Source organism: Plasmodium malariae, assembly GCF_900090045.1.
Source record: "Plasmodium malariae genome assembly, chromosome: 12".
Taxonomy (NCBI): Eukaryota; Apicomplexa; class Aconoidasida; order Haemosporida; family Plasmodiidae; genus Plasmodium; species Plasmodium malariae.
The window spans coordinates 469888-614066 of NC_041786.1; the positions used below are offsets into that span (position 1 = coordinate 469888).

A 144179-nucleotide genomic window follows, 5' to 3' on the forward strand; every position below is an offset into this window, starting at 1 on the left:
AAATATTATAAAATATAAATTCTACGTATGATTAATGTATGCATATGTATACCTTCACACGTATATATATATATATATAAGGTGAAAACTTAATATTTTCGTTCTTTTTTATTTTTTTTATAACAGTAATGTACGTTAAATGGGAAGACACTAATAACCACTTAACCTTATATTGTAATAAACATTTTACACAAATGGTGATACGAAAACTTCAGTAAGCAACATTGGTAATGCAGCTAAGTTAGAAATAAAAACTTATACAAAACGGATAAAATATGCTTATGTATATACTTTTATGGATATACGCATATATACATACATACATGCATATATACATACACACATACATACATGCATATATACATACACACATACATACATGCATACGTACAATTATAAATATAATCTTTTTAACGTATAAAAAAGTAGACTTAATATTTTAGTCAAATTTCTTTTTTCTTTATTTCTTTTTTTTTTAAATTCTTTTTTAAAGAGAAAAGGCTTTAAGAAAAATTACAAATGTGAGATTTTTAAGTGGGTAATACTTAAATTATTTTTAATACATACATGTATATATTTTCCTATACACACATATGATACAATATTAAAATGGAAAAGAAAGAAAAAACATTTAATATTTTGTCTTCATTAACCATACTATTAAATAATGAACAGGTCATAATAAATAACGCAACTACCTAATAAAACATGTGAGCAAAAAAAGCTATTTATTAAAAATTATATGAACTGTTCAGGTTACATATGTACATATATTGAAAAGAATTACACGTACAACCATAAAAATGGTAGGAAAAAAAAAAAAAAGAAAAGATAACAGTCTTAATATGCAATAATAACAAAAGAAAAAAAAAAAAAAATGTGGCTCTTGATCATGTAATTAAATTTAAAATTTGTAATTTTTTTTTTTCTTTTTTTTTTTAATAGTACATTAAATAAATCAGTTTATTCAAAATTTCAACTTTTAATCGGATCAAGTAAAAACGTAACAAATAATTATTCTATTCTACAAAAAAAAACAAATTAAAATAATTTCCATAAAAATTTATAGACTTCTAATTCAAAAATTACTTATTCAATGTTTTTTTTGTTTATGAAAAAAAGAAAAATATATAATTTCATTTTATTTGATAAATTATATAAGTGTGTTTCTTAATATTGGTATATTTTAAATTATACATTTTTTTTTTTTTACTGTAATTTCATTTGTACTTTTTATTTATTAATATACTTCCGGATGTTTTTTTGATGTGTGCGTATTTGTGTGCAGTGTATTTATATTACATTCGCAACAAGTAAAAAAAAAAAAAAAAATTTTTTACAAATGTGTTCTATATTTTTTTATTTTCACATTTATTTTTATTTTCCTTTCATTTTGCTCTTTTTGTTCAATTCGTTCAATTTTTCCAGTTCATTCAATTTGTTTAATTCGTTCAATTTGTTCAATTTGCTTAATTTTATCAATTTTCGATTTATATTCCATCGCTTTCCTCTTTAAAATGTTTCACGAATAAACATGAATCAGATTTGTTCTATAATATTTTTTTTTTTTGAAAAGAAACTAGGTAAATTCAGCAGAATAAAAATAAGTAAAAGGAAAAACTAATTCATTTAAAAAAACATAAATTTAAAATGGATTAACTAAAAAGGGTAATCTAAAACTCACAAGAAAAAAAAAAAGATATTTGCGTTTTTTATCATACTTTTATTTTTTTTGCATATAATTCCATTCCTTCAAGTGCCTAATAACATATATGAACATTGTAATTCACATATTTATTATGTTTTGTTTTATGTTTAAAGAAAAATTATTACGAAATTTCAAAAAGGACCACCAAAAATGTAAAAAAGTAAAAAAAAGTAAAATTTCCCATGTTTTATTTTTCTCTATGGAAAATAAGCAAAAAGATGGAAACATACATAATGAACATAAAGCAAAACAACTGAAATGCTTTAAATGCTAACTGTATATAAAAAATGAATTATAAAATAGCATTTTAACTAATAATAATACAAAAAAAAAGTTAAAATTAAAAATCAACAATTTAACCAATAATTAAGTAAAAAAAAAAAAAAAAAAAAATACGCAAAAAAAAAATATATATATTTACATATAAATTCTTGCATGTCATATAAAAATGGGGGTAAAATGCGAAAAAAGAAAAATTATAAAACATATTTATTTTAATTTTTACAATGGTACGTTACAAAATATTAATAAAAAGAGGGTAAAATTTAAATTATTCTTTTACTCATAAACAACACTTAAAAGAGAAAAAATATCACATATAAATGGCAAAGGGGGAAGAGGGAAAAAAATGTATGGGTGAAGGGTATAGATGGGTGAAGTATTTGGGCAAAAGTTTGTGCATGTTTAGGAAAATATATTAAAAGGAAAAAATTGTAATAAATTCATGCATTGTGCAGCAGCATTGGATATATACATGAGTGCATATACATATATGTGTTGTATGTGTACTTGTGTGTGTCTGTACGTGAATAACTACGTCAACATTTGTCGTCATGATAAAGAAAGTTATTCTGACTGCTTCCAGGTTTGGCATCTGCATGTGTGTAGTTATCAATTGGCAGCTTTTTTTCTTTTGCTGAAGAGAGCATGGATATAATAGATAATATTAGGCCGGAAATAGATAAACTAGGGTTGTAGTCATCACCTAATAAACTTAAACAAATGTCTCCATTTGAATACACATGTGTGTGCTTAGGTGGTTTTTGTAAAAAATAAACAGTTGGTGGTTTTAAGGGATAATCATCAGAAAAAATAATTTTTATTTTATAAATTTCATTAGCATATATAGTATTTTCTAATCCTGTATATGTTACAATCCAAATTCTAATATTATTTGGGTGTACATCTATTGTACAATTGATTGGAGGATTTTTTAAAAAATTATGCAATTCTTTTTGTATTCTGTAATTAGCATTTCCCAAATTGTACTTTGTTCGTATATGCTTTTGTACACATGTAGAAGGTTTCAGTGTGCTACAATTAACAGGTTTATTCGGTTGTATTGTAAATAACCGTTTTGTATTTTTCTTCACATTTTCATTTATTAGATATTTACTTTTACCTAAGTAATATACAGGGTTTTTATGTAATATCTTGTTCCATTCTTTTTTTGTGCCACATTTTGTCTTTATCATAAAATTAATATATTTATTCCTGTGATTTGTAAAGCTTCCATATTTTGGTATACATGAAAAAGATCTACATTTTACGCAATTCTTATTTCCAAACCTTGTTAATATGCTCATATAACATATTATTATTAAACTTTTTAGCACTTTTACCTTTTTCATTATTTAATCTCATCTTATTATACTGAACGAATTTTTTTTTATAAGATATGAATTAATCATTTTGTTAAGAAGGGTTCTTTATTCTTATTATACCATTGTTATGTATGTGTATGTGTGTGTTTGCGTATTTAAATAAATAAATATATATATATATATATGTGTTCGTGTATGTATACAAAAGTGTGTATATATATATAATGTAAGTGTAAATATGTTTGTTGGCATGCACATAAAACCCATTTAAATATTCCTACAATGAAATATTTTTATAATGTATCTCGCATTTGTTAACCATGTTATGTTAACTCTTAACCATACACTGTTATTACTTTTGACATTTTTTAAAAATGTGATTACTTCTTTTTATGTGTACAAAAAAAGTAAAATAAAATAATGCATTTGTTATGTCGTTATATAATATTCAAACTCGTAACATTACATTTTAGAATTTACAAAAGAAACAGGAAAGGGATCTCATCATGCCTTCCAATATAAATATAAATTTTTATTATATATTTATCTTAATATTTGTATTCTCCTATTTTGCTTTATCTTATTGTTATTTGGTATTTAATATTTTTGTAAAAAACATTTGTATTCCGCTTTAAAATTAACCTCCCATATTTTATATGAAATCTTAATAACATTTATCTATATAAAATGTACGAGGCAAAATATTATTTTTGTATCAACACAATAAATTTCATACCTATTGTTGAACGCCCTTCAGTCAAAAAGAAATTTAAGCATTTTTATATTTTTTCATTTATGCATTTAACGCTTACACATAACGCAAAAAAGCAGTAAAGCATAAAAAAAAAAAAAAAAAGTGAGAAAAAGAAATTGCTTTCATTCAATCACATTCGAATTATTAAGAATGTCCTTTGAATATTTTGTAAAACTTGTTATCAGGCTCTTTCCATATGTTTAGGTTAAACATCTTTTTAAAAACAGTGAAAAACATGGCAGATCTTTTTTTTTTTTTTTTTTTTTTTTTCTTTTTCTCTTAAATATAGGCTATGAGCCAAGAATAATACTGTTTTTGCTTAGCAATACAAGTGTAACAAAACCAAATTAACTGCTGTGTAATAATAGCATAAAATTTTGACGCCTTTTTCGTCTCGATATAATATACATATGTACATATATATTTGTGTTAATATATATAAGCTTAATTATAGTTTAGTATTATATGTATAATTATAACTTTGTATATATTCTTAATTACACTGCTTAAAAGTGTTTTACATCCAATTAGATGCCTGCTTATTAGCCAAAGAAAAGTTAAATGGAGAAAAAACCTATGTTATTTCAATAACTACTTAAAAGAATATGTAATAAAAGGTATATTATAATAACATATATAATGGGCTGTAAATAAATATTAAAAGAAAAAAAGTAAAGAAAAAATAATAAATCATAATTAATAGAAATGAACATTTTTATAACCTCACACCATACAACTTTCCTCGCGTAACAAATATTTTATCATTAACCATTTAAAAATTTGGTAAAAGGAATAAATTTTTAATTCACCTATTAATTCGCATGACAACAAAGAATCAAAAAAAAAAAAAAAAAAAAAAAATTGACCTTTTTTAATACATTATACATGTAAAATGTGCATATAACTTATATCTCTCCTTGATATATTTATATATGAACATTCCAAAAGTGATATCACAAAAATAAGTGTAAATATATACTTGAAAAATTTTCACTTATACTATAGTAGTATTTTCATTTCGTTTCCATTTAATTTTGATGCAATAAAATATAATGTAATGTGGCATAATATAAGGTAAAATAGTATACTGTAAAATAGTACATTATAATATTGCTCATTGTAATATAGTTTACTGTAAAATTGTTTATTGTAATACAATACAATTTAATGTGATATGATTTATTTCCTTTTTTTTTTTTTTTTTTTTTTTTGAGACAGCTATTTTATTTTATGACCATTTATAATATTAAAGAAAAAACGAAGGGAAAAAAAAAAAAAAAAAATAAAGCAAAAATATTAAGAGGAGCAGACACAATAACTATAAAAGAAATTTAGTGTGATATGCTTTTTTCTTTCTTTTTTAATGCAGGTTTATAGAACGAAACATATCTCTTCCTTCTAACAAAAGTGTAATTCGAGCTTTGGTTTTTTAAGGAAAACTTACGGCGCACATGCATACACATGTGTATGTGTGGATATATATATATATATTTGTATTTGTGTATATATTTTGCGTTCCTCCTCCCTACGTACTTTACCCTCATGCACACAAGTATATTTACCTTAAATGTTAAGCAGTTATATACAGAAAAATATATATTACATAAGATTCAACTGTAATAAAGAAAAATAAAGAGGCAAAATTCCTTTAACTATATTTGTATTCCTTTTTTTTTTTTTCTTTTGACCTCGTATATGTGGCGCATTCTTTGTGCAATGAGAGGATGATCTAAAAAACGTAATACGCTATTAAGGATACAGGGATAATTATGTTTTAGTATTCTGAAAAGTGAATTGTAAAATAAGAATGAGTACTATAAATAAGAAGAGAAAAAAGAAAAAAATATTTTCAGATGAAGAAGACAGTAAAAGTAATGAAATTGAACATACTTCTATTGAGGTGAGTAGTGAAAGGGCCACAAAAAATAAACCACTTCTATGTACAAACGGAATTGATGCATATGAACATGACCCTGTTGACAAATCCGAGGGTGAAGAATTAATAGAAGGAAATATTACCAAGAAAGTTGAAGATGTAGGAGAAGAAGGAGATGATAGAAATGGTGGAGATATAAATAATAATGACATAAATGGCTATATTAGGAGTGAAAGTGGAAATATTGAGCAAGGTAAAAATGGAGATGATAAATCTGAACATAGCCAAAATGACACACAACAAAGCAACAAATGTGAAGATATTTTGAAACAAAAAAAAAAAAAAAAAAAATTGAAAAAATGCACTATGCAAGAAGACGCCTCAGGAAACGATACTACAGATATGATAGAGAGTAGAAATATAGAATACACGCTTAACAGAAATGACAGTGGTGAGACCAATAATACAAACGAAGACGCATCTAGTGGAGAAAATTCACTCAAGGAGAATAATTCTAAAAAACTTGGAGAAGGGAAACATGAAGAAGAGACCACATTCCATAAAATGATTAATGAAAAAAAAAAAAAAAAAAAAAGGAAAGTGCACAAAATGGAAGAGGTACAGGAGATGAATGATCATGAAGGGAAACAATGGAAAAGTGAAGATGAAAACGACGGGAAGGAGCAGCAGCAAGAACAAGACCAGACACAGAAGCAGCGTGTAGTTAACCACTCTGAAGATAACGAGGAAGAAGATCTTTGGAGAGATCAGAAGAACGAATTAGAAATTTTCGAAAAGGCAGGGACGCACAAAAAAGGAGATAAACGAGCAAATCAAAGAAGAGACGATAATAATATAGATGAACAAGGCGAAGGAAGGGAGAGGGAAGGGGAGGAAATAAAGACCTCAGTAAAGGAAAAGCAAAAAAAAAAAAAAAATAAAAAACTCGAAGTTGATAGATAATATAAATCCTAATGAAGACAAGTTAAAATTGAAAGCAGTTCAAATAGCATTTATAAAAAAGGAATACAATGTTGAAGAATACATCTTCGAATGTTTAAAGATAATTATTCCCATAAACAAGAGTGAGCTGTTCTTAGGCAAAGAGAACATTATTCTTGACAATTCAAGTAAGGATGATATAAAAAATTTGGAAATATTTTGGTTTGACAGATTAACGAGAAATAGAAGGAGAAGCATCATTAATTGCTTTACCACGATGCGTAAGTTGGGTGTACTTAATAGCGGGGGTAATACTTTTAAAGATTCATACTCAGTTGCACCTCCAACTTCAATTGAAGCTGCTACGGGGGATAGGACTTCACTAGAGGACAAACCACATCCTATGGAGGATAAGGGAATCCCAACCATTGACCACATATTTAATAAGAGCAAGGAATATATCATAGTAGATAACTTAGTTTGCCTGTGCAACCAACAGATTAAACTGATAAAGGAATACATTTCGTACATAAAAAGAAACATCTACGATTTATCATCTATCACAGAAAATAATGAAAAAATAAAAGAAATGAAGATCTTAGAACCTATAAAAAGAAGAGAAATTTTTTTTTATTTAAATATATGTATAGCAATGAGTTATGCACAAGAATGTACTCCAAATGTATATGGTCTTCACACTTGTGCAACCCCGGATATCCGAGGGTTTAATTTACATCCTATGTTTTCTCATATTAATAAAAAAAAAAATGAACTACGAAATGACCACGTAACTGACCCTTGGGAGAAGCTAAGATTATTAAAAAAACATGGGAGGAAAATTGAAACATCCAGTAAATATGATATTACAAACAGAAATAAAAATAGTTATAATGAGAGTAGTAGCATGAATAAAAGTAATGCAGGTGAAAAGATAGCACAGAATAAGTTTTGTAGTGAAGGGAACAATAATGCAGATGATGCTGAGGAAAGAGAAAGAAAACATTATGAAGAAATGGAAAGAAAAAGAAAAGAATTAGAAGATTTGGAAAGAAAAAATAAAGCTATAGAAGAAATGAAAAAAAAGAAAAAAGAAAAAGATGATAAAAAAATTTATAATATATATTCCCTACTAGAATCAGCTGCTCAGTATTTTGGAGAAGGCCCGAAATATTCTAATCCTAATATTCATGAATTTTATAAATCAAACAGTAATCAGTTAGTATATGTAAAGCCACCAAATACTATAGAAGAAAAAAATTTATTAATAAATTACTTTTTACAATTTCCTAGCTTAAATAAGAAGTTGGAATATAATAAGAGAAGAATATATGCAGAAAATTATGGGCTAGTAAAAATTATCAAAAACAATGAAAATTTGCCTACGAATTTTGAGTTACATACTCAACCATGGTTGTTAGAATCATTTCAAAATATGTGGAATGAACAAAACAAACTTAATAATTTTCAAATATGGAATATGTCAAATTTGGTAAATGATGATGATCCGTTAGAAGATGTCCAATGCACGGATACGAAGGTGGCGGCACCCAACCAAACCCAGGACAGCAAAAATGTCTTCGTAAAAATAGAAGCAGCTGGAGGAGGTCAGGACGTGACTCTTAAGTGTGTACAGGTAAAGGGCGAGGAAGTAACTAGTCAGAGTTTACAGGTAAAGGGCGAGGAAGTAACTAGTCAGAGTTTACAGGTAAAGGGTAACTAGTCAGAGTTTACAGGTAAAGGGCGAGGAAGTAACTAGTCAGAGTTTACAGGTAAAGGGCGAGGAAGTAACTAGTCAGAGTGTACAGGTAAAGGGCGGGGAAGTAACTAGTCAGAGTGTACAGGTAAAGGGCGAGGAAGTAACTAGTCAGAGTGTACAGGTAAAGGGCGAGGAAGTAACTAGTCAGAGTGTACAGGTAAAGGGCGAGGAAGTAACTAGTCAGAGTGTACAGGTAAAGGGTGAAGAAGTAACTAGTCAATGTGCACATTTAAAGGAGGAATCGACTCGCCAAAAGGTGTGCAACGAGGAAGTTCCCTCATTTACGAATGACACGAATCAAGGAAAAACTTCGAAATGGGGAAGTGGCATAACCAATACTGAAATAAGCAAAAGTGAAAACAAAAGAAAGAGCGATTTTTTAACAAAAAAAATCAAAAAGTTCTGTTCGAACGATGACACAAAACAGTTGAAATTAACATCATTTTTAAGTAAAGATAAAGTAAATATAAATGTAGAGGGTGAAAGGATTGAAAGTAAGGAACATGACCCAATTGCTGAACATATGAAAGATGAGGTTACTAACCTGTCATATGTAGCAAGTGAAAGTGAAAAATTAGACTATGTAAAAATAAAAAAAAAGAAAAGAAGAATTTTAGATGATGATAAAATGAATGATATGTGTGAAAATTATCAACAGAAGAGTGAGATAGCTAACAAGTATGACAATACTAATGAGGAGAATCATGAAGAGGATTTTGCGGATGATGACAAAAATTATTGTAGTAGTCAAAAGAGCTATAACAGATTTGAGGGAAATTATAGCATAAGTAAAAGGAAGAATATTACTAGTCAAAAAGATAACAGTAAGCAGGAGGATTTAAGTGACTATAGTAGTGAACAAAAGGATGAAGAAAAAGTTAGAAACATAAGAAAAAGAAAAAAGAATGACGAAAATGAGCAGGATATTATTAATCCTGTGGATATTATTATGAAGCAAAAATATGCAGAAGAAAAAAAAAGGTATACAATAAATAATATAATTCCATTAATTTTCCACTTCGTAACCCAACTGTATCTAGCATATTTATTATATGCATAATAATGTATGTATTTTGATTATTCGTTTATATGGGTCAACATAAAATGCATAGTGTAAATAAATACATTGAATGTGTATGTTTTACGCATAATAGTAAATGCGTATATTCATTTCCAATGGAAACATATATTTTTTTCCTTTTTTTCCTTTTTTTTTTTTTTACAAGATTACGGGAAGACAAAATGAAGCACGTGTTTGAGTTGGAAGCAGAGGAAAGTGAGGATGAGAATATAGAAGATCCCGAAGAAAGAAAAAGAGCTCAACTTTTGAAAAATTCAAAATACCAACAGGATGATTCGGAAGACGATGATCAGTACAACAGTGAGGGGTAGGCCTTTTTATTCGCGATCGCAAGTTCATACATATACATATTTACCTACATATATGTGCTCTTTTAAAAAAAATCTGTGCAGTATTAGATCAAATGCCTTCCTTTCTTGTAAAACGTTTGCAACTTGCTCAAGTGAAGAAGAATACTCTATTTTAATATTTATTTTGTGAATCCCCTTTAATTATATATATTTGAATATTCTATACACGTTACTTTGTCATCAGGTTAAGCGAGTTCATAAATAATGAAGAATATAACAGCGATAATGATATTGTTAAACTGAAGCACAAGGAGGAAATGGAAAAGTTTGAAGAAAATATGTTTTTGAAAAAATTTACATATCAAGGAAAAGAATTTAATAAGGAATTAACGAATAAAGAAAAGCTCGAATTAGAAAGAGAAAAACAGCTATTAAGAAAAAAAAAACTTTTACTTAACTGCAGCTTAGGAAATGTCAAGCTGAGTGATTTTGAATCGGATAGTAGTACCAGCAGTGATGATGATACAAAAAAATATTTGAAAAATTCTTTATATGAACCTTTTACAGAACTTGAAAATGTAGATATGTTAAAAAAAAATAAGAATTTTATAGATAACTCTTTTAATGATAACGTTTTTAAGAGAGGAGAGTGCATTGGAAATATTGATGATGAAAAGAGGAAGAAGCAAAGTAATATTCCTTCCTGCGTGTTACACGCTCGTACATGCATATGTGTGCATATATACACAAATATATATATGTGCATACGTTATATTGTGTACGTAAATATGTATGTGCAAATATTTGTATACAAGTATATGTGCACATAAATATATGTACGTGTATATATTACAGCCAATTTTGCGTACATCATTTTATGTTCAAGCACTTATCTGACACACCTCCTTTACCATTTTACCGCTTCACATGCCTGTCTACGTTTTATTTTACACAGTACACATGGAAGTGATTTATTTATTTTCCTCTTTTCCCTTTTTTGCGCCTTTCAGTATTAGAAAAAATCGACAATGTGATATACAGAAAAGAAGTAAAAACAAATGAAGGAAAAAAAATAGTAATTAAAAAAAAAAGAAAGATACGTTTTCATCATGAACTGTCCGACCTAACTGTAACGGAAGAAGAACAAGTGGATGAATATGAAAAAACAAAGAAAAAACCCAAAAAAGTAAATTCAAATTTAGTTGAACAACCCAAACCTATCTTTATTCAAAATAAAACAATTAATCATAATAATAAAGCTTCAATCAAATGGAATAACAATATTAAATATATTAATGAACTGGATACACCAACAAATAGTGAGGTGTTTAAGGGATTTAGGAAGGTGGAAAATGCTCAGTAAAACGGATGTATATATGCATGTATGTATATATGCATGTATATATATATATAGTATAACATAAAATAATTCAGCTACACAGCGTTACAACTATATTTCAGACAAAACTGTTAATACGTAATACAAAAAAATAAAGTATGTGCGTACTATGTACTTGCAAGAAGTAAACACGAAATAATAATTGATATTCATCCAATTTCATTTATTTTGTTATGAATAGAAAAAAAAAAAGAAAGAGGAAATATATGCATATTATTAAGGGTAGCACTTGTTTTTACTTGTTTACGCGTGATGTTTTTCATTATATATGTATATACTTACATCTAAACACACATATGCCTATATATTCACATCAACAACTTGATTAATAAATACATATTCATATACATTAATACGCACATTCATATTTCCATAACTTCAAAATAATTCCAACATTCTTAATTTTTTTTTAATGATATATTTATCTTATCACCATTCAGGTAATAACGTATTTGTGCTCTTTATGTTCCTTTTTTATCTCATACCCCTCTTTCGTTATATATTACTTTTTAAAGTGTGCAAAATATTTTAAATACTTATGTTTGCAAATAAATCTATAAATGTGCTCACAAGCATTTTATTTCCCCCCCTTCTTTATATATAGCGTCACTGAGCTTCACTTTTAATTTTTTTTTTTTTTTTTGCGTTAAGTAAGCACATTTTGAAATTTAAATTATTCCTTTCATTTCATTATTATCTTTTTTACTCCTTTTACGCTTTTTACGCTTTTTACGCTTTTTACGCTTTTTACGCTTTTTACGCTTTTTACGCTTTTTATGCTTTTTATTCTTTTCAATATTTTTAAATTTTTAATTTATTTTTTTTTTCTAGCATGTACATATACGGAATAGCTGATACATCATATGCACACGTATATGTGTATATATATATATATATATATATATGTATATATATATATGTATATATTTATGTATATGTATGCATATTCCAGAATAAATATTTTTTTTCTTCCATATTTTAAGCAAATTATTAGCGACAAAAAAATATGTTTTTAACTTAAAAGGCTTATAAGTGCATGCATAGAAAATTGTGTATACATATATGTATATATATATATGTATATGTGTATTTATGTACATATATATTATGTGTATAATTGTATATATAAAAAAATAAAATACGTAATTTTTTTTTGTGAAAACTGGTACTTTTTTATTAAATGCAGATCAAATATTTTTCCTTGAGAAAAGCCATTTCCACTGATTTATTTTAAACATCTTTTAATACCCTTTATATTTTTATAAAACCCAATTACATAAACACCATGAATAAAAAAGTAAGTTTACCATATGAGGTGTGCGAAATAAAGAACGTTCGTTTTGAGTTACCAAAAGAATATCATCCAAATGTAAAATATGGATTTTTCAGAAATTTCCTGTTTGGAGTGCACACTTCCTACTACGTAATGATGAATATGTACTTACGAGCATAAATGAACACACATACATACATACATAGATATACATTTGTACAGTTCATCTGTGATGTATTTTGTTATTTTCCTTTTTTGTAACTTTTCATCAACGTTATAGTTATTTTTTCATTGCTCCACTCCTCTTTTTAATATAATTTACCTTTATAAATTATTTTTTAATTTTCTTTTTTCTTTTTTTGTCTAGCTAAAAAGTTTTTTGAAGGTATCATCAAAAGTCTTTGCAGGATTTTTGCTGTTTTACTACCCTCTCGATAAAACTCATTGCAACATACGTCGATTCGTAATACAATTTTATAAAAAAAGAAATTTATAGATAAACTGGAAATAAAATATTAGCATACACATTTATATGTTTGTACATACATAAGCACACTTACATATGCATACAGACGTATATGTGCACACGTATATACGTGCGTGTGTTTATATTTGTCTTTAATTTGGCATTACTCCATTAAGGAGTTTATTTAAAATTTTTCATGCAATATGTTTGCACGTTTCCCTGCTCAAAATACACGTAATAATCACTCACATGTATACATGTACTCAGTGCTATTTCATGTGTTTGCTCAATTATTCATTATTATTTTTTTTTTTTTTACAATTACAGAAAAGAAATTTGAAAAAGGGGAATTAAAATGGTTATCAGCTACTGAAGTAAAAATGCTGAGCAAGCTCAAATGAAATGGAAAAAAAGAAACCCTTAGTTTTTGAAAAGCCATTTTTTAAAATTCCTTTCACATAAAATATATGCACGTTCTATATATTATTCCCTTATTCCCCTTTACGTTGTTCATTTTTTGGTTTACTCCATTTCTCATTTTTTGTGTATTTTTATATAAAGAAGTATACATAAATGTACATGTATATATATATATATATATATATATGTGGATACATTATCTCGCACTAAATGAGAATGCAAGGGGCATATAAAAAGAGGACCATTTTTTGTAGTAAATAAAAACATTTAAAAGCAAATTAATAGCAAATACCATTTTATAGAAACAACTTTCCCCTATTTCAAGTTAGAACTGTAGCTAGTACAACACAGCAATGTCATATCGTTTCCTTTATTACTCTACAGTTTTTTTGTAACAGATAAAAAATACAACACTTCGAATATCAGTTCACTGAAATTTTAGTAACTCGAGGTATATTATTTTTTTTATTTAATACCATAAAAATTAAAAAAAAAAAAAAAAAAAAAACTATTATCTTTATTCATCCCTTTCATAGTATTTAAGTGAAATTATTCGACGACGCAAGGACGAAGTTTTCTCGTTGCTTCGCTTCAAAAATGAAATGTATATGGTATAAACGGAAGAAAACTAGCACAATTTGAGGCCTTATAAAAAAAAAAAAAAGGAAAAAATGGAAATAAAAAAAAAAGAAATAAAACAAAATGAAAGAAAAAAAACAAAAAAAAAAACGATAAATATATAAAAGACAAATGAATGTATAAATTAATAAAAAAAAATACGATAAAGTAGAAGAGGGCAAAAATAGCAGACTTTTTTTTTTTTTTTCCGCTCATATGATAATTTGTATGCACAAAAAGAGAAGCAACACTTTTAAATGGTGAATCATCTCAACGGTCTCACAAGTGAAAAGATAAAACATGATGTTTGAATAATTCCATTAAAAAAATTCAAATATGCTTACTTTGAATGTACCGAGTTATAAATCCGTTTGGATCATTTGACAGTATTCTATATAAATAAAAAAAAAAGGAGATTCTCCCTTTTGTTATGCCTATTCATGAGTGCATTTATTTTTTTTTGAATGTTTGTTATTCAAATTTATCAAATGTCTCCTTTTTTAAGCATATAAATTTTTGTAAAATTTGCTACATTTGAGTAGGTGTTATCTAAAAGTATGTTTTAATATACTTTTGTTTTTTACATTAAGCAATTCATTTTTTTTTTTTTTTTAAAACTTAAAGATAAGTTATACCATTTAATGATGCTACTAGTAGAAAATATTTCTATATTTTATTCTGTTTTATTTTATTATTTTATTTTATTATTATTTTTTTTTTTTTCTTTCTCACCATCCGTTTCCTTGTTAGCGGAAAAATGCACCTCCTTTCTTTGCTAATGTTGAGTGTAAATTCATTTTTGAGATGACATAGATAAAATGCTTAACTCGTATAGATACTTTAGAACGAGTTATTGTCATAAGAGAAATATATTATTATTCTTAAATAGAAAGAGAACTTTTCACGAATATACAAGAAGGCAAAGAATATATAAAAATAATGCTGCCATGCGAAAGGACAGAATAAATAAACAAACAAATATACAACTAAGAGAAAAATTAAAACTCATTATTTTTAGTTCTGTGTACTTTTTCACCTGTGACTATATTTATCATCTGTTTATATTAAATGATTCTAAAAAGGAAAAAGTAGAAAATAAGAAAAAATGCTCAAGTAATAATTTCATTGGGGGAGATGACAGTAGTACCTTTCTGCATTATGTGAAAAGACTAAATATATTTGCAAAGCCAGAAAAAGTGGAAAAAGAATATTTACAGGATGAAAAAGGAAAAGGAAAAATAAGCAGTGGTAATAAAAATGCTTTAAAATATGAGCATAAAAATGAACTATCTCCTGTCGAAAAAAATGAAATAAAAATGTGCAACATTTGCGAAGATAATTGTTCGTATGAAATAAAAATAAATCGTATAAATAGCTTAGATTATAAAAATCAAAAGGATGAAATGAAGGAAAGTAATTCAGGGAAAGAAACACTAACTAAAAAAAAGCAAACATTTGGATATGACTACAGCGGAGGGGGGAACAAAAACACCCTGACCGGACAGGAAAACAATATTAAAGACATAATTGCAAATAATTTTTATAGAAATGACATTTTCAATGGATGCAATTTGTTTTTATTTGTGAACGGAGTAGTATTTTTGAGTTGGAGGTTAAGTGAAATTGCTCGAAATAAGAAATTCTTTCATTTCATGTGCAGACATTTTATTTGCTCTTATGAAAATATCAAAAAAAAGTATTACCATACAATTTTTACAGCTAGTATCAGTCATATAACTGTTCCTCATTTTTTATTTAATATGTGGGCATTCCACACTATTACTAACACCTTATTATGTCCAGAAATTAAAGAAAATAAAAAAAATTATTATATATTCTTTAATTATAAATCAAATGTTTTAGAGAAAAAAATAAATGATAAAGATATAATTAATGTTTGTTTATTATCAGCAATAATTTCAACTATTCCTTATATTCTTCTTCATAAAAGGAATCAAATATTAGGTGCATCGGGATCTATCATGGGTCTTATATACCTTCTATCAACAGTTAAGCCAAATGAAATTTTTGTATCCATATTTCCACTTCCATATTTAAAGATGACAGCTTTGCAATTATGTCATATGTCAATTTTAACAAATTTCCTTTTTTTGTTTTTTAAAAGAAATAATTTTGGTATTGCTTGGTCAGCCCATTTATTTGGTATGTTAGGAGGAGTAATTTACAATTTATATCAAAGAAAAACAAAAAACAACTTCAATTATTACCCCTTCATACATTTGTCAATCAAAAATGGATATATAGATTACCTCAACTCGTACTTAGATTTAGTAGATATGTTAACATGTTTGCAACTACAAACGAAGTTATTCTTTTCCTTAGACCCTCGTGCTATGCAAAACATAAAGAAAAAAATGTACTCAATAAAAATGAAGCAATCTCAGAGAAGGTTAAAATTTCATATGTTGAAAGTAAAAAATTTGGAAGCCATGTCTAGGTAGAACCATACACAAAAAAAAAAAAAAAAAAAAATGATGGACGTGGATGTACAGGATTGTACGTGTCTTCTGTATGTACGTAAAATATGGTTAAACTATAAGAGCGAAATGTTCTCGTAGTAATACGTAAAATTTTTTTTTTCTTTTTGTTATTTAATCGTAAAGAAAGACATAAAAAAAGAAAAAAAAAAAAAGGCACTTTAAAAACTCATTAGGATAACGAGAAAATTTTCTTCCCTTAAGTGAGCAACTAGAGGGCAAAAAACAATACAAGTGTGCTGAGGCTTTATTTTGCTACACTGTACATTATATTACTTTGCAATACATCACATTTGTATGAGTAAATCTCTTTAGCTGTTTTCTAAACTTATGTTTTTTTTTTTTTTTTTTCTGCATATAAAAATATATTTGTTCTGAGGAAATGAAATTTATTCCAGAGTTTTCACATACCTATGGCATATGTCCATATAATACATATATATATAGTCATATGCACAGGTTTTTAATTTTTTTTTTTTTTTTCGTGCATGTTTTTACCCTACAAGTTTTTGATTATACTTAAACTTTTTTTTAAACAAAAAAAGAATAAATTAACTACTTCAATAAACAATTAAACAAATTTATACAATATTTTACGTTACAACATTTGGACACTTTTCCCTAATATAACCACTTCAACCTTTAAAAGTTTTTATAATAATTTTTTTTTATTTCTATGGTAATAAATATATGAACAAGGAAAAAAAATTACTGCCATAAGTGTTTTTTTCTCCTAAATATAATTTAACAGTTTTTGCATGAACAAAAGAACATGCATATGAAAAGTAATATGCTTTCATTCATATTGTTATAGATTTAAAAGAAATTACAGATGTTCCATATATTACTTTATTGATCTATTGCAGTGATTTTTAGTTTCTTATTTGTAACAAAACTTTGCTTTGTATTTAAATAAGAATATTGGTTAATAAAATTATAATTATTTTAAAATAAAATACAGCTGATGGTACCTTATTCCTATACGTGTTTTACATCTAATAAAACGCAGTAAACTATATGTATAATGTTACTTAATCTGATGTCAAGGGGGAAAAAATTAGGTTACCCCTTATTATACATACATTACGCAAATATATATGCAAATGCATATACTAATACATATATACAAATGCATATAATAAATATATATACAAATGTATATACAAATAATTATACAAATATATGTACATATATAAATGTATAACTACCTTTGCTAAACTCTTATGTAACATACAATGTTACTATACAACTTTAACTATGAGAAAGACACAGGGGAAGAATTTTTGTGAAAAAAATTTACTTTTATACTAAATAGAATTTCTTAGCACAATAAAATGTTCATTGTACGCGTATATACATATACGGATAATATTATATATACATATATATGACCAATTATTCTGAGAAAAGGCAATTGGCTATAATATAAACTAGTAATAACAGAAATGTTCGACCCGTCAAGTATATATAGTAATTTTTTTTTTTTTTTTTTTAGAACATTATTGAATTTATAATTGCTTGAAAAATTTTGACTAAGTACAACATAGTTTTTGTGTATGAATTTGTAGTAAAACTTTTTGTTTATAAAAAATGACTGCTACTTTTAAACTGATTCAAAAAAAAAATAATAATATAACATGTGTAAATTATATCATTTATATATATATTTACATATATATTTATATTTGGGAGAGGAAATTATATCATTGCTTAATGATTAACGATGCAACAGATTTTTTTTTTTTTTTTAAATTCCTTCTGCGCACGTACCATAATTACGACGGCGACTTCGCAAGCTTAAGCCCGTCAGGAAGGATTTCAAAACAATAAAAATGCTATATGTATATAATATATATATATACATATATACATTATACTTATATTACAATTTTATAAATATATATATATATTACTATAAATAATTAAACATTTTATATATTCAAGATGGTTATACCATTTATATTTTTTAAGCTCTTATTTTCAAATTTTTTTTTTTTTTTTGTTTTTCGTTTTGCTTGTAAAGCTTTTGCAAACTCTTGCGAAAAAACGCAAAACAGTGATTTTTTTTTTTTTTTTTTCGAATGAGATGAATTTTTTTTTTTTAAAACTGGCAATTATATATTTTAATTTATTTTGTTTTATTTTTTATTATTTTGCCATATTTTCTTTATTTGCTTTATCTTAGTTATAACTTTTTATTTCCCTTTTTCTTTGACCATTTCTCACATTGGTTAAATATTTATAATACCTTCCTTAATTCATCATGAAGCACATAGTACTGTTAAGTTTCTTTATTATAAGTTTTTTTTGTTTAAGCAATGTTAAATGTACGAAAGATCTACTAACGCCTCAGGGAGAAGCAGTTAGTCCTTTAACCCCTCTGAACAAGTTTGATAAGTACTTTTTACGCATGTATAATAAATCGAAAAGATTACAGCAAAATGAATCGACTTTTATAAATGTAAGCATAGAAAAACACACCTTATATTAATGTTTAAGTATTCTTAATATGTTACTTTGAACATTTCTACACAACTTATAAAATTTATTATTTATAACCATTTTTTATACCACCTTATTTTTTTAATGTTTTTTGCTTACACATAAACATTTATGAGTTTTCTCAGTTATTCTTTATAATTAAAAGACTGGTGTAGATATGTAGAATCGCTGTAACTAAAAATGTACTTATTTACATGTGTATATAAATAAATATATGTATATATATATATTTGCTTCTATTCAGGGTATTAACATGAAAAGTACAGTATTTGTTTTGTACTTCTTTGCAAAATGGTAATATAAAATAGTGTGTGTGTGTGTGTGTGTGTCTTACATTTTCTATGTTATTTTGTCATGTTACATTTTATACTGTTACACATTGCACGAGAGTGTATAGAAAATATAAGACATTTATTTCACCGTTGGCACTCTGCTCATTTTTGTGTAGTTAGCTACATATGTGACATATTTATTATTTCCTTTTTTATTTATTTTTTTTTTTTAACCCCGTAGGTGTCACGCTTGTAAAATGCAAGGAGGTGAAATGGTATTATTACAAAAAAGAAGAAAAGAAAAATTACAAAAAAGTCTATTCAGTTGATATAAAGAGAAGAAAATTACATACATACGTACATATATTTATATATATATGTGTGCTTGGGTAAAAGCCCATATCTGTGCAAACGTATATGCTTTCATATATATATAAGTGTACGCGTCAATATGTGTTTCCCTGTAAGCAAAAGTCGAAAACGAAACATGTACATATTTTTTTTTTTCGTAACAGGAAAAACTTGAAAAGTATTACGGTAAACGCATATATGTGGTGAAGATTGACATTGATCAGAATGATTCGATGGCAAGAAAATTTTCAATAAAATCCTTACCAACAATAGTTGTAATGAAAAATAAAAGTGTATTAGCAAGGAAAGAACATTACGTTACTAGTAATGACTTAATTACTTTAATTAGAAAGCATTTGTAAAGATCCTTCTTCTTCACTAAACTTTATTTTATTTTATTTATTTTTTTATCTCTTTTTTCTCATATTAATCATTGTTATCTGCCTGTAGCTTCATAACTTTAAACAGAATCTTGCTCTTTTTCTCATTTTCTTTTTTTTCGCGCTTTACTTTGCTGATTATGTTATTTCTATCTTCTTCGCTCAATTCGTTGTGACAAATGCAACAGGTCTATATAGTCAAAGAAAGGAATTAATTTATACACACTTACATTTATACATATATATATACACATGCACATTCTAATATTTGTGTATGTACTCTGTATATATATATTATTTGTGCCCATGCAGAATCATATGTATAGCTTTTTAAAAAATGTACACGTCGTGCCTTTTTTTTTTCTTTCACTAAAATTAATTACTATTTTTTTTTTTTTTTTTTTTTTAAATTATTTTTTAAATATATTCATTGATTTAAGCTTTTTTAAATGATTATATGAATTTATGTTTTCATTTTTCTTTTCATTCAACCCTTTTTAAAAATTATTAGTGCTAAACATAAAATTAAATATACATTAAAGTTGCACGCGAACATGAATATATATATATATATATATATACATATGTGGGGGTATAAACATATGTGCGCCCGGAAAAGACCCATATTTTTTGTTTTTCTGCTTTCAGTACCTTTCTACATTCCCTTCTTATTACAGTTTCGTATACACACATTAAGTGAAAAACATGATCTTAAAAAAAAAAAAAATAATAATAATAAAAATAAACGAAACAATCAAAACATGCAAAACAAGTAAAATCAAAATAATTATAACCAAGTGTTTAAGTCTAAGAATAAAATTAATTACCACAACTTAGCTTATAAAAGGTAGGTGGGAAATTTCCATGTAATGATTCTGTATTTGGCATTAAGCACTGGGGAAAGGATGTAAAATTGTTCATATGGTTATATATAAAAAGGGAACTTAAATATCTAGGTACAATCATCTTATACCCACTACAAGCAAACATATTTCAATGTACATATACGTTAATTACGGGTATGTGCATGTATGTACATGCATACGTGTACATTCCTATATATATATGTGCATCAATATATATTGCTGTTATAATAAACATTAGTAGGTGACTTACCAACTGACACTCTTCAGTACTTGACGCGCATATATTTGGTGATGTCTTTGAACTTTTATGTTCTTTTTGACTATTCGATTTATATGTACACTCAAAATTGGTTTCTCTGTTTCGAAAATTTTCTAACGCTTTTTTCCGCTTTGTGAATAAGCAGAAAAACGAAGATGTTTTCATACTCACAAATGCATTGCACTGATGAGGTATATACATGCCCACCCGCTTACACACACAGACACACATATATATATATATATATATGTGAACTCATAGATACATGCACAATATATACAAACATATTTACTCTCAGTTGTGCTCTTTTTTTTTCAATTTTACGCTTTCAACGAAATTTTTGTCAAATCCAGAATGATTTACTGGTACACTGTTTTTACTACTTGTGTCTTGTTCTACTTCGCTAGGGAGCATATCTTCTTCAATATCTACAAATATATACATAAAAAAGAAAAAAAAAAAAAAAATTAATGCAAGTTGAAAATGTAATATGCTTATCATTGCTCACAAATGATAAGAAACGTTTCAAAATAAACGAAAAATTGCTTAGTAAAAAGGAATGACAATTTACTTTTTTTCACTGAAATGTCTCTTGTTATTATCTTAACAGACAAGGGGAAAAAATAAGGAAAAATAAAATTAAAAAGGAAAATGTATTTAGGTGTGCAGAGGATATGTGAAATTTATGTTAAATGAACTTTTTTTTGTATTCTTTTTTTCTTTTTTTTTTTTTCGTACAAAAATACAATCCATATATGTATGTGTATACACTTCAAATAATGTAGCTTTTAAAAGTGATAAAAATATTTAAGGCATTGTTTATCACCTTATTTTCTGAATGTTTCTCGTTTAATGATAACTTATAGGAACTCAAGACAGAATCGGAAAAGTTCCTTTCTTTATTTAATTCCTCATCTATTTTATTCGGGGTTGAAAATAAATTTAGCTCTGAGTTTTTGTTTAACGCCTTAAAACCAGGTACATTAATTAACTTGAAGAAAAGAAAGGAGGGTTTCATTTTACAGAGGCACATTGACCATACACACAAGCACACACGTATATAAACCCAAAGAAATATGCATATATATATATGCCCACAGGCATACGCATAAACATGTACATCAATTTGTGTATGACTCTTTTTCTTACGGTTCTCTTCCTCGAAGACGTTTTCTTTTTATACGCTTTTACCCTATACGAATGTCAAAATTTTGGTGTCACTTTTTTCTGAGTTGTCCCTTAAAAATGGGGGGAGGTATAACTCCCTTTTGTGAAATTTCACTTGTCTTTTTTTTCTTTTTTTATTCCATCATTTTTTGTTACTCGTATTCACTGTTTTCGAATAAATGGCCTTTCGTTTGATCTGTTGTGCCTAGATTATTTATTTTATTTTGCAGTACATATATATATGTGGGTGTATATATATACACGTGTGACGGTATAGCAGGAAAAAGTAATACAACATGAATGCAGATAAATCAAAATATATCACGTTACACACAACTTTCTGTATTACTCGTAATGAACTCTTTAATATTTAGAGTTGTTGTCCCTTGTACTTCTAGAATAGCACATAACATCCTAATAATTTTGTCTTTATATTCAATAATTTCAAATGCTTCTCTTTTAAATTTTTCCAACTTTAGGTCCGAATAATTACTATTTTTCCTAGACATAAAAAAAAAAAAAAAAAAAAAAACAGAAAAGAAAAGATGAATAAAAATAAATGAAATTATAACACACACTGAACATATACTTTCTTAGAATTTAACAGGACACAAATAAACGTACTTCCGAAAATTTTCCCCCTGTTCCATCTTCCTTTACGTAAAAGAAAAAACCTACTATTCTGTTTTTTCTCTACTGCTCACTTTGATACTTCTTCGCGTCTCTACTGATTTACTTCTACGACTTTTTTGATTTATTTTGACCTTAAACACATTATAGGTTGTGTACTATGGTTGAACTTATGAAAGGTATTTTTCCTTATGGTAGAGAACAAAAAAAGATTTATGTTCTTGCATGTACACACATAAATATACGCACAAACGAGTCTACTTTTAACAAAAGTGTACCCATTTGAACGAATTAATACATGTCCTTGTAATTTGATATGAAGTATCAACAACAGCTTGTCTATTATTTTTGAATATTAACAAGGAAACAAAAGCAAGTAAAATAATTGAATTAACAAAAAGTGTAATTTCTTGCACACACTTAAAAGTTCATAACATGCAATACACATCACTCATGACATGGAATGTACAACTTGTCACATGCAACATACTTTTCATAAAACTTTGTACATAGAATGTTCCTGAGACTAACTAAAACGAAGCATTTTACTCTTGAGAAGTCCCATGTTATGTTACTTAAAAAAAAAAAAAAAAAAATATTCACAGTGGAATACCGCAACTGCTTCAGCCCATGTGCTAATAACGTGTTTATGCTTATGTATATATATATATATATATAAGAGTAACAACCTAATAAAATTTTACTCTTCATTTCACTTAAAAAAAGAAAAACATGTATAGGAATTGGTACAGGTGTATGTACAAGAGAAATAGTAACCACTGCCCATCCGTTAGTAACAACTATCTAATTATTGTTAATTAGTTAAAATTAATAAATACGTATTTTAAAATCCTACAAAAAAAAAATAAAAATACTCAAACAAATGCTACATAGATATAAGCACATAACTTATGCATGCGTATTCCTCATATTTTAATAAAAATTATAAAAAAAAAAAAATTCTTAATTTTTTTTTAAAATGCAAAGAGTTTTATACGTTTTTTCTTTAAAAGTTGTTCTCTTTTAAAATATGGCAAAAGCAAAACACAAAAAAAGAAAAATATAAAACTCAAATGGCAAAAAAAAAAAAAAAAAATTAAGGGAAAATAAGAAGTAAAAGGAGAATAAGATGTAAAAATACGAAGTATAAATGAAAAGTAAAAATGAAAAGCACAAATAAAAAGCAAAAATAAAAAGCAAAAGTACGAAGTAAAGGAAAAGAAAAATAAAAGGCAAAGGAAAGGTAAAATGAAAAGACTATATAGCAGGTCAATTAATTTTTAATTACAAATTCAAATGTATTAATTATTTTAAATAAACTAATTCATAAGCTTGTAACTTTTCAAATATAGAAAAAAAAAAAAAAAAGAGAAAAAATGATGTACATATTAAGAGGGTATACGAGTAAAAAGGAATATCCGTATAAAGTAAATAAGTACATATGCATATGTGATTGACTTAAAAAAAATAAAAAAAAAGGGAAGGAATAAAAAAAGGAAATGTACCTTAAAATAACATATACATTTATTATTATTACGCAATTATGATGTCGTAAAATTATGAAGTCATAAGGTATATAAAATTAATGAACTAAGAAAAAATGAGATAAAATTAATGCGATAACAGATAAATTAACACATAAAAATAAGGTGTCATATAATTTAACTAACACAAGATATAATGTGTTAAAAAAAAAAGAAAAAGAAAAGAAAGAAATTGTGCAAACATCATGAATAAAAAAAAAAAAAAAAAAAAGAACATTTCTAATGGAATTGTGTAAAAGGGCGAAATCTGCTCCTACGATTAACCCCATTCAATATGCGTCTATCCTACAAAATTTGACGAAATTATATTCTCGCTGGACGTGCTATTTTGCGTTTTTATACTTCCTTCTCCAACAACATTAATATCAAAATCGTTGTCTTTGCTGTTACTAACTGCAGATGTATTGTTGCTGCTATTGCTATTACTATTGTTATTATTAACATCCTCTTTTTCGCTTAAGTCATAATCCCAAACAAAGCAATTACTATCAATAGCGTTACCATTAGAACTACCACCGCCAATAACGCCACAAGAATTATTCCGAAGCTGTTCATTATTTAATAAATAACTGGAAAAGCAGTTATCATCATTTTGCTTAAAATCATCATTATACGTAATGTTATCTTCAGCACTGTTATACTGTGGCAATAAATTTTCCCTGCATCCATTGTTGTTAGAAAACGAATCATTATAGTGACTGTTGCTATTCATCGCATCTACAAACATTTGATTATTTTCATGAGAATGATCATCATGTCTATTCTCATAATTATCGTCACCATAAATGTTTATATTTTTTACGTTAAATGAGTTTACTCCAAAGTTATGTACATCGTTATCCTTATAATATTCATCATGGCTGTCCATATGTTCTATCGTATCTGCACCTGTATCATTTTCGTTATCATACTCACACATATTGTCACTAAAATTGGCACTGATATAGCTACTGATATAGCCGCTGATATTGCCACTAACGTTACCACTAACATTACCACTAATATTACCACTAACATTACCACTAATATTACCACTAACATTACCACTAATATTACCACTAACATTACCACTAATATTACCACTAATATTACCATTAATGTTGCTGTTAATATTATCGCTAACATGACCATCGTTTTCTTCATTAAAACAGCTAAGAGGTGTATCGGTTTTCATATCCTCCTCATCTTCTAGCCCTTTATTTTTCCCCTCTTCTTCATGAAACATTAACTCCTCCACATAATTGATCCATTCCATAACAGAGGTAAATTTTTTGTTATCATAATTTAATTCATGTTTTCCTTTATTACACCAAGCATGAAAAACCTTCTTATAATTGTCTTTTTTAAAATTATAAATAACTTCATCTTTTTGTATATTGGTCTTTTTCGTTCTTTGGGTATTCATATCTAAGGAAAAATCGTTACCATGCTTACCATTATCATTACTACTACTTTCTGTACAATCGCTTCTATTTTCTAACTCATCTAGTGATTCAAAAAAAGAACCTAACATATCAAACTCTGAAAATATATCATTTCTATATGGAGAGGAAACCAAATAATTCGAGTTCACTTTCTCAATATTTTCCGCATTATAATTTGATTCAAAAAGGGGGGATGTTGGTGTAAGAGGAGTATTAGGTGATTTTATGGGACTATTAGAATACATCTGTTGATTAGGAGATAATACCAACTCGTTCACATCTGTTAAATGTAAACATGATGCATGTAGTGAGCTCGTTGGAGGGGATTGAGAAAATTTCATATTTTCTGGTGTATTCATTAGTCTAATGTCGCATGCCTCCTCAAAATCGGGGTCATTCAACTGATTAGTATAATTCTTAGGCGTGCTACTTTTGTTACTGCTGCTACTACTACTGCCACTGCTACTGCTGCTACTTCCACTATTACTACCACCGCTGGCACTGCCACTACTGCACACATTAATAGAACGCGGCGAGTGAGAAGAAAACGAATTTGGGTGACTCATTTCTGGAAGCAATGGCAATTTTAACGGCTGATTAACACAATTTGACGATGTATGTATAATTATTTGATTTATGTCTAAAAAGGGAGTTTCCTTATTTAATAGTGTGTTTACTTCTACACTGGACTCTTCCTCTTCATTTTCCACATTGCCCTTCTCTTGTCTCACAATAAAATTTTCCGCATTCATTAACTTCCTTTCTTTTGTATCTCCATATAAAAAAGTATCTGTGCCTTCGTTTTTTTCTTTATTCAAACATTCCTTCATGTTCTCATTTTTTTCTAAAAATTCAATTTCCCTTATTAATTTGTAATAATTTTCGTGCTCGTTCTTCTGAATACTCATATTATTGTTCCCCTGTTTATTTTCCTTATCCACACAATTTTGACCCTCATTCGTAATGCCATTTTGACCCTCATGCGTACTGCCATTTTGTCTCTCATTCGTATTGCCATTTTGTCTCTCATTCGTATTGCCATTTTGGTCCCCATTCGTACTGCCATTTTGGTTTTCATTCTTACTATCATTTTGATCCCCATTCGTACTGCCATTTTGGCTCTCATTCTTACTACCATTTTGATCCCCATTCTTAGTATCATTTTCGTTTTCATTGTCATTACTATTGTTGCTACTGCTACTTTTATTCTCCTTATTGTTCTTATCTCCATCATTATTTTTGTCCCCATTTCCTCTCTCCCCATTACCTCTGTCTCCATTACCTCTATCCCCACTTCCTCTGCCTCCACTCCCCTGTCCTCCATTGTTTTCATCATTGTTATCGCCACTACTACTATTACTTCTGTTATTACAATTCCTACCACCGCTGCTACTATGCCTGTTACTATTTTCACTATTGTTATAACTTCCATTACCGTTATTCTCACATTCGCTACTTTCTCTTTGATTTCCGTTCTCATTGTTACAGTTACTATCATTATTTGTGTAGTTACTTCCACTGAAGTGTCTCCAATTATTTCCACTTAACCTACAAATACAATCCCTTGTAGTTATTTTCTTCCCATTACCATAATATGCATCATCAAAATTAATATGATCCTTAACATGTTCTAATATGTTGTCGCTTCTCTTGTTAATATATTTATTCCCACGCCTCCTTATTTCCTCTTTCTCACCATTTGTATAAAAAGGAGTGACTTTTCTTTTATTTGTAATACGGTCAGTGCATTCTCCCATTAAAATAAATCTTTTGTCTACAGTAATTCTGTTCATGCAACTCACGTCGTAATTATTGTATTCATTGTCGCCATGATCACTACCATCTTTCTGCTCACTAAGTTTAGAAAACCTTGAAGTACTAATACTAACAATATTACCCTTTGCATCGTCCTGGCCCCACTTTATACTACCTCTTCCGTTTCGAATTAGGCAAATATTTACATCTCGCTTCAAACACATGAGGTAATATATTCTAGCGTATTCATTATAGAATTTATTAATAGCAATAAAACCATATAACATAAAGAAATAACGCATATTGCTACTGTAAATAATTTTTTTTAAAAAATCTTTTTCTCCATAACCTTTTATGCATTTCCATTTGCATGCAAATAGATAATAATTTACAAATTTTTTAAATAAAATAGACAAGTAGGAGTAATAAATATTGCTCATATTTTCAAATTCATAACTATTAAAAAAAAGAACAGGGTTATGTTGAATGTAACCACCATTTATACGTCTCATAATAGTATGTAAACGTGCATTATTATTTTTTTTATCTTTATAGCTTGTAACGTTTTTTCCATTTAAAATTTTCTTATGTATATAAATTTTTATATGTCTTTTTAGTTCTTTTTTTAAATTATTAATAAAATCCTGTTTAAAAAAAGTAACTCCTCTATGTTTTGCAAATATGCTACTGTTATTTTCTCTTATTTTTTTGATATAGATAGGACAACATGTATCATCATTATTATTATACTTCTTTACATTGATATTATTCTCTACATTTTCTTCTTCTACTAACAGTTCGTTTAATTTTGCTATTTTCCTTTTTCTTTTGCACACTACATATTTTACGTTTACATCATGGGCGGAAATATTTTCCACATCCTTGTGATTCGAATGAGCCTCTATTTCGCTACTCTTACAATTACTCTTGCGGTTGTTGCTTATGTTGTTGGCATTATTGTTACTGTTACTATTGTGTCTATTACTTACATTAATGCTATCTGTTAGTTTAACTAACTTACGAACATCCTCATTTTTACCCCATTTATGATGTTGTAATGGCTTTATGATGTTATATATGCGAAAGTCCTTCACTTGCTTTTTACCTATTATAAGCGCATTTTTTTGGGGTTCATTTTTGTTTGGAAATTGTATCATTTCACTAATTGAAATACCGCTTATTTGCATTTGTTCTTGTCTTTGCTTTTGCACTTGCTTTTGCTCTAGCTTTTCCTTTTCTTTTTCTTTTCTTTTTTTTTTTTTTTTCTTTCTTCTCTTAAGCAGTTTAAGTATGTTACTTATATCCCTATTATCAGTGTTTCCATATTGCTTCCATAGCTTGCTCTTTTTTGAGGCGGTTATTCGTTGGTTCATTCTATGAATACGCAGGTGCGAGTACTTGTTATATTTATTATTATCACTGTGGAAAATTTTACAGGATTTCACTTTTTCTATATTCTTACTGAAGCTTGACAATTTTTTGCTAACACATTTAATATAACTATTTACTTTTTTACAGTTTTTATTATTTATTTTATGCAACTTTATTATTCCAAAATCATAATATTCATTTATATTAGAATTATTTTGCAAACATTTGGTACCCATTTTTAAGAGGGAAGAAACCTCCTCTCTATTACATACATCTTTTTCATTATTTATATACAAGCAAATATATTTATTACTCTGTGTATTTGAAACAACGGAATATTTCATTCCATTTTGTGTATAATCTCTAATTGTAGCTACATCCATAACTTTCACGTGGTGTAGTTTACCATAATATTCTATGTCCATTTGATCACTTCTATCTGTTATCATTTTAATTGTGTACAAATATTTATTTATTTACGTTTATATGCATATTCATTCGTATATAAATTTATATAACTTATATACATACACGGACATACATTATGAAATTCCCGCCTTCTGCTGCTACTACTGTCATGGCTTTTTCGTTTTCTCGTTAAGTTGCTATTTTGTTTTTACTTTTTTTTTTTTTTTTTTGTTGTATAATATATAAATATATATATATGTATACGCGTATGTATTAATATGCCGCATACATGTGACTTTTTTCCAAATTTCAAAAGATATACAATTGCAAAATGGCATAATACATGAATTAAAATTGAGACGACATATTTAATTATATAACTACGTTTTTAACTAGGTTTCATATTTCTAATAAATAACATTTTTTAAATAATTAACAGTACAAAAGCAGCCTTTTAAAAAAAAAAAATATATATATTCTAATTACGAATTATTAATTTTTTATACATTTTCTGAAGTATTTTTTTTTTTTTTTTTTTAAAAAACTATATTTCAATATGAAATATATTTACAAATAGTTTTTATGTTAACACGAAATATGAATTCTATTCTTTAAACTTCTGTATATTCGCTTTCATTGGAAAATTAAGAAATTTTTTACATTTGCTTTACCTATATATTATATATACATAATACATGTAATCTTTATTAAACTTCTATAAAATATTCTCGTTTTTTACACTTTCACATATAACTATATTCATTTAAAAAAAAAAGTATTGAAATAGACAAAATTTTTATAAAATAACTCGTGCAATAATGTAAGTTATAAAATAAAAAAAAGAGAAGTTTATATATAATAGCATCACAATAAAAAAATGGATATTTATATAATGTATGTATATTCAAAAAGAGTGTTAACTGAAATGAGGCATTATTATACATATACATTTATATATATATATATTATTTGCTCTGTAATTGTATATGTTTATATTTAAAAAATATGCATAGATAGATATTTATTTATTAGGTACTCATTTATGTGATTTTTACTTTTTTACATACGAAGAAAAAATAAGTATAAAATAAAATACATAAAAAAATTTTATAATGTAAAATTATACGTTATAGAAAATTCATTTGTTATTAACATTGTGAGAGGGTATATATATATTTATGTATACATATAAAAGCCAATATAATATAAAACAAAAAATTACAATATATTTCCTTGAGATAAAATTTACTTTTTTTATTTTAAGGTTTTTTTTTGTTTTTTTTTTTTTTCCCTGATATTTTTACAGCGTTAAAAAATAACGCAGTTTTTTTTATGTATAAACGAATACAATTAAGAGAAATACTAATATATCACATACGCATATATCTATATTTATATAAGCCAAATAAGAAGAAAAATAAAAATTATTCATAAATAATGATTAAAAGTAGTAACACTTTTACAATGAAAACAGTGTCTAATAAGGAAAGGAGAAAATAAGAAATATAAAATAAGGATATGTTTACATAAGTATTACTTACAGATTGTAAGTATGTAGGAAGATCTATTTCTAATAAGCAAGCGATAATGAACACTTTCTAACGTCCGTAAGAATATTAGAACAAAATTCATACTAAAAATGCGAGTAGTATAAATATTTAATTTTATACACAATATATATATATATATATATATATATATATACATATGAGTAACAAACATCTAAAGTGTTCTCAAATTTGTAGTACCTTTTTTCATAATTTTATTATGGAACAAAGTGTTCTGGTAATATACGACCCCTAAATACTTTTTCTCTCAAATTTACAACGTAGCTCTAAATGAAAAATTTTACAGTCATAAATAAAATATCAATTGGCGTTGTTTATTCTTATGAATAATTTATTCGTACGAGGAAAGTATATGTATGTATATATGTATATAAAAAAAAGGGATTGTTTTGATTTTTCATATATTTCAACTTTTTCTTTATTTTTTGAGTGTATTTCACACAATAATGTGAGTATATTTTGTCAGTGTATCAACATTTTTTCAAAATTACTACATATTAATTTGCAAAAATTTTTTTTACACAACAATGTAACGATAGAAAAATAAATAGATAAATAAGGAAAATTCTTTAAAATAATATGTTTATCCGTTCAATCATGTTGCTAGACAAAGGATATAAATTATGAAGAAATCTTCAGGGTTTTCTATATATTAGCGTCCTTTTTTAGAAATGAAAATTAAATATAGAATTACAATTAACATTAAAATGTAGCAGGAAGTACATTTTTTAATATCATTATAATAGCATTATCATACATGCTTACTTTTTAGTATAACTGTTACAACGAAATTAATTTTCAAAATATGTTTCTATTTTTCTCCATTTTTCCGAATAAAATGAAAACCAAATATCGTGTCACTGATGGAATTAAGCAAAGCACAAATTTAAAATTTAATAATATAAATGGTAAATTATTTTTCACATGCACATACACATACGCATATGTATATATATATATATGTACAAACTGAGACATATTAAAAAAAATAACAATGCGTAAAATGAAAAGAATTTTCCTTTTTTTCAAACAACTTTTGTCATCTGTAATAAAATATTTGCTCCAAAAAATTATAAAAATATTTTTATGCTGTTAACAATAATTGCAGTATTTACAATAATAGGAATTTTTCTTTTTAAAAGCAAGTCTTAATCGTAAATAAAATATAGCCAATTAATTCAAAACACGTCTAAACAGACATAAGTTCAGTTACATATATAAAATCACAAGAAGCGATTCGTGAAATAAAAAAAAAGTCACATTAATAGAAATTAAAATAGTTCATATGAATTTTATAAAAAATTATTACTTTTAATAATAAAAAAAATAATATCAAAACTCCAACTAGCCAGTTAGCTAGCTTTTTTTTTTTTTTTTTTTTTCATGTATGTGTGTGTGTGTGTGTGTTTTTTTTTTTATATTTTATACAGCCATTTCATGAAAAGATAAGGTACAACAGAGCCATTCGTACATATAAACCATTCTCTGCCTGTAAAAAATACACACTTTTGGGATTTTCATCAACTTCTACTTTTATTTCGTTAACTCTTGGAAGCGGATGAAGTATCTATAAAAAGAATTAAATAAGAATATAAAACCAATAAGTATATTACAAAAAATTTAAAGTTTCGCAAATATAAAACTTAACAAAATATGCCCAAAATTTCGGGTGCGAGTGTGTAGAAAATATTAAATAAAAATCATGTAAATTATTTTTACTGTTGTTGAAAAATTATTTTAAAATAAGGAAATGAATATACACACTTATATGTTACCCACCTTTGCATCTTCTCTTATGTTCTTCAGAACATTATTGTCTAAAATGAAAGCATCTTTATAATTGTTATATTCTTGTAAATCAGAAAACCTTTCTTTTTGTATTCTTGTCATATATATGACGTGTGCATCTTTTAAACCATTTTCCAAATTATCATATTTTTTTATAGAATTTTCATTATAAAAATTGTTTCTTTTTAAATTATTGATTATAATATGCGTTATATATTCAGGAATATCTAAAGATTTACATGATACAAAATTAAAGTTAACATTATATCTACTAAGTAATTTACTAAGTGAATGAACAGTTCTTCCATTTTTTAAATCACCCACAAACGCAATATTAATTTTTTGGTTTTTATCTCTTTCCAAAATAAATGGAAAAAAATTATATATTGTATAAAAGTCTAAAAGTGACTGAGTTGGATGTTCCCCTGTTCCATTCCCTGCATTAATTATTGGTTTCTTTGATGATGCAACAGCAAGATCTACATTATTCTGTTAAAAAAAAATTGTTTTGCGAAAGATGAATCAATGTGTGTAACATTAAAGCGCCAATAATAAGTAGCAGTAGGGTAATATTAACGTAACAGTAGGACGTCAATAATAAAATGATAACAGATATTATAAAATAATAATAATTTCAAAATAAGATATAAAAGAATGGAATAAGAAAGTGCGAACAGTTGTATACAAACACTATATATCTAAGTGTTCCTTAATTTTTTTGGAAATACATATAAACATATACACATATATATATATATATATATATATATATAGACACATGTACATTTTTTTATTATTTTTACATTTGATGGATCCCTATAGATTATACCGTCCACATATTTTGACAAAATCGTAAAAGCATCTTGCACAGTTTCCCCTTTATAAAAAGATGTAGAATTCATATCAGTTATATTTATTACTTTCGAACCCAATCTTAAAATTGCAGAATCGAAGGAGCATCTAGTTCTTGTACTAGGTTCAAGAAATATACTACAAAAAACTTTATTATCTAAATATCTAGAATTTTCATTATTCTTTAGTATGGATTCAAACTTCTTAGCTGTGAATAAAATTGCTAGCAATTCCTCATCATTTATATCATCTATATTTATGACATTCTTATTTTTCATTTTTTCTATTATCATATCTAAATTTATTTTATATTTGTTGTTCAGGTAATTTTTTTCACCAATGATTAACTTGGCTTTTCTTTTGCCTGAAATCACATGTGCTAGTATTGCTGCCATTAAAAATGTAAATACTACAAATATAGAACTCAGTATTTCTATCATTTTTCGTGTATGCAATATAAATAAGAATGTGCTACTATAAATTTGTTAATAAAATACATTAAAATAAATAAATAAAAAAAAAAAAAATATATATATATATAATAGATATATAGGAAAATAAAATAAATTATTTGCTTAATTCTTTAATTAAATTTTCAAAATTTAGACATATTTTCTTAAAAATTATATAAAACAAAATATACCAAATAATTTTATGTGTTATAAAAAAGATAAAATAAAATAACATATCTGTTATTTCGGCAAAATATGTTTTATTTTCTGCACAAATAAGTCGTCTATTAATAATTCACATTTAGAGCTTATTAACTACAAATAGAAATGTATAAAATTTAAAATTAAATGACAAAAAATAAAAATAAAAATTAAAAATAAAAATGAAAAATAAAAAATAAAAAATAAAATAAATAAATAAAATCATTATAATATAATAATACAATAAATCAATAATAATGTAATAATGCAATAATGCAATAATAATACGACAATAATGTAATATTAATATATAATAATAATAATAATGAATAAATTTGAAAGACCTGCTAAAACTTTATTTTCATATTACAAAATGAAACACAAATGCTTGTGTAAATGTGTATTAACAAGTAATGAATAGTGATATATAAACAACACAACTCCCAAACAACGTAGAAATACATTAACCATATAATTCATATTTTGCAGTACAAAAATGCGAAATGCGTGAAATGTGCCATCACATTTATTTCATTTATTTATTATAAGATAACAAATCAATTTTCTGATTTAAAGGAATCGTACATATTAATTTGGATTTTTCAATTTTCTTAGAAATAAAAAGAAAAGAGGATGAATGATGAAAGAGAAGAAATTTGTAGATACAAACAAAAATAACACATAAGTATATATACAAATACAATTACAAATACAAATACATATACATATACATATATATATATATAATATAATGTCCTCGTTTAACTAAGTTTTGATTGCCATTTATTTCACCAAGCATAATTTAAGTTAAAAATTAAAAGCCCTACTTTAAATATATAACATAATTAAGAGCCTTATTTTAAATATACTAACAAAAAGTAAAAGCCGTACTTTAAATATTCTAATAACGTACATAAGCTTGATATATAAAACGTAAAAGTTACTATCATATAGGAAAAACATATAAAATGTAAGCCATAAAAAGAAATCAAAATAATAGCTTGTATGCAACGAAGCATATATAAATTAAAATGTTTAACGTGTAGCTTTAAAAAAAAAAAAAAAAGTACACGTTTTTTTTTTTTTTTTCAAGTAGAGTTCAACAGGGAAAAATATGAATATGGATGTATAATTACATAATATATATGCATATAATAACTTATATAACATGTTTGCATTGTAATATAAGATCGTGAAACAGAAAAATACTTTGCAATGTAGCTTTAACTTCGTTCGCATATATAGAATGTAACGGACACCGCACATATATAAAGTTCCGGTTTTTTTTTTTAAAAAAGAAGGAAAAAGTTGTACATATAAAATATGAATAAATTAGTACATTTTCTCCGGAAAATGTCCATATAACGGATAGCATAAAAATTGTGAAGCGAAAAAATTGGTGAAATGTTTATAACCAGCTACTTTGATCGTAAATATAAATTAAGTGAAAAGAGAGAACAAAAAATTGAAAATGATGGATGCAAGAAAACAAATATAGAACAGGTTTTAAAAAATGCTTTAATTTCATATAAGGAGAAATTAAGTGTAGTAGATGAGGAAAATAAAAAAGAGAAAATAAAGGAAATTTTATCGCAATTGTTAAAAAAAAGGTTGAAAAGAAATGATAATGTAACTACTGGTATAAACCTTACTTACGATGATACTAATAATGACCGAACAACAAATGATGAAAATGAACCTTTCCATAATGATTTTTATTTAGATAATAGTGGTATACATATAAATAATAAAGAGGGCGGAATAGGGAGCATTTTAAAAGAGAACAAAAGTTTAAAATATTGTGCACAAAATATATTGTTACTAGGCACATATCTAGAACATGATAAATTAAAAAATATGAACATACAGGATATATATAATATTATTGATACATATATATCAAAAAATAAACACGAAATTGATGAAATTAAGGAGAAGTTAAAAGTAGAATCGGAAAAGGAATTAACAAGGGTAAAAAATGATTTATGTACAATTCATGCTATAAAGAAGGAATTAGCTAGTATTAAAATTATAGAAGAAGAGAACGGTTGTATAAATGCAGCGGAATATATGATAAGAGAAATGAAAAATATACAAAAACTAAAAAAACAAAAAGAATATATTATATGTTTAAAAAATTCGTTAATAAAACTAGAACAAGCCAAGAAATGTGCTGTTAGTGGGAAATATGATGAAACTCTTATCATCATATTAGATATTGTAAAAGTATTGCATGTATTTAAAAAAAATATGAAAGAACAAATTATAAAAGGAATTAAATTCTTTATTCCTCTGTTGTCAGAATATTATTTAAATAGAACAGAGTTATTATTGTCTAGTATTTATTGGGGAAATAATATAACCCATGTATCAACAAACGCGTTGGAAGAATTAACAAATAATATAGATCACAGTAGTGATGATGAATATTCCGCGTATTTAGATTACGAAGACTTTGGATTAAAAGATGTAAATAGTATTGGATACGGAGTTAATCTACATAGTAACAGGAAAGATAGTTTATCTAGGGATAGAGGTACAAATATGCTTAACTGTAGTATGTCCTATAAAGAAAAAGCATTCAAGGAAAAAATAAAAAATACTACTATTTTTGATAACACATACATTTCGCTGATAAAGAAAGAAAGTCCTGAGTTCATCAGCATTTTGATAAGCTGGAATATAATTGAAAAAATTGACAATCATATACGTGATGAAAAAAAACATTCGAAGAAATTCTTTCTTCATAAAAAGAATTCTCCAGTGGTGTATATTGATGAGCTTGCTAGTAGTATAATTAAATTTTTTAGATCCTTTTTTCAAGATGATAAGAGTCCGTTATTAAAATTTGATAAGCCTGAATGGGGGCTTAAATATTTATTCTACCAATCCATTATAAGTGGTTCAATTATAAAAATGCTTATGAGGTGTGTTAACAAGGAAGATCTACAAGACAATATGATATTGCATCGCGCACTGCAGGATATGATTTTATATAATAACAAGTACAAAAACGTTAAGGCGAAGGATAGCGATCAGACGGGTTACAACAGTAGTAGAATTGGTAGTAGTAGTAATATATATATGCCACATAACAGTCAGGCGAACATTAGTTTACCCAGTTCGGATAGTATGCCATGGGGAGGAAAAGACAGGATCGGAGAGAGCAGCATGGAAAAGAAATTAGAAAATATGATATTGGGAAATGAAGAAGATGATTTATATGGTATAGAGAAGGAAGAAGAGTTTAAGTTAGATTATAAGACATATTATGAAACATATAATAACATGAATAATGAAGAGAAGGAAGAGTACTTTTACTTAATAACGAATTGTGAGCAATTATTGGATAGACTTAATTACTGCATTATATCTGAATGCAGATTGTACATTTTGAGTAGGATTTCATATTTTGTTCATATGTATTATTCAGAAGAGGACAAAGAGGATGTAAAAAAATTATTTTTAAATTTCATGCATCATATTATTATGATATACGATAAATGGTCTTTATATGATAGTATTAATTGTAAATATTTACTGAACGACTTTTTTAACAACACATTTATTCATTTGACCTATGAGGAGAAGTCTTCACATCAGGAGGAAAACAAGGAGTATAATGACTACAATGAGCATAATGACCACAAGGACAGCAACGACATAGAGGATAATACAAATAATGAACAACGAATAAGAGACCTTCTTACATCAAAAACGTGTAACACAGATGAAATAAAAAGTGGTGTATATGTAAGGGATTTCTTCATATCACTAGAAAACGAATTTCTCACAGACATTCTTAAAGATATGTCGACTAACAACTGCTGTGTACAATTAAAGAACAGTATAATTTTAGAGGATGGTGATTGCATAAATGAGTACTGCCATATATTTATTGAACTTTTGAAAAAAATAGAAAAGAGGATAATATACTTTCAACAGAGTAAAGAATTTATAGAAGATTATATTAACAACGTTGTAAAGAAATTATTAATAATTGTAAAAGACGAATTTCGTAATCACTGGAACAGTATAAATGATTTGATAGGAAATTCTGAAATGACATGTTTATTATATGTATCTTTTTTTTCTATAAATAAATTTCTTACCAATTTTCAATTTAGAGATTATATGAAAGATATGATTTCTAGTTTTGATACCTTAGAAAAAAAAATGTTACACAACTTTTTAGATGCCTTTTATCATTTCATATCTATACGTATATATAATTTATTTTCTGTCAATAATGCATTTCATGAGTATATACTAAATAATGTATATAAGATTAAAAAATGTCTACCTTATTACATTTTCATAAATATGTGTAATAAAATTTTGCGCAAGTTGGATTACACTATTTTGAATTTCCTCATGAATCAGAATACTTCCTTTTTACATGATGAAAGTTTGTTCAACACATTTATTAGTAATTCTTTGTTAATTTTACAATACGTTCAAGACCTAAATGCTAGGAACGACATCTATATAATGCCCTCGTTACAAGAAATTGTAAAGTTACTGACTGATGATATAGATAACCTTAAAACAAAAATTAACGAAATTAAAAACAATTATATACTGTTGAATAATAAGAACAATTGGTTAGGTCTTGTTACTAAATTTACCAGTGCTTTGTTGAAGGAAGACTCTAGTGATGACATGAATTCTACTAATGAAAACCTTGAAGAGGAAAAAGACGAGACCAAAAATTCAAAAATTTCGTTAAAAAAAATTAAGCTTATTTTGTTGAGGAGACCGGATATAAAACATGTTGCAGAGAAATCCATTGTTATTCAGGAATTTGTTGAGTGGTGAACTTTTTTTTGTGTCACTACATGATATGTTGAGTCGTGTGTTAAATGTGTCAGATACTTTTTTTTTTTTTTTTTTTTCGTCTTTTCGAAAAGCTGCAAACGACAAATGGGCGCCATTATATATCCAAAATGTGCGAAAGTTATTTTCCAAACCGCGTGCAAGTTCTCGTTAGGCAAAGTTCAGGCTTAAAAAGTGGTAACCCCCCTTAGGGATGAACATAAACGACCATTAACAAATGTTGGAAAGTACAAATGAATATAAATAAATGTGCTTACCTTTGCATGCATGTGCATATACGTGTGTATATAAGTATGCATATACGTATGCATATACCTTTATATATATTTTTGCACAATACCCACGTTCATATTTGTGCCCATTTTTCTTTTTTGTCATAATATAACTTCAACTTTTACGTAAATAAATTTTAAAATTTCCTTTTTTTTTTACTATCTTGATTCATTTAGCACCTTGCAATTTCAAAGTGTTACTCTCTAAATTGTTCTTACTTTGCTCAACGAGATTTTTCATGAAATACTCGCCTGCTTTGTAGGAAGACCTGACTAGCGGTCCGCTAGCAATATATTTGAAGCCCATTTTTAGCCCCTCTTCTTTGTAATAATCAAATGATTGAGGAGAAATATATTCTACAACATTTAAATGATTTTTGGTTGGTCTTAAGTATTGACCGAATGTTATAACATCAATGTCGTTATCTCTTACATGATGCATAGCTTCGAGTACTTCTTCTTTTGTTTCTCCTAAGCCTAACATTATGCTTGTTTTTGTATACAATTTAGGGTTTATTTCTTTAGCTTTTTTCAAAACGAATAAGGATTGTTCATAATTTGCTCTCCTGTCTCGCACATATTTCTGCAATCGCTTAACCGTTTCAATGTTATGTGCATATACATCCATTCCACTTAAAGCTAGTCTCTTAACTGAATCAATGTTTCCTTGAAAGTCAGATACTAAGCATTCAATCAAAATATCTGGTCTTGAAAATTTAATTAATTCAACAGTTTTTGCAAAATGGTTTGCCCCTCCATCTGCTAAATCATCTCTGTCAACTGAGGTTAAAACAATATAGTTCATATTCCATTCGCATACAGCCTTAGCTGTGTTAAAAGGTTCATTAACATCTGGGGGTAAAGGTTTTGATGATGTCTTCACTGAACAAAATTTACATCCTCTTGTACATGTATCACCTAACAGCATAATGGTAGCTGTTCCTATATTCCAACATTCACCTATGTTGGGACATTGAGCTTCTTCACAAACCGTATGCAATTTTAATTTCTTTAAATCATTTTTTAATTTGTTATATTTTGTACCTGTTGGTGCAGGAACGTGAAACCAGTCGGGTTTTTTTTCTGGCATCTTGTTTCCCACCTTAGGTCTTTGTAATTCCATAGCTGGCCTTCTGCCATCGCTGCGGCTACTGTTATCACTACTGCTATTGTTACTGCCACTGCTATCACTACTGCTATTGTTACTGCTACTGTTATCACTACTGCTATTGTTACTGCTCTATCACTGCTATTGTTACTGCTACTGTTATCACTACTGCTATTGTTACTGCCACTGCTATCACTACTGCTATTGTTACTGCTACTGTTATCACTACTGCTATTGTTACTGCCACTGCTATCACTACTGCTATTGTTACTGCTACTGTTATCACTACCGCTATTGCTACCGCTAGCAGTGCTATAGTCTTTATTACAAAATTTGATGCTCTCTGGATTGTCTTCCCAACTCCTGTTATCGTTTACACCATCTCTATTATCGACCACATTATCTTCCCCATTATCACTATCTCCTGACCACTCGTCCTCGGGGATTCCAGATGCTACATAACATTTACTAACAGTATTCCTCCGCATGTACTTCTTATCATTATCCATTCGTTTACTTAGATCTAAATTTCGACCCAATTTCAACCTCCACACGTGACATTTTTTACATTCTATCTTGTTATTTTTATATTTAAGATATTTTTTTTTTTTTAAAAAGTCCTTTATATATAGTATTTTATATCTAGTGTAATAAGAACGACGTTCAGATTTTGCATAAACTATTATGTTACCACTTTTTAATATTGCAGAAATGGAAAAAAGTACATGTGTGAAAAATAATAAAACGCAAAAATACATACTTATGAAATATAACGGGATATATATTTTACCAAAAGAACATATACTGGAGGGATGAAAAACATACAAAGCGGGACAGATATTGTAATTAACCTTAACAACTATTTTAAAAAGAAACAATATATTTTGGAACATTAAATTTTTTACCGATCTACTCATCGGTTAAGCGTTCATATTTGCACTTTTTAGGCAGTTCTCCAGGATACGTATTTTAATTTTTGAATATCTGAATATTTGTACATTGTCACATCTAAATATCTGCTTATTTGCTTATTTGCATATTTGTATATTTGCATATTTGCATATTTGCATACATGTATAAGTGTATGTATTCACTTAAGTATGTATGCTGTACGTGTGTATGCATGAATACAAGCACATATACATGCATATAGGCATGGGTACATTGGCAAAAACAAAGGAATACATGTATTATACCCCAGTGAAACTCACATATATATATATAATACATACATGCTGATACATGCAGAACAAATATTTGTGGAGAGGTCACCATATTTATTTTTTTGCCATTTTTTTCTAATTGGCTTTTTATATTTCGTGCATTTTTTCTTAACTTTCCCACAGTTTTTCTTATCATTTACGAGGCCTTGCTTTTTTCTGGTAAACATAAAGGAGTACAAAATTTATGCGTGACTTAAAACATATGTTAGGCCAAAAAAAAAGAAAAAAAAAATGCTGAATAAGGGCAACTTCAGTTCTTATATATACATCCCAGGTAGGTTAAATGAAATTAGGGAAATGAGTTTGTAAGAACTGGTTTTTACGCGGGCTTATATATACATGCATACATATATATATATATTTTTATACACGCTTCTCCCACCTGCAGTGAAATGTAACAAAAGTGTCAAAAAAAAATGCGAGCTCTGTTATGAGGTTTTGTGCAAACTAGTAGAAAAGCAATTTAGCTTATGTAATGATAAGAGGAAGAATGCAAATTTTTATAACGGTAAAAATAATAGCTTAAATAAAGAAGAAATATCAAAGCATGTTTTTTACCAGCTAGATAATTTAAATCTAGGAAAAAACAAACAGAATGGACTGGAGGAAACAGATTTTAACGAACCTTTACATATAACTATAGCAGGTTCTGTGCATATAAAAAAACATATGATTGTGCCGTTTATAGAGAAAATAAAGGAAGAGTTGCAAAATCAGAGCTGGTAATAATTGGAATATAAGCAATCGAACAAGCGTCAATTTAATATTTCTGTTATTGTATTATTGTGTGAGTGTATGGGTGTATGCCTGTGTACATATATGTGCAATTGTGCACGACTGTGCTTTTTTTTTCCCCATTTGTCAGCACCGTTATTGGGAACGTTTGAATGATTATTCATGTGTATGCATTACATATATACATGTATTTACATGCTTATGTTTGTATACCCACATCTATGCATTAATATGCCCTCTACATTTTACCTAAAGTTTTCACCTATTTTTTAAGGATAGCGTTGACTTATATAAAAGCCAAAAACACACGAAATATTTTTGCTGCTATTCTGTGAAGTGGGATCAACAAGAACTGCACTTAAACTCTTTAATAAATAAAATAAATGGAGTATTAGAGAAATTCGGATTATCTAACAATTATGCAAAAAGGATGTGTCATATATCATTAGCATATACTGATGTTAACTTGGAATTTATCTTAGAAAAAAACAAATTAAATACAAAAGGAAGCTTCTGGCCAGATATAAGCGAAATAATAGAAGAATATAACTCCGAGAAGCATACCAAGTCTGAGGTGCGTACCTCTACTGATGTGCATTCAGCAAGTAATAACGATGTTTTTTACATTTACGTTAGTCGTATTTGTGTTCGGGTTGGCAACAAATTATATGAAATTCCGTTTAAGAGTTTTCATGATGATTTAAACTTTCTCCCGTCTGACAGCTCCTACGCTAGTAGCACATAGGGGCAATGCATTAATATATATATATATATATATAATTAGAACAAGGGAATTTATAACCTTCCTATTACTATTCCATATTTAAATACAGCAAAAACTGTAATGTTTTTTTTTTATATACTACGACCTGTATTATGGTTAAACTTTGTTATGTACAATCATACATATCGAAAATGTACGTCTTCCATTGAAGCAAAATAGATAACCCATGTAAGGACTTTTTTTTTTTTTATCATAAATAACAAGAAATGTTATGAGTAAGTTTAAATGCCTAAATAAACATTTATATTCAGCCAAATATTTTTTTCTTAATCTTTTAGAAATAGAATGTACATTGTGTTGCGTACCTTAATATTTATTTTTTTTGTATTCATTACAGCAAAGTGCAGTTAAACTCTAATATTTTGCTGTTATGAAAAAATAAAATATACTATATTGTAATACCCCGTACACAGATATATAAATATTTAGTAAACCCAAAGGACGGCCAGCCGATAATTTTTACGTGTTCCCCTTCATAATGAGAATTATTATCATGCGATAGGGACAAAGTCAAGATACGCAAAAACTTTTTCGCAATCAACAGTTCCGTTCTTCCATAATGAAGTTATTTCATATATTATTTACTCCTGATATATATATATATATATATATGCATGTTATGCTCCTTTTTCGTAAGTACGATTTTTATGAACAGTGAAAAACAACGAAACCATAACGTCAATGACTATAATATCAGTGACCAGAATAAAGTGCATATAACCCAGAAAAATAAGGCCACTGTTTTGGCGTATTTTCTGATAAAAAAAAAAATATTATATATATATATATGCTTTTGCGTTAAATCTCATGAAAATATTAACATGAAAAATTGGTTTTAAAATGCATAAATGTATATATTATTATGTTTTTTAATTTTTTTTTTTGGTGTAAATTAATAGGTATTAAATAGATTTTACGTTAAAGTAAAAATTTTACTTTTATTTTACTTTATTTTTTCATTTATTTTAGAATATTTTTACATTTATTTTACTTTAATTTTACATTTATTTTACTTTAATTTTACATTTATTTTACTTTAATTTTACATTTATTTTACTTTAATTTTACATTTATTTTACTTTAATTTTACATTTATTTTACTTTAATTTTACATTTATTTTACTTTAATTTTACATTTATTTTACTTTATTTTTACATTTATTTTACTTTATTTTTATAATTAATTTATTTTTACATTTATATTATTTATTTTTATTTGATTTTTATCTGTATATTTACTTTGTTTTATTTAATTTTTTCTTCGTCTGAGCTAAATGAAAACAAAACAAATTTTCAACAATGCATGCATTGCAGATATTGTTGCTAAGGAAAAAAGCGTCCATATTTAATGATATGCACATGTATATATAGTTATATGTATACATTTAAATATATACATACAAAAAAATTAATATGAATATATAAATACTTATGTAGTATATATGCAAATATATGCATGCAAATTTTATACATACAAATATATACATACAAATATATGCATACAAATATATACATACAAATATATACATACAAATATATACAAACAAATATATACAAACAAATATATACAAGCAAATATATACAAACAAATATACATTTCTATATATATAATATGTACATATATATATATATATATATATATTTGCATATAAATGCTTAATGCGCATGCTATGCATTTATAATACCCATTCGTAATTGCATATAGAGTCAAAACTCTCTTGCAGAACTTTTTTAACATTAAAAAAACATAATGACGTAGAACATAGTCAAAAAATTGAAAATTTATGCTTTTAAATTTATACTTGTATATGGAACACATGATCGTATGTGGTATATATTCACGTTAAACCATATGCAAGTATTATATATGTACATGAATGGGCATATGTATGTGCATACATGTATATACATTCATGCTAATGCAAACTTTAACTGAAGAAAAAAAAAAAATTAGGAAAATAATGAATATAAAAGATGACGAAAGTGAAAATGTAGTTAATAGCAAAAATTTGAAAAGAAATACAAAAAGAAATTTTGAAAATTTTAGAACATTCAATGATGTTGAATCGTTAAGCAGTGTTTGTGGACTGTCTTCGAATAAGAGAAGCAACGTTACCACATCGAAAGATAAGAAGTTACCTATATATGATAACAAACAATTTATAAATGACTTATGTCCGCAAAGAAACAAAAGAAAATTAGAAATAAATTTTGATGATATAACAAGAAAACAACAAAAAAAAAAATTAAGCGAAACTCCAAAAAATTATTCCTTGCCACATATTTTATTAAATAGTGGAAATGTCTTTGCCTCACATGAAATTAATGAACAAATCGTGAACAATTCCATCAATACGAATGGGGAAAGTCTGAATAACAATGCATTCACATCAGAAGAATTATTGTTAAAAAATGAATCAGAAGTAGGTAAAAATTATTCCAATGAGTTGTCAATTATTCCTTTTGAAGGAAATAATAATAATTATTATTATTACACTGCTAATAGTTTTCCCTATTATAAATGTGAAAATAATTCAGTTCTTAGCAGTAATATTAATAATAATAATACTGTGAAAAATATTTTAAGTATATTATCAAAAAAAGATATTTTTTATAAAAATGTGTTGAAGAATCAATTAAAAAACAATAAACCGTTAATGATAAAATGTGACCAATTAAATTTGTTACTAGGAAAATATAAGTGTGAAAATGAAAATTCAAACAATAACTTTTTTATGAATAAAAAAAATTCTGTAAGTGTTCAGGATGATAGTTACGAATTATGGAATGATATCTTAAATAATTCTGATGTGACATTTGCTGATAATAGTACATTAAATTTAAACCCCACAAATAATAAACAGAATATTCCCTTTTTCCTAAACAACAATGATAAATTGGGTAACAGCATTAATGATTCATATTTATATAGTATATCAAATGAAAGTTTAGCTAAAGATATGTTAGGTAGCACTATTACTAACCTGAACAGTAGTAGCACAAATGCAGAAAATAACTCCAGTTTGTATTTTGGAAAAATGAATAATTGCCACATTTCCTTCAACCAAGATATGAAAGAAATGAAAACATGTGAAATGTTGAACTTTTGTCCAGGTGAAAGTAGTAATGTAAACGATCCAAACACTGGTGTATACTATCCTAACACTATTTCTAGTTTTAATATAAGTGATCATGATAACACATTTAATAATGTAAGCAATGCTATTTTTGGTGTTTCAAATTTCGAGAATAATGGACACAATTTTTGCAGTAGTAATGGCCTTAGTAATTTAAATAGTATTCACTATTTCGGAAACAGTAGCAATACAGACAATTTAAATAATTCTAGTAACATGAATCGTCAAAAGGAAATAAACAACTGCAATAGCAAAAATAAATAAAACATTGATAAAAAATTATATATGACCCCAAAAAAAAAAAAAAAAAAAATGAGGTTCAGATTAAAAGGTAAATTAAGTATTAGAAGACATATCCTTGATAATGCTCTAAAGGGTTAGTGCTTCATTTTCTTTTAATCTACAGAAACGTAATTAATACCTCTCCCTGCGCACATATCTGATTAGCATTTGGTACACATCTGATAGTTATTTGATACATATCTGATATCATTTGGTACACATCTGATAGTTATTTGATACATATCTGATATCGTTTGATACATATCTGATATCGTTTGATACATATCTAATACTTATTTGTTACACATTCGAAACTATTTACACGATTGGTGAGATTAATTTTATTACATGTGTAAGCTCATGAATTGCAAGTGCTAGTTGCTCCAACTAATTAAAAATAATTATAATACAAATTCAGTTACACCCGAAAGTTCGGAATTCATTATTTCAAACAAATAAAATGTATTTGAAGGGATGTAATGCGAAAATTATTTTTGTGTAAGTTGTTTTGAGCTGCTTTTAGCTGTTTTCCAATTTTTTAGTTATCATGTGGTTATGATGCAAATATTTAAAAATTTGTTAATTCGAAATTTTGAAAATATGAAAATTTGCAAATTTGTAAATTAGAAAATATGAAAATTTGCAAATTAAGTTACTAATGTCTTGGGAACATGTTTAACCTGCTCCAGTTTAATATAAAACAAATTTCATAACATCAGCGGAAACACAAATATTACCATGTCAAAGAGTAATATTTTTAATTAGCTGAAAATTTATAAGATGAAAAAAAATATAAATTATTATTATTTTTTTTTTTTTTTTATAAATGTAAAATATGTACGTGTTTATGTATGTATGTGTACATGAACCCATTCTGTGAATGGCTACTGTGTGAAAAACACGATTTGATTCTTTTTACAGGAATCCATGTATGAATAAGATTAATGCATTTGTGCCTTAAACAGTTAATGGTGAATTAAATTCACACCATATATCGTTATCAATTTTTTTTTTTTTTAAATAAAGTTGAAGTTACATTTAAATGATGAGCATTGATCATGCTGATTAATTAGAGAAAAAGTATTAAAAAATTTGCACCATCTTTAATTTTTTTGATTTGTTTTTTTAATTATTTAATTGTATATGTAAAAATATGTGTACTTCTATATATATTCGGACACTTGTGCATGTATTGCTATTTACTCATCCTTATTTTAATAAATTGATTCATTGTTGCGCATTCATTGTTAAGTTCATATATAATTCGTAGCAAGCTTTTTATATATTTATCTACGTTTTTGTCTTTTAATTTATTCTAAGCGCATTTTCTGATTCTCAATGTAAAAGACTTTCTTCTATTTATAATTAAAAGCTTTAATAAAATAAAAATCTTATATAAATCAGTTAATTCAAAAGAAAAAAAAAAAAAAAGAGATTGCTGCTTGTGTATATATTTTTAAACAAAAGAATTATTACAATTTTTTATTAAAAAAATCTTTTTTACGACATGTCTTCAATAATAAATTGTAAAAACATATCAATTTCGTTTATATTAATAAAACGATTAACTTTTTGTCTCCTTTTAAGTATACATAAAAAAAAAAAAAATTAAAAATTAAAACAAGGAACGTTATTGAACAAAAATAGAAAACGGTGTTTCACTTACTAGAAATAGCATATATGCATAATTATTCATATGAAGAGTAATTTTAAAAAAAGAAAAGCAGTTTTTTTATTTTTGGAAACTTATGCATATAGACGAATTTGGGAAAATGTAAAAATACGTGCACAATATATATATGTACACTATATGATATATATTATTGTAACGAATTAGCCCGTTTTCCATTATTGTGCTACCACATTTTTAGAAATTATTGTAGTGCAAATTAATAAGAATTTTCAAATATGAGACATATTTATTCTTATTTTTGTAATATTATAGCTACTTTTTCAATCTATTGTATACAATTTAAATTCACATGAAATCATTTTTTGAGGATTGAAGCTGACAAACGGTGCGAGCAATACAAATAGCCGTAAACATAGTTGTAGATGATCTTGGATATAATAGGGCATATAAAGCAAGCCACTATCTACATAAACGTATTAATACCTGGGAACAATCTTTACACTCTTTTCTATTTCTTTTTACCCTTTAGTAGTAAGCTCAATAAATATAAAATGTCACCAGTATAATTTCTTTGTCACACATACTTACATATTTACAATACAGAGCAGAAAAGCATATCATTTATTTTTAGCTGCTAGTTATATGGTAATTTATTATTTTTTTTTTTTTCCATCCTTTTTAATTTTTATATGAAAACATAATTCTGTAAAAGAGAAAGTGGATTTACTTTATAATAACGAAAGCTAAAAAATTGGTGTGTTAAACTTACTATATTTTACAGCTTCTAATTATATAAATTACAAAAAATATAAAAATTTACTTTTTCTGTGAAACTTATATTTTTATGGAATTTTTCGTAACTTTTTTGTATAAAGTTAAATTTATGCAAAATTTTCACTTAAGGAAAAGTAGTAGTAAAAGGTGGTAATTAACATTTATACTTTATTAAAGTGTGTTATAAATAAATAAATAAATATATATATATATTATATATATATAATAAAACAAAAAAAAAAAGAAAAGAAAAAAGAAAAAAAAATCACAAAAAAACACAATGCAACAATGAAAAAATTTCTTATAAGTGAAACTTTCTTCAAAATTCATTTAATAGAAGACGCTGAAAAATAGTTATAAAGCAAAAATAGAAAAAACATAAAGTACTATGTACTAGGTTAATACTAGTGGAGAACTGTGTAGAAATATTTTAAAAATAGTTATTTTTGTATTAATTTTACAATTTTTTTTAACATTTTAACTTTGTAAATAATTTGGACAATTTTTGCAATAATAAAAATTGACACAATTTTTACTTATAATGTGTATATATATGGTACATGTATATATTTACACAAATATATACACATTTTCCTTTTAACATACCTTTTCCCATATTTCTATAACAAAAAACGAGGGAAAAAAACGATTTCGTAAATAATATTTTCTGTTTATAAATTGCTGCATTTGCTAAATGTATGCATCTTGGACGTCTAATAAAAATTATTAGAAGGCAATAAAGAAAATAAAAAAAATAAAAAAAACAAAATCTACAAGTGATTTCTACAAAAAATATGAAAAATTATTCTATTCCATTTTTTATTTTAAATTTTAAACATAAGACTTCTGCACCTTCATATTCTGTTTATTTATTTTTTTTTTTAAATTATATTTATGTTAATAAATAAAATGTGTTAAAAAAACACGCATTTGCCATTTGCAAATAAGCAATAACGTGTGTATTAATTTAATTCTTTTTTTTTTCTAAAAAAATATTACATATTTATTTTCTATATATTAAATTATTTACAAAAAAAAAAAAAAAAAAATTACGAAAATTTTCACTTTTGCAATTTAATTACACACATATATTTTTCTTTTTAACTATATAGAGAGTAATTGCAATAAACAAAATTTTTATGAAATTACACAAGTGCGTGCATAAAGATGGCGTAAAACAAAAGAAATAATATAATTAATTTAAAAAAAAAAACAAAAACTTTAATAATTAAAATAGTGGGGAAAAGAAAAACAAAAACTAAAATAAAAACAAAAACAATAAAAAAAATAAAATAATAAATAAAAATCTAAAGTGTTAGGTAGGCAAAAATATTAACATTTATATAGGAAAGAAAAAATATGAAGATGTCCTTTATGTATATATACATATACTCCTATTTACATATAATTGATGGATTATATAAAATTGAAAATATTAATGCATATATACATTATAACATTTGCATACACCTTAATTTGTTATATGAAACGTAACTTTGAAAATTTATATTTTTTAGATATTAATAGTTATAAACACACTGAAAAAATTTATAACACTAGTACGTTAATTTAGAGTTGCATATTAGGTAAATTAGCGAATCATTCATGTTGCGTTAAGAGCGTAAAATAATAAAATACTGTAAAGTTTTATACATAATTATATAAATACACATGTACGTATGTATTTACGTACATATATGTTTTTAAACTGAGTATATATATATATATATATATATATATAATATTTTTTTTTTTTCTTTTAAAAATAGAAGTTAATTGCGTAAAAGGAAAAATATGTACCAAATTGTTAAATTACCTGTCTGTAATTATACAAAGATATACATTTTAACACTATGTAGAAAGTAAAAAGTTTATTTCGTACTGTTTAGTTCCACGTAGTAAAATGTAATTCAGAATAATTCAGTACATTTTTAATTGTTTATTTTAAATTTTGCATCGTACATTTATATATATATATATATATAATATATACATATATATGTATATGGATGTATATATTATTTTTTCTTTCTTTTTTTCTTTTATGCACTTTCATTTAAAACATCTATAATTACTATTAATTATAATTAGAAACTAGTGTGAAGGCACATTTAATAGGGTGTACCCGTAAATAAGTACTTAAATATTTATATATATATATAATATTACTATTATTCTGTTCGCCTTTTTTTTTTTATCTTTGTTTTCCACAATTTAGAGGGGTGCGTCTTATTTATATATATTATTTTTGTTAATTTTGGTACGTTTACATATTATGCAAAACTTCTATTATTTTTTCATATTTTTTTATTTTATTTATATATAGTTAAGTAATTTACATACATTTTTGTATTATTTGTATGCTATTTTTAGTAACATGATATATATATATATAAGAATACATACATACATATACATATAAGTATGTACATTTTATTTCAATCATAATTGCATGTTTAAGTAGAGAAAATAAGAAGCATATTTGTAAAAACGTGAAAAGTTATTATAGTGACAATCGTAATACTTTAAGTTGAAGTAACAAATACTTTTTATGTAAATTTAAAAATAGTATATTCTTTTTTTTAACATGACATATGCAATAAGATAAATGCAATATTTTCACAGAATTATTATAAGAATTATTTATTTATTTTATTTTTTATTTTTATGCTTTCTGTTTTTTCGTATTTCGTTCTTGATTATGTGTTTATGCATTTATTTTTTTTTTCAATTTTTTTTCTTTTCTTAAGATTTTTTCCTTTATTCACATAACACGTGATGCATAATATGTATATTCCATTTGCATAATGCTTTGTGTTCACAGAATATAATACAAATTTTTATTTTTATATATATATATATATATATATACATACATATAATATATGTAGAAATACGTACACTTTCATTTATTCTTTATATACCTTTTTTATTTCATTTAACATTTTTTTTTTTTTTTTTTTGTTTATATTACTATGCGTCTAAGTATGATTTTACTTAAACAAATATTATTTTTTTTATTTTTTAATTGATGAATTTATATTAACGTGTAAAGGAAAATAGCATTTGCACATAAAGATATATACTGTACTAAGTAGTTATTTTTTCTTTTTTTTTTCAATATTTAAAATATAAAATCAGGGGGAAGAGAAGGAGTATTTAATTAAGTGATACTTTTATCGCATCATTTTTTATTGAATGAGGAATGAAAGTTTCTTAAATTAGAAGAAGTTGTAATTATTATTCTAACATACCGAGCAAAAAAGAAATAGAAATAAGAGTATATTTTTTGAAATAGTTATTTTCTATATATGGAACTTTAGGAAATTTTTTTTTTTTTTTTTTTTTTGGTCATCTTGATAATTCAAAACTAATCATTAAAATATACGGGAAAATGTAATATATTTATATACGTATTATAATACACACACAGTTTATTGTAATTAATGTTTAAAACTCTCAGCTATATATATAACCAAAAAGCATCCATATTTGATATTTAAATGTGCACATATATACATATATATATATGTATACACGTACATATGTATGCATAAAAAATGAGCGTTTATTTCTTATCATTTTACACTTCTTTCGTCTTATAGAACAAAATAAAAAAAAAAAAAGACGAATAAAATGGAATATGAATTGAATGCTTTAATGACAACAATTTGATTTTTACCTGAGCATGCAATATGTGCATATATAAATATATATATATACATATAAATAAATAGATAAAAGTAAACAATAATGTAAATTTTTTTTTTTTTTAGGTTAAGAGTTGAGACCAAAACATGGACGCGTGATAGCCATGATCTATTTGATTATGAAGCTCAACAAGTAAATAAAAAAAGTTTTTTAATTTCTACTCCTATAAAGCTTTTTCGCTCAAAAGCACAAGTTTCGTGTGTAGCTGATAATCCACAGTGCTTGCCTAATACAGCACAAGATTATCTTTTATCAGTACGACCAGAAGAAGGTAACAAGAAGAAGTTACGAACAAATTGTACATTTTAATTAATTATATTTTTTATGTATTTCACATGTACAAATCATAATAATTACATGTGAATGCAAATTTTTGCTGACGTGAAAGGGAACAACAACAGCAAAATAATAATAATAATATAATAAACAACGTACGCAGTGATTTATTTATCATCCTATATATATATATATATATATGCGCTTATGTATATCCATATATACAAGTCCGTGTCCATGTGACCTCTAATTAAATGAGGGGCGTTTATTGCAAAGAAAAAAATTAAACGAAACAAGTATATATATATTTTTTATATCTACATAAATTGCTTTTTTGTGTTATTTTAAAATACAAAATTTTCACGCAATGACATTTTGTATTTAATGGCGCATATTTTTTTTTTATGAATTTTTAATTTCATTTTACTATATTTCATTTTAACATATTTCATTTTACTATATTTCATTTTACTATATTTCATTTTACTATATTTCATTTTAACATATTTCATTTTAACATATTTCATTTTATTATATTTCATTTTATTATATTTTTTACTTCTTTTCATTATTAAAGATAAATATGTGATATCACCGGCTGAACATTCCCTAAGTAATCAGTACAACGTAAAAAAGCTTTGGATCATTGTGAAGGATTTACCTGAGAAATTTTATGCGTTACACGAAAATGATATTATAAAATTAGGAAGATTTCGTCTAAAAGTAAGGCAATTCATTGAATCAGTTGATACGTTAAATTCATTAAAATTAGATGATTGTCCATCCAAAAAATGTGAAGCAATATTAGACTCTTCGAATATACAATGTAGAATATGTTTAATAGAAGGTAATCAAGAAAATGATCCATTAATATGTCCATGTGATTGTAAAGGATCTATTAAATATGCTCATTTGATGTGTTTAAGAAAATGGATAAATGGACGATTGAATTTAAATGATCAACTGTTTTCAGGTTCAGTTTTTATAAAGGATATATGCTGTGAGTTATGTAAATCGAAATATCCGAAAAGTATAAAACAAAATGATGAATTAGTACAACTAGTAAAAATTCCAAATTTGAAAACCCCTTTAATAGTGTTAGATAATATTATAGGACAAACAAGTAAAGGAGTGCACTTAATTAGTTTTGCTGATAAAAAATATCTTAAATTAGGAAGAGGACATGAATCCGATGTTCGAATTCCAGATGTTTCTATTTCAAGATATCATGCTACTATAAAATATGAAAAAGGATTATTCAAATTAGAAGATCATAATTCAAAATTTGGTACATTAGTTGCTTTGAGAAAAGCTAGAGAAATATGTCCTAAAGATACCATGTCTCTACAAGTAGGTAGAAGTGTCGTAAATTTCAGAGTAGATGAAGAAATTCCATTCAAGAGTGGAACAATTGATATTATTGAAAATAAAGAGGTTATAGATTCATCTGAAATAGCTAATAACGAAAAGAGCAATACGAATATTACTCAAATAAATAATACCAATTTAGAAGAAAATAATAGAAATGCTTATGAAGGGAATCAGTTTGTTGATCTAACAAATACCACTAATACTATGCAGAATTCTTATGTTTCTTACAGAGTTGACAATTTTGTGTCCTTATTAAATTATCAAAATGAATATAGAATATTTGGTTTAAGAAATTGCTACAACCTTATGGAAAATGGTAATAACAATAACAATGAGCAAAATTTGGTCCAACTGAACTGCTCAGGAAACAATATGAACATTGAAGGTATTCAGGATGACCTTGATATGAATAGCAATGAAAATTGTAATGGAAATTGTAATGGAAACAGTAATAGCAATAACAATAATGTTAATAATGACATTAAGATTAATGATTCCATGAATGCACAAATAGTTGTACGAAATAATAATCAGAACATTCAAGAAAATAATGAGGAAGATGAAAACAACAACAACAATGACAATAATGATGAAAACAACAACGATGAAGAGGGAGATGACGATGACGAAAATAATGCCAGCGGAAATAATAACAATAATAATAATAATAATAGTAGCAATAATAATGGAAATAACGAAAGCAATGACAGTTGTAATAATGGTCATAATAACAACAGCGATCGTAATGATAATGATAATAATAGCAATGACAGCAGCAACCAGAACAACAGTACCTATAACAGCAATGGTAATAATGACACGTACAGCAATAGTAACGGTAATAAAAAGAATAACAGTAGTAGCTACAACAATAGTAGCAATAGCAGTAACGGAAGCAGTAGTTCTAATAATAGTTATAATAACAAAATATGCAGTAGTAATTATGACAGTCCTATTGAAAATAATAAATTTTTAAAGCATACGAACGAAAATTGTAGTAATATGTATCATAATGAGAATATAAGTAGATACAATAGAAATGATTCTGGAAATTATTGCAAGAACAATGATAAAGATACATCTTATAACGGTAGAAAGAATGAATATATACGCAACAGCTGTAATACTTTTTGTGACAAAGCTTTAAGTGCACTGAATAGTCATGATAACTTAAATTTTATTAATAGAAATAATTATATAAATTATGAAAAAATGAATATTGAAGACAATTTTTTTTTTCGTAATGAATGGAAAACTCCTCAATTAACAGATTTTTGCACAAATAATGATATTCTAAATAATAATTTTATATTTAATTGTAATACTAGTTTAGAAAAAATGTATGATTCTGTTAATAATAGTAGTTATCAAAAGGAATTTAATGAAAATGTCTTTCCATATTCTTATTATCATTTTAATAAAAATGAAGGAGAAACGATTAATGGTATTTTATATAACCAAGCAAATTATAATGACACTTATTACACTGGTGACATGAACTTAACTAACAATAAACATACCGCTTATAATGATCCTAGCAAAATGCGTAAGAAAATTGTAGGAATAGAATCTAATAGTCTAAAAGATATAAGCGATATAAATAACGAGGAAAATTTGAATGACTCCCTAACAAAAATTCAAAATTCTAGCAGTATGAATGGCTATTCATTAAACTATGAAAATTGCATGGTAAATAAATACAAATATAGTAAGTCGTTTATGTACTCTACAAAGGACAGCTTACACAATGCTGATGAAGTAAATGGGACCAAGCTGGACGGGTGTGACAGCAACGACCATAACAATAGTAGTAGTAGTAGTAGTAATAGCAGTAGTAACGAAAGAGAAAGTAATAGTAATAGAAGTAGGGAAAAAATGAGCGTTACTAAAAAATTGTCGATATCATGTGGTAACAACAATGCGCCATTAATAAACAATTATACTGTTGATGCATGCGAACTAAAAGAACAACATATGTTGAAAAACAAAACAAAAATGATTAATTCGAATAATAAGAATATTATGTTAGATTTATATGATAAAAAAAATGTACGTCATAAAAAATTAAAAAAATGTATGAATAATGACAATGCAGAAAGACCATTCATTGTAGAAAATATGTACCAGAATAATAATACTTTGAGTCTTTGTAAAGATGGAAATATGATGCCTAGTAGTATCATTAGTAAAGATCAGAATTATGTTTACAAAAATCAGCACAACGTATCGAAATATATAAAGGGAAATTTAATGAGAAATAAAGTATCATGTACAAATTTTTTTAACGTGCCTTTTCATAGGAATAATTTGAACGATGAATATTTGAATTATTATTTAAAAAAAAAATACTATAGTGAGGAGTCATTTTATAAAGAAAAGTTGTATTATGAAAGTCCACAGGAGTATAAATGCGATAGAGGTAGAAATAGTTATAGTAGGATGAAAAATATTAATGATAGTAGTGGTGGTGATAATAATAACGGTAGCAGTAATAGCAGCGATAAAATTAGTGCAAAGATTAGCGGTAACATCAACAGTAGCAGTAGCAGTAGCAGATATAAGTTTAACCATAAGTATTACTCACAAAGTGTAGAAACGCACAAACCATACAATGTCTTCAATTTTAATGATAAACTTAGTGTGAACCGAAACAATCCATACGTTCTTATTAACTCGGTTAGTTGTGTTGATAAAAAATTCAACTATAATTACAGGGGTGGTATTCCTAATTTTAATGTAGGTTCTGATTTTGTTTTAAATAGTTATTGCTCGAATGGTAATCTTGCTTATTTTGATGTGCCATGTTTGTTACATAACTCAAACTATGCGAATAAAAAGAACCAATCTTTTTTAAACCTACAAAAAGACAAAGATAATTACAATAACAATAGTAATACTGGTGGTAGCAGTAATTACAACCCAAAGTATAACGACAAATGTGGAAGCAGTAGTAATAATAACACTATTAGTAATAGTACTACCAATAACACGAGTACTTCCAATCATAATAATAGTAATAATGATATTAATAGTAATAGCTCTAATTATAGTAACAATAATAATGGTTACAGTAACAGTAACAGTAACACTAACAGTAACACTAACAGTAACACTAACAGCAATATCGACAGTTGTAGTAGAAATTATGGTGAGTACATAACTGAGAGCAGTAAAAACGAAATTAATATATATGATTTCAAAGAACATAACGATATCGAAAAACAATATCATTGTGCAAATGATAACAACATGAAAGAATATAATTTACCTTTTGAAAAAAAACACAAAGATTATTTTCTTAGAAATAATAGAAGAAATAAATCATATTATGATGCATATACAAGTTACGCTACTAATGATATTAATGCGTTTATACACAATTACAGTTATTCAGATGAAAATTGCAATAATAATAATACCATAATAAATATCAAAAATATGGAATTAACAACAAAAAATAAGAAAAAATATTGTAACAATAATATTAATTTGGCAGATTTATGCAACTGTTCTGAATTAAATAAATCGTTTTATGATACTCAATTTTATAAAAAATTTACGTCAAGGATCAAAAAAAATGAGGACAATAGAAGTGGTAAAATCAATAAAGGGTATTGTGAAAGCATGAACATGAGTAATGATAGTAGTGACTATAATAGAAGGAAAAGAAATAGCACAAATAAGAAAAATAGTATAATCAATAGGGGCAGTGGGAATAGTAGAAGAAGCAGTAGGAATATTCATAAGATTAAAAATGACAAAATGTTAATAATTAAAAACGACAGGAGTTATAGGAGTGATGGAAGCATCAACTGCGATGATGGTAATAAAAGAGACAGTTGTGAAAACATTCTTAATATTAAACACAGTACATCGGGAAATGTAAACAGTGTTAGAAATAATAACAGTGAAGAAGAAATAAGCTTAAATGCAAATGGTACGTATGACGATTTAGGAAATATTTATGAAACTACTGGTAACAGCAACGATAGTGAAAGGGATGAGATCACGTTTGATAGTGTATTAGAGCATGCAGAAATACCTATTACACATAGAAATAAAGAAACACCAAATGGAATCATGTATTTTCATAAGTGTAATGGAAGTAATTTGTCGAGTCATTCGAATACCTCATTGAACGTTATGGGTAATAAAAAAAGCAATGCAAAATCGCACAAAATAAAACGAAACACAATAAGATGAATATTAATAGATTATGTCTTGCAATGTGGATGTCAGTAACAGCGAACGAATGTGTATTTGTATATATGTACGCATGTACGTATATATATATATATATATATATATATATATATATGTTTGTATGCTCCTGCACATTCATGCATCTACTTTTGCTCCCGATACACTTCTTCATAATTAACCTTTTTTCTTGTTAGGTAGTAAGTCTCTGAATGAGGAAAATATTTACCTTAAGGAGGGTAAGGTAATTTAAAAAAGGGTTATTAAATTCCTTGTCTTTTGAAGAAGCTAAAGGATGAAATTGTATGTATTAATGAATATATAATTAAGATGAGAGTAGGGATTACATTTTTTTTTTTTTTTTTCTCCTTTCTTTTTTTTTAATGGTGCATTATATTTTTTTCCTTTCTTTTCTCAGCTTAGTATTTTTTATGTTTTTTTATATTTCACATATATTTTATATTTAATTGTTAAAATATTTTTCTTGTTAAATTAGAATAGTAGTTATAAATATGTTTCAAAAATTTAAGACAATTTTTTTAATAAATATTAAAAAATTCTTCAAGAAAAAAAAAACAAAAATTATTATTGGAATATATGAAGTGCCATTTCTTTTTTTTTTTTTTTTTTTTTTTTTTATAAAATTAATGTAAAGCGTAATTATGAAAAGAGAGAAATGTTTATTTTATAGCTTAAATATAAAGAGATGACAAAATTTTTTTTTTTATAAATTGCATTTAGCTTTTATTTCATTTTAACAAATAGGTAGAATTATGTGAAAATATATATATTTTTATATGTACGTATGCATTTATGCATAAGTGTAATAACAGTAATTCATTGTTCTATCGATTGTACCTTTTATTTTTGCATTTTTCAACAGTTATTACGTCTTCTAAGACATCTTCTGAAGTGACAGCAGTTTTTCCCCCTTCATGATATGCATATAGTATATTTATTTTAAAAAAAGAAACAGAAAAATATATAAATACATTTATATATATATATATAGTTTGATATTTATTATAAATGTGTTTTAATTAATTTTTTTCCCTTGATATTTCCTTTTTGTTTTTTTTTTTTTTGTTTAAATAATTTTCGCATAAATATATATACATAAACAAATAATTATAAGGGTGTGTGCTTACACATTTTATTATATTGTATTATATTATTTCATGATATATATACATATATATATATATATATATATATATATATATATATATTTATTTATTTATTTATATTTATGTTTAACATATATTTGTTAAAATTGAGCACATTTTTAAGTGTGATAAATACAAATTTAGAATTTTTTTTTTTTTTATCCTTTTCTACAAAACTGTTGTGCTATTTTTGAAATAGTAGTATAAATTGTAAAGTGATTATTAGGAATTCTTTAAATTTATTAGAACAAACCCTAAAATATAAATATGTAAATATATATATATATATATAACAATGAGTTAAGAGTTTATTCCTACTAATTTTATAATTTATAGTACGGACGTAGACTTATTCTTAGCATGAAACAATTGCTAGTTTCATTTTTCTTTTATAAGGATAAAAAAGAAACATGATCAGAAGTACATAAGTAAAGAATATGCATTTTCTTTAGTTATTACATAATGAGTAGTGAAAGGAGTTAAAAGGAAAGGACAAAAAGGATTTAGTACTGAAAGTCTTAATTTTGTATTGCCTAAATGTAAAAACTAATTTTATATGAAATACTCTAACTACAGAATTTGAGTGTTGTATTCGCCCAAATCACTTAGTTAAATGTTCATAGTAGCTTGTTCTATTCCATTCTATATTGTCTTATCTATTTATTTATTAATTTATTTTATTTATTATATTATTTTTTTGTTTTTTTTTTTTTGGTTGTGTTTTATTGTATATTAGCCTATTCAGCTAACTGTCAAATTATACGACACTCTAGCGTTTCTTATTGAGTTCTACTGACAGTGCTCATCATTTCAGCATTTTAAAAATTGAACATTGATGATTTCTCAAATTGCATATATATCCTCTTTCACTTTTGTGCGTACGTACATATATATGTATATATATACATATGCGTGCGTGTGCTTATGTAAGTATATTTATATGCTTCCGCTCATGTGCACATTAAAAGAATAAAATTTACGACATTTAAAATATAAGTCTTTCTTGGTTTAAGATTTAACTGGGGAATCGTGAAAAAGTGTATTTATTAATGCGAAAATATTCACATATATATGTATTATAAATATTGAGTAAAACAAATATACAATAAAAAAAAAATAATAAATTAATAAATGAAATGGAAAAAATTAAAATTGCTTTTGCATAATATTAAACAGTTTTGCTAAATCGTGGATAGCATGAAAACATGCGGCAAAAATGCGACACAAAAAAAAAAAGAAGGGAAAAGAAAAAGTAAAGGGAATGGAAAAGGGGAACACAGAAAGAATAGAAAACGAGAACGCAAAAGGAATGGGAAAAAAAAATATATAAACGTACAAATCTAATTATTTTCTTCATTCCCTTTCAAAGCTCATCCTTCTTCTCCTGTGCATCATTTGTATTTTCCTGAGAATTATTTTGCTCCTCTGCCTCACTTCCTTTTTGCGTATTTGTGTCTGTTTTATTCACGTTGTCATTAACTGCATCTTCTTTATCTTTTTTCTCATTTAGAATTTCATTGTTATTTTCATTATTCTTATCGTTTTCTTTATTTTCTTGTGATGAATTTTGTGTCTTCGTTTCATCCGTATTTTTATTTTCCTCTTTTTTTTCCTTCTTTACTACAGGTTTTTTAATTTTTTCAAGGCTCTTCACTAATGAGTTAATTGATTTAAATTTTAGTTCTACTTCCTTAGCTTTATAATAAGGCGGAGAATAGTTATCTAATTTTTTTTGTTCTTCTTGAGCCTGAATCCACCACGTTATTTCTTTTTCTAATGAATCCCTTACCACATTAATTGTTTGTTCAGCCCATGGTTTTTTTTCATAATATTCCTTAATTTTTTCTTTCATTTCTTTTATTTTTGAATTCGTTTCTTCGATAAGTTTATCTCTTATCTGTAGTTCTTCTGCCCTTTCTTTAACGGGAATATAAATATCTTCTAACTCTCTAATTTTGTTACTTACATTTTCTAATGGTTCATCATTTTCTATATACAACCACTCTTCATATTCTTCCAATTTTTTTAAATATTCATTTCTGATTTCTTCCTTACAAACTTGTTTATACATGTCTTGTTTCATTTTACTTCTACTTTCATATATAAAGGATTCTAGATTATTTTTTTTTTCCGATTTCAAAAAAATATTGATATCATTCTGATCTAGTTTTTTTAAGAATTCCTTCTTTGTCTTTATTTCTTCATATGTTAGAGTCATTGGCTTTATATGCTTAATTTCGTATGTTAATGATACATTATGTTTTACTACTTGTGTTTTGTTCTTTTCTGTTTTATCTGTATCCTTATTTTCTTCACCACCTTGCCGCTGCTGCGACCCTTGCTCCTCGTTCTTTTCGAGGTTTTCTTCGATAATTTCTTCACTGCTGTCCTTATCGTCCTTCCTATCTTCATTTTTATCCTCCTTATCGTCCTTCTTATCTTCATTTTTATCCTCCTTGTCATCCTTCTTACCTTCTTTATTTTCTTTTCCCTCTTCGCTTCCTTCCATTTGCTTCTTCTCCTCGTACATAAGGTGCATGCTTTCCATATTCAGAACACCGAATTTATCAAGATGAAATTTTAGCTTTATTTTTGGAGGATCTAAATTTTCATATTTCTTCTTTGTCCCGTCGTCTAAAGGATTTACAGAATACTGCGTAATCATTTTCCCATTCTCAAAAACCGAAATCTTTAAATTATCTCTATATTTTAATATAACACTTTTTGTAACAGGGTACTTGGAATTGTAGCTAATTAATTCTTTCTGTATATTTTTCTCATCACTAGATTCATTATCCTTAGTTTTAGTACTGTCCTCAAATAATACATGATATTCATTCGAAATAATATCTGTATAGTCTAAATCTTTTAGTCGAAAATTTGCACTATTATAAGCAGCAATGTAAAGAGTACCCATAGTAACAGCTTCATCACTATTCAGATGCATACCTACTTTTAAAGGGTTAAAGAAATTGGTAATTTCATTTAGCACTTTAGGTACTCTCCATCCTGATCCTATTAATTCTAATGCTTCAATGTCTTTTAATTCAAAAGACGCTTTTTTAAGAGCATTATTAATAGGTCGTTTAAAATTCATAATTATGTCATGAATTAAATCTTCAAATTCTTGCCTACTAACACTATCTGTTAAACTTTTATTATTATATAAACTTTCAATAAATATATCAGCTGACTTCTTAGCACTCAATAATAATTTTGCCTTATTTGCAGATATTATTAATTTCCTCATTGCCTTTCTATCATTAATCATAGAAATATTATGTTTCTCTTCAAATCTTTTCCTTAAAAATTCTGCTAATAATACATCTATTTTATTTCCTGAACTATTTTCCAATACCTCACATGCATATACCTTAACACTTCTTGAACGAACTTTGTCCTTCTCCACATTACTAATCGTTGCGATACCTACATTTATATTCTTACTCCCAACATCTAAATACATAGTCAGCTTCGTCGTATTTAATGGCAAATCATGCACATTATGAATAGCTGCAGCTGTTATCCCATTAACTATACTCAACAATTCTAAACCAGCTATTTTTGATGCATTTACTATGGCTTCCTTTTTTCTTTGAGAAAAATTACAAGGTACTGATATAACACAACCAATATTTACATTTAAAGTTCTCTTTGTTTTATAATCTATATTTAAATGAGTGTATGCTAATTTTTTAATATAACCTAATATGTTTGCACTGACCTCTTCAGACGATAAAACCATGTCATTCTTTAATTTTAAGTTAATAGTTCCTCTTTTACTATCAACCACATAATCATATGCAAAATATTTTGAAGCAGGATCCCCATGTTCAAAATCGTAGTTGTTTATGTCACTATAAAACGCTTCATTATTTTCGTCGTAATTTTCAATATTCAAATTTTCTTTATTGTTTTTTAACCAATCAAATATATTATACCCCAAAAAGTTATTACTATTTATTAAGGTTAAATGAGGCTGTTTCGAGCTATAAACTTTTGCCTCTTCATCAAATGTTCTTACCTTGGTAGCAAAAGATATAGCATTTGATATTTTTCTCTTACTCTGATTATTTAATAATATATTAAACCCCTTACCTGGTGATACAATTGATACCTTAATATATTCATTACCAAAATCTATTCCTAATAATGAGGAACTTTTTACAATTATTACATTATTCAGAAATGTTATAACAGATAAACATAAAATAAGTGTACGTTTTATCATCTTTAACTCTTGTTTATAATTGAATTGCTCTCGCTATGCTGTCATATATTGGTCTTGCAAATTTTGTGTTTATTTCATGTAATGTGCATAAATCAAAATGGGAAAGCAAAAAGCATAGTGCTACCGTGTGAACATGTGTACAAAATGGAATAAATAGGCGCCCGCCTGCAGTATTTCGTTTTGACGTGTATACGTTGATTAGTATTCGTTGATGTGTAAACGTAAATGTGTGCGGACGATCTTTTATATGAGAACGAATGTTTATACTTTAAATTAAATTACGTTACAATTTTCTCATTTTTTCCCTCGTAATTTGTCAGCTGACTTTATGCATAATAAAGCTTACGTGTACGTATGTATATATATTTATATATATATATATTTATATATCACTTCAATATTCGGACTGCGCGAACTTGTTATCACAATCTGAAATGAAAAAAATCGTTGCTGTGAGATATTGTTATTCGTTAGAATTATTTGTACATAAATATATTTTTAATATTCTCTCCATTCAAAATTGCTGATTTGTTTATGCATTTTTCTCTCTAATTTTTTTATGAATTTTACTATATTATTTTTTTTTTTATTTTTATGGTTAATTTGGGGCTGTACTAGTTTGGCACTATCACTATATATATATGTACAAAAATACGTTTAGTGCTATATCTTTTTTTTTTTATGGTTAACTTTTAATTTTCTGGTCAAAATTTCTTTTTTTTCGAGGGGAATTTTTTTCAAAAAAACCCTATCTAACGACATTGACTAATTAAAAATTTTTAAATATTTTTTATACTACATATTATATACCCATGTAAACATATGAATATATAAACTCATATTTTTGTATGTATTTATATATGTATATATACTATCATATATAGTGGTTTATAAGTTCAGTAAAATCATGTAAAAAAGATTTTCAGAATAAAAATGAGAATTTATATTACTCCTCACAAAGGGCAATTGGAACACGTTTTAAGAACTTATTATTAGGGTGTTATATTAGAACGTTTTTAAGTTGCTAATCCAGAAATTACAGTTTTAGAGTAATTTTGCTACATTAAACGTCCATATATACATATATGTATATATATACACATTCATCCATGTACAAATTATATATACACACTTGCTAAATTTAGCGCACTTTTAACTGATTCACTGAACGTTATCGTGTTGAGTAAATTTTGAAAATTAAAAATAATAATACGATCAAAAAAAAAAAAAATTAAAATTAAAGCTAAAACTGACCTTATAATTAAAGCTATAAATAATGTTAAAATTAAAATTATAATTGACGTTAAAATTAAAACTAAATGAAGTTAAAATTAAAACTAAAATTGAAGTTTAAATTAAAGCTTAAATTAGAAGAATGAAGATGTACATAAAACAATAATAAAAATTAGATCAAATAAACATACGATGGTACAATTAAAAAAGACACAAGGATGTAAGAACATTCATTTTGTTGTTCAAATGAAAAAAGCTACAATAAAAAAAAAATATATTAAAAAGAGAATAGCATGTATGCCACAAAAAGGGGATTTTCGCCAATCATGTATTTTCCATACCGAAGTTACTGTTTACACGTTTATGCATTTAAGAATGAAATATATTATATATACACAGACACATATCTATTCATATATTCGTATATTCAACAAACACATGGACAAAACTCATACATACCCATACTCATATTCGTGTGAACAATATATACTAAGCAGCAAGGAACAAAAAAAAATGGTACGAAAAGTTACACAAAATGAGGGCCACTCTCAAAAGCGAAAAGGCACATTTTTCAACTGCAGAATAATTATAAAAACTAATTAATTAAGCAAAAACGAAATTTCTTACTATGTATTAATATAACTTGAATGGCAAATGGCACTATAAAATTTTATTCGAATTGCGCTACACAAATGCAAAACAAAAAAATAAAATAATATAAATAAATAATAATAAATGAATAGAAATATACTAATAAATAAATAAATAAATAAATAAATAATAATAAATGAATAGAAATATACTAATAAATAAATAAATAAATAAATAATAATAAATGAACAGAAATATACTAATAAATAAATAATAATAAATGAATAGAAATATACTAATAAATAAATAAATAATAATAAATAAATATAAAAATAAAAAATTATAAAATAATTAAAAAAGAAAAAAAAAAAAAAAAAAGGGGCTTTATTTTACTTTTCCACGAATTATCGTTTAATGGCTCTAAAACAGCTTGGCACTCATATATGCACGTCGAGGCGCTATTTATCCTGAGTAAGTTTTTCATACTTACCTCCTACGAAAACCTTGGGCAACAAAAATTCCTTATCAAAACTATTTTGAACAATCTTGGATTTGTCTGTTGATCTTCTTTCTTGCTTACAAGCTTCTTCATTCTGCTGCATCAACCTTTGCTGCTCTAATGCTTTTTCATCACCACAACCCCATGCCTCCACTTCGTTTATGGAAAGTTTGTACAAAAAGGTGTCTTCATCGCCTTCATCATCATCATTTTCCTCATAATGGATATACTGATTATCATTCGAATTATTTTTGTTCTTGTGTTCTTTTACTTTATTATTATCCCTTTCATAATGTGGGAAATATAAGTGCCCGCTTTTATAAGTATAATCAGATTGAGTACAATAAGAGTCTTTAAATTCATCACTCAAAAATAGTCTGAAGCATTCAGTTCTTCCTCCAAAACCTAACCCCTTAGGGTAAAAGGAATTTTTACTATTCAAATAAACATAATTTGTTCCGAATTGATTTGTTCTTATTATTCTAAAAACTGGTGAAGCTGAAAATAAAAAGTCATTTGAGGATCCATGAAATAAATGAGAATCCTTTAGAGCAGTGGTACAAACTGCACCTAATATTTGATTGTCACTTGTTTTTATTACAATTATTATAGGGGCTTCATAATAAAAAAGGCAGCTCATAAATCTATTAAAACTTGTACCTTCTTTCCAAGAAGCATATAATCTATACCATTCATTATTCATAAAACATGGCGAACATTGTCTTAGGGTAAAAACTACTTCATCTGTTAATATTTTACTTGTTTTATTTAAAAATAATCCTCTCCATCCACTGGATGAATTCTGAATTTCGACAATTGAAGATGATTTTTCATATTTCTCTTCTATCTTTTTAGGGTTGTTCTTATTTTCTTGTTTTTTTATTTCATTCATTTTCATGTTAGTATATATCGTATGTATTAGATCTATACTGTTCATGCATAAGTCATTAATATTTTCCAAGCCGTTCTCTTCCTCCGACCTGTTTTCTTCACCAGTGTTAATGTAACTCTTACCATTACTGCTATTATTATTGTTATTACTATTACTAATACCACTGTTACTTTTTTTCTTTTTCTTTTTTTTTTCCTCTGTTATTATATTTTCGCAATTCATGAAATGCTTCAGTGTTGCGTTAGAATAATTACTACACAAACTTATAAATGTGGTATTAATATATTCAACCACTAGTGAATATATAGTATTTTTATTATTATCTATGGAATTTACAAATAATCTAAAACCCATAATTATATTTCTAAAATCTAAATTTGTTTCTAATGAACAAAAAAGTTCATTAAAAAAGTAGGCTAAGTCCCAACTATTTTTTCTATTATTTAAATTCGTAACATCATATGGACTAGTTGAGTATTTTTTTAATGATATATTATTCTTTTCAGGTATTTGACTTTTATTAGCTAGTTTGAATAATATATTATTTGGATATAATAAATATAATTGTTCAATATACATATATGTAAAAAGATGATGTAAGGCTTCTTCTACTGATATTAAATCTTTCATAATATAATTTTTTGGATACTGATTTTTCAAAATATTTTTTTCTAAAAAGAAAATATTATCCTTTATAAATTTATAATTTCTTTCCTTTTTTTTATTTTTATTTATTACATTCACATTTGAATCGGAAAACACAAATTTAAAAGAATTGCGGTTTCTTCCTAATTCATCCTCATCTTCACTTGTAGTATTAATATTGTTATTATATTTATTACCCCTATCATTATCACCATTATTGCCATAATTATTATTACTGTAAATATTGTTAACATTATTGTCATTACTGTTATTATCATTGCAGTTGAGGAAGGAAGCATGTATGTCCTCTTTTTTATCACTCCCCTTTGTACGTTCCATGGTGCTTAAGTTTTCCGTGTTGCCCTCATTTTCCTCCTCCAATTTAAATTTGGTTAATGTGTTATTCGGGCAATCATCATTTGGATTACCATCATTTAGATTGGCATAATTCGGATTAGAATCACTCGGATTAGAATCACTCAGATTACCATCATTCGGGTTTCCATCATTAAGGTTACAATATATCTCTCTACCACCATTCATGTTACCACTATTCACGTTAGCATTATTCGGGTTACTACCATGTGATATACTATATCTTAAAAAGCTCATAAACAAAATTTTTATAAGTATCCGACTTTTTACACTGTTAATATATGACAATATATTAATTATGTCTTGAAGGGATATTTCATTATTCACTTTTTTACTACTTTTATTAAACAGAACATTTAAAGCATAATTAAACCCATAATGATTACTCTTTGTTTCCTTATGTCGACACTTTTTTCTTAGTACTTCATGAAATGAAGGCAATACTAGGGCAATATATGGTCTCAATATATAAGGATATACATATATAAAATCTAACGTGCTAATTTTTTCATTTGCTTCTTTTTTATTTAAATTAAATTTTTTTCTTATCATTTCTACATCCTCTTCCCTCAAATTTCCATAATTTAATGTATGTTTTGAGTGTCCTTCCCCCATCCTTTCAATGCTTTTTTTTTTTCAAAATAAAAAAATAATATTAATAAATTTCTTACATGTCAATATAAGTATGAAATAAATATGTACAGCATACGTACATACAGCCTAAATGTACAAGAAATATATCAATAAAAATGAAAACGTATAATTATACCTAAGTACATGTATATAAATACGTACAAATAAATAAATAAATATAAATATAAATATAAATATAAATATAAATATAAATATAAATATAAATATAAATATAATAAATATAAATATAAATATATATATATATATATATATATATATATATATATATATATATATATATATATATATATATATATATGTATGTAAATGTATATATTAATGAATATAAAAAAATATATATAAATATAAATGTATATATAGATATATACGTATATATAGATACATGTATATATATAAAAGTATATATAAATAATGTATATATATAAAAGTACATATAAATAATGTATATATATAAAAGTACATATAAATAATGTATATATATAAAAGTACATATAAATAATATATATATATATATATAAGTATATATAAATATTGTATATATAAAAGTATATATAAATATTGTATAAATATAAAAGTACATATAAATAATGCATACATACATTAACTTATTGTTCGTTAAGCCAATTTAATTCCTCTTTAAATATGTAGATGGAAAATTTTAATTGAAAATATAAGTCCTTTCGTTTAATAAAAAATATATACAGGGTTTTCCCTTCTGCATTTCATTAAAAACCCATATAACATTTTGTTTATTTGGATTTGTTTACATAATGTTAAAATTTTCTTCTTTTCTTCTTTAATGTTGCGGGTGCTGGCACGTATAAATTAATACATACTTGTTTGCATTTATATATATATATAATGCAATATTATGCTTCCCATCCATTTTTTTTTAATTTTGGAAAATAATATTACGAAAAAAATTTAACAATAACATAAGCATCGTAAGTTTTTGAAGAAAGTGTTTTCCTGTAGTAAACTGCAAAAAAGCACATATACCAGTATTAATGTATATATATATATTTTTCCGCCGTATTTTTTTTTTTTTTTTTTTTTTTTTGGTTAAAGGAAAGAAATAAATAGTTATGTGTTAATATTTGTATAATTTCAGCCCTTTTTTTTTTTTTTTTTTGCTTTTTTGTGAAAAAATGGAAAAATGATTCACGTTTTAAAAAAAATAAATGTACTTGGCACAACTGCGCGTGAAGCATCACTGTTAATTTTTCCCCTTTGAATTATATGGCAGTAAAAACATGTAAATTTAATATACACCTAAACATATATGTATATATATACGGGCATGTATTTTCTATAATTTAAAGATCTTTTACGTGTAGCATGGCATCACATTGTACGGGATTATAAGAGTTAAAAGAAGAGACGTACATATTGGTGGAAGTGTATATATATTAATATGTACGTATTCATATGTACATATTCATGCTTACGTATTCGTGCATACGTATTCTTTTGTACAAATTCATGCTTACATATTCGTGCGTACGTATTCATATGTACATATTCGTGCGTACATATTGATGTATAAATATACACCCATATACCGTACAAGTGTAACGCATGCTCCTTATGTACTGTAAAAAAAGGCTTAATACTCGCCGTTTACAGGTCAATATTTGTGGTCAACAAATGGAAGTGCGCAAACTTGGGCAAGTGCAAATTTATGCGCAGATCTACTTCTTAGTATTTTATATTTTTTCTTTTTCGAAAATTCTTGAGGAATGTCAGTAGGTATAGAAATAAGAATTTTTTCGTTGTTTTTTGCAAACTCTCTTTTAATATATCCCTGAGCTATTCGTTTTTTATATACTGGGCTCCAAGTGCAAGAGGTAATATGACCAATCGGTTCTTTATATGGATAAGAAAATATTTTGCATGTTTTAAAAATTAATTCGTTCGATATAATACCAACTCGTAAAAATTTTGATTTCCTACTGTACTCTTTCAATAAATTTTGAAACCCAAAAATGTTTCGTTCTTTTAATTTTTTATATTTTAATGTCCATGCTAAGGAGGCAGTAATAGGAGTAGTATTTTTAAAAATATCGATTCCATATAAGGGAAAACCGGATTCCATCCTTAATATATCTAAAGCATATGCACCAGCTAATTTTACCTTTGTATGATTTAAAAACAACTGTACATAGATATCACTTATATTATTATCTACAATAAATTCATATCCGTCTTCTCCTGTATCGCCTGTTCTAATACAAATAATTTCGTAGTTGTTAATAAGACCATCATCATTTGGATTGCATGTAGCATTATTCACTATAAGATTATTATTTTTCCTTACTTTAAATTTTTTAAAACTCATATATGGAATTTTAAAAAATTCAGTTTCATTCTGTTCCCTATTAAAGTAAAGGATATTATTATATTTGTTACTTCTATTCATTATAATAACATTTTTTAGGTATGCCAAAATTTTGTCTCTATTATTCCAATCATAATATTCTAAAACGTCATTGAAAACTAGAGTAGCTAAGGGACCTTGCAAAGATAATACTCTTTTATTATTATATACTTCTATATGTATATCCAAGCCACTATCTTTACAAAATAAAATATAATCACTTAAAAATTCGTATACCCCTTTTTTATAATACCCAGATGTAATTAATGTTATTTCATTTTCCCCTTTTAGTACATAGCCTATATCTATAATATACGCTTTATTGTCTAATATACATGTGTAACAAACATCGTCTTTTTTCATATCTTTTATTATATCGCAAGAAATGAAATGATTGCATATGTAAAAACAGTCATTACCTGTTAACTTTATTATAAGTTGATATGATTTATCAAATAAGCTACAATTATATCTAGTATGAAAATATTCGCTTATTGTTCCGTCACCAAATTTTGAAGGCACAATACAATTATTATATAAAATGAAACATGCATTCTTATTACAAAAAAATGAACCCAGTCTTCTATTCCTGTCTACAGTGTTTAATGTGCTGAACACGTCTAAACAACTAATGTCCAAATCATCTTCATCATTTGCATAGTTAAAAATGTCTTCAATGTGTACTTTTTTCATATCACATTCCATTGTGTTCTCTTCCATATTTTCCTTCACATGATTGAAGTCATTGTGTTTTACAATTGTGTCAAATGTGGGCATCGTTTTGTTCTCGCGTGCCTCTTTTTTTGCTCTATTGTTTTCAATACATTCATTGTATCTTTTCTCCGTAGCACTTGAAGTATTCCTCGTTTTGTTTGAACTACTTTGTATGTTATTGTTCGTCTTTTCATCCAGTGCATCGGAGGTTACATCTCTATATGCAGAATTGTTAATACACACCCCTGGAAATTGACTATTCCAAAAAAGTTCGTCTTCTTCATTTATTCCTTCCATCTGACTCAATTGACTCATTTTCCCCATTCTGCTGTCATTATTAAAGGTGGCACCTTTTTCGGCTTTTTTCTTCCTTTTATGCTGACCTTTTAAATAAGCAGGAGCCTTCGGGTAGCTATTCAAGTTATCGTTTTCATGCACGCTGTTTATGTTATTATACTCATTTGCCAAATAATTTATATGCGTATTGACAAAATGTTCTGGGTGTTCAATCTTATGAATTATTTCTTTTTTTTTATCAATGAAACCTTCACATATTGAAAAGAGGTTAAAACTGGGTGATATGTTTTCACTGAAAGAGTCGTCGTTACTTCTGACATTTCGAGGTATCCCCTCCACATCCGTTACACCACAGTAATCATTACTACTACTGCCGCTACTTCTATCACTACTCCTACTGTTGTTATCACTATAATTCCCTATGCGCAAATTTCCGCCACTAGTAAACTCTTTTCTTATTTTTATAAGTTGATTTATACAATCCCTTTCTTCTGCGCTCACTTCTTCTTTTATCTTTTCTTCATACATAAAATTACTTCCACTATTTTTTGTTACCTCCTTTAAGGGGTTATTGATCCACCCACCCCTACTTCCTCTTTTAATCTTCGAATATTTTGGTATAATATTCGGGTTGTGTTTATATCTTTCTTCATAAAACTTATCCCGCTGCTTTTGCCTTTTTCTTGTTACTGCTCCATATGTTCCGAACTTTTTTTTACTGTCCCAAGTTAATATTTTATTACATTGGATGACAAAAAAGCTCGAAAAACCTTTTATTTTGCAGTAGCATATTTCATTCGAAAAAAAAGATAAACCTTTTTGCATCTCAAAAAAAGTTCACAAAAATGGTATGAGAGGAGTATCAATGAGACTTATATCCGCGAAGGCATATTGAGTTAGAGTGGGCAAGCGTATGGGAATGTGTATACCTATATTTATATGCCTATGTATTCACCCGTTTATGTATGTACATAAATATGTATATGTATGTATGCATGAGACTATACATGTGCAGCTGAAGCTCACTAAGACTTCTCTATATATCTCTAGAGTTTATTCACACCTACATTGCACCTCTATCGCTTTACCACGTATTGATAAGAATTCTCATTTTTTTACTTTATAAAAACGTCGTATAATAATTCTTAATAAATTTTCTTGAATTGCTAATAATATCCCCCATTATAAAAGCCCATCTACCCAATTTTATGAAAAAGAAATATTTAAAGGTCCCCACTTAATCATTAAATCAGGGAAAAAAAAAAAATAATAAATAAATAAATAACTCTACAATGACGAAAAATTTTTTAAATGGTTATATAAAAAAACAGGCCTAATTTCTTATAACACAAGATGTTCATTTAATTGTAATTGTATCCATCCATTTGTCATATATATCTCATTATTACATATCCTTTTCTTTTCATAAGTAGAAAAACTATTTGACAAAGAGATGGGTTACATTTATCTATGAAAAAAATATAAGCGTATAAAAATTGTAGCAGGCGATATAGAATCTCGAAATTTCGCCAGTTACAATTTTGAATTATTTCTTTTCGTTTTAGCCTCTTCAATTTTTAAATTATAAAATCTGTTAAAAATATATTCATCCTATGAAGTAGTTGAATTTGTTAAAATGTTTTTAAATATATAAATTATTTCATACATATGGGAACAAAAAAAAAAAAAAAAAAAAAAAAAAAATACGCGCTTACATACATGCATATACACATACATGTGTACATATACACATACATACGTACATATACACATACATACGTACATATACACATACATACGTACATATACACATACATACGTACATATACACATACATACGTACATATACACATACATACGTACATATACACATACATACGTACATATACACATACATACGTACATATACACATACATACGTACATATACACATCTGTATATATATATATATATCTATATATGTGCGCACATTTTACAACCGTACACATGTGTCAAAATAATAAAGCGAAATGTAAAATTTAAAATAAATTTTCGCATGAATTATATTTTTCAGGGTTGTCTTATTGAAAAATTTTATCACTTATAATGGAAGCAAACAAACAAAAAAAAAAAAAAAAAATATTAAGGAACAAAATGTAATAAGTTTATCTATGTATGTACATATGTGTTTTTATGTATGCGCACGCAAATGTGACACACAAAAGTAAAGGATACTCCCCGTTATGGGAGTTACTAAACGTTAAAGGGAAAACAAGTTGACTGAAAATATGCCCCCTGAATATCGATAAATCTTCAGGAGTAACCCACTTCGTAATCTTTGATGTTTCACATTAGACCTCTTTTATTCTGCAATTTCGCACCTTTTAACAGTGTTAAAAATATATGGTCATTTTTTTTTTTTTTTTTTTCAAAATAAATGAGAAAGAATATTGTCCTGAACAAATTCTGTGTTTTTGTACAATTTCCATGTTCTGTCAAAAGAAGTGGAGGATATAAATTTACCATCAGGGGATATGTCAACATTTCTTACTTTATTTTCATTATTATATAAAATTTTAGTGCAATAAAAATTTACAGAGTCCCATATTTTAATAAAAGTGTCAAAAGAACATGATGTTATGTATCTACCATATGTTGGTTCAAAAATTGCATCTGTGACAATTTTGTTGTGCGCTAGTATATTACAAGAAATTTTAAAATTTCTCAAGTCAAATATTTTAATAGTGTTATCCGAAGAACACGTACAAAACATATTTGGCATAAATGGATTAAAATTAATATTCATAATACAGTTATTATGAACTGCTTGTTTTTTATCTATATTTCTTCCTGTTCTAATATCCCATAACATTAATCCGCCTTTTGAATCTCCTGATAAATATAAATTTCCATAAGGATTAAATGTAGCAGTATATACTATAGCATTGTGCCCTTCTTGATAAAATAATTCCTTTTGAGTTTCTATATCAAAAAATTTTATTGTTTCATCTTCTGAACATGTTAATACATATTTGTTCAAAGGATGAAAACATATCTTATTTATTCTGTCTTCATGAGCTTTTACTTTACATAGCAAATATTTGTTGCCTTTGGCATTTTTGTCATCCACCTCCTGTTCATTTTCATCTTCTATATTATATTCATCCTTATTCCCATTCTGTTTACTAGCCTGCTTCTTAAGCTCTCCACAATTCGTCTTCACTTCATGACCATTTTTTTCAAAAATTTTGGTGTGATCTCCTTTCCTTTCATCTGTATCATCTATTTCAGTGTTATTTTTTCTAATTCTTTTTTTATTTCCTTCAAAATAGCTTTTATGTGTAATATTATAATCGTTTATGTCTTCACCTGGAAAAGGCCTCCATATACAAAAGGTTTTATCTGATGAGCAGGAAGCTAGCAATAAATCTTTTTTCCTTATATCTGTATAATTTAATGTATTATAGTAAGAATAATTATTGGGGTAGTTCCACTCTATGCAGTTTATCTTATCATCATGACCTTTTTTAAGAGTTTTTACAATATTATAATTATCATTTTTGTAATTAAATATATTAATATATGTGTTATAACTACTTACTGCAAAAACGCTGTTATCAGGGGAAAATTTTCCCATGGTTAATGGTCTGTCATCACCTAACTGTGAAATATATAAATCGAATTCATTTTTCATATGTTCATTATAAGAAATAATATAATTTTCATAATCTTCTTTTTGATATTTGTTTTGAAAATTATTTATCATTTCTTTGTATAAAAATATTCTAGGTAATGTTTTTAGCGTTATATCTAGACGTGAGAATTTGAGCTCTTCTGAACTTTCTGTATAAAACTTCTCCTTTAATTTATCCCTAGAATCAATTCCCTTTCCTTCTATACTTTGTTCTTTTAATCTTTTTTTTACTAATTCATCTTCTAGTTGTTTTATTTTTATATATTCAGGAGAATCTACATCACATAAACTACTAAAATCAATATAATATTTTTTTAAGATATTCTTGAATTCTTCAACTTCTTCTTCATTTTCATTATTTTTTTTTATTATCAGTTTATCATATTTTGTGACTAAAACAGTTTTTAATCTTTTCCTCTTATCATAACTGTCCTCACCAAATAAACAAATAGGTTCCTTTAATAACCTTAAAACATTTTTTACATCTATATCTTTTGTTGGAATACCTAAGCTAACTTTTCTTATCTTATTTTTTATATCAAATTCTTCCAATATATTGTCCTTACTAATTTGACTGCTGTTCAACTCACTCTTTCTTAATTTTAGGCTTTCATGTAATTTTGAATCACTAAGGACATCGCTGATTTTCATTTTGTCGACTCCTCAGACGGGTAAACATGCGTTCGCCCAAGCGTACATGTACTTTTGCATATATATATGAATACTACGCATATAGATATGTGTACTACGAATATGGATATGTGTACTACGAATATGGATATGTGTACTACGAATATGGATATGTGTACTACGAATACGGATATGTGTACTACGAATATGGATATGTGTACTACGAATACAGTTACGTGTACTACGAATACAGTTACGTGTACTACGAATACAGTTACGTGTACTACGAATACAGTTACGTGTACTACGAATACAGTTACGTGTACTACGAATACAGTTACGTGTACTACGAATACAGTTACGTGTACTACGAATACAGTTACGTGTACTACGAATACAGTTACGTGTACTACGAATACAGTTACGTGTACTACAAATACAGTTACGTGTACTACGAATACAGTTACGTGTACTACGAATACAGTTACGTGTACTACGAATATAGATACGTATACTACGAATATGTATATATATATATATATGGAAAGTGCGTAAGTGTCAAAGTATATATATGCTCTGATACACAATATGCGTATGTACTTATTCATGTTCAAACATACTTGCGCACATATACATTCCAGGTAACAACAAAATTATGAAGAATTATGATTTGTCATGAGCTATCAAAAAGTATTATTAGGAATTCTAAATTTTCGTTTAAGTTAACATCTTTCTTCCTTTTTTTTATTCTTCTTGAGTTCATATTATAATATTATGAAATATATGTAATTCATAAGGAACTTCAGAACATTAATAAAACCAAAAAAAAAAAAAAAAAAATGATTCAAACAAATATGGGTAGTATTTCATTTAAAAAAAAAAATTTTTGTAGGTGGCGGGAAATAATTATTGCAAACAGTAAAATGAGTATTTTTCAAAATATATTACATTATTACTACATATACGTACATATACATATATACATAGGTATATGTATATATATGCCCGCTTAAACGTAAAATATCTAGCCCATATTTAAAAAAAAAAGAAAAAAGAGAAAAAAATAAATGAAAAACAAATATGATGAAGGTAAATTTTAAGTTAAATTGAAATTTTAAGTTGAAGTTGAAAAATGAAGTTGAAAATTGAAGTTGAAAATTGAAGTTGAAAAATGAAGTTGAAAATTGAAGTTGAAAATTGAAGTTGAAAATTGAAGTTGAAAATCGAAGTTGAAAATTGAAGTTGAAAATTGAAAGTGAGGGTAATGATGTAAATTTGTATAAATTGACACACAGCGTGAGGAAATAATATTTCGAAAGTTGACATAGTTTTAAAAAGTCATATTATACCGGCACAAGGATGTATTATTTATACTTCTGAAAAAGATCGTATTATGAATTCCATTTGTAATATATATATATAAGCTATATCTCCTAGTATAATTATTCAAAAAAAAGGAAAAATAGCTACTTTCCTTTTTTTTTTTTTTGTTTATGCTGTTTTTTAAATGTTTGTAATATATATTATTTTGTGGAATACTTATGTACATAATACATACATACATACAATTATAAGACATTATACAGGTAAGATTTTAGAAAATGTTTTGGAGTTATTGTATTTATTGCAAAAATGCATACATATATACCTATTATCATGTATATGTATATATATATATATATGCAGAGGTGTCTATGATGCTCTTTTAAGTGTTATATATATTCCTACTAATTTCTTCGGCCATGTGTATACAAGTTACTTTAATTTTAAAATAATAAAATTTTAAGATTTTTTTTTTTTTATTTAAATTTCTGTATTAGGAATTTTTTTTTTTTTTTCCCTTTTAATAATATATCTTCTACAATATTGACGTAAAGGAAAAAAAAAAAAAAATGGAAAAGTGTCTGGAAAGATTATTAAAAAATAATTACTATAAAAAAGAGGAAGAAAACATTATGATAACAAAGCAGGTAAGATATTAACATTTCCTAAATGAATGATAACTATTTTTTCGCTATTTTAATCTTGTTTTTAATTGTTAGACGGGTTTTACGAATATTCATCTTAGTTATTATTATAACCCTTATTAATAGTAGTATTTTTTTTTTTTTTCTTTTTTTTTGTTGTTATACCAACAGTTATGTATTAATTTCACGAATACATTATGTATGAAATGATAAACAACATTTTTTTCAAAATACAAATGCTTGTTACAGTAACATTTGCATAATAAAAGGCGATCATCTATATGTGTTTATATATGCACACTCGTTTCCATTTATGTATGTATGTATGTTTCCATTTAAGTATGTGTGAATATACGTATAAGTGTAGCAAAGGAATACATTTCAACGAATATTTGTGCAGATGATTGATGTTTAAAAATGTATTGTGTGTTTATAATATCATTAATGTAAAAAACAAAAATACGCACTTGTACACACACCATTTCGTTAGTTTGACATTAAAAGTTGGTCATATTAGAACGACTAGCAAGTTTAAAACGTGTTGTAATTGTATGTTTTTTCCTCTTGTTTCATCATTTTATTTTTTTTTATTTTATTATTATTTTAATTTTATTTTATTTGTTTTTTTTATTTATTTATTTTTTTTTTTATTTTTTTATTTTATTCTTTTTTTTATTTTAATTTATTATTTTTTTTTTTTTTTCCGTTTTTACAACTTTTTTCCCCTTTTTTTTCGTGGTTTAAAAAAAAAAAAAGAATACTTGAAAATTATTTATTTCGAAAAATTCAGTGCAAACATAATAAATTATAAATTTGTCACAACTTCATAGAAGTGAAAATAAACCAACTTACATTTTGAAGGCAGTTGAATGTACAATTTGATGCCTTGAGAAAAAAGCACAGAATAAAAAAAAAAAAAAAAAAAAAAAAAAAGAATACGCATTATATACTTAAATAAAACTTTTAATTCTTTATTATCGAAACGGCTAATCGTGCTATTAATGAAAGCATATATTTATCATTACAAGTGTAAGAGAAAATGTAAATTTGTCTGCATACATTTTCTGTAAGAAAGAGCAAATTATATAGAAGGAAATTGGCAGATTTGTACGCAGAAGTGTAGTATACACATATGCACGCATAGATGCATAAACGCATTCCCGTAAACACTCATATAAGGCCAAAGAAAGACAGTTTTTTTCCCGGAAAAAAATATATTTACAAAATTGACATTCTTCCCCTTAAGGCGCATTAAATGGGTACAAATAAAAACAAAAACAAAAACTACAAGTAATTATAAGGAAGGGTATTTGGAAGAATGTTTCAAAAATTTGTATCCGACATACTAAATAAAATTTTGGGTAATTTTATTTATGGGTTAGATGAAGAGAAAATCGGTTTAAGTGATTTATTAAGTGGAAAACTAGAATTAACGAACATACATTTTAAACAGTCTATTATTGATTTAATTGATATACCATGTAGATTAAATTTTGGATGTGTAGGATATTTTAAAATTAATTTACCCATATTTTATTTTATGAAAAATCCTATAAATGTATATATAGAAGATGTTATAATAGTCCTTTCTACTATTCCTTCTAAATATTTCGATGACAAGTTATATAAAGAAAAATATATAGAAAACAAAAAGAATTATTTGTTATCCTCTGAATATAGAGCTATTGTTTGTTCTATAGAAGGGGGAGTAATATGGCAAATGATTTTATCCTTAATAAATAATATAAATATATCAATAAAAAATGTTCATATAAGAATAGAAGATTTTTCAAGTAACCCATCGAACTGCTTCGCATTCGGCATAAATATAGAAGAGGTTTTTTTAAGTCTCCCCAAAGAAGGTCTACCGTTTAAAAGAGATGGGTACTATACAAAAAAAAATGAACTTGTTAATAATACTATGATAAATATGATTACAGTTAAAAAATTAGGATTTTATATGGATTACTTAGATATGAAAAAGCTGATAAATAGAAAATATTTTGCACAAAGAAATAATCCATTTGTTAAAAACTTGCACCAATATAATAATACAGACCATGAAGAAAGAAATAATGTTACAAAAAAGAAGGGGAAAAAAAAGAAAAAAAAAAAACATATCCATAAATTATTTCTAAAAAAGGGAAAAAATGTAAAATCCAATGAAGAAAATTTAAATGAATTTCAAAATATTATAAAAGATATAAAGCATAATTTTTCCACTGCTCGAAGAAATGAGTTGGATATTAAAAACATGAGCAAAATTAACAAGAAAATTCAAGAATTAAACGAAAGAATTCTAGGAATTAAGCGCAACAATGATGGTAGTTATAATGACAATGTAGACTCCAAAAAGGACCTGAATACGCAAGGAAGTTTTATGGGAAACAACAGCAGCAGTGGTATCCACAGAAACAGTGACAACAATAAGAACAACAGTAATAATAATAATAACATTAGCAATTGCCTTTCTACTAGTGATAGTTGCAATAAGTATGGGAAAAAATGCTCTCTATCCATCAGCAATTTTTACAATTTTAACTTTTTTTCGAAAAAGGAAGAAAAGGTACACACGTTAATCCACGATCTACATATTGATAATGATGTTAGTTGGATTCCATGTATTACACAATTTGCCAACTCGTTGGAAAATAAAATAATCAAGGGAAAAAAAGAAGAACTCATAAAAAAGAAAAAGAAAAAAAGAAAGATAAATGTCTATAGTGAGTGTAAAAAAATGAATAAATCAAAGGTCTTTAATAGTGCTTACAATGAAAGTAAAAGATATAATAATTACCAAAAGGATTATGCTTATGGTGTAAATCCGAGTAATAACTTCATATATGATTTGAAAAAGATAAATCCAAAAAATGATAGCACTAGTTATATAAAGAAAGCGGTCTCGTTTCTCTCTATGAATTCCTTTACAAACACAGTTAATAGAAAAATGCTAAACAGATATGACAATGGTGTTGTAAGCAAAACAAAAGATCACCATTTAAGTGATGGTTATTTTACAACGAAGGAGAAGGTATCCGATTCTGATCCTTCTTATGGTAGCTATGTAAATAAATGTAGAAAAGTAAAAAATGATAAAAAAAGAAGAAAATATACACATTTAGGAAATAAAGAGGATGAAGGTGGTGACGTTTTTTATGATGTTGTTGATGATTGTAAGAAATTTTCTGACAATGTGCAAAACTCCTTTTTTAAAAATGATGAAAAAATACATTTGAATTTTATAAGCGATATAGAAGATAAAAGAAGGAAAAAATGGAGAAAGGGCCATAAGGGGACTAACCACCATAGTATAGTTAATACTTATGAACAGTTCGTTGATTTCAAAGATACAAAAGAGGAAAAAAATGTAGAAGAAGATAGATTAAGTAAATATATAAAAATGAATGAAATAAAAGAAAAAGTAAGAAAAAAAAAAAGGAAAAAAATTCATTCAGTTTATTTAATGTATGAAAAAACGTATAAAATAAACAAAGCAAAATTAAATACATTTTTCTTATTTTTACAACTTGTAAAAAATATAAAACATGATTATATTATAAACCCAAATATCTTTGAGGGTTATGGAGAAATCTACTTAAGCTTAATCCCAACTGATCATGGGCATCTTCCATTTTCTCGATGTTTTTCAAGTTGGGGTATACAAAAAAGAAGCGAAAAGGAGTTTGATGAATGTTTGCCAAAATTAAGTGTCTTTGTTACTTTAAAAAATATCAAAATAATTATTTCTGATAAGCAAATATTAAATATTGTTAAGTGGGTAAATTTTAATTTTTTCACCTTCTACTTTTGGAAGGCGGGAATAGTATCTCAGTTTGAAAAATCTAAGGCAAGCAATGAAGAAGAAATTGCATATATAAACAACTGGGTTCTAAAACTTTTAGGTACTCATGGTTCCAAGGAAGAAAAATTAGATGCAGAAAAATACTGCGAAGAATTTGAAAACAATCATTCTATAAATATAATTAATTTGTTAAGAAGTAGAGCTTTTTGCAAACTGCAGGAATTCAAGAAAGAAGTCGAACTAAACAAGAAGAACAAGGTGAACAACCAGATGAACAGCAAGAAGAACCATAGTTCTACATCCGATAATGCAAGTAGTGCAAATGCAATTAATGCTGATCCCATGGAGAATAATAATATTGTTATGTTCCCAGATGATGAAGATGATAATAATGATAAGGGCAATGCACTTAAACAAGTGGCAAACGAAAGTATACATGTGTTAAAATACTTAATGAAAAATCAAAAGGTATATGATAAAATTAAAAACTCTTTTAGAGAAAAAATTTTTACAATAGATATATGCATAGATATATGTATTATTAACAGTACGTTTCTATTAACTGTAGAAACGTCGAATGAAATCAATGCTCGAACGGTTCATTTTGTTAAAACCTATGCTGTGTTAATGCAATGTATACATTATCACAATCAAATATCAAACACCCATGAATTGAAAAACTCAATAGACATAGAACTGTATCCCCTAACTTTACTTCTTATAATAAACAATCTAGACAACAAATATATCAAACCAGAGATAAATGTATTATTTATATTAACAAGTGCAAACAGAAAGGAGAGTTATGAAAATTATCATAAAAAATTTCTTTTTAATGTAGAAAATTTTGAATTTTTAAAAAAATATAACATATTAAAAAAAAGGAAAAATAATCTTGTTCATATAAAATCAAGAGAACAAAGTGATACACTTAATTTTGGTAACATTAAACAGAAGCTAAAATTCTTAGTAGAAGATAATTTCTTTTATCCTAAGAGAGAAAATAATATTTACTGCAATGAATTAAATGATATAGTGTCATCAGATCCGTCTATATACTTAAGATATGACAACCAGTTATATACTATATTAGAAAAACCTGATCATAGACTTTTCCTACACAATTGTGCATACTCAATATTTAATATAAACGGGAAAATTATAAATTCCTTTGTGGATGATTATTATCATTTTACAGATAAGAGAGCAGTGCTAGGGAAAAAGAAGAAAAGCACATTCTCATTTAAAAGAAAAGAATACTTTTTAGAGTTAGGAGCAAAATACTGTAATGATATTCTTGATAATTATACTACACATACAAATGTTTTTTTAGATATTCAATTGGAAAAAACATTATCATTTGTTATTACAAAATCAGGTAAATCTTCAGAAATTCAAGGATATAGTTTAGTTCTAAATCCAATGAAAATCGTTAGTGAACTAACACCAAGATTAGTATCTTATGAAGAAACATTAGATGCAAAGAAAAAAAATATTTATGATTCTTTTTTCGTACAATTTGATGGTATTAAAATAAAAAGAATTCTTAACTGGCAACACGCTGCAAGGAATTATAAAACATACCTCGATGATCATTTTATAAAACCATATCGTAATCTTTTTCATTCGAAAAATAAAGCATTTTCTTTAACTAAAAAGGATGCACCAGATAAATTCTCATTCATATTAAATCGCACAAAAAACAGGGATCACTGGGGTAATCAAAAGGAGAAAGCTGAAGGGAGCAAAGCAGAGGGAATAACAAATGATGGACACGATCGCAATTACTATAATAAGTTAAGGAGCGGTAATAAAGCTGATGTGTACAGTGATGCCCATAAGGGCATTTACAACGACGACTGTAATGATGTCCATAAGGACTTTTACAACGATGGCTACAGCGACGGCTGCAATGAAATTCGTAGCACGTTCTACTTGAGCAGTGATGGGAATATGTCCGAAATATTTAACCTCAAAATAAGGAAAAAAAGTTCCTTCAGTGATTGTTCATCTTATGAATACAATGGTAATGAAGGAATGGAATTACTTCGAAGAGCTTCGAGCTGCCCAGCTACCAAAATTGGGAAGGCTAGTATTATGTCTCAAATAGATATAGATGATATTAATAGAAAAAAAGGGTTATCTTATAATGTAAAAGAATATAAGAAGAAAAAGAATTATAAAGAAGAAAATAATAATTTTTTTTTTTTTAATACATGTGCAAACGAATGTGAAGAAAGGGAAGGACAAGAAATTGTAATTAATACAGATATTTACAAAAAGCATAAAAAATCATGGAATAAAAGAATTACAAACGCAAATAGTGCGAACTATTTTACTCATAATCATAATGATAAAATTTATAATAACAACTCCAATTATGTTTTATCAATGAGTGACAAAACGTCATGCACTATTCATTTGTGTCATATCAAATTTAATCCAACATACCCTATGTTCATTGTTAAATTAAATGAAGAAAATTTATATGTTAATGTTTGTGATTACGATGTCGAATTTTTCTTTTTAATTTTTTCGGATGTATATGAACATTACAATATGCAAGAGTTAATGTATAAAAAAAATAATATTTTATTCTTAAAAAAAAAAATTAAGTCTATATCTAAGCTGAATAAGAAGTATTACAATAATACCCTCATAGGTAGTAGTGGAAATAGGACCCTCTTCAAAAAAGGGTTTTACAGGAATAGAAGCACAAAGAAAAAGTCTACCAGCGAAATGAAAGGAAATTATGCGGAAGATGCAAACTCAAAGATAAAGAAGCAAAAAGACAGTTCCAGGAATGAAAAATGTAGTATTGTAGAAGATCATGGAGTTATGAAACAAAAAAAGGGTATAAAAACTGAAGGGAAAAATAAAAAAATATATATAAAAAAAGAACAGCTATTAGAGACCCATTCACAAGAAAAATATAGCATTTTTTGTTTAAAAGAAGATGAAAAGGACCAAGTAATAGACTTTAACAAAAACACAAAAAAAGAAGAGTTGTTAAAAAATAAACATGAAAGACATAAGAGGAAAACATATGTTGGGTATATGAGTGATGCTAACCTGAGAAGAACTAAAGAATTGTCCATAAGGGAAGTTAAAAATGCCTTAGTTCAAAAGAATGACAAAGAGGATATATTTCCGAAATGTAGGAAATGCAACAGTAATACAATTTTCGGTTCCCATGCAAAAGATAACCTCAACTTAAATGCAATAAAAGATAAAAATTATGTTAATAATTTGAGGAAAAATGAGAAGAAAGGAAACGAAAGAGAACATTGTGATAACGTGGATGCTTCCTTATATGATGATGAAAAGAGTAACATATCAAATGAGAATGACGAATATATCATTAAATTAAATGATAATCCCGATGTACTTGTTTTAAGCAGTAGAAAAATGACAGCGCTGAGGGGGAGCTATCATTCTAATGCAACATCAGCTGTAAGTGATCTTGTGCGTGATCATTCGCACGAGAGAAGTAGCAAAGTAGCAAAAGTTAAGAAGAAGAAAAGAAGAAAAAATAATAAACAAATAGGTCGAAAAGCGGATAGACAAAAGGTTGGACGAACGGATGGACAATTAAATAGAGAAAATCCACATTTTGATGAGGATGCTGCAAAATCACGTACACTTATCTCTTCAGATGACGACTCATGGGTGGATCTTCTGGAAAATTACGATAGCAATGAATCATTGGATGATAATGAGAAGAAGAAAGTTCAGAATATGCTAGTTGATGTAGAAAGTATTAAAAAGAGGTTATCAGCTAACAACAATTTTATGATTACGTGCAGTTTATCCCTTAGTATTAAGAAAATATTTGTTAGATTATGGAAAAGGAAAAGCCCTTTAAAAAAGCAAAATAAAGCTAGTAACTTAGATGACCTCAACATCTCTAATAGCTTCCAATTTATAGATAAATATACCTACTCAGGGAGGGAAAATAGAAAAAATACAACAAAAAAGCATAATAGTAGTACACACCTTAATATTAATAACCAACAGGATGACTATAAAATAGGGGAAGAACAGGATGGTTATAATTTTACCAGCTTATTAAGAGAGGATGATATGAATTTATTCCAAAATAAAGAGAGAAATAATATTACACAAGAAGAGAATGAGGATGAGTTTTTATTAAATAAAAATTTTATAACATTAAATGAAAACTTACAGAAGAATATGTTTAATAATATGCAATATGCTGTTCCTTTATATACGATTATATTTTCCGATATATGTTTTGTAGCAAAAGTTGAGAAGAATAATTGTGCTTATGTCTTGTATTCTATGAATAATGTAGACATAAGGGACGAAACGAATATTACGCTGTTAAGTATGAGTTCAATTTATCACGGAGATCCAAAGTGCAGCGATAAATCGGTATACTTTACTTGTAAAAAATTGATGGATGTAGAAAAAGAACAAGTAATAAATTATGAAGAGAGAAAAACAAAAGACTCTACTATAATAAAAAACGAATATAATAATAATACGCTTGAAACAGATGATACCTATTTAGATTACTCTATAAGTAATATTGATTTACCTGACCTTAACAAGACACATTTTGTGCTATTATACTTCGGGTATCTATTCAAAAATAATCATACTTTTAAGTTTATATTAAATAGAACTAAGGTTAAAATATTTTGGGAAATTATAGATGAGCTGATGTCTTGGATAGTAAACATAAATGAGTTGTTACCAAAAATACACACAGTTGAATTAGATACAATTACTAAATTAAATAATAGTGAAAATAAGCATTTAGATTATTATTTACAAAAAATTCAGTATATAAATTATGATAACGTATATTTTAAGCAAAACGATTTGTTATCTGCTCTATCCTTAAAGAGGGTTTACAAGATACCCATAACCAGTTTTATGAATTATTATGCCTTAGAATTTCAAAAGGAAATCGCCGATAATCAAATTGAATCTAATGAATGTAACACGAGAGAATGTGTGAAGATTGAAAATAGTGGAATATACAACAAATATATTATAGACTACACTGATATGTATGATGATTCGAGTGATGATGTATGCATCATTACAGATGATACCTTAGTATGTAATAATCTCAAAAATGTTATTCTTGTCGATACTAATATAAATGTGAATAGAACCATTAAGGAAATACTATTTTATGAAAATTATTTTTTCAATTATAGTTTTAATAAAATAAACAAAAAAATAGATATTGAAAAAATTATAACTGGAGATAACACAAAAGATACTATTTATTATAAGGATAAGAAAACTATACATAAAAAAGAAAAGAAGTACTTAAACAATTCTGCTAAATCATTTCCTGCTTCACTACATAGTGCTACAACTTCACATGTGACAAATAACGAATTAATTAAAAAGAAAAATCATCTCGAGCATTTTCTTGTAGATACAGAACGACAAGTATCATTTGATCACTTAACTGATGACTTGAATTGCCAGTATTGTTGTCATTTAAAAAACCTACATTATACAGCATACACAAAGGAAATATGCAGAGCATATGCATACCCGTATATACACGTAGATGTAGAGATTAATTATTTTGAATTTTGGATATCTCTAGACCCTATTAGAATACCACAAAAGAGAAACACCTACCTTATGAGTGATGCTAGAAGTAATAATATGTATTATTCTAGAGGAAAGAGAAGCAAAAGGATAAGGAGAAACAGGAAAAATTTAGAGCAAAAATGGAAGAAGAAATCTAATTCGATTAGCAGCAGGAGTCTTAGAAGCACTAAGGGAAGACACATGAAGGAAAGTGCTTCGTTTAGTTATTATGAAAAGGTGCAAGACGGTGCAGGTATTGAAAATTGGGAACATGTTAAGAACGTTGAACATAGAGAAGGCGGTATGGATTCCAAAGATGGTGGAGAAGCATCAAGTAGAAAGAAAACAAAATTTCATGAAAAAATAAGGCATTACAAGAATATGAATATAGAGAAACCATACGTTTTAGCAACGAAAGGATGCATAAAATCTGTAATATTTTTCTTATTATATAATGACCAAAAAAGCGATAAAAGGGAAGAATTAAGTGATGAGGACTGCAGAAAGGAGGATGAACATAACATTAACACATCGAAATTGAAAAGACATGTAGTTAGCACTAAATTGATCAATTTGAATAAAAAAAATGAGCATGTAGAAGAACTAAAAAATAAGGTAACAGAAATGATGAATTATTCTAATTTAAGTAACGTGTTAAATGCACAAGATTTTTTTAAGAGTAAATTTATACAATGGCTTAATTCGATATCGTGTTTTCTCCCATGTGTAGTAAATATTAGTATATTTTTATCTCAAATTACTAGCGCGATTGCTAAACCTGTAGCAACAAACCCTTTTTTGAAAGCATATATTGATTGGAATAATGTGCCTTATAATAATATTCTTCTTCAACCGTGCAGAGGAAAACTGAATTTCGAGATGAAAATTCCATCATCAGAAATATTGGTAGAAAGGTTTTTAGGAATTAACAAAATTACAAGTTTAAAATTTTTCAAGAAAAATAATTTACTTTATAAAAATGTAGTTGAAGGTATAGATTTAAATTTTTACTTCGAACCAGTAGTAGTCAATATTGATTCAAGCACTTTGACGTTGCTATATCAGTTGTATAATATTATCCTTGATTTTTGTAACTATTCTATGAAATTTTATTCTACTAAATCGAAAGAGGACGAAGAGGAGCGTATGTATAGGGTTAATGTGCATGACGACACGTATTACGACAACTGGGCTGAATTTATTATCAACGATAGTTTTTATCTTAATGTGTATGACACAAACTCATGTATAGATTCGTGTGAATATTCTGCATATATAAATGACGAATTAATATCTGATAATACCGATTTGGATAGGGAACTAAATTCATATAAGTATAATGAGAAAAACAAATTATTTGCTAACTTCTTTTTAAAACCACCTAATAACATGCACTCAAAAGGATTAAATGAGGAAAAATTATCACATGGTGAGTTCAATAAGGACATTTTAAATACTGAGCAAAATGAGAAAAAAGAGATAGAAATGAGAGAGGAAAACATAGTACAAAATGGAGGCGAAATCAACACAGTAGTGCACAGCGAGGAGCAACCTATGTTTACATACGAATCAGAAAAATCTGTGGAGGGACAAAATGAGAGATACGTAAGTAGTGATTCGCATGAGAAGAATAAATATCATAATAATTATGTACTTGATTCGAACATACTTAACATTCTAATGATGAATTTTGTAGAAAATGTAAAAATCAATTGTACTGTGAATTTTGATGTATTGACATTTCAAATATGGGATTCAAACACAGCATACAATAGGTGCTCTCTTAATTTTGTTATAGAATATATCTACATTAATTTTTACACCTTAAGTATTTATGAGAAAAATGTAAATTGCAAAAATAACGAACTGTTTAATGTCAATGATAATTCTTCTGCTTTCCAAAAAAGCATAAGTTTTAATAGAAAGAATAATGGGGTCAGTAAATTTAGTAATGTCCCAATGGGTTCTAACGGCGAAGATGCACCTCATGAAAATAACAAATCGTTTTTTCTAAAAAGAAAATATCCGAGTTATTTACCGAATGAGAGTTCTAAAATGTATTCGTTTAATAATAATGTAGATGAAATGCTTAACTCTTCTGTGTCTAATGTTGTTTACTATGATGACACGACTACTAAAAAGGATGGAAAAAAGAGTATCAATAAATACATATATAGTAAGAGTGCAGTTGAATTTATTAGAAATACGGACGCGGAAAATTTGAGCAAGAAATGCAACATGTCAATGATGGGTGATACAATGACAGATCATATGAATAATGTAAATAATAATATGGATGGGATTCAAGAAATATGTAATGATATGTACGATGGGAGATTACCTATTTTTAACAGTAGCAATAATAATAATTGCCCGGACACGAATATGTTCAAATACGAAACTTTAAACATGTTGAAGAAGGAAAGACTAAAAGAAAAAGAGGATAATAAAGGATTAAGGAAATTGTTTAATTGGAAAAATTTTTTTAAAAATATAGAGCAGTTCAAAATAGAAATAGTGAATATTTTGAAAAGGATTTTTTTCAGAAAGAAGGTAAAAGAAGAGTTAGAAGTCAAAGAAGGTGAAGCAAAAGAGAAGGGCAAGAAAATTACAAAAAAGAAATACGAAAATTGCAATGATATTTTTATGAAAAATAATTTTATGTTTAATGATATAAAAAATTATAATGAAAACAAAGTAAATAAAAATATAGAATGTAAAGTAGAATTTCTAATATACTGTGAAAATTTTAATAAAAAGGAAAATTCGTACCAAACATTTATAGAACCCATGTGTACTGAAATTATTGCAGTTAAAAAGGATTTAAATTCACCAATTCATATATATTATTATTTCTCCTGGTTAAATATTAATTTTAATTTTAATTTTTTGGACAATATTTTATCTCTATGTTGTAGTGTAATTTTTTCTATGATAACTCAAAGAACGCGATTATTACTAGGTCGACATATGTATGATGTAGACAGAAGAAAGAATCATAAAATAATAATGCAGTCAGGAAGGAATGAAAAATTAGATGATGTTTCATCGAGATATCCACATACTCACCACACAAACAATAATACAATATATCATACAGAATATGATGATAACAACACGGAAAGAAAGAATGTTAGCGAAATGGATGATACACATACATCCATGTACTTTCCAAATTATTACGCATCAATGAATGAAGAACAGTATAGAGATCTGGCTATAATAACAAATGAAAATGTACTTTTTAGATACAATAAATTTGATGTTCTAAATTCTGTAAATAGATCTCTAGATACGTACATTTTTGGTGAGTTCATATTAGAAAAGTTGCTTAGGAATTATCAATATTCTTGTCAATATCCAGGAGATTATTTAGCAAAATCTGAAAATGAATATAACCTGGACAAATCACAATCCCCATCAGAACAATTATTGCACATAAAATTATTCAATTTTATCAAAAAAAATAAAAGACTAGAAATGAATAATATATGTAAGATAAATAATTTACTGGGACAACCAGTAGCTATATGCACGGTACATGAAAAAAATCCTACACCTAATGTTGATATTTTTACTATGTGTTTACAGTATAATTCGAAAGCGTCCAAACATGCTTATGATAAAAAAAAACAAAGTGTCTCTCCATCTCCTACAAAAAGATTTTCCAAAGGGGATGTGTTGGGCAATGACTCAGATGCAGGTGACAATAGTGCACGTAATTCTAGGAATTCCGAAGGAGAAAAAAAGAAAAAAGAAAGAGAAAAAGAAAAAAAAAAAATACCTCAAAGCGAAATAGAATACCATGATTTTTATGATCTGTCGGATAATGAAAATGACAAAAGGAAAAGTACAAGACAAAGCAGAGTTATACAGAATGAAAAAAATGCCAAAAACTGTTACTATAATAGCTCATATTATACAGATTCTTCTGAAAATAAGAAGAAGCAGCCTTTTAAATATCAATGGAAAATAATCAGCAATAATGAATCTCTTGACTTACCAACATATGAAAATGGAAAAGTAAAATTTTTCCTAATTCGGTTCAGGTTACTTAATTATATATATGATATTCCATCTAGTATTCTTAATACAGAAAGTGATAACGAGGATGTTATAAGAATAGTAATTCCGGAAAGAAGATTACCACCTAACATAAACAAGCAAGTAGAACAAGATTTATACAACGATGAGTTATTAGAAATAGAAAATAAAGCTTCATCACATAATACTTATCATACAATATATCCTACTAATTATACTTCCAGAAGATATAATACAAGTAAAGACGATACATGGAAAGCCTCTAACATTCCTCAACCAAGAAATCATTTATTTATTTTCTTTCGTACAAGTAGTAGGATCAGTCATGAAGAAAAACAAGAATATGACTTTTTTATCTCATCTATAGTAGCTGTTAAAAATAATACAGATTTCCCTCTTTACATTTTCAAATCAGTCCCGGGTAATTCAAATAAAAGAAGTATCTTTCGAGAATATTATCATAAATATAATATGATGCCTTCTCCTCCTCCTACTTATACATTAAAAATTGATAAGAAATTAGAAAAATTTATTGAACGTAAGATAAATACGAATAATCCACTTAAACATAAAGGGAGGAAAATGAACAAAGATCAGGATGAATTGAACGCAGGAATCGCGGGCGGTAAAAAAAAAAGGCTTCACAAGTACGCGCATGTAGGTAATAACAACAGTAATATTTATGCGGACAATTATGGCGATAATTATGTCAACAATAATGGCAATAACGATGGAAGTAACTACGGCACTAATAACAACAATTATAATAGTAGCCATGTTAATTGTGATGCATATACAAAAGCGAACTACACGCAGAGTAAGTCCTACGTGTATGGGAGAAAATTTATTAACAATATATTTCCTTTAATGAAAATGTCGTCCATAGAACATTACATATCGGGAGATATCAAATTTAGTTCCTTAGCTACTGTAAAATATAAAAAGAAGAGAAAGGGGAAAAAAAGATTAAAACATGAACTTCAAAAAAAACTAATTAAAAAGAAGATTAAGGAAATATATATAAAAAGTATATGGAAAAAAACAAAACGCAAAAAAATTAGTAAATATGAAAATACAGTTCCATATGATGATAAATGCAGAAAAATTCTTACTAGTCGTAACGCATACAGAAACATTATGTCTATAAATGATTCCTTTTTTAGTTTTGCAAAGAAGTCTTCATCATCTTCTAAGAAACTATCTAGTGAATTTGCACATATTATTTCAGATTTATCAAATATTACCCTATCGTCTTTATCTAGTTCCCTTTTTTCATTGGACACATCTCAAAGTAATAGTTCAGTGTATGATAATTCTTTATATGATTATGACATGGACAATTGCGAAGAACAGGCATTACTGAATGAATATTTTAATAAACATAGCGAAAATAAGGGAAATCTAGATATTATTGAGATATCTAACAATAGCAATAAATTGATTCCTATTCCTTTATACTGGTTAGTAGCTGAGAATTCTTTTATATGGTTATCTATACAGAATGAAAAAATATATAATTGTGATTTATATGATTTTCTATGTAGAGAAAAAAACGCAGATTATATATGCACTAAAAGTACCTTAGATAATATACTAAATTATCAGTCTCCATTTGTAGCAGATTCTTTAAAACTGTTTAAACCATATTTAATCAGGCTAAAAAATTTGCTACTAAAGGAGAATAAAATGGCACAAAAAAGAAATAATAACAAAAATAATCAAAACAGCCAAAATAGTCAAAATAGCCAAATTAGTAAAAATGGCCAAAATAGCCAAAATGGTCAAAATAACAAAAATGGTCAACATGGCCAAAATAGGAAAAACGAGCAAAGTAACCGAAATAGACAAAATTTATTGAACAGTTACAATATGAATTATATGAATTTAAAAGAAGTTTATTTTACCTCTACAATTATTAGTGTATACAATCCCAATTATGTCTTACATAAAAAAGATGCTCATAATTTCTATCAAATTAACATTGAGCACGCATTAATGATTAATAATGCGTTGCCGAAAACTATGTATTTGAATTATGAAATATTTAAAGATAAATCGAAGAAGGATTCACATAGAAGTGTAAGTACTTATGGAAGTTTTCATTTTACGGACAAATCCAACACATACGAAACGACACTTAATACTGGCCAGTCCTATTCGTTAGAGAGCTCATGCAGTTGTTCCAGCTATGATGAAGATGAGTCCACCTATCGTAGATACGATACTACATCTAAAGATAAAGAAGAAAATAATAAGTCCAATTATCAGGGTGGTCGAAAGGAGCAGCATAAAATGCAATCGTACGATAGAACAGACAAACTTCGTAAAATGCAAAGCGAACAAGAGGACATAAGGTTAAAAGGATCAACTAACATGGAGGAAAATGCAGGAAATGAGTTTGATAAGAAAGAGCATGTCCCAATTGAACAGAGCAATAAAGTGAATAGAAAAAATGAAAAAAGAATTACCATGTTAGTAGATAAATTAAGTACAAATACTTGGAAAGGTATGAACAAATTTAACAGAATGAGTGGCACCACAATAGGAAAAGACTATAATAAGAGTGAGAGCAAAATGATGGCAAGTAATATGACAAGTGATAAACAATTACTAATTAGAGAACTAAACACTAACAGAAATGTATTTATATATAAAAATATAAAAAAAAATGAGAAAGACACAAATAAAGAAAATATGAAAAGTAAAACATATGTAGAAGAAGTCAATTTTACAGTTATGATAAAAAAAGAAACGAATAAAAATATTTATGTGATAAGAATTAATCCTGGACAAAGTATAAAACTGCCATTTGTGCCAAGTAATGTGAATATTTCTTTTGATGGCTATTATTCTAAAAATATATCAATTAATTATCCGCATAAAAAAGGTAGAGAAAAAATTATACTAGAAAAGGAAGTAAAGGAGGAAATGAGTTCCTTTTTTACTCTTGACTATAACGAAAGGGATGATAGGACCAGTAAAAATAATGAACATACGAACAGTACGTATGGTAAAAATTGTAGTGATTATACAGATGCTGATAGAATAAACAACACAGTGGAAGGTGCGGATAGAAAGGAACAGAGAGATTATAGAAATAATGAATATTCTAAACCAATAACACTGGTAAATAGAATAATAAAAGATAAAGGGAATTATGAAAACGTAAAAAATGTACCTTGGAAAAATGAAGATAAGGTTGTACGCAAATATGCAAAATATAAATCTTCCAATTATGAACAGTTCCAAAATCAATTAACCATATGGGCTATATTTAATGAATTTTATGAAACGGGGAAAAATAGATACCAAGATATATCATTAGAGAAAGTTCACCATGGATCTTACGCCGTTTCATGTACTTTCTTCGTTTCTGCTTGCGTCATTAATAGACTTAATTACCCTATTAAAATAAAAAGATTAAATAATGACAATACAGTTGTTGTTGAGCCATATGTTAGGAAATTACTACCCTGTGAATTTGCTCAACGAAGGAACAAGCTCATTATTTCATACGAAACGCTAAAAGAAATAAAAAATTGGGTTAACTATCCATTAAAAAATTGTATGATTAAAAGAAAAAAATTAAGCAAAACTCGAAATAAGATTAACAAGAAAAATAATAAAATGGGATTAAGAAATCGCAAAAATTTTGACAAGGCACCAAATTCTCAAAATGAATTAAAAACCAGTAAGGAAGAAGGTCAAGGAATGGGCAAAATGAAGCAAATTAAACCGAATAGTAAAAACGAGAAAAATGGCCATAATAGTGAAACTTTGGAGGGTAAGGATAAAATACTGGATAGTAATGACAAAGCGCAGGATGCTAGTAACGAAATTCTGGAAGGTAATGACAAAAAAGTTTCACGTAAATTTAACCTTTTAAGTCGACTAAGAAACGGAAAAAAGACAAGGTGCTTCTTTTACAGAAATAATATAAATAAACCTCTAGAATCGGAAGATTTCAGAATAACTGATTTATCAACTACAAGATTAGTATGTTCTAATAAAAATAAAAACATTCCTCAACTAAAATATAGCATATATATGTCTATTGCACCTATGCCATTTTTTAGAACAACGGTTATGGAAATTTTACCCTATATAGTAATTATAAATAACACAAAAATGAATATAGTTTTTCAAGAGTTCATAAAGAATTATACGTACTTTAAATATAATTCATTGGAACCTGGTGCATATGTCGAATTTCATCCTCAATCAAAAAAGAAAGTTATGTTAAAAATATGTGGGATTTTCCAAAATAGTTTTAACTTCTTAATTGATGATTATTTAGAAAAGGAATTATATTTAGAAAATTTAGAGAGAGAAAATGAAAAAGTCCTAGATGGTCTAAAACAGCATGACCCGGCAAGCAAGAACTGCACCTCTATGAAAGCAGACAACGCGAATAAAGGTAATAATGTAAATAGTGACAATAACTCGAATAACGATAATAATACTAGTAATAATAATGTTAGTAACAATAATGTTAGTAACAATAATGATAACAGTGCCAGAGTTGAGAATAATGACTTTCTGAATATATCACAGAAGTTAAGCGCCTTAATTGGTATGGGGAAATCGAATCATATAAATAGCTCAAAAAATGTGCATATGGCAGAAGGCCAAAATAATGCGCATAATTCAAATATTTCACATGATACACTTAACGTGCATAGTAGTAGTAATAATAATTCAAAAGAACGACGCGGCACATCGATAAATTCGTCAAATAGTGTTAAACATTCTTTGGACATACAAGGGTCAATAATAAATGGTAACTCCTTCGTAGCTAGTAATAACAATGTGAAAAAGTACAAATACATTGATGAATTCAGATTTCTTTACTGGTCTGAAGTGTTAGACTTAACTAGGGTTAGCATGGTTTATTTTCGTCATCCAGTTATATCAGATGAAAATTTTAAAAAAGAAGAGAAAAAATTAAGAAAATTTAATTTGCTTTTAAAAAAACATAGAGGAAACGACGATATATATTTAGATATGTCTAAAGAATTAATTAAAGGAAACAATATACCATATGAATATACTTGTTGTTCAATGGAAATATCTACATTTAAAGGTTGTAAATTTGTACGTTTCCAAGATATTGATGTTGTTCCATATTATTTAATAAATTTAACTAAATACAATATAAAATTAAGACAAGTAGGCATTTATGAACATTCAGAAGTATTACATAAAATTCCTAAAAAGAAAAAAAAAACTTTTGATGAGATTTTCAAAAATTATGCTTTCAATTTTTCTTTTTATAATCCGTATAAAGATCCCAAGTTGAAAGTTAGTATATTAATATCAAATAAAAAAAATGAAAAAAATAAAAAACAAAAAAAATTAATCAGACGGAAAAAAAACTTAAAATTTAGATATTCAAATTCATTAATAGAGAATCTAAAAAATGAATTAAATTATCTAACATTCCTTGCAACAAATTATTTGACAGCTAATGAAGATGTAAAAGTTATTAACGACAAAATTTTCCGTCTAAAAAAATTCTCAGAACAAGTAGAAAATTTAAATGATGGAAATGTAAATATAATGGATTTAGGAAATTCAAATAATGTTACTTTATTAAAATTAAAAGATGGAGATACATTTGTTTTTATATTATGTACAAAAAAGACATACAATGGAAAAACAATTTTTTCTTTTGAGACTTATGATGATTTAATAAGTAATGTTTTAAATTTTAGTAATAGTTCTTATCATCATAAACAGAGCTACAAGTTACGCAAATCATTTCATCATCTTCTGAGTACCCAAATGAACCGTGTTTACGTTAAAAATAGGTCAAAAAGAAAGAAAAACAGCAACAAAAGTAAAAATATGAAGGATTTGAAAAAAAAAAAGGAAAGCCAGAATTTTTGGTACTTAATTAATTTATTTAAAAAAAAAAGTACAGCACGTCCTATGGAAAAAGATCCACGAATTAGCAATATAATTGCAGATCTATATGAAAAAAAAATTATTAACAGACAAGAAAAAAAAAAAAAATTTACATTAAATCTAAACATTTTTGCACATTTTATTTTTAAAGGACTCGGACTAAGTATAAACAATTATAATTTAGAAGAAATTTTATACTTTTCCATGGAATATATTTTAATTATTTATAAACAAATAAATGATAAGGAATTATTTCATATAAATGTTGGATGGCTTCAAATAGACAATCATACCAAAAATACAGATTATAAAAATGTTCTACTACCAATTGTTGATTTAAAAAAAAAAAATGAAACATATAATTCTTTTAACACACATGAAAAGATGTGTGAATCTACAAATGAAACGTTTGAAAAATTCAATAAAAATAGTACGTTTTTTAAACAGATGAAGTATAACTCAAATGATACCTTTTCCTATTTTATGAAAGATAAAAGCAATAACTTTTCCAAAAATAATTCTGATAATATGTTAAATTCATTACATTCTTATAAGAAGAAATCTTTTGATTCATATTTTGAAAATGATAACCTTCTAATTAGTACTAATATAAATAATCCTCTCTGTAATTCGTATAAAATATTTATTCCATCCTTTTTTTACTCAGAATATAATTCCATATTAAATATTGTAATAATAAAACAAAAAAGAGGGAATATGAAAAATTTCTTAGAATTGTCAGATGTTAGTATAAAAATTTCACCAATGAGCATAAACATTGACTCTTACTTTATTATTGAAATATTAAAAATATTTGATGAATTGTTGAAAATTATGGAATTTGATTTGAGTGACTACAATTCTCTTAACTTGGAAAAAAATATAGAATTAAGAGATAACGATTTTGATAGTTTAGAATATAAAAAAAATATAGGTCCATTAGAAGAGTTAATAAAACATTATATATTAAAAGACTATTATTTATATGAACAAATTGCCAATTTTAAATTTAGTTCAATAAAAGATGTAGGAAAAATGAATGATAATAATTTATTTCATTCAAGCATTCTGTACAACAGAAATAGTACTGATGTTTTAGACTTAAAAGCTTACATAACCATGATAAAGGAATACAAAACAGTAGAACAGAGAAGTACGAAAAATACTGATCAACTCATGAAAGATGGAAACCATTTAGATACAATAATGCTAAGTCCTCTGTGTATAGAAAATGCAGGAAAAAATAAACATTTAAATTTTGGCATAAGTAACAATAGTCTTATTAGTAAACAGTCCACTAAGAGGAGCCCTAGTAACGATGTTTTAGTAGAACGAAATGACACCTTTTTCTCAGCACACAATGGATCCTCATTATGTAGTAGTAAAATTAATGATGAAAGAACTCCTCAAAAAGATCAAATATACAAATTGTTGACAAGGAACAAGACAGAGGAAGACAATATAATGAATAGCATTTACAACTCTGATGTGTTTAATGAAGATAAAATGAGTTACTTACAAAATTGTGAAAAATATTACAAACATTTATTAAATAATAGAAAAAGGATTTTAAAAAAAATACAAAATATTAATTTAAAAAATAGTTTAATAAGCTTTGATAAATTATTTATTTCTAAATTAGAAATTAATGAAATAAAATTAATAATTAATATAAAAAATAGAAGTTTGAGTTATGACAAAAAAAGCGAAATAATGGGATCTAATGTAATGAATGCATTAGTTGTTCTAATTATGAATATACCAAATATAAGTGATGCACATTTACATTTTGAAAAAGAAGTCAAGAAAAATATGTGTGGTTCTTTACATGCATTAATATTTAATGAAGTAATGAATGATTACATAAATCCAGGGATGAATCAAATGTTTAATGTCTTAGGTGCAATTGATTTTATTGGGAATCCCTTAATAATTTATAAGCGATGGAAGAAAGGTTATCATGCTTTTATAAAGGATTTAAAAAAGAGTGTTGATTCTTGCTCTTTCCCCTTATTATTTTGTATATTATTATTAAATATAATAGGAAAATTTGGAAAAAGTTTATTATCAGGTGTACTTGAAGGGGTGAGTAGATTATGTGGTAGTTGGAGTACATGTTTTGAAAGGTTCTCAAGAAATGCAGATAATTATAGTATTGTTACAAATACATATATTTTACAAAGTGAAATATTAGACCAACCATCTAATTGTGCGGAGGGCATATGTTACGGATGTCATTCCTTTTTAAATATTCTCACCATTAGCTGTGTCAATACATTATACAAACCTTTTGTAGCTTTAAAAAAAAGTAAAGGTTTTCGAAAAAATGAAAAGGACAAATGTAAAATATTCCTTTCTGCACTAAAAGTTTTATCATATGGTCTCTTTAGTGGTTTAAGTAGTTTATTCTTCGGATTTTTCAACAGTATCCTTTCCTTTTTTACCTTTTTATTTATTGGCACATTAAATCAAATACAAACATTAACTATGAAATCTGTTGTTAGACCAAAAAAAATGAGCGTAATTAAAGAATATGCAAAATTTGTTAATTATGAATATCCTTTATCTTTTTCTAATCATGTCATAAATGAAAAAAAAAAGAAAAAAGAACTTTTAAAAAAAAATATTGTAGCTATTATTCTTTTATATACTATTAGAGACAACAACCCAAGTAACATAAAAAGTTTCTTATGGGTTAGTAATAAAGAAGTAGGATATTGTCAAAAAGATAAATTACTATGGTCATTATATATTAATTGTATTATAAAAGTTGATATTTTATTAATTCAGGTGGACAGTGGGGGGCAGGTCAAAAAACATACCATTTTTAATCGTAGTAAAAATGATTCAAAGAGGAATAAATCTAACTTCAATAGTAAAAGTAATTGTAATAATAATAATAGTGGTAATAATAATGTAAATGAAAAGAAAAAACATCAACATGTTAAAACTAAATGGAAATTCCCATTTTTACTCAATCCACAAAAATACAGACAGTTTGGGGATTTCAAACCATCCTACTATATAAGGATACTTTATCGATCTTTATATAAAGTAAAAAAGAGACACGGAGGCACTAGAATTAAATATTTTTCATTAAATAAAAAAGGTGATTATAATTATAGATTGAAGAAAATTTTAAGAAAAAATACGTACGAGAAATATTTTGAAAAAGAATTCAAAAAAGAGCACTTGACTTATCATGATAGTGATAGCAATTCTAGTGCAGGTAAAGAGCAAAATGAATCCAACAAAATAGAGCAAAATATGAAATGTACTTCTGAAAAGTTAAAAAGAATACACACGGACAATAGAAATGACAAGGAAAAGGATACTCAACATTATAGAAATATTTATGACGAAACACTGCGATATTATTCAAACCATCAAAGAGGAAAACATCTGGAAAAAATGCAAAATGCCAATGATCGTATGTTTGAGAATAATGATGAAAATAAAAGGAAGGAATTGAAAAAAAAACATATTTATCAATACAAAACAAGGAATCTCAAAGTTAACGACAAATCTAGGCGTGTAAATAAATTAGAACATGAAAAAAAGAACACTAAAAAAAATCATGTACATAAAAAAAAAAAATATTTATATATTTCTAAATTAGTTAAATGTGAATCAAAAGAAGTTGCTCTTCAAGCTTTCTCGTTACTTCTATCATTCCTTCTACATAAATCTCCTTATTACTTAAAAACCACATATTAGACAAGGGAGCGAAAACATATACATGCACATATATATACATAATTCATAACCATATGTTACAGCTGTTATATTGATAATTATAAAAGAATAACATAATTGAAATAGAATAATATTTAAAAAAGTAAAGCAAGTGTGCTTAAAATATTATAGTACCATTTGAAAAATATCGCATAAACATAATTTTATAATGGATATAACATAAAATTTAATAATGTAGTTGAAGAGCACAAATAATAGTATTACACTATTTTGCAAGAATTGCTACATTTTTTATGTTCACATAGTATGTTTATTTTATTTTAATTACTTATTTTTAAGTATTCTTTTACTTGTAATATATGTGAAATAAAGTCAAAAGAAAAAATTATTTTTTTCGTTCTTTTCTTTTTTTCCCAAAGATGTTTTTTTTTTTTTTTTTTTTTTTGTGTAAGTCTTTTTTAGACAAGTTTTGTTATATTTATTAATTTAATTTAATAATTTCAGTATATTTTATTTAATTATATGTTATGCGTTTATATAGTTTGTTATATTTTAATTTAAAATCCATATTTTTAAAACTTTTTTATAATTTTTTTTTTTGATTAATACGTTAGATTTTTTATTTTCTAAGTACCATACTTTCTGTATCATCGTTATTTATTTTTTTTATATAGTTATTTTGTACTTTATTTTTTTAAGTGAAACATTACCTATTTTGCTATTTTAAAGGTTCTAATTATTTAATTTTGAATAGTGTCTCTTTACAATTTAATAAAGTTAAATTAAAATTCTCTGTATATACTTTAAATATTTTCGCTCTTTTATTTTTGTGTAATTGGTGAGTTTGTACGATAACTTTTGTTCCTTTTTTTTATTGCGTATGTATAATATAATTTTTTTTGAAGATATTTAACTTGGAGAAACAAATAAAAAGAAAAAGAAATAATACGCAATAAACCCTTGTGTATACAACTATTTCTCCTGTATAGCGTATAATATTGTTATCACAGTAACAATAAATTCGTAATTTAAAGGGAACCAATTTATAAACGCGTTTTTATATATTTGAATATGCAGGTTCTTTATAAAATATATGTATGTATGTACATGTGTGTATAGGTATATATATATATATGCGAATACGTCATTTTATATATGCTTATTATATGTTAACATTTAAAATATTTATAATAAAAAATTACACATCTGTGGGATAATACCAGCTGTGCTTTAAAATAATTTCTTCATTTTCTCTATATTATTTATTATTCATATTATAAAGTGGAGAACGCAAAAGGTTTCATTATAAATATATATATATGTTTATCCGTTTTGCATATAATAAAAAACGCATTATTAGTTTTTTTTATTTTGCATTTTAAGCCGGACTATTCATACTTTTTGTGTACAACCAAACACAATTTCTTATTATACAAAATAGTCTTTTTCTTTTATAAAAATAGCACTTCAAAAATAATATTTTCCGTAAATATTTTACAGTTATATCTACACAAATAAATAAATATTTATATGTATATATATATATATATATATATATATATTTAAGGTCCTTTAAAATGTTATGATTTTTAAAAGGTAATTTTCATATATAAATTCTGCGAGCAAATTTGTTTTTTTTTATTCATTCCTTGTATAATATTTGTGCATAATTTTCTGAACATGTAATATTGTTTAAGTAAATTAACTTCATAGTTATCTGAACAATTTAGTAACTACGACAAAAAAGATACGTAAACACTACTAAATAAAGAACAGTAATTATTTCGTTAATTCGAACTTAACCATTATACTAATATATTTAAATGCTTGTTTCTTTTTACGTGTAATATATTTCCTTTTTTATTTTTATTTAAGGCATATATTAATAATAAATTGGAAAGAAGATTTAGTATTATGACATATCCCACTTAAAATGTGTATATATATATATATATATATATATATACGTACATATACGTGTTTATGTTATTATGTATTTCCATTTGCGTTTGCTGACCTTTTTTATTGCTATCCATATATTTGTATATGAACTGTTCATATTTTTACCCATTAAAACAATTTAAAATTAGCAAAATAGTGAATTAATATGTAACAAAATAATTGTATGGTAATACAAAAAACAAAAATTTACGAATTTATAAATAATACAAATGAAATATGAAAAAACCGTTGTCATAAAACACTTAAAAAATATTATTTTCAAGAGTACATATTTATTTCCCTCTATACATATATTTGTCTCGTTTATTTTCAAAAATTTGTGTGATAATTTTTTTAATATACTAGCACTAAGGTAAAAATCGGCATGGAACAAGTATGACAAAATTTGTTCGTGCATAATATAATTTCATTACTTTTTTGAATAAAATTTTAGAATTTTATTTTTTTTTTAATTTTATATTAATTAATAACATATTTTTACTATGTATATATAATATTAATTTTTTTATAAAGGAAAAAATAAAACAAAAAATCCTTTTTTCCTACAGAATAATGCATATTATATATATATATATAATATATGTTGAATATACATAATAATATTCTAAATATACATTTTGTCTATATATGTAATATATAATAATATATATATATAATGATATATGAAAATGAAACAATAAGAAAATATGATCATAATAAAACATTCCTGAAGCCATATATTTCTGTTTTTTTTTTGCAAGTTTTTTTTTCTTTTAATAATTCTATTTACATACATTATATAAATAATATATATATTTATATTTTATATGATTAATTAGTATAATAATAGATATAATAAATATAAAAATAAAAAAATGAATAATTAATATTATATAAACTATTGTTTTTTAATTTTCTATTTTTAATTTTTTTTTTCATTTAAAAAAAATTATTAAATGTATGAATTCTATTGTTTTAAATATTTTTACCTTTTTTTATTTCATAATTTTTTATAATATGCATAAATTTTTTTTGTGTTAATTATTTTATATAGATATATGCTATCTATAAACAAATGTATGTATATGTATAATATTTATATGCATATATGATTGAATAGGGAAGAATGAGAAAACTTCTTTGTTTTATTACTTTGCACGTACTTTATTTTGTTAAAATGTAATTTTAAAATACTTGTTTTAACAGTTTTGTTGTATTTATATAATAACCAATATGATATTGTAGATTTTATTTTTTTAGTTTTACATAAAAAAAATATGTTTTATTTTTTACTCTTCCTTGTCTTATGTTATATATATATTTTTAAACATTCAGAAGAGAAAGAATTATAACATATTTTAAACATACATATATGTACTTGTATATATATATATATATATATATATATATATAACATATTAGAAATAAATATGTACAGGTTTTATGCTTATTTTTTGCTTTTCTATCTTTATGTAGTATAGTATATTTCTGTTTCTTTGGCAAACACCATTTTTGTTAATTTTTTAGTAAATAAAACAAATAGAACAAAATATAAAACAGAGCGACAAAATAATAAAACGAAGTATAAAACAGAGTAACCGATGAAATCACACTTACGAAATGTACATCATTAGAGTCATAAAAAATGGAAGGAGAAAAAATAAAATCCAACAGTATTTCAAATTTTTCTGTCACGTATGATAGAGAATCCGGTGTTAACAGCAACAGCGATGACAGAAGTGAAAGTAGTAGTGAAAATGAGTCTAATTCATTTATGAATATGACAAGCGATAAAAATGAAAAAACAGAAAATAATAGTTTTGCATTAAATAATAGCAGTTTTGTAAACATGAAAGATAGTTTATTAGAGTCGATAGATTTGAGTGTATTAGATTCAAACTTTGATACGAAAAAAGATTTTTTACCAAGTAATTTTTCAAAAAATTTTAATAATTTATCAAAAGAAAATATTAGTAATAAATATTTAAATAAATTTTTAAATAAAAGTGATTCGATGTTTATGTCGAAGAGTAAAGACATGAACTTAACGGACGCAAGTAATAATAATGTGAACATATCCGTAAAAAATAACACGAAAAAAGAAATTTTTATGGATGCCGCAACAGCATCTTTAAATGCGAACGAGGAAAATGCAATGAATAATTTAAAAAAGTTTACGAATACAAATAATAATATTAATGATACATATGAAAAGAAAATAATCGAAACCGAGTTAAGTGATTCCAGTGATTTTGAAAACATGGTAGGTGATTTAAGAATCACTTTTATAAATTGGTTAAAGAAGACACAGATGAATTTTATACGAGAAAAAGATAAATTGTTTAAAGACAAAAAGGAATTAGAAATGGAAAGAATACGGTTATACAAAGAAATTGAAAATAGGAAAATTATAGAAGAGCAGAAAATACATGATGAAAGAAAGAAGTTGGACATTGATATATCTAATGGCTATAAACAAATTAAAAAAGAAAAAGAAGAACATAGAAAAAGATTTGATGAAGAAAGATTGAGATTCCTTCAAGAAATAGATAAAATAAAATTAGTTCTCTATTTGGAAAAAGAGAAGTATTTTCAAGAATATAAAAATTTTGAAAATGATAAAAAAAAAATTGTTGATGCAAATATTGCAACTGAAACTATGATAGATATTAACGTTGGGGGAGCTATTTTTGAAACATCCAGACATACGTTAACTCAACAGAAAGATTCTTTTATAGAAAAACTATTAAGTGGTAGATATCATGTAACAAGAGATAAACAGGGTAGAATATTTTTAGATCGTGATAGTGAATTATTTAGAATTATATTAAACTTCTTAAGAAATCCTTTAACTGTTCCAATACCAAAAGATTTGAGTGAAAGTGAAGCATTATTAAAAGAGGCAGAATTTTATGGTATTAAATTTTTACCCTTCCCATTAGTATTCTGTATAGGTGGTTTTGATGGAGTTGAATATTTAAATTCAATGGAATTGTTAGATATTAGTCAGCAATGTTGGCGTATGTGTACACCAATGTCCACTAAAAAAGCATATTTCGGTAGTGCAGTTTTAAACAATTTCTTGTATGTATTCGGAGGAAATAATTATGATTATAAAGCATTATTTGAAACAGAAGTGTATGATCGTTTGAGAGATACATGGTTTGTTTCAAGTAATTTAAATATACCAAGAAGAAATAATTGTGGTGTTACATCCAATGGTAGAATTTATTGTATTGGTGGTTATGATGGTTCCTCCATTATACCAAATGTTGAAGCTTATGATCATCGGATGAAAGCATGGGTAGAAATTGCACCTTTAAATACTCCAAGATCTTCATCCATGTGTGTAGCTTTTGACAATAAAATATATGTTATAGGTGGAACAAATGGAGAGAGATTAAATTCAATTGAAGTATATGAAGAAAAAATGAATAAATGGGAACAATTTCCATATGCATTATTAGAAGCTAGAAGCTCAGGTGCAGCTTTTAATTACTTAAATCAAATATATGTCGTTGGAGGTATTGATAATGAACATAATATTTTAGATTCAGTAGAGCAATATCAACCTTTTAATAAAAGATGGCAATTTTTAAATGGTGTTCCAGAAAAAAAAATGAATTTTGGAGCATCTACTTTGTCAGATTCCTATATAATTACAGGAGGAGAAAATGGAGAAGTATTAAATTCGTGTCACTTTTTTTCTCCAGACACAAATGAATGGCAAATTGGGCCTTCTCTGCTTGTTCCAAGATTTGGGCATTCTGTGCTGATAGCCAACATATAAGATTGCTCACATATAACAGGTGCAATTTTTTCGTATATCCACACGCGCACGTATGACCTGCGCATATGTTATACGCGTTATTAGGTAAGTAGTGCATAACGCGAAGGAGTTATACGTTCTTATATGTATATATATATATATGCGTCGATTCGCACAAAAAAGTGATTGTGTTGTTTGGAAAAAAAAAAGGTTATTACACTTACCTATTAAGCTATGATTCTATATGTATGGGTGTGTACACCCATGCGGATCCATTTAAAAAGTTGAACGAGATGCCCATGTGAGAAAATGATATCATTCATTTGTACATTTATATAGTGATTTACACTCTTCTTATAAAATATTATTTATGCAGGAGAGTTATTATTATTTTTTTTTTAATTCTATATCCAACCCTTTTATTCGTTATTTAATACATAATTTTTAATATTAAATTACTGAACTTATAAATTCAGTTTATTCGTTTTTAAGCATTAAAATGGGCTTATTCGTGTATGTTCTGTTATTTTATTTTATTTTATTGTATGTTTTCTGTTTTATTGTATTTTTCTTTTTTTTTATTAACTTTTAACATCTCCCCAATTTTATCCTATTTTCATGATACATTTTTTTTTTTTTACAAAACATTTTTGCTTAATTTTTTAACCTCTTTCATTCCTTATGTTTTAACGAAAACGCTTCCAAGCGGGGAAGACAATTGAAATGTATATATACCCATACATATATATATATGTACAATTACAAAAAGAACAAAATGAGCAATTTGGTAAATAGTTAAACCGTAGTTAGTTATAACTGTTCATGAGATGCCATAGATTCCTCAAGTGAAAATAGAAAAAAAGAAAATATGGTTTTATTTCTATAATTTTTTATTTTATTTTTTATTTTATTTTATTTTTTTTTTTTTTTGTTTTGGTCAACTATTGGTATATTTTTAAATCATAAATGACTTTTTGCAGTGCACACTCCACTTTTTCCTGTAGTATAAGTAAAAAGAAGCGGGCTTATTTTGATTCACCCTTAATTAAAATTATTCACATCCATCATTTTTATTTTTTTTTGTTATACATAACTAAAATTTGTAGTAACCGTGTGCTCAGGTTAATCTTAGGAGATAAGCCACTTCCACTAACCAGTACAGCGCATATACATATACATATATGTATACATACGCATTTGTGTGTATATATATTCATGTGCGGGCAGGGGGAGTTCTTTTTCTTTCGTATTTTTTTTAGAATGGTAACTGATTTAACAGTATTAAAGGAATATGGTCAATTCCGTTTGTGGGATTTTTTGCAATATTCACCGCTTGGCAGTCTTAAGAATCTACATATAGACGATATGAAATTTTTTTTAAAAAAATTAAATGAAATAAAAAATATAGAAAACGAACAAAAACAAAAAAAAGAAGAATGTATGATGATACATGCCCCGAAAATTGTTGATATAGACAATATCTATGAATGCAAAAATGTAGAAAATGGATGCATATTTATTAATATGTATAAAAAAGAAAATATCATTAGTGAGTTGAAACATGAAGGTATAGAATCTATTAAAAGAAATGAAGTTGCTGTTTTATTTTTAGCAGGTGGTTTAGGTTCAAGGCTTGGATTGAATAAGGTAAAAGGGTTGATAGAAGTTACTCCTTTATTAAATAAAACATTTTTTCAATTTTATTTTGAGAAGATTAAATTTTTAGAGGAATATTGTTCTTTATCTGATTCGTTGGTGGCATCTAATAATTTACAACATGCGTATAAGTACTGCCAGTGTAAAATTCATAGCAATGCGCACAGTAACAAAAATAATAGCAATCATGATGCCATTTATGCCAGTTACAATGGTATCACCAAGTGTGTACCTTGCTTGAAAGCTTTTTTTTTAGAAGATAAAAAAGGGGAAACAAAAATAATGAATTCAAATGAAGTAAAAGCACAAAAAAAGAATGTTACAATTTATACATACATTATGACATCTAACTATACGCACGATATAACAGTTAAATACTTAGAAGAGAATAACTTCTTTAATTTAAAAAAAGAAAATATAAAATTCTTTAAACAGTGTGATAATTATAGTACAGATATAAATTTTAATATACTTTTAGCAAACCCCAATGAGCTATTAACAGTCCCAAGTGGCAATGGATCTATATTTAAAGCACTGGATAAAAATTGCATAATAGACGATATGATAAAAAATAATATAAAGTATGTTCAAATTGTAAGTATTGATAATGTGTTAAATAAAATAGCGGATCCTGTATTAGTTGGTTTCTGCTCGTTTTTTAAATGTGATATTGCTAATAAAGCGGTTAAAAAAAAAGAGCATGAATCAATGGGTATATTTTGCACAAAGGAGAAAATAAAAAAAAAAAAAAAAAAAAAATCATGTGATACATATAATAACACATTTTCTGTATGTGAATATACAGAATTAAGTGATTATTTGTTAAATAATTCAGAATTATTTCAATATGGAAATATGTGTCATCATATATTTTCACTCGACTTCTTACAACACATTGTTCAGAATAAAATATACGAAAAAATGAAATTACATAAAATATTGAGGAAGAAACAATTTTACGATTTTACTGTAAACAATAAAGAAAAAAGCGCATTTATTACGTCCAATGTGTACTGCTATGAGTATTTTATTTTCGATGTTTTTAAATATGCCAGGAAAATTTTATCATTTGAAATTTCTCGCCAAGACGAATTTAGTCCAATAAAAAAAAAGATAAATAAGAGTAATAACAACAGTGATGGTAATAATAGTGGTACTAATGATGGCACTAATATAGAAAGTAATAATGGTAGTAATAATGATTGTGGAGACGATATAATGAGCGCACAAAAAAATTTAAGTAATTTACACAAATCTTGGCTTTTAAATAAAAATTACAATATAATTGACAACTCCGAAAACGCACTTAACTTTTGTGAAATATCTCCTCTTGTGTCTTATGATGGAACATTTTTTTTTAATTTACCTGAACAAAAAAATATATATTTGCCATATACTCTTAATAGGCATCCTACCTGATATTCCATACCCCCTTTTTACATTCTACCATTAGCGGCCTCTTGTTCGTAACGGAGTTTTTCCCATAGGAACGTGCTCACCGCAGCTTTGATTTTTTCGAAAAAAATAAGCAAGTATGTTTGCACAAAAATGTAAAGTAGTAATCGAATGGCAATAATTGCTAAGTGGGAAAATTGCCAAGTAGCAAAAGAGTAGATGCAAATCCGTTTCTTTAAACAGTTAAAAATATCGATATATCGATTAAACAAATACATATTTTTACAGTGTGTATAGTTTTACTTACATCCAAGCTACTTCTTTATTTCCTTTTTGTATACGATAGAGAAAATTTTTTTACGGGATTTTTCTTCCATCAGGTAGGACCAACGGGTCTCTTATTTTCTTAGGCATGGCAAAATGATTATCGAACACCTTTTTCTTCTCCTCTTCATTAATAGCAGGGAATTTATCACCAACCTGAAAAGAAAAGTGTAAAATTAAATAATGCAAACAGTAATGAGCTGAAAAAGCATTAAGCATGTTAGGTGATCCAAATTTGTTTGTTTATTATGCGGACGTATACTTACATACACATAAATACATACACTTATATAAATACACACATGTACATATACATATAAACATACACATATATACATGTATTTGCACATGTATATATGTGTATATACGTATGTATGTGTCCGCTTATACCTTCAGGTTCAGTTTTTTGGCATGTCCTGGCTGTGCAAAATTTTTTTAGAAAAAGGAGAATAAATATATAGAAGTATAATAAAATGATGCGGCAATTTTATTACATATTATGAACACAAATTTGAAACATAAGTGACTTAAAGAAAATAAGAAAATATATAAATATGGATATACATTTGTGAGTAATAGTAATTCCTATTTTTCGTTTACCGCTGCCATTACAACAAATCGTGGCTCCTTGTTCTTTTCGCTTTCCTCCAGTTTTTTGTCACATGGGGGCCTGTTCTCCTATATGGTTAAGATAAACATAAATAAGGAGTCATGGAAAAGGTAAAAAATATCACTATGCGAAACAGACGGAAATGTTATATTCCCTCAATAAAACATACACGAATATGTACGCATATGTACAAATATATATACATACATTTGCACACGTATGAGCACATGCGTGTACTTCCTGCACTATATTATTTCCCCATTTGCTGCTTTTATGGTTCACATGCATTACTTTATTTTATTTTAATTTTTTTTTTTTTTTTTTTTTTTCAACAAGCGCTTACCTCAATATTCATTATAGTTCCATCAGAGTGCACATAAAAAATATCGCACTTGAACATATCGTAATTAATTTGTTTATCTGGTGGAGCTCTCTTATTATATTTTTCGACTATTTTTTTTGCCTTAACAAACCTAAATGGGTCTCTATATAATATACTTTTTAATTTTTTTCTTCTGTAGAAATGCCTGTTTGTTGATGGATCCCCATCTTTTATAATATCATCTAGGGATGGGAAAATATTAGAATCACTTTTTTCATTTTGAAACTGAAAACCATCTTCTCTTAATTTTTTTTTTATATTATAGTTGACTGGTTCAAAACTACTTATAATATTCTTAAAAGGCGAAAAATAAAATAAATTTGACATTGGATTTACTGGTTTTTTTGCATACTTGGGAAATTTTTTATCATTTCTTATGTTTAATTCATAGCATTCAAATTTCCTCTCTGGTCTATCATTGTTCGACTCGAATAATTTATCGACACATATTTTTTTTTTTTTTTTTTCCTTGGTATACTTTTTATATTTAAGAATGTACAAAGGCTGTCTATGTGTTTCCTTTCCGTTTGGTTTGAATAAAGTAGCATCGTTAATATACATGTAATTCTTTTTTTTTTTATTTAAAACATGTTTTAAATTTATGTATACTAAAATGATTGCACTAATGAAGGCTTTCCCTCTTAGTAGCCCGCACATTTATCAAAGACCAGGGATGCACATGTATGCCTATTGTGAGTACAAATTTACGTGTGTATATAAATATGTGTGTATATTCATATGCAAATATATGTACATGTAAGGATATACAGTAAAAAGATAGCGAAAACGGGAAAGGTTAACTATTTTTATAAATTGAAACTGTGTCAGCCTAGAAGACTTTGAAGCACAACGAAAAACACAAAAACTAGTTTCTTTAACATTCGCCAAAAGAAAAAATAGTCGTGTGATCTTTGCAGCATAATAATATTTTCACGACATGTGAGAAATAGTCATTACTTGTTGCTTATTATTTCTTATTTTTAATTTATTTATCGTTCATTATTTATAGTTCACAATTTATCGTTATGATTTATTTATCCTCTTCCCATTTTTTATAACTTAAAAAAACATAAATTAAAAAAAATTAAATATATACATGTTTCACCTTCCCCAATTTTGTAGATATACAAATAACCGAACGTACATAAAAACATATGTGTTAATGAACACTTAAAATGTATGTATAAGTTTAACGTAAAATTATTTAAAAATAAGAAAAGCAAAAAGAAAGTGTATGAAAGTGTAAAAAAAAATGAAAAAATATAAAAAATGTGAAGAAATATAAAAATTATAAAAATATGAAAAAGAAAAAAAAGAAACGGAAAAAAAATTCACAATTCACAAAGTTTTCACATTTTTTTTCTAAAATAAAAATAATAATATTTTTTTAAACCAAAATAAGCATATTGATAAATTGCGCTCACTGTAATAGAAGCAGTATTAGCAGCAGTATTAACAGTCACAATGGATAATATTATTTTATTTTATTTTATTTTTTTTTTACAAAAAGTATCACATGAATGCTATACTAAATTTATATAGTATAAATATATATATATTTATTCTTTCTTTTTATGTGTAACGAGTCAATATCCACCCCTCCCCCCAATTCCACTGGTAAAGAATGTTTTCCATTTTTTTACCTCATGTAAGCGTATATAAATATATATATATATAAGCATATCTATTCGTAGATACACACATACATATCTAGTGACGTATATATGTATGTATATGCACGTTCATTTAAGCAATTTGACCGATTTGCAAATGAAAACGATTCGTTTACTACTCCTCGGAATTCCAGTCCTTGAACATGAGTATGAAGTCATCCATTCCCAGTTTTTGTGGGGGAAGATTCATCTCCGAGTTAATTTTGTTGCCTTCTTGTGCTAAGATTTGATTGGCTGTATACTGTTTACTTTGATGAATTTGTAAAATTCTTTCTTCTACTGTTTTTTCAACAACAAACTTGTAAATGTTTACGTCTTTTAACTGCCCAATTCTGTGTATTCGCTCAAATGCTTGGTCTTCTATGGCTGGATTCCACCATAAGTCCATGAGATATACTTTTGATGAAACGGTTAAATTTAAGCCTACTCCTCCTGCTTTTAGAGAGCATAATAAAACTTTACCAGCAATATTTTCCATAGGTATATAATAAGAAGGTTTTACAAAACCTACTCCTGGTTGATATATTTTTCCCTTTTGAACATTAAACCAATGGAGAGTAAACTTACGTTGTTCATAAGTTAAAGATCCATCATAAATTTTGTTTGGAATATTATGAAGGGTTAATAATTTTTCAATAATTTTAAGGAGACCTATCCATTGAGAAAAAACGACAATATGTAACTCATTTTTCATATCATTTTGTACATGATCGAATAGTTTTTTTAATTTAGTTGAATAAACAAAATTCTCCTTTTTCATTTTTTTTAGCAGCTCATCAAGGGGCGATTTATTTTCTTGTAATGCCTTTAAAGATTTTAAACTAATATAATTATTACATTCCGGACATTTTTTTTCTGCTATTTGAGTTAAATGAAAATAATCATCTGCACATTTTTTACACATTATATGTAAACATTTACTTATTAACGGGAAAATAGCATCTTCTAAACATATAACACATTGCATGATGCTTCCATTTTTTAATATTTCTAATTCTTGTAAATAGTCATCCACCTTCTTTGAGTTAGTTGCACTTAGTATAAAGTTGTATATTAAATTATCTCCTATTTGTTTATCAATAAATTCATGTGTTTCACTAGTATTCATTTGTTTACTGAGAGATTTACTATTTTTTTCATCTTTTTCTTGTGATACTAAAGAATTATCATTTTTTTTTTGTAAAGCATCATTTATATCTTCTTTATTCCATTCTTCAAAAAAAGGTTTTGAAAATAATAATAGCGGATGAGAACAACATTGTCTCAGTCTCAGAAGTAGTTGTAACACATGAGAATAATGACTTAATACATTTCCATCATGCATATATGTATCAAATTTTGTTTTACTTCTATAAAAAATTGCTCGATAAAAATCTTCCTCTTCTAAAGAAAATTCTAATTTTAATAAATGAATATTTTTTTTTGGTAAAGATATTAGCGCATCCCCATTTTTCGTTTTTGATTTTTTTGTTCTTCTTAACAAAATAGGAGATGATATTTTCCTAACTACATCAAAGGCTAAATGTAATTTATTCTTATTTACATATTCCACAATTTCTTTATTCCACCATTCAATGGTTCCATATGGTTTTATTCCAAGGAATCGAAATAACGGGAATATATCAAATAATGAATTCTGTATAGGTGTACCTGTTAAGCACCATTTTCTTTCTCCTCGTAGTTTCCATACTGCAACAGATTGAAAAGAATTCTTATTCTTTATAACATGTGCTTCATCTATTATTATCCTTCTCCATGTTATTTCGTATAATGGATACATCTTTACATTATTACCTATTTTGTTTGTCTTTTTTTCTTCACTCCCTTTTAACACGTTGCTACCACTAGTTGTGCCAAGTACTTTACTTAAAACAGTTTTCATAAAAAAATTATTTAATTTTTTTTCCTTAACTGTATTTTCCCCTTCTTTTGGCGTGCACTCCTCTTCCTCATTCTCCTGCTTATACCCATAGCGATGGTTCCTATAATTACTTTTTCCACCTTTATCACCACTACTGTTACTACTATTATTATTATTATTGTTACTACTGCCATTATTGTTTCCATTTTTCTTGTTGTTACCACTACGGACGCCACTCCCAACACCTTTGTCATTTTCTTCCCAATGCATGCTTTTCTTATTTAACGTATTCTTATATTCGGATACTAATGTCGAGTAGGTGGTCAGAACAACAGAATATTTTGCCAATTCTTCACTACTTATATCTTTTGAGCTACCGTAATATATGTAGAAACTTAAGAACCCTTCCTTTGTGTGTCTCTCCATTTCTTGTTTCCACTGATATATCAGTGCCAATGGTGCGACAATTAACGTTCCTCCTTTCTTAAAATTAGATCCCTTTATCGTATTTTCAATTAAATATATAAAATTATTCTTGTTTTCTATATCATTGTTTTTTATATGTATCTTATTATGATATGTATCATATGTAATCAAACCTATACTTTGAATAGTTTTACCTAATCCCATTTCGTCTGCTAATATACCACCTCGAAAAGGAGGTACATACTGAGGATATGTCAGAGAAAAGCAGCCTGTTAGTTTGTTAACATAGAAATATTTTAATACACACACTATGTTTTCCTTTTCATATATTTTTATGTTTGGAATAAATGCATGTTCTTCCCACAGCGGGTTAAGCGGTACTGTGTTTCTAATATCATCGCCGTCGTCATTGTTTCGGATGCCACATCCATCTTCGTTTATACGGTCATCGACACCTTCCCCTTTTATATTCCCATCTGGTTTAGCACTATTTCTACTGTCAACTGGGTCATCCCTATTTCTACTGTCACTGAAGTCGTCCCCTTTTAAGTTGTCACGTCCGTCTTCACAGGATCTAATGTCATCGACATCTTCACCCCTTATAATACCACCTTGGTAGTCATTATTTCCACTGTTATATTCTTGGTCCCCTTTTCTAATATGAACAAGTTTATTCTCTTCTTCATCGTTTTTATCTTTCCTATGAACAGGTTCATAGCAAATATCGTGCTTACATTGGTCTCCTTTGTTGATACTTTGCCCCTGAGAAACTACATAATTTCTGATATTTTCGCCTGACTTTATAGAAAAATTCTCCTTAATTATGGCATGCACCTGCATTTCCTTTTTCACACTATGTTCAGGAAATTTATTATTTTTGTTCATGTCGCTCATTTTGTTCATGTCGCTAATTTTGTTCATGTCGCTAATTTTGTTCATGTCGTTCATTTTGTTCATGCCCCTAATTTTTCTAATATCTCTAATTTTGCTCATGTTACTAATTTCGTCAATTACAATTTCCTTTATGTTATCGCTTTTTACATTATTTGTCTTCAAATATTCCGGAGGGTTTTCTCTGATATACATCCACCATATCCCCTCCGCTTGATATGTCTTCAACTTAGGCTTAAAGTAATAATCATCTGGGTAAATTTCTTCAAAGTCTTCAAGTAAGTACCCACCTCTATACTTTTCCTCCAAAAAAACTAAATTTGTAGCGTCCTCGTTCTTTTCCTCCATCTCATTTTCACTTAATGTGTCTAACGTTTCTTCTTCCTCCTTCGTTCTACTTAATGATGATGAATCTGAGCAAAGCCATTTGAAAAGTAATAGGCATTTATCATGAAAAAATGGCACATATGTACGTATTCTTGTGCATATGTGTGTTGTTACTACTGCGCATAAGCTCACTGTTACTACTGCATATATGCTTGTTTTCACTATTTCATATACGCACATGGCTAATTCATATAAACAACACGCATAAATGCGTTCATGCACTTACACACATTTCAACACGTTTATAAATTTACCTAGAATTGATTTTTTTGAAGTACTGCTAAAGCCTAAGGCCTTGTGTGGTGTGCTAAACCCACTGAAGTTATCCCCGCTATTTTTACCACTCCTATCTCTTTTGTTATAACTGGAATTATCAATTTGAAGTAGGCTGTTTGAAGATAATAATAAACTTTCTTTGTTTATTTTAATATTTGTACTTTCAAAAGAATCCATATCCACATTTTTGGCTAGTCGCAAGGGAGTAATTTTTAACTCTTTAAATAAATGATCAACACTACTTTTAATTAGAGAATTATATTCATGATATTTATGAGTGTCTATTTTAAAAGAATCAGGATATAATATCACATGAATGAATGTTTTTAAACTTCCACCAAACTTCAAATCACTTAAAGAAACTTTTTCTAATTTTATTTCTATTCTTATAGCATTTAGAACTAAAAGAACACTCAACGTTTTGGATAACTGACTTTTTAATTTTGAAATATCCCTATTATTATGTTTTATTCTTATACATGAATACCCTTCATTAATATCTTTTAATACCTCATTTTTACCCTTTTCAAATTCCACATATTTTTTATCTGCTGATATAATTTTACTAGAGTCATAATGTAACTCCGAATAATTTTCATTACCTGCACTTGCAATACTTTTTTTTGTTAAAACTTTTTTTTTTTTTATTTTATTTGTATTTGTTGGAATATTTCTACCCATTATTTTGATATAATCATTTGATATAACATAATTATTGTTTATTTGTAACGTATACATGGGTGAATAAGATCTTTTGGTTGACTTCGGGATTATTTCATAGCTTATTATTATATCTTTGTCATTTTTAACTTCACATATTTCGCTAGACAGAATTATTGAGTCGGTATCTATGCAACCTAAGTAATACTCAAAAAAGACTCCTTTATCCCTTACGAATTGAGCCTTTTTATTTGATTTTTCAAACTCTTTTATCTTTGCTAATTTTATTTTATTATAATTGTAGTCGTTTATATCTTCAATGATTTCAACTGAGAAAACAAAAATTTAGATAAATTAAGCAGGATGGAATACGCATATACATATACACACAGCTAACCAAGGGTCACATCACGTGGAGATTGGCAAGGATTCAACGAAAACTGAACTTATTCTTACACTCCATCTTTCTTTTTATTTACAATTTTTTTTTTTTTATTTTGTTATTCTATTTTGCTATTTATTTTTCTACTTATTTTGCTATTTATTTTGCTATTTATTTTGCTATTTATTTTGCTATTTATTTTGCTATTTATTTTGCAATTTATTTTGCTATTTATTTTGCTATTTATTTTGCAATTTATTTTATTTATTTATTTACTTATTTATTTTATCATTATTATTTTTTTTTTTTCTTGCTATTTGTTTGGCTTACTGTCGCTACTTGCCTCCCTCAGCTTGTTGCAACTTATTTTTGTTTCTGGGCTTTTTTCAAAACCACTTGAATCTGTTGCAGTACCGAGCTTTGGCTCGTTGTCATTTAAACTTATAATTTCAATGACATCACTATCATAATAATAGTTAGGTGTGTTAACTGAATCTTTATAAAGTTTCGTTTCATTTTTTAAATAATTTGAAGTAGTCATTTAAAATAAAAATACTCATTTAATATATATAATAAAAAGGATAATACACACAAAAAAAAATTACCAAAAATTTGCAATTTTAAACTTAATTATATATCAAAACTGGAGATTAATAAGACAAATACATGTACATATGTGTATAAGTATACATATACATATATATATTCCTGAAGGTACAAAATTTTACTTAAAAGAAAAGGTGTCTAATGCAAAATTTTATAGCATAAAAAAGAAGTAGGATTAATTCCTTTTTCTTCTTTTTTTTACATCCTATACTTTCACTTATATATCACCTATATGAAAGTGTACATATTTATACGCACATGTCTCAAGACATGAAATGAGAGATGCCGTTATTCCTATAGAGGGGTTTAATTTTAACTTTGCATGTGTATATATGTATGTTAAAGTATATATATACATATGTACTTATGTGTATATATATATATATATATATATATATATATATATATATATATACACAAATGGAGCTTAAAGCTAAGACCTCAAATCAATAGAAGAAACACAAAACTCAAGTATATTATATACGCTATTTTACTACTCCTTATTTAAAATTAAGACCTAATTATTATTATAATTCATTTGTATTTAAAAATTCTCAAATTATTTTTATTGACACTAAAAAAAAAAAAAAAAAAAAAAGACATATTTTAAACATTTTCAAAACGAAAAAACTAAAAGAAAAAGAAGAAATTGTATAAGAAAAAATAGAATACTCAAAATAAAGGATAATAAAGGATAATCAACCAAAAAGAAAAACAAAATTAAAAAAAATAAATATATTAATGAAATAATTGAAACATAAGTATTTGTACTTTTGTACATATTCATACAATAACGAAAGATTTTTTTTCTTTGTGATAAAAGAAATACAAAAAAAAAAAAAAAAAATACACAAATACGTATATTTATACAAATAACCATATATATATTCATATATACATATGAATAAATTTATAATATTTATATATTATATAAATATGAATAAATGACAAAAAAGTTTTTATTATATGGCCTTTTTAAAGCTCCGTATTGTTTAAAAATAAGGAGAATAAATTTACCCCAATTGAACAGGCAATTATTTTAATTTATTGTTAATTTATTGTTAATTTATTGTTAATTTATACAAGTTACTGTATTTATAAGAATTATAAATACAACTGTAAATTTGTTTAAATCTTTTTTTTCTTTTTTTTACATTTCTTGTGTAATTATTTTATATCAAATTATTTTTATTACAAAGCTTAACTCTTTAAAAAAAAAAAAAAAAAAAAGTAAAATTTAACAGTATGCTTATGCGATTGTGTCATTTATAATGAAAGACTAATTTTTAAATTTAAAAAACCATTTAATATAAACAAAAATTATAATAATGAAATAGAATTATTGTTAAAAATTACGATATATTATAACCCCCTCTTTCGTATTATGTACTTTTATTCAATGTAACTCTCAAAAATGCGCTGTAAAATTTCTAACTCTTGTACTATTATTTGGAATTTTTACAAAATATGAAAAACTATTTTTTTTAATTTTGCGTTAACGGAAAATATATATATATATATATATATGTATTCCCGCAAAATAGGTATATATTAAAATAAAAAAATATATTATTTTACTATTATATTATTTTAATTTTCATTTTCTAACAAATAATATAATGATAAGATCCGTACACATAATTTATGTATATAATACCAAATTTCATATTAAGTGGGAAACATTTTTTTGGAGCTGCTCGAAAGCAAAAGCATTGAAGGGACAATATAAAAGAATAATAATTAAAATACTATTAAAAGCGTAATAATGAAATTACACAAATCATAGTAAATAATAATATGAAATAATATAATATGATAACACTATTATAATAAAAAATGCATTACTGAGGTGGGAAAGAAAAATAAATAAAAATAATTGTACTTAAAAATTTCACACAATAAGAAATATAAAAGGGGTGTTAAATATTTTATTTTTTTAAGCCTTTTTGCACTAACTGCAAATTTTTTTACGTTAATTAAAAAAATTATTCCGTCCTATTTTCGGTATTGTTTTTATAATGAAAAAATATATGTATTGTGTTCTGACATTTTTAAAAAAGGCACAAACTTATTTTGTTATTATATGTAATAAATTTTTAATATAATTAAAGAGTGTACTACTAGGGCTTCGTTTATTTTTTGTCCATTGATTTATATAATACATGTTACACATATAAATGTACTTATATACGTACACGTATTCATAGGTATGCCATATATTATGTATACATAGGCATTGCGCATATACGTATACTTAGGCAGTGCACATATATGAATATACAAGTATCATATATTAATATATATATTTTTTTTTTTTTTTTTTTGGAATACATTTTACACTCGTAACTAGAAATATCTGTCCGACTATAAAAATAATACTTATTTTTTTTTTTATTCTTGTTGGAAATAAGTACATATTACAAGCACAATTATAGTACATAAATAAATGTACACAATAATAGTAATAATAAAATACATAAATAATATATACGAAAAAAAAAAAAAAGCGATTTAAGCTTATACAAAAAAAAAAAAAAAAAATATAAGTTTATAAAAAAAAAAAAAAAAAGATATAAGTTTATACGGAAAAAAAAAAAAAAAGAGATACAGGATTATACACGAATTTCTAAAATTAAAACATGGAATGTAATTATTGTTCGTTTATTAGTGATATTATATTATTATCTATAAGATACGAAAAAAAAAAAAAAAAAAAAAAGAAAAAAAAAAATTATGGTTATAATTTTACTGGGCTTTAGTTCATTTAGATAAGTATATACGTAAGAAAAAATATTTCTTTTATTTGATTTAATTATTACTTTTTTAAAATAATTAAAAATAGTGTACATGTCGAATAATAAAAAAAAAAAAATATATATATATATATATACGTACATGTATGTATTTGTATTTTTTTTTTCCTGCCTTATTTGCTATATATGCATGTACATACGCACATTTTATATAATATGATAGTAATACACAGTGATATTGCATAAATATTATGCGTAGCAGTTATGCGCAATAATATGCGCAATTATTATGCATAATTTTATATATATATATATATATATATATGTATATATAAATACATATACGCATACAAACGTGTATGTAAAATAAATTATTTATAAGATATTAAGGAGGAAATTTTTTTTTTTAGAGATAAGTATTTTGTTCTTAAGTGTAAAGAGGGAACATATACAAGTGTACCATATATATGCACATACAAGCGCAAATTTACATTTTTGCGCACGCACACACACATATATACAAACATAAGCGTACCGCACAACATAAGGGGAAAAAGGATGAGTAACTTACTAGAGAAAATAAAAAAGCACATACAGATAGGGACGAAGCTTTATAATAAATCCCCGGAAATAGGCACATCATTATCGTCCCGTAATTTGAAAAATATTGAGGTGGTACTGGGAGATGATATTATTGATGAGGACCTATTGACCCCCAGGGCTTTTGATAGAACAAAAAAAAGCATGGGCATGAAAAGTTTTGTTATGAATAAATCAGGAAATGGAATAGATAAAAATCAGATAAATGAATGCGGAGAGGATGATATCAAATCGAATGGAAATATTGAAGGAACAAATAGTGATGGTATTCATACGGACAGAAATTACATCAGTGTAAATGATGTTGACAATTTTGGAAATTCGAACAATCTTCTCGATGAAGATGATGATGAAGAGGAGGATGAGAGTGATAACAATCGTCGTCTTCATCGTGATAATCATGTTCATCTTGATTATTCTGATCAACCTGATGATAAAAATGGAGGGATAAATGGCAATGACAAGACACAAAACGACATTTATAATCTTGCAAAGAATACCAGTAATCATGTAATGGAAAAAAGTCAATCAACCTTCATGAATAACGGATGGCAAACACCCAAAAAAAGTAATGTAGGTTCATATTACTCAGGAATAGATAACCCGTCAACCTTAAAGAAATACAAAACACCATGTGAAATGGATATGCTTCATCCTGATGAAAGCTTAATAGGTAATAAATGTATAACAATTAATAATTATGTAAATCCACCAAAATATGTAGCTCCAGTAGTTACACCGAGCAAGTTTCCCTTATCAGGGGAAAATAATCCACATATGACATATGAAGATTTTAAGGGTCTTTTTAAACATAAAGCTTGTATTATAAGTGAACACGAATTTAATAGTAATAAATCATCAAATAATATTGATAATGGTGATAGGAAATATTTAGAATATTTTAATACAAGTTATGAAAATAACTCTTGGCCAAATAAAAAAGAAGTCTGTCAGTCTGTAAAAAAAATAAGTAGCAAATTTTATAATAATGAGAGGGATTCACCTAAATCTAGAAAGAGAAAAGTAGATAGTAATTCTAAACTAAGTACTAAAAAAATTTTAGACGTACTAGTAGGTAATGATAAAAATAAAAGTGAAAATAATAGTAACAACACTACTAGCAGTAGCTGCTCTATTAATAAATACATGAAAAAGGGTAAAAATCAAAATAACGAAAAAGATGATGACATGAAGAAAAACAAAAATGATGTAGAATTAATTGATTATGAAATAAATCCAATAATTAAAACAGAAAAAAATAAAGCACAAAATGAAAATATACCAATGCAGGATATGGCAAAACAGAAGCAAAATCCATTAACTCCATTATATGAGCCATATTCAAAAGAATTAGATATCATTTTTAATAAAAATATTATTAAAACACCAATCATATTGTTAAACATATATCAATACTTATTGGTTGTTATATCAAGGAGAAATCAGAAAAATCAACCAATTTTTTATCAACTAATAAAACAAGAAGTTATTAATTTAAATCCTTGTAGGTGTTTTAGTGAAGAATCACTTAAACAACTTGCTTGGCTAGCTCCAAATTTAATTCAATTAAATAAAGTTGTAATTACAAAAGAAATTTTTGAGACTAACCAACAAATATACGCTGATTATGTAACAGGGAAAAAGATAGAAGATATACAAATAAGAGAACATACTGAAAATTGTGAAAATATATATAAATACACATCAGCAGATAAATTAGAAATGTTAAAAAGAATAATTATTAATTGGGCAAATGTAAAACATAATGAATTACTAAAAAAAATTAACCCTGATTTTTATTGTGCAAAATATTCAGAACTAAAAAAATGGCATTCAACATTCAATTTCAATGATATTATATTTCCATCTGTTACACTAGAAGAAAATAAAATGCTAGCTCAATTAGCTCAAACACCTCAAGAAAGTAATGCAGATGATTTTATAGTAATTCAAGATAGCCCTATAAAATGTGCAACTATTGATTTAAGAAAAAATGGTACTTTCATTAAAGAAATGGAAAAGGAAAAGACTAGAACACCTTTAGGAAAAAATAGAAAAAAAGCCAACTACATGATGAATTCATTTATTAACACACATAATAATAAAGAAGATACACCAAAAAAAAAAGAAACAAATAATATGAAATTAATCCGTGAGGAAGCTAATAAAAAAAATATATTAAAAGAAATTAAAGTAGAATTTGATAAAGAACATGAAACATTATTAATTGAAAAAAAAAAGTTTGAAAATGCAAAATGGATAGCTGAAATCATACATGAAGCTTTTGTCGTTGAAGGAACATATACAGTAATAGAATTAAATACCTTTTCTAAAAAGATTGCTGAAAAATATAAAAGTAATAAAAATTTCCAAATGGATCAATCAAAAATTAGTCAAATTATAGAAATTCTACCAAATTATATAACAGATATTAGTATAAAACCAAGTATGATGAATAAAAGTAATATGAACTTGTCAGTTAAATCAAAAAAAAATCTTTACAATTTCTTAGAACCTTTAACTATCAAAATTAACGATATTACCAAAAAGTATCAGGAATTAAAGAATAATAAAGATTCAAGATTAAACGAATTGTGGAAAAAATTTAACGTTAATTTTGATCTCACTGAAAAAATTAAAAAGTACTTTTTGACCCCTGGTTCTATAGGTTTGTCTGAATTGTAACACGGAGGAGTGGACGCTCAAGAAAAAAATAAAAAAAAAAGGGGAGAGGGCTATATCACCATGATGGGTTTACCTTCTTTTTTTTTTTTTTTTTTTTTTTTTGATGGGATTAATTTATTGATGGATTGATGTGTATATTTCCTGTGCACGTAACATTTTTTGTACAATTATACATGCACAGAAAACTGCTGAGGGCTCATTTTATGCACGCACCATAATTTATATGGAATTTTTCAGAATTGTATTCATATACAAATATATGCAAGTGTGTATACGCTCGAAAGGCGTGATATTACATAGACCTTTCTCCTATTTATTATTATTCATAAACGAAAAGGTAGTAATATATTGATAAAATTTTTAATTATAATTATTTGTTTTGCATAAGCTTATTATATGTCTTTGTTTACATATATATAATTTAATGCATTCAGATACTTATATTTTTACAAAGTAAAGGTTTTTCATGCTGTTTATTTTATATTAGGATTTGTACATCTTTCCACCTACTTACACAAATTTCTCTTTTGCAATTATTGCATTTGAAAATTGTTTTTTTTTTTTTTTTTTTTTTTTTTTTATTTGCACACATATGTTGCCTAACCGAATGTTATTATTCATTTCATATTTCTTCGTTTATTTTAAATGTTTAATTATGTTTTATCCCGTTAATATACAAAATTACTATGTTTTAAGAAGAGATAATTAAAAAGCCTTTTGATCTGTATATGTACATACAATAGATATGCATACGTACATACACTCAGTGGACATGAATATGTATATCACATACATCTGCATACATTTATAATTTATATGCATGTTAATTCTTTCCATTTTATTATAATATGTACATATAAAAATTATCCTTTATTCATAATATATGTGGAAACTTATGAATTTATCTCGTTTAACATGTCTGTGCAATTATGTATTATGCTTCTTAACAAAAATGGATATGGAAATGTGTATACATATCCACGTACGAATACATAAATATATATATATATATAATTTTTCAATCGTACGTGTCGCTACTTTATTTAGCACAACTGCATGTTTTTATGCTCCTGAGTATCCGCATATATTTTCATGGATAATAAAGCGCTAAATATTATTATTTTTATATTTTTATTTTTCTCTAAAATGCAATTCAAGAAAATTTTTTTTTTTTATGTTTGTAAGCATATTAAAAATAATAAAAGAGCACATAAACAATAAGCAAACAAATAAACACTTTATTTATAAAGTAGCAATTTTGTTTATGTTTGTTCTTTCCTTCTCCATTTTTCAAAAAGTATATATATATATACATATACATATATATATATATATATATATATATTTCTTTTGGGCTTCCTTTTATTATATACCTTCTATCTGTCCACAATGTTCACCGTATTTATTTTATAGTCTCCTTTTAATTATTGTATCTTAAAAAAATTTTTTTTTTTTTTTTTCTTTCACAGCTATTTTTAATTAACTAATCTTCATAATAAATTTTAAATGTTAAAAAGGCGCAGAAAATAAAATGTTATACCTAAAGGTTGTATGCACACATTTTTTTTGCTTTTTTTCCTTTTCATAACTTGAAATGGTGGCATATTAAAAAGCGTCTTGATAAGGAGGCAATTAAGAGTGAAAAGCAGTTGCATATGTATATAAATAAATAAATATATATATATATATATATATATATATATATATACTTATTTTTAATTTTTTTTTTTAAATTACAAAGAATACAACATTTTGTACACTAAAAGCTTGGTCATTCTTAACCAAAAGAAACGTATACAAATTGTAAGGTGCAAGAATTAAATCAAAACAAAAAAAGTATTTTCATTTAATTTTTTTTAAGAAATGAATTGAAAATTCTTCAAAATGATGATAGTGCAAACGTGAATTACATTAGTGCATTCATCTTGTTAATTCTACTGTGTGTAAAACTTAACAATTTGCAAAAATTAAAAGAACAAAGAAAACAAACAGGTAAATGCATATACATAAGTAGATTTACAAATACGCAGCGTATTACGTATGCAATTTTTTATAAAATTTAAAGCACAAGGAAATGCAAAAAAAAAAAATGTAACAGAGAATATCATTACACGTGTGCGACGCACACATGCAACTTTTTAATTAATTTTAATTTGCTACATGCATATGAAAAAATAAAAAAAATAAATAAAACGTAAACATGAACGCAAACATAAACGTGAACGTAAACGGATTCGATATTATTTTGTGCACATTTTTTAGAAAAAAAAAAAAAAAAAATTTTCCCTTTCCCGTTTATGCACCTTGCATAAAAGGATACGTAAATAAAACATAATATTGATCATTTTCCTACATTTTGTAACCAGAATAAACGGCACTAGTTCGAACTATTTCTACACTTTCTCCTCATCGAAACTATAAGTCTTCCTGAGTAATTAGTAAAGGTCTGAAAGTCGTATGACATTAAGTAAAAATCATCATGCTTTAATAGTGCTATATCTTCTTCTATCGTATTCTTTTGTACAGGTAGTAAAAAAACTAACATTCCATCATCAACAAGTGTGGAGGAAGCAATATTTAATAAATCTTTGACAGCTGACTTACAGCTATAAGAAACCATTTTTGTATTCATTATGTTCTTAACTTTTTTAGGCTCCCCGGTGTCATACATACTTGTAAGCCCATTCTTCTGAGTGCATTTGATGTTATCATTGTTCAGACTCTCATCATTATTATTACCATCGTCATCAGCATAAGCATTAGTATCGTCATTAACACCATCATCAATATCCTTACCAGTACCCTTAGCAGCAATGTCAACATCACTACGAATGCATCCATTTACACTATTACTATTATCACTAGATACAACTTTTCTTTTATTTTCCATCCTTCCTGAGGTATTCATACATATTCGTACAGGTGCTCTAACTCCATATGGAGGGTCAGAAACAATTGCGTCTACCCATGCCTTGTGAAATGTATTCCAAATAGGTTTCGAATTGTCTGATACTAAAATATCAGGAAGATTCAAATTATAATGATGAAAATTTTCAAATATACTTTTATTCTTTTTTTTATGTTGAACATGAGGATTTAAATATGCCAATTTATAACCTTTTAATAATCTTATATCAATATCATTACCTATACATATAGCATTAAAGGTAGACGACGTGACTAATAGCCCCCCGGAACCTACAAATGGGTCTAATACAATATCACCTTTTTTAATTTTTGCTATATTACACATTATAAAAGCTAGTTCATTGTCTGTAGTTGTCGGTCCTAACACGGGTCTTCTATTTAATGCGTAATGCACCCACCATACCATTCTTGGACGAACAGTAGTATTATTACTATTGCTAGCGTCCTTACTGGTACTACTGAAATTTTTAACACTGATATTGGCATCGTCCTTACTATTACAGTTACTACTACCGTTGCTTCCACCGGTACTGCTATTATTACCATCAGTATTACTACTTACATTATTAACATCTCCTTTGTTATAATTTAACGAATAGTTGTATTTCCTTGTAGCTATAAATTTTCCAAAATATACTTTTTTCAATGTTCCTGAATTACAGTCATTATAATCTTCAATGAGACCAAGTTGAATATCAGGATTTATCAAATCGACATTTGGAAAATTGTCAAGAATACTTTTAAAGTAATTCATCTTTTTTACTTTTTCTTCTTGATTTATAATTCTTCTAAAAGAATTAAAATAAAAACACCATTTTTTATTATTATATAAATTCTTTTCAAATAAATGTTTTTTGTTTGTTAAGTCATTTAACAACTCATCATAGGAGCACCCTTCACTCCATATATGCAGGACCCCCTTTATTAAAATACTTCTTGAGAGTATATTTTTCCATAACTGTTCCTCTGCTATATCTACCTTTATATATACTTCACCCTTAAACTTACTTTTATTTTCATTAAATAATGGCTCGTTTTCTTCATTATATCCATATATCTGTAATAGGGATTTTAATTCCGCTATCTTACATTCATCATATTTCTTATGTCTGCTGAACCAAATAAGATATGACATACTTGCAAATACATATGTATGCATATATATATATATATATATATATATATATATATATATATATATATATATATATATATATGTATGTATGTATGTATGTATGTATGTATGTATGTATGTATGTATGTATGTATGTATGTAATATCCTTTAGTAAAATTATAAACTACTGGCTAAGATCGTATTCTTCCCTTCACTCAGTTTAGTGTAAGAACTAGCATAAAAAAGGAAGAACACATAAATAAGAAGATGAAACAATCTTACAATAAGTTAGGTAGTAAACCAATAAGATGGTATGCTAATTGGATGGTGTACTAATGCGCAAGTATGCTAATAATCGAATATGCTATAATAACCCAAGTAAAAAGCTGCATACTAGGCAAATAATGAAACAAAATTTAATAAACTAAAAAATTAGTTAATGTAAATAAAATAAATGTACATATGGCAATGAGTTGAAAAAATTCATTTTTTTTTTTTTTTTTAATTTTATCTTTAGAAAAAAAAAAAAAAAAAAAAAAGCACAGTAAGCCACTATTAAAGTAAAGAATTAAAATTCAAAGAGAAAACAGTGAATGATTAATTAAAAAGGAAAAAGTTAATACGAATTTAAAAATTAAAAAATGAATTTTCAGTTAAGAGGGGGAAAACGAATGCTTAAATAAATTACAACGTATACCCACTTATTAAGTTTTTAAAATTTATAAATGTCAAAAAAATGAAATTTTAATTTTTTTTTTTAAATAAAATATTTTAAATAAAAAAAAAATATATATATATACATTTTTCCTAAAGGTCACAAACTTAGCTATTATCTGTCACCCAAATAGTGGACAGTGGATGCGACCTCAAAATATTAAGAATTATTACAAAAGTGTTTACATATGAAACACTTGTTTACTATATTAATATTATACATACATATTTATTTGTTTAAATATATATGTTTTGTTTTATATATATTATTATATATATTTAATTATATAAATTTGATATATATATATACATATATATATATATATATATATAAATATATATATATATATATATATATATATATATATATATATATATTTATACATATACATGCTTAATGACACATATGAAGCAGAAGAATATCGTTTAGCATATGTCTATGAAAACCCATACATATGCATGTGCATGTGATATTCCTTCTGTTATGTTTACAATTTTTGAATTATTTGATTTCGTGAGTTATCAGCACTTGGGATTGTTTCTAGTTTTTTTTTTTTTTTTTTTTTTTTTTGTTATTATTGTTATTCCATTTTGCTATTTCCTCTTTCTTTTTTTTTTTGTTGTTAACCAAAACAATGAAATAAAACGAATGCACACATGCATTTTGAAAAAAAAAAGAAAAACAAAAAAAATTACAAAGAAAAAAAAGAATTTCTTAATAAACTTAAAAATAAAAATACAAAAGGGTAAGATGAAAAAATATCAAATTTTGTTTTCGTACTTCTGTATGTCAAAAAAAAAAAAAAAAAGATATATTATTTTTTTTTTCTTTTTTTACATAATTATATTTTTAAGCACATTTGAACTCGATAAAAAAGCAAAATACACATAAGTATATTTATGCATAAGCACGATTTTATGCGACTTTTAGAGAAATGCAAATATTTATAATATCGAGAAACTGCTTAGTGATGATAAAAATACAAATATGTTAGTACAAAACTTTCAGATTGTTATTATTTTGTATAAGCATGTACGTGAGTACACCTTTTTGCATATGTACACATAAATACACACACAATACGAATATACACATATATATATATATATATGTATGTACACGTACATATAAAGTAAGATATGATGTAAAGGAAAAGGAAATTAATAACATGATAAAAAAATGAAAATTTATAGTTGTATGTATACAGTTGGTTAGAGACTAAGCAAAAAGAACTTGTCAATTATCGTTATGTAAGATTAATGGAATAACTAAATGCTACAAAGGATGCTTGACTTAAAGCACTTAGCATACAAATGTTAGATATATTATATATATATATATATATATGCATATACTTACATATGTACACATATATGAATATATATATATGTATATGAAATACTTGACACATACGTAATGTTACATATGTAAATACTGAAACACATTCATACGTTTGTGTAGTTTTTATTACTATTTTCGTATAAACGTGATATTTGGGTTGATATTTTTTCATAGCCCTATTTTTGTTTGTCCAATGATGCTATCATGAAATTTATGCATCAGTTATACACATGTACATAATTAATTTTTTTTTTAATTTTTAAAAAATTACATTTAGCACCCATGTTATATAAAATAATTTAAAACTGTTTTTAATTATTTTATCACATTTATACGAACATTTTTTTTTTTTTTTTTTTTTTTGTTTAATTGTAATATGAATATGATTTTCCAAATTTTGAAATGGCAATTGTTTTTTTAAAGTTAAACATTTGAATATAATTACGTGAATACTGATTGAAGTAATTATATGTGTATGTACATAATGTGTAAACATCTGTATGCACTTTCATGAGAATACGTATCAACACGCAAGAGTATGCATATTATCTTTTTATCAAATGATAAAAAGATATACGATTAAACAGTATTAAACATATGTACGTATATACATACTTTAATGTACAAATATATATTATATACATACTTATGTGAATATATGTGCATACGTAAATGTGTATGCATACTTAAATTATACATGTATGCATACATAAAATCGTATGTGTATACATAAGTAAATTCGTATGTGTATGCATACGTCAATTCGTATGTGTATGCATACGTCAATTCGTATGTGTATGCATACGTCAATTCGTATGTGTATGCATACGTCAATTCGTATGTGTATGCATACGTCAATTCGTATGTGTATGCATACGTCAATTCGTATGTGTATGCATACGTAAATTCATATGTGTATGCGTATGTACAGGCATATGTGGATGTGAATGCATACGAATATGTATTATACACATATGTATGTTTATGCAAATGTACATGTTTGCAATAAATTAAGTGATAAAAATGTTTGCACCATATTAAAAAATAGGTATGCATTTCTAAATATTATTGCCATTAAATGCAAATGCAAAAAACGATAAACGAAAAAAAAAAAAATAGAAAAATCGAAGAGGACAAAAAATCCAAACGATTTAACAAAACTATAAGAGTTCATTGTTCCTTTTTTTTTTTTTTTTTGAAATATAAAAATTAATATCATACTATTTATTTAAATTTGCACCCCTTTAAAATATATATATATATATATAAATAAACTTTATGTTTTTTTTTTTTTTTTTTTCTTTTTTAAAGATATAATTTTTAAAAGTAAGAAATGTGTACTCTTAAAAATTGATAACCTTATACCATTTGTTGTTTTAAATTGTGATTTTACCTTTGTCCAAATTGTTAGATGTTGCTCCATTCCTTGGTTTATCTTTTTTTTTCATTTTTTAAATTTGACGTTGAGATGAATTTTATTTTATTATATATATTTTTTTAATTTATCGAAGAAAGAAAAGAAATATACATATATGTATATGTATATATATATATATATATTTATATCTTATATAATATTTTAAAAAATTGCTCTTCCCTTTCGTTTTCATCTTTTTTTTTTTTTTTTTTTTTTTTTGATTTCAAAATTAAAACATACTTTTTGTTGTAAAATATTATTTTGGGGTAGTATGTACTTTAAAAAAAAAAAAAAATACTTAAAAAAGAATATACGCATACACACATAAGTACATACAATATATATGTAATATGAACAGTAGATTATATATATCCCCCCATGCTCACAACAGTTTATACGCGTTAGTGTTTACGATTTGCCTGTATGTACAATTTTTAATTTAAGTATAAAACAATTAAAAGAAATATAATAAAATACATGAAAACCCAATGTATATACATAATCTTTATGTGCATATATGTATGAGTATGCATTTGTACAAGGCATACGATACGTGCATATTGAGTTTTTTTTTTCTTATAATATTGCTTATGTATATATGTGCATATACTTGTATATATATCCCTGTTGAAAGCAAATATTTACGTAAACATACACGATCGTAAATGTATGGTTGTACTCAAGCGTAAGTATTACGCATATATATATATATATATATATATATAAAGAGAGAGAGAGAGAAATATAGATAGAGAGATATGTGCATATATCGATATATATACATACTTATACACGTAAAAATAGGTATATATATTGGTATATCTCATTTTTGTCAACATTTATTATTCTTGTTCATCTCATTCTCATTTATCACCTTCATATTCCTCTTCACCCTCCCGCCCCCTCGTCCAATTTTTTTTTTCTTTTTTTTTTTTTTTGTGTGTGTGTGTATAAACGCCAATTAATAAATAAGGAATAAATAAAAAAAAATGAATAATAATGTCCAAAATGAGAATTTTAAAGAAGACAATTATATTAAAGCGTGGATTAAGCAATCGGAAAATCCGGAGTTGTACAAAAGTTGGAATGATATAGAAGACCAGTCATATCCCAATGAACTTATAAAAGTTGTTGATTTTAATAACTTTAATAGTAATCTTATAAACACAATAATGTCTGAACATTCATCAGATATGTTAAACAAAAAAAAGAAAAGAAAAGCGTATAGTTTATTTTATAGTAACGAGTTACAGTCGGAATATAATTATAACTATTATAATGATGAAAATGGTAACTACAATAGTAACAATAATAATGATAATAATAATAATAACAACAGTTACAACAACATTTATAACAGCAGCTACAACAACAGTTACAACAGCAGTAATAACGATAATAATAGCAGTTATAATAGAAACCGTAATAAGAATCATTATAGAAACTATAATAACAATACGTATTCCTCTTGTGATGATAGCGATGTTAAATATTTTAATAAACTAGATAAGACACCAGTATGTAATATGACTGATAGACCTAAAATGCATTCTAAAGAAAAAAAATTATCAATTAAAAAAATGAAAAGAGAAAATGTATGTACAGAACATAACAATGATTTATTATGTCAGAATTTTATAAATTCATCTCCTATTTTAAAATTAAAACAATTTAATAAGCCAAATTATGGAAGTGAGAGTACGAATGAATTTTTTAATAATTATGATTTTGAAACACCAATTAAACTTTTAAGTTCAAAAAAAAAAAAATGTTATGAAGATAAAAATAAAAAGGATAATTATTCCAATGTAACAAAAGAAAATTCATCACAAGAAAATGTTTCCTCAAATAACAGTGAAACTAAACGCACAATTAATTTTTCAAATAAAACAGATGATTTCAACGATTTACATTATAATTCGGAAAATGAATACTTAACATCTTCAGATTATCTGGATGATGAAGACTCATCAAGATGTTCAAACAAAAAACAAAGCGAAGTTAATTTTTTAGGTCAAAAATTTGATTATAAGGTCGTAGGGGATGTCATAAATTATTCCAAGGATCATCCACATTTTACTATGTTGTGATGAAAAATGGATAGAGAAAAAAATAAATAAATGAAATAAAATAAAAATAAATTGAAATGAATCAAAATAAAACAAAACAAAACAAAATAAATAAGAATAATCAGAATGTATTAGAATATATCAGTATAAATCAGATTAAGTCAAAATACATCAGAATACATCAGAATACATCAGAATAAATTAGAATACATCAGAATACATCAGAATACATCAGAATACATCAGAATACATCAGAATACATCAGAATAAATCAGAATACATCAGAATACATCAGAATTAATCAAAATAAACCAATATATGTTAGAATAATGTATCGTAGGTTATATTAAAGTACACCATTACACAAATGAAAAAAGAGAAGACTACACATACACCTTATAGCGTGATACATCACTGTAGCCATATATCATTAACTGTTTACGAAATAATTGTTTAAAAAGTTGAAAGGTGCTATATGTTAATATATGCATTTTACAGGATGGATTTTTTTTTTTTCTTTTTTTTCATCACGTTTGAAATATATATATATATACATGTACATACGTGCATACACATGTGTATATGTAAATGTTAAAAAAATTAAATTACAATTATACATCTTAATTTATAAGGGATAATATATTTTTTTTATTCCCCCTTGTAATTTAGGATAATAATCATTTGTTACTTTCGTTCCTTTGCTACTCCACTGCTCCACTTCTCGATATCTGTATTTTTCTTTCTTTTCTCTTTTCTCTTTTTTTTTTTTTTTTTTATATATATATATATGAATTATCTTCATTTTGGTAAGAACAAACAATTTTATAAAGCATTTTTTTTCATTTTTATGTTTTCTCAAAACTGACATAACTTTATTTAATTTTATACTCTTTTTATGTGTACATTTAAACATGAAACAACCTTAAATTATTTATAATATATATATAGATAGATGGAAATATATATATATTTATATATATGTGTAAGTTATAACCATAAGGAAAGAACAATTTGCTTAACCTTCATCCTTTTCCATTTTGCGTTTTATTTTTCACAATTTGTTAGTATTTTTTCTTTTTTTCTTTTTTTTTTTTTTATTTACATATAAATATTTTCTGTTTTACTTTACGCATGTGCATAGAGTGTGTGTATAAGCAACATTTGCTTTTTTGAACTCCTCTTTTGTGTACTTTTCTTTTTGCCGCATAAACTTTACGTGCGATGTAAATATGATTTTACTGTAATATTATATAACATTATAATTAGTATTATGATTAACTTTAAAACTTTTTTTTTTTTGTTTTTTCGAGTTTTAAAAATTTCACTAGTGATCTACTTTTTGAAAAAAAATATACACGAAAAAAAAAAAGATTAACATCAGATTTAATTATGTAGTTTAATTGACAATCCGCAGCTAAGCACAGTTTGCCAGCAGCTAATGGATATTAATAAACTTTTGCAAACACTGCTTATCAACTCTTACGGAAACAAAACAAATTACATAATTAAATACATTTTTCGTGCCATAATAAATTAGTTATATGGGACCTGCCATTTCAATTATACCCCATATATAACTATAACAGAATTATGAGCCCAAAATGCAATTAATAACGATTTATAAGGAAACATACACATATAAATGGACAAACGTATGTACATATTATATACATACATGCATGCATATAACTGGCTTATATGCGCATATACAAGTTGCACATATATAAATGGTCATCTATATATGTATGTGCACACATAAATACAAAAACATTTTAAGCTCTTTTAAACAATAAAATAATAAAAGTATTCTGAACAATGAAATTATATTTTTTTTTTTTTTTTTTTTTTTTTTTTTTTTTTTTTTTTTTTTTTTTTTTCTTTTTTTTCTTTTTTTTTTTTTTTAGAAACTTGAAGTCGAGAAAGCACTTTTCCCTTTTCAAAAGGGTTATAATGTAACAAAAAAGAGCTCCCTCTCTTCTTGATGCTTAATTTTTCATTGTTATTATTATAATTATTAAATCTTGTATGCTTTAAAATATCCCCACACTTGTAGGTTCCTTTTCGTGTCCCTAATTTTTCTATTCCATCCATTTATTAAAGACTCATATTCTTTTGTTGAATATTTACTTGTGAATTCTTCTTTTTTTTGTTCCAACCTGTTAACTTCCATTTCGAGTAACTGCAACCAATAGTCACTAATATTTTTGGCTTCAACATTTTTAAAATTGCAAAATGATAATAGTTGACCATACTCCTCAGTAGTAATTAATGCATACTTTCTTTTTTTAACATATTCTTTAAATTCTTCATCCCAATTTTCTTCTTTGTCAGCACAGTAATCAGTTATTAAAAGTACCCCATTTGGTTTTAACCATAAATAGCATTTTTCAAATAACTTCTTTTTATCTTCTACAGATAAATGCAAAATAGAATCTCTGCTATATATCATATCGAAGTGGTTTAAAGGAAATTCTTTCTTTAATATATCAATAGCTTCAAATTCGATTTTAGGCTTTTCTTTGTTCCTTGTCCTAGCTATTGAAACCAAATTTTCACAAATGTCCACTCCATAAACATATGACCCGTATTTGTTATTTATGTATTTACATCCTCCTCCTAATCCCGATCCGATGTCTAAAAAACAAATGAGAAAAAAAAAATTGCTCAAAGAGATAGAAAAAACGAAGAGCAAAAAATATACATGTGCGCATTCATACATACGTACATACATACATGCGTACATACATACATACGTACATACATATATACATGCGTACATACATATATACATGCGTACATACATATATACATGCGTACATACATATATACATACGTACATACATACTATACATACATACGTACATACATACATACGTACATACATACATACGTACATACATACATACGTACATACATACATACGTACATACATACATACGTACATACATACATACGTACATACATACATACGTACATACATACATACGTACATACATACATACGTACATACATACATACGTACATACATACATACGTACATACATACATACGTACATACATACATACGTACATACATATATGGTGAAATATTTCCATTGCGTTCGTACCCAAAACTTTCGAATTTTCATCTAAGTGTATGTCGCTCAAAATTTTGGTTGTTGCAGATATACCCCCCGAGGAAATATAATCTCTATAATGACCAGAAAGCAGTAAAATTATAAAAGAATGTTAATACGTTAAATTATAAATATAAACATGGTGCGTAACAAAAAAAACAAAGGGGGGAAAAGTAAAAACAAAATATATTGTATTTATTTTTTCTTATTTTTTCTTATTTTTTCTTTTTTTTTTTTTTTTTTGCTACTCTCCAAATATAAATTCGTAGGATTTTATTCCTATAAAAAAGAAAAAAAAGAACAATTTATGTTGTACATTAAATTAAACTCTTTCTTCTTATGTTTACGCGTATACACAAATGGATAAGTATACATATGTGTTCATATATCTATGTATACCCATATACATGTGCGTATATACGCGATTTATTTACCTTCATCCGAGTACTGATTATTCTCGAGGTATTTTTTATCTACAGGTTGGTTATTCATTTTAATAAGAAAAAAGTAAATTGAAAAAAAAAAAAAAAAAAAAAAAAAATTATTTACGTAATACGTTGACAGAATAAAAATACGAAATAGATTATAAGGCAAAATGTATTACAAAATGATAGATTTAAAAGGATAACTGTGACTACATAAAAAAAATAAAATAAAATATTGTTATATTCCTGTAAATATGGGAAAACATATGTTTGTTTGTTAGTTTGTATATGTTTATTTATTTATTCTTTTTTTCTATGAACCTAAAACAGTTATTTAAAATCCGATGTAGTTACAATTATATTTTAAAATGTGCATATGATAACTTTTCATTTAATATATACTTTTTACTCTTGCAGAATTATTTTTCTAAATATATATAATTTTTTTGGAAAAGAAAATAAAAAAACGAAAACGCTTTTATAGTACTAGAAGTAGTAGTATTAATACATAAACATTTTTTTTTTATTATTACTTTTTTTTTTCTGATGAGCAGAATAACACATTTTGATCAGATTAAATTAATATGTTCGTTAAATGCAAAGTGTAATATATAAAAAAAGCCTTACATATTATTAGATAGGTGAGCTATTTTAAATAATACAATATTAAAATTAATTTATAGAAGTTCCTTACTCCCAAACATGTGTGAATGCATACAAACATAAAAGTATAAACTTGCATATAGAGTGAAATACTTATTAATTTGTATTATTTGCACACCCAAGTTTTTGCGTTAAAACGTGGCATACACATTTGTATACATATATATATATATATATATATATATATATATATATATAAACTTACATGATCACATAGCACATAGCATCTTGTACATAGTGACAGTCATTTCATCATTACTAGGCTCATATAATACACCAGGTTTCTAATCGCTCTAACTCTGTTTTTTAGCCTATACCTTGCATTAACAGGAAGCTACACAAAATTTTATAGAATAAGAAGGGGGTAAAAAAGAGATTGAGAGTTTTTAAAAAGATCTAAATTTTTACTTCAAATCATATTATGGCGCACTTATATCTATATATATATAATATGAGTAGATATAAAAAAAAAAAAAAAAAAAAAAAAAAAAAAATTCTTATTTTATATTCATTCCTCCCAGAGAAGGATGCTTTTTTTTTTTTTTTTTTTACAAAATAGCTCTTCTTAAATATGGCAATAATAAAAAGGAAAAGAATTAGTTTTTTTTATAAGTGTGAAACCTTTTATCTGTTAAGGTCAATTCCGTTTTGATATATAACACTGTTTCAATATATTTAAACGTTTTAGGACTACTGTAATATATCCCAAATTTTTTTTTTGTACGTCTTTTAAAATTTAAGAAGTGTAAACATGTTAAAATAAGTTGAAAGGGGAGAAGCTATATATTAGCGACTTAAGCATATTCCATACATAACATACGTAAACAGTGTATGTGGTGCATGTATATTTATATATATGTGGTATGTACTTTTGTGTGTTATTTATTTACATATACAAAATTCCGTATATATATACATACTTCATAATATATATATAATCGCATGCTTTATTTTTGTTGCTAATAATATACTGAAAAAAAGGGAAGGGTGTCTTTACACAAAGCAAAATAATTATTTTATGTAAAATAAATATATATGAAAGACTTCTCCCATATTTTTTTATTTTTTATATTTTTAATAGCGATCATCTTTTAAAAACAAGCAAACTTGGTTAATTTTATGGAAAGGAAAAAAAATTAAATAATTTTCAAAAAAGTCTTTCACTCGTATGCATATAAACATAATATTATGTACATACAAAAATGTACAATATTTGATCGTTGAATATTAAGCATTTCATGAAGATGTAAAATCATCTTAGCAACCTTAACTCATTTTTTATTTTCTGTACCATATTACTGAAGCTTATCGAGTCTTATTGATTCTGCTTATGCTTTTGTTTTTTATTTTATTTTTTTAATTCTTTATTGTTTTTTTTTTTTATTTTTAATTTTTTTTTTAATTTTTTTTTTTTTTTTTTTTTTTTTTTTTTTTTTTTTTTTTTTTTTTTTTTTTTTTTTTTTTTCTGTTTTTTCCTTTTGCATATTTGCTTTGTTTTTTTTTCAATGTTATATACCTCACGTTTTATGTAACATATATTCTCCTTTTTCAAAAACAAAACAAAACAAAATAAAATAATTTTTGTCATAAAAAGGAGAATTCATTTTTTTACGTAAAAAATTCATAAATATATAGAAGCCAAATGTAACATATTTATATCCCCTTTTTATTTTACTAAATATTAACGACATTTTTAAAATTCTATTAAAATAGAATCAACTACTTATTGTTTTAATCAAAATTGACAAGGGGAAAAGAAGTATACCATCATATACATTTTTCTATGAATATTCAAAAAAAAAAAATTGGTAATTATTTTTTCATTCGAACAAGTAAAAAATATCAAAAAAAAAAAAAAAAAATTTCATATAGAAAATACAAAATAATTAAAAATAAAAAGAGTTCAGTTCAATACTGACAAAAGAATTGCCAATAGAAAGAAAAATCCACAAAAAAAGCATTAAAGAAGGAAAAAAAAAATACTTAAGAAAAAAAAAAAAAAAAAAGTATCATAGGGAATACGCGATTAATCAGTATATTTATATATAAATCCATTTAATGCTTAAAAGAGGATATATAACCGAATTATAACTATTCTTAGCATCTCAATATTTTTGCTTAGTAAACAATTTATTGTATATGAGAAGGAAAACATATTAATATATAAATATGAGAAAAGAAACAGCAAGGGTACTTATATTTGTTTACATGTACGGAAGGAATGTAATATTATAATGATTCCTTCATGAGTGCATTTTTATTCTTTTTTCTAAAAAGGCAAAAAATACAAAAAAGAAAAAAGGTACATATGTATGTATATATATATATATATATATGCGTATATGTATGTATATGTACATATGGAACATATGCATATAAAAAATGCAAGGAAAATTAAACAAAAGCCTTTTTTGTAAAGAAGCAAGTAATACTCAAGAACAAGGAAATGAAAATGTATATGTACATACAAGCATAAGTGGAGGAGGAAATAATGTACTATTTCATCGTGCCGCTGATGAAAAGTGCGTAAATTTTGAGAATCATTTTAAACAAACACAATACAATTTTTCATCCCTTTCAAATAATAGAAAAAATTTAAATGAAGCTTTTTTAAAAACTGTATATTCCAATAGCTTCTGCGATTTAAACAAAGTCCGTGGTTACGGAAAAAATAATTTGAACCAACTTAATATAGAATACTATAACGACACGAACTATAACAGTAGTAATAATAACAGTAGTAATAATAACAGTAGTAATAATAAAAGCAGTAATAATAAAAGCAGTAATAATAAAAGCAGTAATAATAAAAGCAGTAATAATAAAAGCAGTAATAATAACAGTAGTTATAATAACAGTAGTTATAATGGTAGTACATATGCGGAGGAAACAAATTTTCCGTTTAAAAATTCGTGTGTCTTTAATTCAAATAGTAACAAGTGCTATGACACACATTGTGATATGATATTTCCTGAAAATAAGGAGATAGCGAAAAATTATTTAATTAACGAGAGTAATAATATAAATAATAAGCTTCTACAAAATGGAAGTAAAAGTTGTGACCATGTTATTCTTTTTAATAATGACATTTTTGATGTTAATATAAAAAATGATTGTACAAAAGAAAGAAGATATATAAAGCAAAGCAGTGTAATTCGTAATGAACCTAATAATAACTTCACTTCACGCAATGATAATATTATACCCCGTGGTGTTGATATAATACCATATAATAGTAGTATTACGTCATATGATAGTACCATAATACCGTATAATGATAATACTATTCCATATGATGGTAATATAAAACCGTATAATGATAATACTGTTCCATATGATGGTAATATAACACCGTATAATAATAATACTATTCCATATGATGGTAATATAACACCGTATAATGATAATACTGTTCCATATGATGGTAATATAACACCGTATAATAATAATACTATTCCATATGATGGTAATATAACACCGTATAATAATAATACAACTTCATTTTATGGTGATATAATACCGTATAATAATAATATTATGATCAATTGTGGTAATATTATACCTTATAGTAATAATTTTATGGCTACTGGTAGCAATGTAATACCGTATAATTATAATATTACTTCATATAATAGTAATATTATGCCATATAGTTATAATATAATGGCCAGTGATGGTAATGTTATACACAGTAAAGATAATATTGTACCCCGCAATAACGACCCTGTTAATGCCAGTGAAATATGTCATATAGACGAAAAAAACGTAATAAATGATCTCACGAACATGTTTAATGTTCATGATGTGAATAATGATTATGATAATGATTATGATAATGATTACAATAATGATTACAATAATGATTACAATAATGATGGCAATAATGATGGCAATAATGATGACAATAATGATGGCAATAATGATGGCAATAATGATGGTGATAACAATGACGATAACAATGGCGATAACAATGGCGATAACAATGGCGATAACAATGGCGATAATGATAACAGAAGTAGTTACAACGTTTACGAGAAAGGCAGTAACGAATTTAACAAAAACAGTTTAATAGATAACATCCAAAATAAATTAGAAAAAGCTAACCTACTTAATTATGTGGATAATACAAATGTTAATGACAGTATACAGTGTACTGATGTAAATAATTATAATGATTTAACAAAATACAACAATATGTACAGTTATAACAGTGCTGCTACTTGTTCAAGTTATGATACGTACATATACCCCAATTATAGTATCAATAGAAGTGAAAAAAATGGCATGAATAATTTCAATAGTGGAAATAATATTAATATGAACAAAGTACATTTTAATAATAGTTCCAATCATAATCATAGCTACAACAATCTCTTTGATGTGAAGGGTACTTGTGATTATGAGTTTTATATGAACACAAACCCGTCTTCTATTCTTCAACAGAATTATATCCATATGGATAAAAGTTATACAAATGATAATGATTACAATCTTCATAGCAATTATTTCGAAAATAATGAAAATAATAATTCTCTTGACAAATATGAACAGGTAGACGGAAAGGGGTTTAACCTAAATAATGGTGATATCACAAATTGTAGTAATGATTTAAATTATTTAATTAATAAAAAACAAGTAATATCAGAATATAGCGAATTATGTAAAAAGAACAATGAAAGTTTACAGAATGAACAACACCATCCTGCCTTTATAGAAAAAAATTTATTAAATAATAATGTTTTTCCAGAAAAGAATAGGATGTATAATAATGAAACCTTTGTACAAAATAATTATATGAACGGAACTGGTAGTAATACGTATGAAAATTTTAACATAATGAATTATAATATATCAAATTATAACACCCATATCAACATTAATCCTATTAGCAGTAATAGCACTTCTTGTTGTAGCAACGTTGATGATAACCAAGTAGTATTACCAAATAAAACAAAAATAGATGTTTCCAAATTCGAAAGAAAAAATCAGCAAGTGCATAATTTTTCAGATATTCTATTGAACCAAGAGGAGACAAGCATAATAAATAATCCACAATTCATAAATATGCATGCGCATGTAAGTGATCCACTTCTGACAAATGACAATACAAAAAATGGATCATTTGAAAATTTGGTTGATGATGAAAAGGGCAATTATAAATACATGGTGAACTTAAATTATTTACCAAACGATAGTAACTGCATGGGCGATTTAGGAAATCACGGGAGCGTAAAATATATGAACAATTCAGAATTCTTGCACCCTAGTGGCATGAACTCCTGTGGTGTAGCACCTAGCTCGATAAGTAGTAACAGTTGTG

General features: G+C 26.1%; 27 protein-coding genes across 27 annotated transcripts in view; 14 read left to right on the plus strand and 13 right to left on the minus strand.

The window, feature by feature from the left end:
- Window positions 1-2526: 2526 nt before the first annotated feature.
- On the minus strand, window positions 2527-3339 carry UBC (ubiquitin-conjugating enzyme E2, putative; the record flags this gene model as incomplete). Its single annotated transcript, XM_029006395.1, has 1 exon — window positions 2527-3339. One exon carries the CDS (start codon window positions 3337-3339, stop codon window positions 2527-2529), a length of 813 nt encoding a protein of 270 aa, XP_028862888.1.
- Window positions 3340-5873: 2534 nt separating this feature from the next.
- Window positions 5874-11374, plus strand: PmUG01_12019500 (conserved Plasmodium protein, unknown function; the record flags this gene model as incomplete). The annotated part of the gene is made up of 6 exons (XM_029006396.1): window positions 5874-6893; window positions 7006-8553; window positions 8630-9621; window positions 9867-10028; window positions 10256-10701; window positions 11022-11374. The coding sequence occupies 6 exons, from the start codon at window positions 5874-5876 to the stop codon at window positions 11372-11374; spliced, it is 4521 nt and encodes a 1506-aa protein (XP_028862889.1).
- Window positions 11375-12695: 1321 nt separating this feature from the next.
- On the plus strand, window positions 12696-13503 carry PmUG01_12019600 (conserved Plasmodium protein, unknown function; the record flags this gene model as incomplete). The annotated part of the gene is made up of 3 exons (XM_029006397.1): window positions 12696-12833; window positions 13051-13146; window positions 13477-13503. 3 exons carry the CDS (start codon window positions 12696-12698, stop codon window positions 13501-13503), a joined length of 261 nt encoding a protein of 86 aa, XP_028862890.1.
- A 1502-nt stretch (window positions 13504-15005) lies between these two features.
- Window positions 15006-16649, plus strand: ROM6 (rhomboid protease ROM6, putative; the record flags this gene model as incomplete). The annotated part of the gene is made up of 1 exon (XM_029006398.1): window positions 15006-16649. The coding sequence occupies one exon, from the start codon at window positions 15006-15008 to the stop codon at window positions 16647-16649; it is 1644 nt and encodes a 547-aa protein (XP_028862891.1).
- A 2299-nt stretch (window positions 16650-18948) lies between these two features.
- TRX2 (thioredoxin 2, putative) lies at window positions 18949-20172 on the plus strand (the record flags this gene model as incomplete). The annotated part of the gene is made up of 4 exons (XM_029006399.1): window positions 18949-19146; window positions 19432-19481; window positions 19701-19734; window positions 19975-20172. The coding sequence occupies 4 exons, from the start codon at window positions 18949-18951 to the stop codon at window positions 20170-20172; spliced, it is 480 nt and encodes a 159-aa protein (XP_028862892.1).
- A 64-nt stretch (window positions 20173-20236) lies between these two features.
- On the minus strand, window positions 20237-23132 carry PmUG01_12019900 (conserved Plasmodium protein, unknown function; the record flags this gene model as incomplete). The annotated part of the gene is made up of 11 exons (XM_029006401.1): window positions 20237-20380; window positions 20842-20900; window positions 21018-21084; window positions 21307-21444; window positions 21679-21743; window positions 21887-21917; window positions 22142-22306; window positions 22514-22553; window positions 22639-22687; window positions 22832-22983; window positions 23107-23132. The coding sequence occupies 11 exons, from the start codon at window positions 23130-23132 to the stop codon at window positions 20237-20239; spliced, it is 936 nt and encodes a 311-aa protein (XP_028862893.1).
- A 1804-nt stretch (window positions 23133-24936) lies between these two features.
- PmUG01_12020000 (conserved Plasmodium protein, unknown function) lies at window positions 24937-29655 on the minus strand (the record flags this gene model as incomplete). The annotated part of the gene is made up of 1 exon (XM_029006402.1): window positions 24937-29655. The coding sequence occupies one exon, from the start codon at window positions 29653-29655 to the stop codon at window positions 24937-24939; it is 4719 nt and encodes a 1572-aa protein (XP_028862894.1).
- A 2962-nt stretch (window positions 29656-32617) lies between these two features.
- On the minus strand, window positions 32618-34262 carry PmUG01_12020100 (aspartate carbamoyltransferase, putative; the record flags this gene model as incomplete). Its single annotated transcript, XM_029006403.1, has 3 exons — window positions 32618-32749; window positions 32962-33459; window positions 33774-34262. The coding sequence occupies 3 exons, from the start codon at window positions 34260-34262 to the stop codon at window positions 32618-32620; spliced, it is 1119 nt and encodes a 372-aa protein (XP_028862895.1).
- Window positions 34263-35879: 1617 nt separating this feature from the next.
- PmUG01_12020200 (conserved Plasmodium protein, unknown function) lies at window positions 35880-39293 on the plus strand (the record flags this gene model as incomplete). The annotated part of the gene is made up of 1 exon (XM_029006404.1): window positions 35880-39293. The coding sequence occupies one exon, from the start codon at window positions 35880-35882 to the stop codon at window positions 39291-39293; it is 3414 nt and encodes a 1137-aa protein (XP_028862896.1).
- Window positions 39294-39752: 459 nt separating this feature from the next.
- On the minus strand, window positions 39753-41200 carry LipA (lipoyl synthase, putative; the record flags this gene model as incomplete). The annotated part of the gene is made up of 2 exons (XM_029006405.1): window positions 39753-40685; window positions 40766-41200. 2 exons carry the CDS (start codon window positions 41198-41200, stop codon window positions 39753-39755), a joined length of 1368 nt encoding a protein of 455 aa, XP_028862897.1.
- Window positions 41201-42145: 945 nt separating this feature from the next.
- Window positions 42146-43394, plus strand: USB1 (U6 snRNA phosphodiesterase, putative; the record flags this gene model as incomplete). The annotated part of the gene is made up of 3 exons (XM_029006406.1): window positions 42146-42188; window positions 42303-42636; window positions 42929-43394. 3 exons carry the CDS (start codon window positions 42146-42148, stop codon window positions 43392-43394), a joined length of 843 nt encoding a protein of 280 aa, XP_028862898.1.
- A 2000-nt stretch (window positions 43395-45394) lies between these two features.
- Window positions 45395-46834, plus strand: PmUG01_12020500 (conserved Plasmodium protein, unknown function; the record flags this gene model as incomplete). Its single annotated transcript, XM_029006407.1, has 1 exon — window positions 45395-46834. One exon carries the CDS (start codon window positions 45395-45397, stop codon window positions 46832-46834), a length of 1440 nt encoding a protein of 479 aa, XP_028862899.1.
- Window positions 46835-52653: 5819 nt separating this feature from the next.
- On the plus strand, window positions 52654-58820 carry PmUG01_12020600 (zinc finger protein, putative; the record flags this gene model as incomplete). The annotated part of the gene is made up of 3 exons (XM_029006408.1): window positions 52654-52655; window positions 53036-53241; window positions 53824-58820. Coding segments are annotated over 3 exons (5205 nt in total).
- Window positions 58821-61346: 2526 nt separating this feature from the next.
- Window positions 61347-64214, minus strand: HSP110 (heat shock protein 110, putative; the record flags this gene model as incomplete). The annotated part of the gene is made up of 1 exon (XM_029006409.1): window positions 61347-64214. The coding sequence occupies one exon, from the start codon at window positions 64212-64214 to the stop codon at window positions 61347-61349; it is 2868 nt and encodes a 955-aa protein (XP_028862901.1).
- Window positions 64215-66496: 2282 nt separating this feature from the next.
- Window positions 66497-69064, minus strand: PmUG01_12020800 (krox-like protein, putative; the record flags this gene model as incomplete). Its single annotated transcript, XM_029006410.1, has 1 exon — window positions 66497-69064. The coding sequence occupies one exon, from the start codon at window positions 69062-69064 to the stop codon at window positions 66497-66499; it is 2568 nt and encodes an 855-aa protein (XP_028862902.1).
- A 1666-nt stretch (window positions 69065-70730) lies between these two features.
- Window positions 70731-73316, minus strand: PmUG01_12020900 (aminomethyltransferase, putative; the record flags this gene model as incomplete). Its single annotated transcript, XM_029006412.1, has 1 exon — window positions 70731-73316. The coding sequence occupies one exon, from the start codon at window positions 73314-73316 to the stop codon at window positions 70731-70733; it is 2586 nt and encodes an 861-aa protein (XP_028862903.1).
- A 1582-nt stretch (window positions 73317-74898) lies between these two features.
- PRPF4 (U4/U6 small nuclear ribonucleoprotein PRP4, putative) lies at window positions 74899-76815 on the minus strand (the record flags this gene model as incomplete). Its single annotated transcript, XM_029006413.1, has 1 exon — window positions 74899-76815. The coding sequence occupies one exon, from the start codon at window positions 76813-76815 to the stop codon at window positions 74899-74901; it is 1917 nt and encodes a 638-aa protein (XP_028862904.1).
- A 3264-nt stretch (window positions 76816-80079) lies between these two features.
- On the plus strand, window positions 80080-101814 carry PmUG01_12021100 (conserved Plasmodium protein, unknown function; the record flags this gene model as incomplete). The annotated part of the gene is made up of 1 exon (XM_029006414.1): window positions 80080-101814. The coding sequence occupies one exon, from the start codon at window positions 80080-80082 to the stop codon at window positions 101812-101814; it is 21735 nt and encodes a 7244-aa protein (XP_028862905.1).
- A 3565-nt stretch (window positions 101815-105379) lies between these two features.
- Window positions 105380-107524, plus strand: K13 (kelch protein K13, putative; the record flags this gene model as incomplete). Its single annotated transcript, XM_029006415.1, has 1 exon — window positions 105380-107524. The coding sequence occupies one exon, from the start codon at window positions 105380-105382 to the stop codon at window positions 107522-107524; it is 2145 nt and encodes a 714-aa protein (XP_028862906.1).
- Window positions 107525-108763: 1239 nt separating this feature from the next.
- PmUG01_12021300 (UDP-N-acetylglucosamine pyrophosphorylase, putative) lies at window positions 108764-110578 on the plus strand (the record flags this gene model as incomplete). Its single annotated transcript, XM_029006416.1, has 1 exon — window positions 108764-110578. The coding sequence occupies one exon, from the start codon at window positions 108764-108766 to the stop codon at window positions 110576-110578; it is 1815 nt and encodes a 604-aa protein (XP_028862907.1).
- Window positions 110579-110911: 333 nt separating this feature from the next.
- On the minus strand, window positions 110912-112527 carry PmUG01_12021400 (conserved Plasmodium protein, unknown function; the record flags this gene model as incomplete). Its single annotated transcript, XM_029006417.1, has 4 exons — window positions 110912-111034; window positions 111269-111298; window positions 111479-111556; window positions 111832-112527. The coding sequence occupies 4 exons, from the start codon at window positions 112525-112527 to the stop codon at window positions 110912-110914; spliced, it is 927 nt and encodes a 308-aa protein (XP_028862908.1).
- A 1131-nt stretch (window positions 112528-113658) lies between these two features.
- Window positions 113659-118967, minus strand: RAD5 (DNA repair protein RAD5, putative; the record flags this gene model as incomplete). Its single annotated transcript, XM_029006418.1, has 3 exons — window positions 113659-117134; window positions 117363-118373; window positions 118757-118967. 3 exons carry the CDS (start codon window positions 118965-118967, stop codon window positions 113659-113661), a joined length of 4698 nt encoding a protein of 1565 aa, XP_028862909.1.
- Window positions 118968-122343: 3376 nt separating this feature from the next.
- Window positions 122344-125070, plus strand: PmUG01_12021600 (conserved Plasmodium protein, unknown function; the record flags this gene model as incomplete). Its single annotated transcript, XM_029006419.1, has 1 exon — window positions 122344-125070. The coding sequence occupies one exon, from the start codon at window positions 122344-122346 to the stop codon at window positions 125068-125070; it is 2727 nt and encodes a 908-aa protein (XP_028862910.1).
- A 2377-nt stretch (window positions 125071-127447) lies between these two features.
- On the minus strand, window positions 127448-129133 carry PmUG01_12021700 (tRNA guanosine-2'-O-methyltransferase, putative; the record flags this gene model as incomplete). Its single annotated transcript, XM_029006420.1, has 1 exon — window positions 127448-129133. The coding sequence occupies one exon, from the start codon at window positions 129131-129133 to the stop codon at window positions 127448-127450; it is 1686 nt and encodes a 561-aa protein (XP_028862911.1).
- A 4442-nt stretch (window positions 129134-133575) lies between these two features.
- On the plus strand, window positions 133576-134676 carry PmUG01_12021800 (conserved Plasmodium protein, unknown function; the record flags this gene model as incomplete). The annotated part of the gene is made up of 1 exon (XM_029006421.1): window positions 133576-134676. The coding sequence occupies one exon, from the start codon at window positions 133576-133578 to the stop codon at window positions 134674-134676; it is 1101 nt and encodes a 366-aa protein (XP_028862912.1).
- A 1993-nt stretch (window positions 134677-136669) lies between these two features.
- PmUG01_12021900 (phosphoethanolamine N-methyltransferase, putative) lies at window positions 136670-138263 on the minus strand (the record flags this gene model as incomplete). The annotated part of the gene is made up of 4 exons (XM_029006423.1): window positions 136670-137289; window positions 137763-137845; window positions 138020-138050; window positions 138206-138263. 4 exons carry the CDS (start codon window positions 138261-138263, stop codon window positions 136670-136672), a joined length of 792 nt encoding a protein of 263 aa, XP_028862913.1.
- A 2978-nt stretch (window positions 138264-141241) lies between these two features.
- The window catches only part of PMUG01_12022000 (transcription factor with AP2 domain(s), putative), a gene marked incomplete at both ends in the record, with an annotated part of 13536 nt that continues 10598 nt past the window's right edge, over window positions 141242-144179 (plus strand). Inside the window, one exon of the mRNA XM_029006424.1 lies at window positions 141242-144179. This exon is cut by the window's right edge and continues 10598 nt beyond it. Coding sequence (XP_028862914.1) covers window positions 141242-144179 — 2938 coding nt within the window.